The sequence below is a fragment of the Littorina saxatilis genome, linkage group LG13 (assembly GCF_037325665.1).
Source record: "Littorina saxatilis isolate snail1 linkage group LG13, US_GU_Lsax_2.0, whole genome shotgun sequence".
Classification (NCBI taxonomy): Eukaryota; Metazoa; Mollusca; class Gastropoda; order Littorinimorpha; family Littorinidae; genus Littorina; species Littorina saxatilis.
In genome coordinates this window covers 34,136,567-34,274,066 of record NC_090257.1, presented here as the reverse complement: position 1 = coordinate 34,274,066, position 137,500 = coordinate 34,136,567, and the positions used below count along the sequence as shown (strand labels likewise).

The following is a 137,500-nucleotide window of genomic DNA, read 5'->3' as shown; positions in this document are numbered from 1 at the left end:
AATTGTAAAAAAATTATTTTTTTTATAAAACGATCCAAATTTACGTTCATCTTATTCTCCATCATTTTCTGATTCCAAAAACATATAAATATGTTATATTTGGATTAAAAACAAGCTCTGAAAATTAAAAATATAAAAATTATGATCAAAATAAAATTTTCGAAATCAATTTAAAAACACTTTCATCTTATTCCTTGTCGGTTCCTGATTCCAAAAACATATAGATATTGTAATGGATGGCCCTATTAGTATTATCCAGAAACTTTAACCTGAACATTAGTGGATCTAACCTTTGCACTGAGAAACATGTGATACAGATCTAAAAGTGTTCTTCATTGACACAAGTGAAAGACTGGGAGACTTGTGGACAAATGTTATGATATTAACTGTGTTAAGATGTACTCACCAGAAAACCACTGCACAGTTCGTAGCAGGAAACTTTCGCTGACTAGTTTATGTAGTTTTTATTCGGAATCGTGTGCGTATCGATCGCATTCTTAAGAAACGAACACAATGGAACATAGTCTTCTCTTCGATGACGCCATTTTAGATGACGTGTTGTTCGAGATCTCATCGAAGAAGAACGATGAGAGAATGTTATGTTATGAAATGTGCATGTGAATATTACTGCATGCATTTTAGAATTAATTCATTATTGATAGGATAATGATTGAGTGAAAGTAAAATGGAGATTTAGTTCGGTAGGATAGGTTGTTTGAGCATTGTTAGAAGTTACCTAGAGAAACGTAAACAAACATCCTCGATCGCCTTGACTCTAAGACGATCGAGAGTGTCGGTTCGTTGCTAAAGGTACGAAACAAGAAGAAAGGAAGGAGAGACAAGGTATGTTGTTTATGTTGTTAGGACATGTATTGGGGTAACGTAGACAGACAGGGGAGATCGTTACGGACGATCGAAACGTTAGCGGTAGCTAGCGGTAACAGGTAAACAAACAAGAAAGGGAATAAATAGAGAAGGGAAAGCAGAAATCGGGGCTTAGCTTATGAAGTTTTCTAGTCGCTAGTTCCTAGCGGTTGTTCTAGTTGTTCCGGGCTTATGCGGGTTCCTGGTTGATGAAGTTCCTAGCAATTGTTCCAGCAATTTGGTTCTTTTGGCTGAGCGAGGGGGTTCTAGTATTCTTCTTCGAGACTGGATGAGGAAGGATATAATATTGAGTTAGAGAACACTAGGTTCTAAACTACATGAAGGGATAGCAGTCTACAAGAAGAAAGTGGGGCTATCCGACAGGAGAAATCGGGGCGGCTTCTTCGAGACTGGACTAGGAAGGGATAGCAGTCTACAAGAAGAAAGTGGGGCTATCCGACAGGAGAAATCGGGGCGGCTTCTTCGAGACTGGACTAGGAAGGGATAGCAGTCTACAAGAAGAAAGTGGGGCTATCTGACAGGAGAAATCGGGGCAGCTTCTTCGAGACTGGACTAGGAAGGGATAGCAGTCTACAAGAAGAAAGTGGGGCTATCCGACAGGAGAAATCGGGGCAGCTTCTTCGAGACTGGACTAGGAAGGATATAATATTGAGTTGAGAATATTAGGTTCTAAGCTACATAAAGAGATCGCAGTCTACAGTAAAGAAGATAGTCCAGAACAAGGTCATCATATGTCATGCCTATTTTTATATGTGAATGAATGATGCACTGATATATTGAAGTTCGATACGAATTTGTTCAGATGAATAAATCTGAACATTGAAACCTGGAACAATTTGTGTTTGCTTTATTCTTCATTAACATTCACACACACAACAATCAACAACCAGAGCCAACACAGCTCGCGCGCCCATCCCGTTACAATGGTGTCAGAAGTGTGGGATTTGTGATTCTTTTGTGAAAGACACATTTCTTGGAAATAACCCTGCAGTGGATTCATGGATTAAAGTGTGTGTGTGAAAAAAAAAAAAAAAAAAAAAAAAAAAAAATGGAAATAACCCTGCTGATTCACGGATTATTATCTTCATGTGCTGATTCACGGATTATTATCTTCATGTGATTATTCACGGATTATTATCTTCATGTGCTGATTCACGGATTATTATCTTCATGTGATTATTCACGGATTATTATCTTCATGTGCTGATTCACGGATTATTATCTTCATGTGATTATTCACGGATTAAAATCTTCATGTGATTGTGACAACGTACAACAAGAGAGAAAGAAGAGGAACTGAAGAAACTAGACAACGTACAACAAGAAGAAAGAAGAGGAACTGAAGAAACTAGACAACGTACAACAAGAAGAAAGAAGAGGAACCGAAGAAACTAGACAACGTGCAACAAGAGAGAAAGAAGAGGAACCGAAGAAATTAGAAGAAGCATAGTAGCCTGGAGGTGATTTTTATAAACTTTATTGACTTTTGATACATGTTTTATACAGAGCTGTAGCGGATATCGTGGAAGAAGAGGATTTTACAAGAAGGAGATGTCTTTTTACTTTTATACCAGATGAGGAATGACTTTTCTTCAAAAGTGACTTTTTACGGAGATTCTGCTTGGATTGGACTTGATTGATTTCTGCAAAAGAAGAAAAGAAAGTATTAACAATGATGAATCCTGAACAATTTTATGAACAGTATCTACGTGATGAAGAAACTGAGGGAACAGAATTTCCGATGGGAGGAAATAGTCATAATTCTACTGGAGGTGTTCAAGAACTAACAGTAACAGACAAGACATACAAAGGATCAAGTAGAAGAGGTCTACAAATGAAACCACAACTTTTCGATGGGAGTGATGACTTTGAGACATACTTAGATCAGTTTGAATGTATTGCTGATTTAGGTGGTTGGACACTGAGAGAAAGAACACTCACTCTTGGAGCCTGTTTGAAAGGACAAGCTAGAAGATTCTACGCTGGACTAGCACCTCATGAGAAAAGAGAATATGCCAGTCTTATATTTCAACTGCGACAGAGATTCGGCACAGCATCCAGACATGGGGTGTACTGGACCACACAGTTTGAAAACAGAAAAAGACTACCAAATGAAGGATTGGCAGACTTTTCTGATGAACTTCTTCTACTTGCACAAAGGGCATATCCAAATGTTGGGTCATCAACTCAACATCAACTTGCACTACAGCAATGGTATAAAAATATGAGTCCAGACATAAAATGGCGATGTTTGGAGAGAAACTGTCAAACCATTCGTGAAGCTGAAGAGGTGGCTGACATGTATGAAGCTATCATGGTACCACAGAAAAAGAAAATCTTCATGGTCAACGGAGAAGAATCAACGATGATAAATTCTTCACCGGAGACAACTGATCGAAATCGTCAACAACAAAAGGGAGACAGACGGTGCTGGACATGTAATGAGACTACACATTTGTCCAGAAACTGCAGACAGAGAACACAGTTTTGCACATGTTGTAAACGCTCTGACCACAGTTTGAAAGACTGTAATTTGTACAGGAAGTGCAAAGAACAGGAACAATTTGAAACTCGACCAACCCACAACGGACGTTCTCAACAGAGAAGAGAGGGAAACGAGAACCGCCGATTTTAAAGGGTCGAGAATCGGTAAATCGACGAAGACCCAACATGAAGAAAGAAGAAATTACGAAACAGGAAAACAGAGAGGATACTCAACCGAGTCAACGCAACATGAAGAAAGAAGAAACTACGAAACAGGAAAACAGAGAGAAAGAAGATAAAACACAAGAAGATGTTCCACATCGTGCTGGGTTGAAACATTCCAATGCAGATGCTTTGAGCAGAAAACCCTGTACATCATACTTGAGACAACAACAAAGAGATCAAGAAACAATGAAAGAAGAAAACTTTGTTGCATGTACTTTGATACAACAGAGAACCAAGAATGATGAACTAAGACCTACAGCAGTTCAATTCTCTTTCTCTGATATCCTCAGTTCTGCAAGCAAGCAAGTCAAGCAAGAAAATCACAACATAGCTATGATTGTGGAGGATGAACAGAAACCGTCATGTAGTAAAACTCTAGACTCATCATCAAGTACAGAAAAACCTGATTTTGAAGTCAGATTCCATCCATTATCTTTGGACGGATGGAATGCAGAAGAACTTAGCCAAGCTCAACTTGAAGATCAAGATATTGAACCACTTCTATCTGCGAAGATGAAATCAAAGGAGCGACCAAAATGGGCAGAGCTCTCTACAAAACGTTCTCAGGCAAAAACACTTTGGGCTCAGTGGGACAGACTATGTATGGTAGATGGTATTCTCTACAGAAAGCGTCTTGAGAATGATAAAGATACAGGACTACAAATGATCGTACCTGAGTCAAAGCAAGAAGATGTTATGAAGAATCACCACGACGTTCCCACCGCTGGTCATCTTGGATCTGAAAAGACAGGAGAGAGAATAAAACAGTCATATTATTGGCCAGCCATGGATGATTGTATCAAACGCTACTGTGTACAATGTGATAAGTGTGCTGCTCGAAAATCTCATCAAAAACATGTTCCACTTGGACATTGTGGAGTTGGTGAACCTCTGGAACGGGTGAATCTAGACATATGTGGACCTTTTCCCAAAACAGTGATGGGAAACACACACATTTTGGTCATCACAGATCAATTCACACGATGGACAGAAGCAATACCAATTCCAAATCAAGAAGCAAAGACAGTAGCACAAGCCTTCATAACCCATTTCGCAAGCAGATTTGGGTATCCACTAACACTATACACTGATCAGGGCACAAACTTTGAATCAGTGTTATTCAAGGAAATGTGTAATCTAGTGGGGATAAACAAGACCAGATCTACAAGCATGCGGCCTCAAGCAAATGGAATTGTAGAACGATTCAACAGAACACTGGCTGCTATGTTAACAGCGTACTGCGAAAACAATCAGAAAGGCTGGGATATCTACCTACCTCTGCTGGCCTCAGCATACAGATCGTCGGTTCACTGCAGTACAGGTATAACTCCAAATCGAATGATGCTGGGACGTGAGGCGAGACTACCGATGTCACTGGTGTTTGGACGACCCGGAGCTGAAGAAGAAGATGTTTCCCCAGATGTCTACACTGCAAACCTGGAACAGACATTTCAAAAAGTATATGAACATGCACGGAAACATTTAAAGAAAAGTGCAGTGCATCAAGAGAGATACTACAACATGAAAACCAGAAAACGTGAACTGAGTGTAGGACAATTAGTCTGGTTGTTCAACCCTGTCAGGAAAATAGGTGTGTGTACTAAAATGACGTCAAAATGGAAAGGACCGTATATCATCACCAACAAGATTGATGATTTGACATACCTTATTAAAACTAGACCCAAGAAAGATTCAAAGGCGTATCACATTGACAGACTGTTACCTTATAAAGGAAAGAATGTGCCGACGTGGATGAAGAAGTGGAGATTGAACTGTTCGTAACTTCGCCTTGTTTTTCTGGAACATAACGATGACATTGTGCAAAAGATAGTCATTCATAAACAGTATTTTCATATATGTCTTTCGTAGGGATTGTGTTAGTTAGTATGATGGAGCGTAACTCAAGGTAAATTGAGGCTGGTTTCGAGACATATATATCCCTGTGTGACAATAATGTGAGGCACTAGGCCAAGATAATTATTCAAACTGGACAGGTAGAGTTCTCAAGGAGTCGAGTTATTGTTAGGCGATGTGAAATTGGTAAAGCACGAAGGTACTGTAGCACGCTTTTTCAATCCTAACAATGTTACTCGGTCTCGGTTAGTTTTAGAAGATAAGTGGGTAATACAAGATGTATTGTAGTATGGACGGTTGACAAATATGAAAACATGGACTATGAATAACTTAATTAGCGCAATACGATATTAATGTGTTACAGATGGAACCAGTACCGGTATATGAAACCATAAGTGATGTTTCAATCAACGAGGGGGGTCAGGGGAAGGAGAAAGAGAAAACAGACTTGCCTTCTGCAGCAAAACTATACCCAGTCACAGTGTATCTGCCCTACGATGAAGCGATGGCGATTGCACAGGTGCAAGTGACAAACACTTTTGCATCTTCCGTGATCAAAAGGAAGGATGTAAGAACCACCATCAAACTAAACTACAAAAAGATCAAATAGGACAGAAGTGATTCACTCAAATTTTAATTTCAAATTTCAATTTCTATGTTCTAGTTCTGGTACTGGTAGTTAAAGTTACAGAAGAATATGTTTTAAAATATATAGATTATGCGGAGCATAATGTTAGAAAGCGGGGGTGCATGTAATGGATGGCCCTATTAGTATTATCCAGAAACTTTAACCTGAACATTAGTGGATCTAACCTTTGCACTGAGAAACATGTGATACAGATCTAAAAGTGTTCTTCATTGACACAAGTGAAAGACTGGGAGACTTGTGGACAAATGTTATGATATTAACTGTGTTAAGATGTACTCACCAGAAAACCACTGCACAGTTCGTAGCAGGAAACTTTCGCTGACTAGTTTATGTAGTTTTTATTCGGAATCGTGTGCGTATCGATCGCATTCTTAAGAAACGAACACAATGGAACATAGTCTTCTCTTCGATGACGCCATTTTAGATGACGTGTTGTTCGAGATCTCATCGAAGAAGAACGATGAGAGAATGTTATGTTATGAAATGTGCATGTGAATATTACTGCATGCACTCTAGAATTGATTCATTATTGATAGGATAATGATTGAGTGAAAGTAAAATGGAGATTTAGTTCGGTAGGATAGGTTGTTTGAGCATTGTTAGAAGTTACCTAGAGAAACGTAAACAAACATCCTCGATCGCCTTGACTCTAAGACGATCGAGAGTGTCGGTTCGTTGCTAAAGGTACGAAACAAGAAGAAAGGAAGGAGAGACAAGGTATGTTGTTTATGTTGTTAGGACATGTATTGGGGTAACGTAGAGAGACAGGGGAGATCGTTACGGACGATCGAAACGTTAGCGGTAGCTAGCGGTAACAGGTAAACAAACAAGAAAGGGAATAAATAGAGAAGGGAAAGCAGAAATCGGGGCTTAGCTTATGAAGTTTTCTAGTCGCTAGTTCCTAGCGGTTGTTCTAGTTGTTCCGGGCTTATGCGGGTTCCTGGTTGATGAAGTTCCTAGCAATTGTTCCAGCAATTTGGTTCTTTTGGCTGAGCGAGGGGGTTCTAGTATTCTTCTTCGAGACTGGATGAGGAAGGATATAATATTGAGTTAGAGAACACTAGGTTCTAAACTACATGAAGGGATAGCAGTCTACAAGAAGAAAGTGGGGCTATCCGACAGGAGAAATCGGGGCGGCTTCTTCGAGACTGGACTAGGAAGGGATAGCAGTCTACAAGAAGAAAGTGGGGCTATCCGACAGGAGAAATCGGGGCGGCTTCTTCGAGACTGGACTAGGAAGGGATAGCAGTCTACAAGAAGAAAGTGGGGCTATCTGACAGGAGAAATCGGGGCAGCTTCTTCGAGACTGGACTAGGAAGGGATAGCAGTCTACAAGAAGAAAGTGGGGCTATCCGACAGGAGAAATCGGGGCAGCTTCTTCGAGACTGGACTAGGAAGGATATAATATTGAGTTGAGAATATTAGGTTCTAAGCTACATAAAGAGATCGCAGTCTACAGTAAAGAAGATAGTCCAGAACAAGGTCATCATATGTCATGCCTATTTTTATATGTGAATGAATGATGCACTGATATATTGAAGTTCGATACGAATTTGTTCAGATGAATAAATCTGAACATTGAAACCTGGAACAATTTGTGTTTGCTTTATTCTTCATTAACATTCACACACACAACAATCAACAACCAGAGCCAACACAGCTCGCGCGCCCATCCCGTTACAATATGATATGTTTGGATTAAAAACACGCTCAGAAAGTTAAAACGAAGAGAGGTACAGAAAAGCGTGCTATCCTTCTCAGCGCAACTACTACCCCGCTCTTCTTGTCAATTTCACTGCCTTTGCCGTTAGCGGTGGACTGACGATGCTACGAGTATACGGTCTTGCTGCGTTGCATTGCGTTCAGTTTCATTCTGTGAGTTCGACAGCTACTTGACTAAATGTTTTATTTTCGCCTTACGCGACCTGTTACATTTAGTCAAGTTTTGACTAAATGTTTTAACATAGAGGGGGGAATCGAGACGAGGGTCGTGGTGTATGTGTGTGTGTGTGTGTGTGTGTCTGTCTGTCTGTGTGTGTGTGTAGAGCGATTCAGACTAAACTACTGGGCCGATCTTTATGAAATTTGACATGAGAGTTCCTGGGTATGATATCCCCGGACATTTTTTTCTTTTTTTTCGATAAATACCTTTGATGACGTCATATCCGGCTTTTTGTAAAACTGTTGAGGCGGCACTGTCACACTCTCATTTTTCCATTAAATTGATTGAAATTTTGGCCAAGCAATCTTCGACGAAGGCCGGGGTTTGGTATTGCATTTCAGCTTGGTGGCTTAAAAACTAATGAGTGAGTTTGGTCATTAAAAATCGGAAACTTGTAATTAAAATTATTTTTTTATTAAACGATCCAAAAACAATTTCATCTTATTCTTCGTCATTTTCTGATTCCAAAAACATATACATATGTTATATTTGGATTAAAAACAAGCTCTGAAAATTAAAAATATAAAAATTATGATCAAAATAAAATTTCCGAAATCGTTTTAAAAACTATTTCATTTTATTCCTTGTCGGTTCCTGATTCCAAAAACATATAGATATGATATGTTTGGATTAAAAACACGCTCAGGAAGTTAAAACGAAGAGAGGTACAGTAAAGCGTGCTATGAAGCACAGCGCAATCGCTACCGCGCCAAACAGGGTCGTCACTTTCACTGCCTTTTGCACTAGCAGCGGACTACGTTCAGTTTCATTCTGTGAGTTCCACAGCTTGACTAAATGTAGTAATTTCGCCTTACGCGACTTGTTTTTTCCTTTATTGAAGGCTATCCTATGGAGCTAACTAAAGTTCGTTTGGGGGCTACTTTCCTTTTCTTTAAGTTTTAATGAGGGCCCCAAAGGGGGGGTATCATCACGATCACGGGAAGGGAAATTTTAGCTTTCACGATCACAGTTACCTTGATTTTTGTTTTCACGATCACGAACACCAGTCACGGTAAAGTTGCAGGTACAGAAAGCATGTGTCAAAGTAAACACAACCACACAGTTATTCGCTCCTCTGGATCTATTGTTTATTCAACAGAAAGTGACAACTGTTGCACTTTTTTTATTATTTTTTTTTAATTCTCTTTCATTCACACATAGAAATACATATCATGATTTGTAATCAGTAACAAGAATGTTGTTTTCATTGTTTTTTCTCCCGCTCTCTCTCTCTCATACAGACACTCACGTCACAGGAATATACACTCCAGGGGCGGAGCAGTTAAGCCAGAGGGGGGGGGCGGGGTTACAACCTGGGGTCCAGGGGTAGACCTTGTGGGATACATGGGCAAGGCCCCGTTGGGGGGTGTGGGGGGCTTAGCCCCCCAGAAGCTGAAGAGTTTTAGCTATTTTATGAACAATTTATGGCTTATCCTTGATTTTAAACATGATCAACTGGTGTCAGCAGCCACTCATTATTTCTTTTAAAGTTAGTATTAATTTTTTTTTGACAGCCGGGGGGGGGGGGGGTGTCCGGAACCCCTGTAACCCCCCCTCCCCTAATCCGCCCCTGCACTCATACACATTCAACTCCCACACCCTCACTCACACACATGAATATATATATACTTGCACAATTTCACATTTCCAGAGCTAAATCTTTTAAACCCATTTTCTCAAAAACTATTGGGTGGATTGAAATTAAAGTACATGTATGTGTGATGGTAGAGTATAATCCTGACTAAAGGTCAGTCTAGGAATCATGAAGGTGGGTGAAGGAATGTACACTCATACACATTCAACTCCCACACCCTCACTCACACACATGAATATATACTTGCACAATTTCACATTTCCAGAGCTAAATCTTTTAAACCCATTTTCTCAAAAACTATTGGGTGGGTTGAAATTAAAGTACATGTATGTGTGATCAGGGCCGGACCCAGGGGGGGGGGGGGGGTTCCAGGGGTTCCGGAACCCCACCCCTGGAAAAAGCATGTACCTTGCTTTGAGTGGTTTTTTTTTTTACTAGTTTTAGCACCAAAACAATGCTGCTCTTAACCCTCAAAACAAGGCCCAGAATGCACCAGATTGCACAGACTTTAACCGTTTTTCAAAAAATTTCCGGGGGAACATGCCCCCGGACCCCCCTAGTTCAGCAGGCGCGCGCTTGTGGCTTCGCCACTTCGCTGATTTGCCCCCCCAAAAAAGGAGGAACCCCCCCCCCCCTTACAACTCATTTGGTCCGGCCCTGTGTGATGGTAGAGTCTATAATAACAAAATCCCCAACGAACATGACTTTGATCGACTTTGACATGAGGATCAAGTGACCCAAACTGACCAACCCAACTCCCAACTTAATTCTGTCTTTCTGAGTTTCTCCTCCCTCACCCCATCAACAAAGACATCACACATTTAAAAACAGGTGAACTATGTACGTACCTTGGCTTGAAAATTGGGTTTTAGCTTTGATAAAAACAGAGACATAGATATTCAATATGTCTCTGATAAAAACAAAGCTCCTTACAAAGTTACTTGAAATAAAGATGCTTGCATTGATACTCTAGTAAGGACTAACAAGGTCACGTACAGCTCAGGCAGTGATGCCACCTCGTTTTTTTTGGTTTTTTTTTTGGGGGGGGGGGGGGGGGGGGCTAGCAGTGGTATTTTTTCAAATGTGTCTGCATGAGTTGAATTGATGAAGGTTAATTTGGAATGGGTAGATCGACTAGGAGTGAACTTTAAGTGTTTGCCGTATGATCAGATGTGAGCAGTCACGTGAAAAGATCATGACTGTACGTGTTTTTGATACATGGCATTGACAAGTCATATTGTGCAGACACCTGACAGGTTCAGAACTTGGTTATCATTCATTGTATGTGTTGTGATATAAACTTATTTTTATCAATTAGTAGCCAGGCCAAGGAATAGTACTGCAGTGCAAATTGGTATCTGTTTAGCTTTTAGTCACGTTCACACATGACATAGAAATAGTTGTGAATTTGTTCTGGCTAATTCTTGATGTATGCCATTGTATTGATAACATTAATCTTTGCCTTTTTGCCAGTCATGCATGTGTTTGACCTTTTTACCTTATTTAATGATTACCCTGCCAGACCCTTAAAGTACATGTAGACCCTTAAAGTACATGTATGTATACACTTTATATTTGGACACACACACACACACACACACACACACACACACAGAGACAGAGTGAGAAGCACACACACACACATATATACACAGAGTGAGACACACACACACACACAGATCACACACTAGTTAAGTACATTGTAGTCCGTGTACATACTCCAAAGTATACTATAAAGCTAAATGCATGGGTTGTGGGGTTCATTTGATCTTTGACTGAGGAATGCACACTGACTGAGAGGTTAGAGTAAGTAAAATAGTGTAACCAAGGGGTGTGTGATAATGCTAAGAAGGATGTTTAGTCAGTGCATTAAGACAACAGCAAGAATTGAAATCTGAACTTTAAAGATGTGATTATAATTTGGAAGAAGTGTTGTGCTAGTCATTGCAAATTGAATTCTTAGCAAGCTACTAGAAATGATAATTAATATGCCTTGTGAGTGTTGCACTGTCTTACATTTACAAGGATCATGTCAACAAAACCATATTTCTAATCTGCTACTGAAAGTCAGATTCATGCAACCATAGCTAGCACAGTGATAAAGCAGTTCTTTTGCCTTATATATAATAGCTATTAATTGTTGGTTGATTCATGCAGCTGAAGAAGTGATTTAACCTTCACCGAATTGAACTTCGTGGGTCGTGGACGACCGAGAGCCTCACAAAATAGTCTTTATTTCTAAAACTATTGGGAGTTTTTAATTGAGACTTGAGGTAATCTCCAATCACTATACGACCTTACCAGTGCCCAAATTTTGAAAGATTATCTCAGTAAACAACAAACAAACGATGACGTAATTTGAACTTCACAGTCCGGATGATGTGGGTCGTGGACGACCCATATGGAATGACGTAAGGAATTTTACGTTGTTTATCCTTATTCGGATGGCGTGTGTCGTGTACGACCCACACTCTGCAAAGAGGCGGAAAAACGTTTATCCCTATTCGGATGGCGTGGGTCGTGTACAACCCATACTTTTTACGTTGAATCCTTCTTTGGAAAGTATGGGTCGTACACAACCCACATCATCCGGACTGTGTTGTCCAACGCGTGATTCGGTGAAGATTAAGGAAAAGCTAAAGACTGGAAGAAGCTTTCTTGCCTTTAGTTCAGTTTCATATTTGTTTTGGGACAAAAGTTAGTAGTAGAAAAAGTTATTAGCTTAATGTCCCATGTCAACTGCAGAAGTGTAATGACAAGAAATCTAACATCAGATTACATTCTACTTCAATCGGTGCTTTTTATCTTATTTTTTATGGTCTTTTTGTTGTGTTTTGATAGTCTAAGTTCATTGTGAAGGTGGTTGGAAAAGTTGACATTTTTTTCTCCATTTCCATGAGTTATCAATTTCCATAACTTATGAAAAATCAGTTGTTGTATGTTAATGAGTGATCAAAGAAAAGTTGTGCCAGATGTATGGTCTATTTTCTGGCCCTGTCTTACCTGTCTCCGATGCCAGGTATAAATAACTTTTGAACAACGTAAGCTTTCACAGTTGAACTTGATATTATGTGTGATTATGAGAACTTTACCATTTCAAACCTTCTGGTTTTTGTGTTCAAGATGAAGTTCACCCATGGGTTAAGATTGCTTGCATTTGTGGCTTACCTGGTCACAAATAATTTTTAATGGAGGAAACCAAGCTTGTTTTAATTAATGTTTTTTTTCTGTTACAGGGTTTGGACAGAAACCATTTACCACATCCTACGCTGCTTGAATAACAGTCTCTTGGTCATCAGTCAGAACATTGGCAGAGGGCGACAGAAAAAAAGTACTGAAATTTCAACATTAAAAAAGGTAACAAAAGCTGACCAGGTATTTTAACACCATACACCAGCCAAGTCAACTTGACCCAGAGTTACAACAGGCACCAAAATCAGCAACAGGCACCAAAAGCAAGTAGAGCACAATGGTGGAAGGAGGAGACCAGAATGCTGCCAAGGAGCTAGAGGGAGCTGCTAGCACGTATGATGCTGTTGGACTTGCTGCCAACCCTTCTGGTACATCTGATGCTGATGAAAATGATGCCCTTCTCGACAAATTGTCCATCCCCCGTAACCTCCCCTCGCTTGTGAACATCAAGCGAGCACTGCCCCAGCATGTGTTTGATCCTCATGTGAGTACGTCCATGTACTACGCCTTCAAGGATTTCGTTCTTGTGGCGGCCACCTTCTTGCTGGCTGAGTGGACGTGGTCGTCAGGTCTCCTGCCGACTTCGGCGCTGCTGTTACTGCTACCATTGTACTGGTTGCTGCAGGGCACGTTCTTCACAGCGGTGTTTGTGGTTGGGCACGACGCCGGGCATTCCTCCTTCTCCCACTATGACTGGCTGAATGACATTGTGGGTAATGTGTTCCACACTTTTCTTCTCTGCCCCTACTACTGCTGGAAGGTGTCCCACCGCCACCACCACAAGAACACGGGCAACATGGACAAGGACGAAGTGTACTACCCCGTCAGGAAAAGGGATGACTCAGGCATCAAAACCATACCTGGATTTGGTTTGGGTATCGGCTGGTTTGCTTATCTGATGGTTGGCTATGGGCCACGGCCTGTGAATCATTTCAACCCCATGCACCCCGTGCTGAAACGCCATGCTGTAGCATGCATACTTTCCTTGGCCCTCGTGGCTGCTTGGGCGGGTGTCCTTTGGCAGTATGCACTAACCTATGGATTCCTCAAACTCTTTGTCCACTTCATCGCCCCGGACTTAGTCTTCGCGTCCTACATGGTGATCATAACCTTTTTGCATCACACGGAGGAGGAGATTCCTTGGTATGATGACTCCCTTTGGAACTATGTTCGCGGCCAGCTCAGCTCTGTCGACCGCAACTACGGCTGGTGCCACGGCATCATCCACAACATCGGCACACACCAGATCCACCACCTCTTCTCCAAGGTTCCCCACTACCACCTGGAGGAAGCCACCGCTGTGTTCCGCAACAAGTTTCCCCTGCTGGTGCAGACCAGAGGGGACCGCATCCTCCCAGCCTTCTGTCGCATGTTCAGCAAGTATGCATCTCAGAAGGTTATAGATGATTCCACCAAGGTTCATTTGTATAAGTAGTGTATGATGACTGGCTGAAAATTAACCTGAAGGATGCTTACTCAGTTATGGTGTTTCGTGGTAATTTCCAGAAGTTTGCTGTTTGAAATCTGAAAAGACCTTTAAAAAAAACAACTTCTGCCAAGGAAATGTAATCAGTACATTTGTACGTCCTGGCCTTATGTCTTGTTCTTGAAGTGTTTGCATCCATTGATGTGAACATTTTTTAAATTTTTTTTAAAGAATAGACGTTAACCAGAATTGTTTTTTTTAACTTTTAGTAGTAATTTCCATCAGTTTACTGTCTAAAATCTGAAAAGACCTGAAAAAACCCTTTTCAAAGGAAATGTAATCTGTATGCCCTCATGTCTAGTTCTTTGAGTGTAAGCATCCATCGTGTTAAACATCTTTAAAGAAAAAAGAGGATTTTTTCCACCCCCCGCGGGTTAGGGGGAAGAATTTACCTGATGCTCCCCAGCATGTCGTAAGAGGCGACTAACGGATTCTGTTTCTCCTTTTACCCTTGTTAAGTGTTTCTTGTATAGAATATAGTCAATATTTATAAAGATTTTAGTCAAGCAGTATGTAAGAAATGTTAAGTCCTTTGTACTGGAAACTTGTATTCTCCCAGTAAGGTCATATATTGTACTACCTTGCAAGCCCCTGGAGCAATTTGTTGATTAGTGCTTATGTGAACAAGAAACAATTAACAAGTGGCTCTATCCCATCCCCCCCCCCCCCCCCCCCCCCCGTTTCCCCGTCGTGATATAATCCTGAACGGTTGAAAACGACGTTAAACACCAAATAAAGAAAGAAAGGATTTTTTCCAGAAACTGATAACGATGGCAACGAACAAAAATAACTTTGATTTGACTGTTATGCAGTGTGTGCTTAATACGATACCCTTTTCTTTCGAAAAAAGACTCATCGTAGTTAGCGATTCGTTGCAGCAATGGTTCCCAGTGTCATTTAACTAACATGCATCAAAACAAATAAAATGCTCACTTGTTTTGAAATGGAAAGCTTTACAGAACTGGGCAAGTTGTTCAAAAAGTCAATAGTTACGCAAACATCTATATCTATATACGGCTTGTGTGTGTCTGTCTGTGTGTTCGCTATGCACGGCCAAAGTTCTCGATGGATCTGCTTCAAATTTGGTGGGCATATTTAGGTAGACCCCGGACACAATCTGGTCGATGAAAATTTTCAACACGTGCTCTCAGCGCTGAACCGATTTTGGCTTTTATGGTTTTTCTGTACATCCATTCCCAGTAACTCTTCCTTATCTTCTCCAGTGTTTTGCGCGTTTATCTCCCTTCCTTCGTGTGGCGTCAATCGCGTACGGTGCGCCACTCACCCGGCGAAGCCAGCGTACGGTGCGCCACTCACCCGGCGAATTCGGCAATTTTTTGATTAGTGCTTTTGTGAACAAGAAACAATTAACAAGTGGCTCTATCCCATCCCCCCCCTTTCCCCGTCGCGATATAACCTTGAACGGTTGAAAATGACGTTAAACACCAAATAAAGAAAAGAAAGAAAGAACATCCCGGCCCAAGAAGCACTGTGCGTTTTTGTTTGGGCATAAAACTGTTACATGTATTTCAATATGTGTCACCAAATGAATTTCACAAAACTTAAAATCAAACATATCCCAAGGGTAATATATTTTATGTGCCTTCATCCTCAGTGAGTGTATTGTTTTTTGTGTGTATTATTGCAATGATGTCAAAATGTGCATTTCTCTGAAAAACTAAAAATGTCTTGCTTAGAATTTGAATTTCTTGTTTGGAATTTGAATTTCTTGCTTGGAACTTTTGTTCTTTTCCAGCTTTTCAGTCGTTTCAAGACTGAGTACAGATATTTTGTTGAATGTTGTAAGTGATTGTTACAAGTACCACTGTTTGAATTCCATGAATTGAAATCAATGTGTTTGATATTCACTATGATCCTGCGCAGCACGTTTGTATTCCATCAATTGACATCAGTGTTTTACTTTTAGATCTTTCTTTCTTTATTTGGTGTTTAACGTCATTTTCAACCACGAAGGTTATATCGCGACGGAGTGTTTTAGATGTTCACTCTCATGATACGCCTCACACTACACCTCTAGACCCCCCCCCTCCCCCCCCCCAAGTTCGTTTTTTGATGTTGTTGTTGTACTTTTAATCAAAGTTTATACCTGCTGTTGCTATAATATTATGTGAAGATGGCCATAGCATTCATCAAATATAGTCCACGCGTATCATAAGGGCGCGCAATGTGCATTGGATTCCTCCTTTTAAGACACCCTGTCTTCATACCACCCCCTGCCTCCCGCGGGTTAGGGGGAGTCCCATATTGGTTGGGACGAGAAAGAATTTACCCGATGCTCCCCAGCATGTCGTAAGAGGCGACTAACGGATTCTGTTTCTCCTTTTACCCTTGTTAAGTGTTTCTTGTATAGAATATAGTCAATGTTTGTGAAGATTTTAGTCAAGCAGTATGTAAGAAATGTTAAGTCCTTTGTACTGGAAACTTGCATTCTCCCAGTAAGGTCATATATTGTACTACGTTGCAAGCCCCTGGAGCAAATTTTTGATTAGTGCTTTTGTGAACAAGAAACAATTGACAAGTGGCTCTATCCCATCTCCCCCCGTCGCGATATAACCTTGAATGGTTGAAAACGACGTTAAACACCAAATAAAGAAAGAAAGATTAACCACCCCCTCCTCCCCTTTTTAAGACTCACATTTGTAAGATATTACCGTCAATATCGTCTGTAAATTGAACGCCCTTTTAAGAATCCCTCCTTGGTAAGATATGATTTTATAAGGTTTTTGGAAGTACATGTACGAAGGGGTGGGTAGGTAAGGGGGTTCCACGGTATAATGGAGTTCATTGAATTAGGACAGGGTCCGACAGTTTTACTTATTACAGCACGTTCGATGTATTTTAAGAGTGTTTTCGTACAATGAAGCAAAAGTACACTGTTATCAATAATCCAATTATAACGTGTTCTAAATTAAAGCACTTACAAAGTGAGCATCAGTAGCTTTTGACATTGTTTATCGATCACGGACAGCGTGAGTGACGTGTTGAAGAAGGTCACCTTCTTGATAAAAGTTATCATGGTACGTGCTTGATAAAACTGTCAAAAATTACCCCACATCAGCTGGTTTTAATTTTTTTATTTTTTTATCTTCATTTGTTTTATTTGACCTAGTCAGATGATAGTGCGAAATCGACCGTCATAGATGTTGTGAGTTTGTTTAAGTGGCAAAGAATCAGAACTGAATCCCGATGATGTCACCAATATATTTCCATTAAAATACTAGTAGAACAAGAGTGAACTACCGGCACGGTTGGCCTAGTGGTAAGGCGTCCGCCCCGTGATCGGGAGGTTGTGGGTTCGAACCCCGGCCGGGTCATACCTAAGACTTTAAAATTGGCAATCTAGTGGCTGCTCCGCCTGGCGTCTGGCATTATGGGGTTAGTGCTAGGACTGGTTGGTCCGGTCACGGTGTCAGAATAATGTGACTGGGTGAGACATGAAGCCTGTGCTGCGACTTCTGTCTTGTGTGTGGCGCACGTTATATGTCAAAGCAGCACCGCCCTGATATGGCCCTTCGGCTGGGCGTTAAGCAAACAAACAAAGAGTGAACTGTTGTCGAACATCAGAGTTTGAAAAAAAGTGCTTTATCATTGACCCCTTTGTCACCGAGAGGGTCATGAAGGTTTAGAATGTGTGGACAAGTGACTTATCACTTTCACCGGGAAGAGTTCACCATTTTTGTGTGCGTTTTTTCCATCTAGACTTGCTGCATTACACAGAAGCTTAACCATGTAGACACACAAATATATATCATTAACATTGAGGGTTCCAAATGTTAAAAAGGAGGGAAGGTTCTCTTGAGTAGTAGAAAACGGTAAAATTGTGCCAAGATTTCATCCGTTTTATTTGGTCAGGGTCAAAGTTATTGACAGAACTTGATTTAAATTTAAACTTATCGTGTACTTTGAATAATTTCTTAACCAAGACTGTAGACAGCTTCAGCTTGCTTGATGTACGACAGAAACTAACTGTTTGTTAATTGGTAAAAATAAAAACCCACATGAAGAGAATGTTACAATTGTCCATGAAGATACGAATTCCGAACATAGTGAACAGGCCTAAGGTGGCACTGTGTATTCTTGCGAGCCGTATAACTCAGAGGATCGTCTTTACTAACATTTGATTCCATCTGATTCAGCTTATACTTATGGTCATTAATAAGTTCCAATCCTGCAGTATTACGTCAGAAGACTTTTTCGATTGATTTGCACATTTTCTGGAACACAGAAAGAAGTGTGTACTTTTTGTGAATAACTGCACCAACATGCTACATTGTTATATTCGAGAAATGCCAGGGTTTGGGCGTGTGACAGTGTAAGGGAAAGTTGTTGCCCGGAGATCTTTGATTACTTCTGTGTCCTATTTGTCCAGGAGAAATTGTATTGCAATTTGCTGCCTTTCAGATTAGTTATCTCATTTTCTGTGCGAATCGGAATGTGAAAGAAGTATGCACGAGTTTTTACGAAAACGCTATAGTTCATGCTCATCTGAACCTTATTGTGTTCTGGACGAAAGCAGCCTTTGTTGTATTTTTTTTTTAAACTTGAAGATGCGAACTTAAATGTTTGGAAACAAGAACATTAAGAAACCAGAAAGGTTATTTTGTATGGAAAATCGTATTTTATAACAAGGATGAAGCCTTCACTGTATTGTTGGCTCCTTGAAAGTAGCAAAAACGACACGTACTGAACACGCGACAATGACAGTTTGAAAATGTACTGACCTTTTTTAGTGTTTTGATCGAGTAATGTACACAAAATCTTGTGTGCGTGACTGTTGACACACTTGAAAAGATTACTATATTTTCGTGCTTCGTTGTTTTATACATGCTTTTCTGCTGTATTGTCTTGTCTCGCCTCTTTGCAGACCCTTGAACTGACAATCCAGTAAGCCTCGCAGAAAGTTTCATTAAATAACCTTTCTGCTTTTGGAGTCTGAGGTTTGACAGAAAATACAGTGGTGAACGAAATAAGAGGTGTATGGTTGGATTCATATTTGCCTTTTGCATGACTGCAGTGTTCAGAACATCGCTGATGTTTATTACTTGATGCTCGTCAAAGATTTGTATTTTAAATCGAATACTTGTATTTTAAGCCAAAGACTTGCATGTTTTTTAGTCAGAGACCTGTGTTTTACGCAAAACAGTCCCCCCATAAGTAATTAAACAATGGCGACTGCACGTGAGAGGGAACAATAAAGAGACCAAAAAGCAATGTACTCACGTTAAAATGACGAACACGGAACGAATAACAGCCAAAAAGCAATGTACTCACGTTAAAATGACGAACACGGAACGAATAACAGTCCCCCCATAATTAAAAAGCCCGCGTCATTGTTTGCCTGGCATATTATCCAAATACAGTTTTACCCGGCGGTCCTTACATTTTACTCGCAAAGTTGTAATACTCGGTTCTTTCGACCATTCTTAGTGTGCCATTGTTGTTATGTTTTATTTTTCGTAATCAAATTTTGCACCATTTTAATGTGAACAATTTAAAGAAAACGCTAGTCCTTTTTGATTACCTGTACATGCATTATCTTGCACCACTGCACTTTTTTGCGCAGCTCTGTTAAATAGTCTAGTCATGTAATACATTTACCAGCGTAGAAACATGTTGGTTGTGAGATTCCGTTCATTTTACTTATCGTTTCATATTGTATGATGATTTATATGTCAGTCCCCTTTTTGAATGCTGCCAGGTGGCTTTTCAAACAGTGGAATTAACTACTGCAATTATGTGATGTTCTCACAACATCGATGAATTCCTTTTGTAAAATGTAAGCAGGTGTTCATTTCTACGAAATTCCTCAAAGATGCCTTAATTCCTTCTTGTGTTAGCCACCGTGTACACTTTTACATATTTGCCCAAGCTTTTACATGGTGTGAGAGCGTCCTTCCACTTGAATGCATGTCAAACATTTACATGGTGTGAGAGCGTCCTTCCACTTGAATGCATGTCAAACATTTACATGGTGTGAGAGCGTCCTTCCACTTGAATGCATGTCAAACATTTACATGGTGTGAGAGCGTCCTTCCACTTGAATGCATGTCAAACATTTACATGGTGTGAGAGCGTCCTTCCACTTGAATGCATGTCAAACATTTACATGGTGTGAGAGCGTCCTTCCACTTGAATGCATGTCAAACATTTACATGGTGTGAGAGCGTCCTTCCACTTGAATGCATGTCAAACATTTACATGGTGTGAGAGCGTCCTTCCACTTGAATGCATGTCAAACATTTACATGGTGTGAGAGCGTCCTTCCACTTGAATGCATGTCAAACATTTACATTTTAGCTGGTTTCTGTGCAGAGTGAGACTTTAACTTTTTTTTAAAGATGAATTGATTATGGTTAATTACACCTCGGTTAATCTTAAAAATAAATTCAGCACTACAAAAAAACCCAACAAATCCCACCCTGCAGAGGAATAGTATCGGCTTTTGGCGTTTGGGAAGTGACATAGTGGAGTGCTGCTCTTTTCGCATGTAAAAGCCGAAACGAATGATGACTTTCATACGTGTTTGTGCGGGAAGGATTGTATCTAAGTAGTCACTAGTAGGTTCTGAGTTTCTGTCTAGACATTGACTGGATTTTTATCGTTGCTCTTGCGTGGGTCAAAATGTGGTGACTAAGGAGCATAACCTGTGGTGTGTTGTAAAGTTCGGTCTGAGTGCGTTTAACATGTGTCGACAGCATGGGGTGAATAAGGGGGAGATAGATAGTGCATCGACGACCCAATGCTGGTCGCACAGTCTTTCAAGTGTTAAAAGATTCCTCTCACCATCTGGCCAAACTTTTACGAGTGTACATTATCAGATTATGTCACGGGATGAGATTCTGTCTCTGTCTGTCTGTCTGTCTGTCTGTCTGTCTGTCTGTCTGTCTGTCTTTCTCTCTCTCTTCTCTCTCTCTTCTCTCTCTCTCTTTCTCTCTCTCTCTTCCGTTTCTTTGTCTCTAGTTCTTGGACTGGACAATGTTGTTTTATTGTCGGTCTAAGCGTATTGATAATGATTATTGTATTGTTTAAATTCACATTGTTCATAAGGGTTGAAGAGAATAATAGTCTGCATAAGTTATGTAACGTTTTGATACATATATTTTTATATAGTTTGTTTTTGAAGAGAAATTGGGAATTTTCTTTGGAATGAAAGGACTATGTTTTAGGCGTATTAATTTGATAAGTAATTTGTTCCTGATATCCTCGTTTGTGGCGTGAATATCTTTCTTTGTTTTCCTGACTCTGAAACCGTAAAGACGTTTTTGCTAATTTTGTTCCCAGAGATTGGTGATTTTGTAACTTGTGTTCTGCACAAGATGGTACGTTTACATTTTATTTGTGATTTTATAGATGTTTTGTTGTTAGTTTATTAGTATCTATTTTGTATGCATTCTTAGTTTTATAATTGCGAAATATTGAATTTTGTGTTGAAAGAATTATTGAGTCTCTTTATTAAACGTAATCAGGATTTAAGAAATGTATGTTTGATAGTTGTTCACGGATATTTTGCATTTTTCTAGTTTGATTGTGTAAAGATATTGTTTAGAATTGTTTTATTATAAAAAGTGGTCTGATAGGTTACGGATAGCTATTTTATTGTTTGTGATTGTTAGATAAAAACGTGTGTCGAATTATATGATAGCGAGCTGTATGAATTGTATGGAAGTTACACGAAGGTCCAAATTGCATAAGATGAGTTTTCCCTATTACGGATAAAATTCTGTTTTTAATGAATAAGTGAGAACAGCGCCCACGGTGTGGCCCTATTTTCCTTTTCCCCCCTTTTCCTTCCCCTGTGTCTGCTAGGGTCTGGCAGTAAACGCACAGCGCGCGCGCCAGAGTCTTGGCAGGTACCTCGGAATGTACCGCGCAGTAGCTGATTAATTGTTCAAGAGTATCCCCCCTTCCCTTCCTTCCTCTTCCCTTGTTCTTCGTTCCTTCCCCCTTCTCCTTATCACGCTTAATTAGGAGGCGGAACCGATTGAAATATTTTGGTAATCACTTATACACACGGGCGATGATGATAATAAATACCCCTTTTTCCTCTGATTGGACATAGTGTTTGTATACCTTGTTGATGAAACTTGTGTTTGTGGAATGAGTTACTGAGTAGACAAGGTATTTGTTTACAGTCAGATCATGATGTAGCCTGAGAGATGCTGAACATGAGATGTCGACCGTGACCGAGAGGAAATTGTCCTGAGGTGTGTGGGATAATCTGCTTTTGATTTCGAGAAGATAACTGCAAACGAGGTTGTTTTCTTGGTGTTTGTTAACATGTTTGCAGTAATGCTATTTGTACGTCACTCTTAGTCATGTTTTCTCATTTTAATTGCTCTCACATTTACAATATGGTGTCTGTTTTCTATGTTTGACATTGTGTGTGTGTAATCCATGCGGTTACCTATTTTTAGTTTGTTGTTCACGTAGTCAAGGTTTACTTGTTGATTTACCATGATTCCTTGATCTATTGTACTTTTTTGATTGATTGTATTCTCTTTTTAGGGAGAAAACTTGAAACTGCTTTTGGTAATGTTGGTAGTACTTTGCATGCTCAAATATATCATTGTAGTTCGTAGTACTTATTATTCTATTATAATCTTTACAGGTTGGTCCGGTTAGTCCGGTTGGTTTTCGTAGAACGAATAAACAAGAGTGCAACATAAAAACTGCATCCGTTTTGATGTTTGAGAGAATCCCTCCACAATTAGATTAGACCATTCCTCTACCTAGACACGTACCAAGAATCAACAGTCGGAGTGCATTCTGTGCAGAATGAGCTTTCTTGTCAGTTGTTGATGAAATCATTTCTCGCCTGACCCCAGTGTCAATCTGCGAGATTCATTGATTAATTAAAAAATGAATCCCAATCTGCTCTGTGAGCAGTCAGGATGTTGCTATTTTTGTATGTATGCAAGTGGAGGGACGGTCTTATCCCATGTACAAGGCTGAGTAGATGTGAGATAGTGAGTCGAACTGATTTCACGGGAAGGGCTAGCTGTTTATTTCACAGAACAACAATGCTGAAGTGTAGTCAAATAGTTTTGCTTGCCAAGTCTAGAAATAACTGCTCTCCGGTTTGGCGAATGACTGTTACTCGTCCAAGAGGTAAAAATAGGACCAGACCGAATATCTAACACGAAGTCGTGTCAATGATTGTTCTAAAGGCGACGGCGTGGTTAGAACGACCGCGGACTGCAATATATAGCAGACGACCAGGGTCCTATGATTTATTACTGACGGCTTAACTGATTTTTACATTAGCTTTGATGAACTTTTTCTCTTTTATGGAATTAATGATAATAACGATAAAACGTTATTCTGAAGCACTACTGATTCACCACAAGACAACAGTCTTAGGGCGCTTTAAGAGAAACTACACATTGGACATTAAAATTGAAAATTTCAATCAGGCAATACTTCAGGCCATTGCACAACACTGATCATAATTAAAGTATGGGCAATAATCGAATTGCCTGAAGACAGATGGTGTTGAACAACAGCAAAGCACACACACGTACGCACGCACACACGCACGCACTTACAAACACCCCTCCCCCGCGGGTTAGGGGGAAGAATTCACCCTATGCTCCCCAGCATGTCGTAAGAGGCGACTAACGGATTCTGTTTCTCTTTTTATGGGGGCGAGGACGCCCCCATTCTATACGGATAGTTTCGAGGTTGACCATGGGCAGCGCCATTTTGTTGTGAAATACGTCATCAGTTTGTGTACACAGGAAGTTGTGACATCCGTCACCCTATGGGAGGGGTGACGTCAAAATTGTTCATCTGTAGAAAGTTGTGAAATCCGTCACCCTATGGGAGGGGTGACGTCAAAATTGGTCATCACAGAGTTTGTGTAACACAGGAAGTTGTGAAATACGTCACCCTATGGGAGGGGTGACGTCAAAATTGTTCAACAAAAACATGATATGTCGCATTGTGCAGGGTCAACTGCAACAAACTCAAACCGAGCCATTCATACCTAGCTGTATTTGAGTGACTTATATACCCGACATTTTTATTTCTTATTTTTAGCACAGGTGTAGGAAAAATCATGAACCAAAATGTTATTTATTTTCTAATTTAACATTTTTTTTACAAATATGACCATGGTCTTTTAAACATACAGTGACATTAAACATTGTTATGTTAAAAAAAAGAAAAAAGAAAAAAAGCTTTTGTGCACAAATCAGAAAATACATTGTACATTTTACCTACAGGCCAAACCGTGAGTGTCTGTGGCAAAGCCCGACCCAGGAAATTGCACTGATTTTATATTTAGATCAGAGAGAAATTGTCAAGAACAGGCGCTTGCATTTGGATGTGTCCAATGATAGTAGGTTTGGTTGTGATCAATCAGAATAATGTAGGAATAAAAATGTATGACAGTTTAGTATGATGACATGTAATTCACATATGCTGAAATATGATATTATACATCATGTAATATTATTATGGCTGTTGCCATGACCATGAAACCCAACAAAGGTTTAATGTAATGTAATTCAAAATACCAAAACCGAGCACCTATTAATCTCGTCTTTGCGCGTGAAGATTGAGGCCGTCTGCCAGTAGCGGTTAGGTCATACAGTGGAACCCCTCTCTAGCGACCTTTAAAATGTTGACAAAAATCGGTCCTTGTGGAGGAGGGTCCTTACAGAGGGAGGGGGCGGAGTCAGGGGGCCACAAAGAAAGTCAGATTTAAAAAAAAAAAGAAAACAGAGAAGTTTGAGTTGCTGACGACCGTTCTCTCTGAAAGCAAACTGCTTCGATTTCATGTTTGTCCTTGGTGTCCACCAGTTCTGGTGCATGTACTACCCTGGCCAAGTTTCCTCTCAAGACATCAAAGAGACCGCCCCAGTATACTCTACAGCCTCTGGGCGAACCACCTCTCATAGCTAAAACTGGGTCAATGACCCCTGGGAAGAAGGTCAGTGTCTATAAAAATTTTACTCCTAGGCCTGCGGCCAGGGGGGGGGGGAGTATACCGGTACCATTTGAGAATCAGACCAAATGAGAATTGAACCATTTGAGAACATCCTTTTTTTTCAATCACTACATCGAAGGCCTGCGGCCCGGGGTTCACATGGGTTGGTTTGTTTGTTTGTTTCAAACCCACACCCATATACACACATTTCCCATTTAAACCATTTGTCGGCCCCCTGTCGATATTTATCGACTAAGTTCCTTGTTACCCTTGTTAAGTGTTTCTTGTATAGAATATAGTCAATGTTTGTAAAGATTTTAGTCAAGCAGTATGTAGGAAATGTTAAGTCCTTTGTACTGGAAACTTGCATTCTCCCAGTAAGGTAATATATTGTACTACGTTGCAAGCCCCTGGAGCAATTTTTTGATTAGTGCTTTTGTGAACAAGAAACAATTAACAAGTGGCTCTATCCCATCTCCCCCCCTTTCCCCGTCGCGATATAACCTTCGTGGTTGAAAACGACGTTAAACACCAAATAAAGAAAGAAAGAAAGAAACTTACAAACACGCACTTACAAACACGCACGCACGCACGCGCTTGCGCACGCACAAACACTCACTCACACACACACACACACACACACACACACACGCGCCATGTTTTGTACCTAGGAAGCAGAAGTTCAGTATGAAACCCAAAGTGCTCGTTTGGAAAGTTAGTGTGAAGCGTTAACCATCGTTTTATCCCCGAGTACGCTTGTACTTGGGCTCAACAGACTTTAATTGTGTGTGTGTGTGTGTGTGTGTGTGTCTGTCTGTCTGTCTCGACTTAACAGCTGATTGCTGGGAAACTACTGGTACACTATAACTTGAGAATAGGTCCGATTGATCGTATTAAAACTTCATAATGTTACCTGGGACCTAAATGCGAAATAAACCACAAAAACGACTTTGCGGTGGGAGGAATTCACACGGAGCAACAGCCAGCCAGGCAGCCTGAAAGAACAGCCAGCCAGCGGGTGGGGATTTGGTCTATTATTACGTACACTACACAACCCCGAGAGTCACACTGGGCCGGCCTGAGCACACATACGCTGCGTGTGCCAGTTCGCGTGCTGCGCGACCTAATTTTATGAACGAGCGAAGTTAGCTGTTTCAAGCCATTACGATCTAAAGTCAAACGCCTGTGGCGCACAGGGGTGAAAGGGAAGCCAGCCGGCTTCTTACCTCTTGGAACGTAAAGAGAGGCTGTGACCTTGACATGCACGAGCACTTTGGAATCAAGAAGCCACAGACCTGCGCACCAGACATTTATATTGTTAAGTTATGAAGAGGGTCGGCAGTATATTTTTCACTGTGATCAAATAAAAGAGAAAGGCCAGTCACCACGCACATCCTCGGCTCGCATGCAATGTATTTATATAGCAAAGGGAATGCCTGTAATTCACACAGAGCAATCACTTGGTCTTAAACGTGCACAAGACAAAAACTTTCATAATGGGGGAGCGAGCCAGTCTGAAGAGTACTCGGGTCCAGCGCGAGCGTTTTTTTTTATAAACTAGTCAAACGGTTTCCACGTAGATGATTACTTAGCTGGTGCATTTCCCTGTCGCTTTGTTTTTATATTTAGTCAAGTTTTGACTAAATATTTTAACATCGAGGGGGAATCGAAACGAGGGTCGTGGTGTATGTGCGTATGTGTGTGCGTGCGTGCGTGTGTGTGTGTGTGTGTGTGTGTGTGTAGAGCGATTCAGACTAAACTACTGGACCGATCTTTATGAAATTTGACATGAGAGTTCCTGGGTATGAAATGCCCGAACGTTTTTTTCATTTTTTTGATAAATGTCTTTGATGACGTCATATCCGGCTTTTCGTGAAAGTTGAGGCGGCACTGTCACGCCCTCATTTTTCAACCAAATTGGTTGAAATTTTGGTCAAGTAATCTTCGACAAAGCCCGGGGTTCGGTATTGCATTTCAGCTTGGTGGCTTAAAAATTAATTAATGACTTTGGTCATTAAAAATCGGAAAATTGTAAAAAAAAATAAAAATTTCTAAAACGATCCAAATTTACGTTTATCTTATTCTCCATCATTTGCTGATTCCAAAAACATATAAATATGTTATATTCGGATTAAAAACAAGCTCTGAAAATTAAATATATAAAAATTATTATCAACATTAAATTGTCCAAATCAATTTAAAAACACTTTCATCTTATTCCTTGTCGGTTCCTGATTCCAAAACCATATAGATATGATATGTTTGGATTAAAAACACGCTCAGAAAGTTAAAACAAAGAGAGGTACAGAAAAGCGTGCTATCCTTCTTAGCGCAACTACTACCCCGCTCTTCTTGTCAATTTCACTGCCTTTGCCATGAGCGGTGGACTGACGATGCTACGAGTATACGGTCTTGCTGAAAAATGGCATTGCGTTCAGTTTCATTCTGTGAGTTCGACAGCTACTTGACTAAATATTGTATTTTCGCCTTACGCGACTTGTTTCTTTTATTGAAGGCTATCCTATGGAGCTAACTAAGGTTCGTTTGGGGGCTACTTTCCTTTTCTTTAATTTTTAATGTTAATCGGTGGTTTGAGAATTCTTCATGTGTAACCAACATAAGAAGATAAGACTTGTTGTGTACTGATGATGCACTGTAATGTATAAATATGCATGCTTAAAAGCGTTAAGTCCTCCCCCTCTTCAGCCCCACCCCTCCTCCCATCCTAACCCGCTACCCGCAATGTGTTGTTGTTGATCTTAGTGAATGTTGAATTTATTTTTGTGCGATTTAAAAACATACACCATTTTTTGATTGTTTTTGACGCTCTCTTTTGCAAACTTTCTAATCAGGTGCTTAAAAACATTGCGATGTTTTATTGGAATCTTTCTCCTGCTAGACGATCCAAAAGAACACCGCTTTTTGTAGTTGCAGGTATATGTTTTGGATTGTATTTATTTCTGGAATTCCTAACAACTGCTGTTGTTCCCACTTCATTTATAATTTGCTTTTAAATTGTTGTTTGATTATTTGTTGTTTTTTGCTTCCCTTTTTTTGGAAATGTGTTACTCACGTACGAAAGAAGAACTGTTTAGGTGCCATGTTCCACGGATTGTTTTTGTGCGAGGACAAAGAGAATTACAACTTGTCGGCCTGAGTAATAAAGGGCTCTTAGTGAACAAGTGCGCACGTGCATGTGTGTGCAGTGTGTTCCATGATATTCCACTTTATGATCCTATTACATACATGTACGTCTATGTTTTTTTTTCGTGTGATAAGGCCAAAAAAAAAAAGTCTGTTTACGGTATCCCGACCGACCCTATTTTTTCGCGCGCCCCTAGACTTTTTTTTTGGCATTTGGGAACATTTTTTTTAAATTTTTAAATTTTTTTATTAAAAAGTTTTTTTTGGGGGGGCAAAATAAGGTAAGTTTATGTTTTTTTTTAGAAAAAAAAATCCCGACCTACCGACCCTGTTTTTTTGCCTATGTTGCCGTAAACAGGCTATTTTTTGTGTGTGCCTAATTGTTAGCTAACCAGTTCATTTATAACCTACAAATGGAGAAAAAAAACGATTGAAAAAAAAGTGCGGTTGAACCTCTGTCCACTCCGAAGACCAGCATATCATTTTACATTAATCGTTTGTTAAACTAAGAGAAATTCGATTCCACCAAGGTCGACGGATTTGTTTACCTCAGACGTACATAAATATCGTATTATTGCTTACACTACGATTGTGTCTGATGTTGTTTGTATCGATAATGAATGCCGCTACTCAGTAAATGCACTGAAGGAAAGCGTAAATCATAAAAAAGTAAATGATTTAAGACGAAACACCCTCATTTACTGTCCCAGTCATTCCTCCATATTCCAGAGTTTCGTTCCCTTTAGATGCTTTTGTTGTTGTGGATTCTTTTTGCACGTGCCTAGGGTACCATTATTGTGTATACAGAGTGGTGATTGGTTTACGTCTGTGTGGATGTAGTGTTATGTATTTTGCCGGAGTGCTGTTGAAGAGAACAAATGGTTGGACCCACAATATTCCCTGAGTATGTGCTTTTGGAGAGAGTCTCTCTGTATGCTGTCGTGTGTGTGTGTGTGTGTGTGTGTGTGTGTGTGTGTGTGTATGTGTGTTTAACGAATGGTGTGTGTGTGTGTGTGTGGTTGTGTGTGTGTGTGTGTATGTATGTGTGTGTGTGTGTATGTGTGCGAGTGTTTAACGAATGGTGTGAGTGTCTTAACGAATGGTCTGTCATTTTTTCGCTTCTTTACTTATCCAACAAACGGAAAGCACGGACACAAAAGGCGACCCTAATCCCCCAGCACACATAAACGCACGCACATAAACACGCAGAGGTTTACACATATACACTCACAGAGGCTTACACACACACACACACACACACACACACACACACACACACACACACACACGCACACACACACAGAGACTTTTACACAAACACACAGATATTCACAGACTAACTGACACACACACAAGCACACACGTTTTAACGTTTTATTTACGTAAACGGGACAGCAATTTGATTCCATACAGATTAGCCGCATCAGTTAGAACCGACGAAGCTTCACCTGGGCCTGTATGCACGTCAGAACCGGTTAGCTTAAACGCGTTTAGAGCTTAAACGCTGTTAGCTATACGGGCCCTAACCGCGTATAAACCCTAACCGGATTTGGTATGCACAACGCGCTAAACGGAAACGTATAGCTAAACGCCAAGTGAAAGGTGAGATATTTATAGATTCTGAGAAAACCGGCTCCGCTGTGTGCTTCCGGTTTAACTACACGTGTTCCCGGAAAGTTTCTGAAATTTGCAGCATGACGGAGAAAGTCGGCAAAAGGGCCAGAAAAGCTAACTTCGGTGCTGAGGAAGTTAGAATACTACTTGAAGAGCTGCAAGTAGAACATGTGACCCTTTTCAGCAGCCACAGCGCCACCATAACCAGTGAGATGAAGAAGGAGATATGGCAGAGAATAACATCCAAGGTGAACGCATGCGGCGTGGCAGTGCGAACTCTAACGGATTTGAAGGAGAAATGAAGAGCACTGGCAGGGTCGGTTCTAAACAAAAAGAGAGACGAGGCGAAAACGGGAGGAGGGCCAGCACTAGCGTCAGTGCCCTACGAAGAAGTTTGTTTGTTTGTTTGTTTGTTTGCTTAACGCCCAGCCGACCACGAAGGGCCATATCAGGGCGGTTACGAAGAAGTGACTAGTATTGTGCCGCCATATTTACCCGCGTTTATGCTCGCTATCGGACCCCCAGAGGTGCGATAACTTTAAACGCGAAAATCCGTATAGGATAGGCTAACCAGATTGACGTGCATACCGATTTTTCCCGCCTATCCGCCCGTTTTGGGGTTAAACGCGGTTAGTCCACTAAACGGAACGACGTGCATACAGGTCCTGGACTCAATGGAACAGCCAGCCCAATACAGATAACAGGTTGACAGAAACTTCCGAATTAATTGCACGCTGCTGGCCGATCGGAATTACGCGAGTCATAAATATTTCAGCCAGTGCCGTCAAACGGTCGCGTAAACAGTGTTAAACCACAATAGTTATCCCTCACCCGATAAGGAGTGGCATGGGACAGTGTGACGCAGTGCCTCGTACTAATGCTTTTCCTGTTGCACGTGCCCTGCGTGGCCTGCTGTCTTTGACACTGTGCACAGTTTGCTGGCTGTATTGCCACTGTCCGCCGTGTGGAGAACACGCTGTTATTGTGAAAGTTTGTTTTGTCCATCCTCTTGAAAGTAACATAGAAACCGTGGTTTTTGTTGTTGATGTAGTTTCTTTTGGCACTTATTTTTGGCTGTGTACGTTCCGCTATTGCTTGGGGAATTAGATCAAGGCCGATCCATACAAAACATTTGTGTTTGTGACAACTTGATGGAGTTATTGAAGTTACTTAGGTCGATTCATGGACACAAAGGAGCAATGTTTGTGACAACTTGAAATTGATCATGCCGATCCTTGTAAAACGTGAAGAGCTGCGTTTGTGACAACTTGAGGGTGTTCTTGAAGTAAACTTAGCTTAGGTCGATTCATGGAAGCTAAGGAGCAACGTTTGTGACAACTTGAAATTATATCTACACTTCATCTGACAGACAGTGAGATAATACAATTGCACATTCTGAGCATGAAAGGAAAACTTCGCTTGACAGTGTAATACATGTACTGTAATAAGAGGCAAGTTTTAATTCAACCTACAATTTAGACAGTGTGATAATAAACCTACATTTCCCAAAGATGAAAGAAAAGGTTTTCTCGTCTTTGAGGTCTAAAGCGCATCAACAGAATGGTAGGAAGGGAGGCGATTCTTCTTCTAAACCAGAATTAATCCCCTTGATATTCAAACCTCTCCTCACGGCTCTCTGGATTAACGGATTTCCGGTTCCAGACCTTTGCAGCCACAAGGGCGCACAGCGTGAAAATTCGAACTCAGCTTTACCCTCTCACGAAAGAGATGGAAATAAAAATAATGGTACAACTGGAAACAATATGGAGCAGAGTAGAGCGTTTTACAAATCTTCCAGACTTCCTCACACCATGGGAGACATGACAACCAATATGGATGCAAATGGCGTTACCCACCATTTGCCCGTGCTTTCCAAGCAGGAAGAAAAACAAAATGTTGAAACGTTTGCAAATGAAAAATCCTTGTTTTTTTGTACGTTGACCGATAATCGTCAAGATGGCCTTCACGACGATCTGCACACAGACTCCCCCAAGAACGTCTCACTTGTCGCAAAAGACACGACATTCCAGTCTGGAGGAGAAATTGTCGACTTCAGCAACAGCAAAGTTGAAGGCGTTCTAGAAGAGAATTCTCCGAGTGGCGGAAGAAAGAAAATCAAACTATCCGAACCGGATAAAGTAGTAGTCAACACAGAAAGTGCGAAGAAGAAGGTCACACAAAACGGTGATGCCGCGAAGTGCAGAAAGTGTCGAGTGAAAAAGATAGTAGGGAACATTATTTTCGTTTCCGCCTTGATCGTTCTCGTTGTCAACCTGTTGCGTTACACCACCATCTTCTTTGACGTGACAGACTTCGATGGCAGCGTTGTGGCGTCCATCGTCATCTTCATCTTCTTCATGTTGCCCGTCTACCTGTACGTCACGTCCTATCACTCTCTCGGGAAACATCTCTCCAGGCTCATCCAACTTTGGCAGGTGAGTATAATATGGCTTCTCAGCGTTTTAACCTTTCACCGGATCACGATACGGACTACACAGTCCGGATGATGTGGGTCATGTACGACCCATACTTTCCAGAGAAGGATTCAACGTAAAAAGTATGGGTCGTACACGACCCACGCCATCCGAATAGGGATAGCCGTTTTGCCGCCTCTTTACAAAGTATGGGTCGTACACGATAAACAACGTAAAATTCTTTATTTTTTTACGTAATTCCACATGGGTCGTCCACGACCCACATCATCAGGACTGTGTAGTTCAAATAATTAACGTCATCGTTAATTTGTTTGTTTACAAAGATAATATCTCAAAAGTTGGGTAATGGGAAGATCGTATAGTGATTGGAGATTACATGTACATGAAGTCTCAATTCAGTCAAAATTCCAAATAGTTTCAGAGATAAAGACGATGCTGTGAGGCTCTGGGTCGTCCACGACCCACGAAGCACGGTTAAGGTTAAAAAATCCAAACTCCAAGCATTAAATCAAGGATGACAATTTTATTGAACGTTTTATTGACAACGAACAAAATACCGACTAAAACAAATACCCACAAATACTGTTTAACCACGTGTTGACGAAGACGATACCATTCACAATGTTCAAATAGAATATTCAACAGGCAAATCATAATGATAAAAAAATAATTACTTTTAAGTTTCCAAGCGATCGGCCCTGGCTTTTTCCTGTTCGCGCTTTTTGTGTGGATAGAGTTGAACATTGAAAAAAACCCCGCCTTTAACCTCTTCCTCCCAGAGTTCTGATTGGTTATCATTCTGCTACGGCGGCAGAGATAAGCTTTCGAACTCTGCGAAGTTTTGGAGATTCCCTTTTGTGTTTTACTTTGACTCACTCCATTGCACAAGACAACATTTATCATGTCAGTTGTTAAGCAATTTCAAATTTGGTGACCAGGGTCGGTATGCAAGAGTCAAGTTCAGAGACTTTTATACGGTAAACTGTACCCTCAATGCAGTTGATCCCGGACGAAAGTCTCTAAAATCATTATCATTATCATCGTCATCATCATCGTCGTCGTCATTATCATCATGGTTATCGTCATCGTCATCATTACCATAATCCTCGCCGCAGCCGTCGTCATTTTCATCATCAAGCTTAATCATAGTCCTCCTCCTCCTCATCATGCTTACGATGATCGTGATCATCATCCGTCACCGTCGTTTTAGTTACCATTATTATCACCATCACCTTTACCATCCTCCTCGTCGTTTTTATTGTTGTCCTCTTTCAATGTTCACCTTGTTAATGATGATGATGATGGTGACGGTGTCGTGTGGCAGGTTTACGACGAGGTGTACCAGGTGAGTGTGGACGTGGCGGCGTGCAGCAGGAGACTCAGGGCCATGATGACCTTCAGCTTCGTCGCCCAGGTCGTCACCTCCCTCGCCATCTCCGTTGGTTTCCACACGTTCCTGCCCACCTACCGCCGCCACCTCAGCCCCTTCAGTCACCTGCAGGGCGTCAATCTCTACCTGGTCTCCGTCGTCATGGCTCTCGTGTTGTGTATCATCATGTGCATCTCTAGCACTCTGGTCCTCCTATTTCACTGGACCGCCTTCCTGCTCATCAAAGAGTTCCGCGCTGTAAGTCGCCGCTTGAAACTTCTGCTGGCATCTGAAGAAGGCTTGGTTTCAACCCACAATGGCATGAACTTTTCCAGCCGCGGTCGAGACTTTGGAGGGAACACCGAAAAAAGTATGCCCGGACGACCAAAGTTACAGTGTAAAACTAGACGGAAAACTGCAGGTGAACAGAATGGTGTATCAGGCGTTGGAAAGCGTCTCGTTGTGTCTGCCTTTGACGGGATCTCAGAGATCGGCCAGCGGATGAGCACACGGCAAGACCATCCAACCGCGGAAGATCAGCCCCAAAACGCTGCCAAAACTATCTCTAGCCTGTCTAGCTCACGGGAAAAAGAAATCAAATCTCATCAGGCGATTGATCAAGATGAAATGGGTAGCGTGCGGACAATCCATGTCACCCCCAAGCATGAGACCCCACCACAAGTCAACCCTGTGCAAGGCTACGCAAAGCAGCAGCTGGATGCAGAAGAAGGAGAAGCAGTCACCGACCTTGACCCTCGTGACAAGGTCCATGAAGATGAGCACAAGGCGATGGAAGACGCGTTTGACGAGATACGCAGACAACACCAGTTCTTGTGCACCATCTTGGAATACTCCAAGGGCTGTGTCGCCCACATCGTGGCCATGGCTTACATGAAGTAAGTCGCTGATTGTCATTATCGAAGCATTGCCTAAGTTTATCTGTTTATATTTAATGAATTTTAGATTTTTTTGTTTCAGATAGACTTGGAATCGAGACGAGGATGACGGTGTGTGTGTGTGTGTGTGTGTGTGTGTGTGTGTGTGTGTGTGTGTGTGTGTGTGTGTGTGTGTGTGTATGTGTTTGTTAGCCTGCCGGGTCATGTTGATATCAATTTTTTCAACATGCATGTTATCACTTGCTTATAGTCAGCAGATCATAGATACAACTTGTACTCGTGTTTTCCAACCAGACATGTTTTCAAGGAGACTGACTGAAAAAACCAGTCATATATGCCATTTCTGCCTTTAAAGATACTCTTTTTTTTTCGCGTTATGGTCATGTTCACCGCCACAAATCTGTTCAGACTTTCACATGGAACGATGCCATCCGTTGTCTTGGACACATACCAAGAGTCAATAACGTGGCTTCGTTCTGTGTAGTGTGGATTTTTTTTGTTAGGTGTGCTGAATTATTTTAGCAAATTGCCATACTATGTTAGTCATTAATAAAAAAAAAGAATCAACACTTTAAACAGGAAGGAGCCAGAATTTTGAAATGTGTCAAAATAGAAAGATACTCTTATCCAATGCAAAAGCCTGGAGAGATCTGTGTGGCCTACATTCATTGTTAAAGCCTGTCCTATTAACTGGGCGAAGGAAGCTTTAGCACTGAGTTTTCGGTGCAAAGTGTTCGCAAAGTCGACTTCGGGATGAATAAAGGACCGCCTTTACCCGGGAAAGAATGTACCGCTAAGTCATTCTTCATTCCCCTCCATCTCCAGAAAAAGAAGTAAACAAGAAATTCCTCCAATAGGAAAAACACCCCCGTCAAAGCGACAAAGGGAAATAACCTTCTCAGTTGGTGGCAGTGAGAATGGTTATTTCCCTTTGACCAACGGGGGTGTGCCTCTATAAGTCCTTGTATAATTTTAATCCACCAATAACTCCCTAACCGTGTGTTTGACTGGTCCCAATTTTTGTAAGGACCGTCTCAGGAATGTATAGAACCTGTTCACCAAGTTTGGTGACGATCGGTCCGTTCATTCTTGAGATCTACTTGCGAACACAAACACACAAACAAACACACAAACAAACACATCGAGTGAAACCTATACACACCCCTATACCGGGGGTGTAAAGATGATAGTTGGTGTGTTTCAGCGGGATCCCCGTGTTCTGTCTGGTGATCTACGGACTCTTCAGCTCCTCGCTGGGTTCTGACGATGCGGCTTTCATGGGCTTCGTGGTCGTTGAGGCTCTGCTCTCTATGGTCGTCAATACTGGCAAGGGCATTGCTGTCAACGTTGCCGTGAGTCTCTGTTTGTCTGTCTGTCTGTGTGTTTGTGGTAGCGGCTTTTGTATGTATGTTTGTTAACACCAGCAAGGGCATTGCTGTCAATGTTGCTGTGCGTCTGTGTGTGTGTGTGTGTGTGTGTGTGTGTGTGTGTGTGTGTGTGTGTGTGTGTGTGTGTGTGTGTGTGAGTCAGTCAGTCAGTCAGTCAGTCTGTCTATCTGTCTATATGTGTTTGTGATGGTGGTAGAGGTTCTGGTCTCTCTGCTCGCAAAAACCGTCAAGGGCATCGCTGTCAATGCTGATGTGAGTGTGTGTGTGTGTGTGTGTGTGTGTGTGTGTGTGTGTGTGTGTGTGTGTGTGTGCGTGTGTGTGTGTGTGTTGGTAGCGCGCTGGATTTGTATTCAGTTGGCCGCTGTCAGTGTGAGTTCGATCCCAGGTTCGGCGGAAATTTATTTCAGAGTCAACTTTGTGTGCAGACTCTCTTCGGTGTCCGAACTCCCCCCCGTGTACACTACATTGGGTGTGCACGTTAAAGATCCCACGATTGACAAAAGGGTCTTTCCTGGCAAAATTGCTTTGGCACAGTTAATAATTGTCTACCTATACCCGTGTGACTTGGAATAGTAGGCCGTGAAAGGTAAATATGCGCCGAAATGGCTGCAATTACTGGCCGTATAAAATTTCATCTCACACGGCATCACTGCTGAGCGCCTAGAACTGTACCCACGGAATATGCGCGATATAAGCCTCATTGATTGATTGATTGTGTGTGTGTGTGTGTGTGTGTGTGTGTGTGTGTGTGTGTGTGTGTGTGTGTGTGTGTGTGTGTGTGTGTTTCCCTGTCAGTATGTTCGATGGTGGTGGAGCCTCACGCCTCTCTGCTCGTCAAAGGACATCGCTGTCAATGCTGTTCTGAGTCAATCACTCCTATCATTCTCAAGCCTTCCCCCTTGTTTTTTTTACTATGCGCCCTGACAAAGTTGTAGCGCCATTGTTTTACCACTGAAAGTAAGCAACTGCTTTCTGACTAAAAAATTAACATCTGTTTGAGAGGTAATATGAGAAAAGAAACATTAGGCCCTTACATATTGCATGCTGGGACCAACTGCAACTACGTCGGTTAGTTGTGAAATACGGAACTGATCTTTCATCGTCTTAACTATATTTACATCACATTTTATATTTAGCTGTCAGCTCAACTTGTGTGTGGGGTTCAACACACTTTACTTTACTTTACCTTTACGTCAAACGCCTACGTTTCTACCGAATGGTATTTCTGAAACCAGCGTTGTCAACAAGTATATATGGCACAACCCACATGGGCATTCGATCTGACAGTCACAGACATTTTCCCATTACATTTGACATGAAGTTGTGATGATAAAATCGTTCATACTGGTCTCCCTTGCAAAGCACGTACGCACTGCAAAAAGCGGGCTAATGGGTTTCGACGGCACTGAGGAATATTCAAATGAACCCGGAGTAATTACAACATAAACAAAACTTAATCTGTCTGGAAAATGGTATGTCAGTTGGGCCGTGTCATTACTTTCATTACATTTATTCACCTTTGGTTTTTGGTTTTCATGATTACGTCATAAATCGATTTTTCCCTCGAAATACACAAGTCCTACCTTATTTTTTCATTTTATTTTTTTATGTTTTATTTTTTTTTTTACAACAATGCGAGACATTTGTTGGGAATTACTGATAAACACAAAAGTTGCCACACATCGCGTGCAGCTTGCACGTGCTTTGTATACATTGTGTTGCATCAGAGCACTGATTGGACCTGGCAAGCCGGCCAGGCGTGGCCGCCCTATTAGCAGAGATGATCTCTCGGGAGTCTCCCTGGGAGGTGAGAATAGAACATTCTGTAAACTCTACACGCACAGAATTACAACACTTCCAGTTAGCTTCGACATTAGAAATCTGAGAGTCATCCGTGATCGCACACAGTTCAATCATTTCTATTTTCAACACTATAATTATACTAAAGTACACGATCTTTGACCGAAGAAGACTTAGCTAACGACCACAAAACATTATTTTTTCATCTAACTGCCCCAGCCAGAAATGTGAGACCAATCCCCCAGTCAGCGCGCCAAATGTGAGACCAATCCCCCAGTCAGCGCGCCAAATGTGAGACCAATCCCCCAGTCAGCGCGCCAAATGTGAGACCAATCCCCCAGTCAGCGCGCCAAATGTGAGACCAATCCCCCAGTCAGCGCGCCAAATGTGAGACCAATCCCCCAGTCAGCGCGCCAAATGTGAGACCAATCCCCCAGTCAGCGCGCCAAATGTGAGACCAATCCCCCAGTCAGCGCGCCAAATGTGAGACCAATCCCCCAGTCAGCGCGCCAAATGTGAGACCAATCCCCCAGTCAGCGCGCCAAATGTGAGACCAATCCCCCAGTCAGCGCGCCAAATGTGAGACCAATCCCCCAGTCAGCGCGCCAAATGTGAGACCAATCCCCCAGTCAGCGCGCCAAATGTGAGACCAATCCCCCAGTCAGCGCGCCAAATGTGAGACCAATCCCCCAGTCAGCGCGCCAAATGTGAGACCAATCCCCCAGTCAGCGCGCCAAATGTGAGACCAATCCCCCAGTCAGCGCGCCAAATGTGAGACCAATCCCCCAGTCAGCGCGCCAAATGTGAGACCAATCCCCCAGTCAGCGCGCCAAATGTGAGACCAATCCCCCAGTCAGCGCGCCAAATGTGAGACCAATCCCCCAGTCAGCGCGCCAAATGTGAGACCAATCCCCCAGTCAGCGCGCCAAATGTGAGACCAATCCCCCAGTCAGCGCGCCAAATGTGAGACCAATCCCCCAGTCAGCGCGCCAAATGTGAGACCAATCCCCCAGTCAGCGCGCCAAATGTGAGACCAATCCCCCAGTCAGCGCGCCAAATGTGAGACCAATCCCCCAGTCAGCGCGCCAGATGTGAGACCAATCCCCCAGTCAGCGCGCCAGATGTGAGACCAATCCCCCAGTCAGCGCGCCAGATGTGAGACCAATCCCCCAGTCAGCGCGCCAAATGTGAGACCAATCCCCCAGTCAGCGCGCCAAATGTGAGACCAATCCCCCAGTCAGCGCGCCAGATGTGAGACCAATCCCCCAGTCAGCGCGCCAGATGTGAGACCAATCCCCCAGTCAGCGCGCCAAATGTGAGACCAATCCCCCAGTCAGCGCGCCAAATGTGAGACCAATCCCCCAGTCAGCGCGCCAAATGTGAGACCAATCCCCCAGTCAGCGCGCCAAATGTGAGACCAATCCCCCAGTCAGCGCGCCAAATGTGAGACCAATCCCCCAGTCAGCGCGCCAAATGTGAGACCAATCCCCCAGTCAGCGCGCCAGATGTGAGACCAATCCCCCAGTCAGCGCGCCAGATGTGAGACCAATCCCCCAGTCAGCGCGCCAAATGTGAGACCAATCCCCCAGTCAGCGCGCCAAATGTGAGACCAATCCCCCAGTCAGCGCGCCAAATGTGAGACCAATCCCCCAGTCAGCGCGCCAAATGTGAGACCAATCCCCCAGTCAGCGCGCCAAATGTGAGACCAATCCCCCAGTCAGCGCGCCAAATGTGAGACCAATCCCCCAGTCAGCGCGCCAAATGTGAGACCAATCCCCCAGTCAGCGCGCCAAATGTGAGACCAATCCCCCAGTCAGCGCGCCAAATGTGAGACCAATCCCCCAGTCAGCGCGCCAAATGTGAGACCAATCCCCCAGTCAGCGCGCCAAATGTGAGACCAATCCCCCAGTCAGCGCGCCAAATGTGAGACCAATCCCCCAGTCAGCGCGCCAAATCCGGTGTGCTGGGTCATGATTGTTTGCAAACACTTGTATCCTTAGAGTGAGGATTGGTCTCACATTTGGCGCGCTGATAGTTCCAGGAGCTGTTGGAAGCCTGAAGCATTCATACAAATATTCCGCTGTTAAAATTTACCGCAAGGTTTGCTGTTTAGTTACTTAAACGTTGTTAGCACGCTGCATCCTAAACTACACACTCTTTGCTCCTTCTCTTCTTCTTCTTCTTTGTTCATAGGCTTAGACGCCCACGTTCACTCATGTTTATATCACGAGTGGATTTTTACGTGTATGACCATTTTTACCCCGCCATTCAGGCAGCATACGCCAATTTCGGGGGAGGCATGCTGGGTATTTTTGTGTTTCTATAACCCACCAAACTCTGACATGGATTACAGGATCTTTTCCGTGCGCACTTGGTCTTGTGCTTGCGTGTACACACGAAGGTGGTTAAGTCACTAGCACGTCTGCACATAAGTTGACCTGGGAGATCGGAAAAATCTCCACTCTTACCCACCAGGCGGCAGCGACCGGGATTCGAACTCACGACCTCCCGATTAGGAGGCCGACGTCTTACCACCACGCCACTGCGCCCGTCGTCTTTGCTTCCAAAAGTGCACCATTGATTTCCTGATTTCGTGCTCATCTGCGCGCAGCGAATGACCGAAATACATAAATTATTCTTAGATAATTATAGTTTGTCGACACGCGTTGTCCATGTTTGATCTCGAACAAACAGAGATTCGTTTTCTGCCAGAGTAGAGACGATGGGAACGGTGTATACACATGTTTACTGGTATTGAGCCATTGAAAGTTTTCCAACGAGCAGTAATGGACTACACCGGCAAAAGCGCTCGGGGTGTTACATGATGTTCAGTGCTCTTGTCGTAGTAAAATTAATGACAGTTTTAATGTTTTACTCTGATTGCACGGAAAACAATCCATCTGGTCTGACTGAGATTTAGTGCTTGAGACCTAACTTCTAGATTGCAGCGCCTATGTACATGTGAGCTTTGTGACATGGTGAGTGGGGGCAATTGTAAGTGTCGGAAAAACACAGGCTTAGTGTGGTTACCCTACCGAAAAACATGCTTCAACCCACCACAAATTGCAACAATACATGTTTTTGCTGGAATGTTCTCAAGACTGTTTGGTTAATTTCTAGTCAAAATTATCACTTTCCAGTTATCCGAATAATCGAGTAATTTGCATATTAGTGACGTCTAACGTCTCCGGAAGTGCAAACTGTTCGTTTTATCAAGGTAATCATGTAGCATCTCGTTGGAAATATCTTGGCTCAGAGGATTAAAAATGTACATATTTCATATTTATTTTTGCGGTAGTTCACGAAAAACGCGATTGCCATCAGTTTATTTAATTGTAGATGATCATATTATTATTATTATTATTATTAGAAGTCTTATATCGCGCGCGTATCTCCAGACTCGGACTCAAGGCGCAGGGATCTATTTATTGTAGATGAGAGCGCCGATGTGTTTCACAGCCACAACGCATGTACATGTATAATGGTCTTGTGTTCGGACGTTGTAATACCATAGTTTCGAAAGTAATATTCATCATGTCAGGCGAGTGACTGGCTGCAGTTACTAGTGTAAGTAACAAGACAGACTGGAGACCAGACTGGAGTGGACTAGATCATTGAGCGAGTCTGAAACTGCGAACCAAAGGAAAGTAAGTACTCTGATTGCATACGACATTATGCAACAAGAGTACGTAAGAGAGAGTCATGCCGAACCAAAACTCTTTGCACGTGAGTTAATATAATAAGCGTTGAATTAAACTAGCGACTTCCATCCCCCCAGAACTGCCTCACCTGTGAAAGCCTTCGATAGAAAGGTGTTGATCGTCGGAAACAAGCTTAATTGTAGCCATATGCATTGTAAGTAGGAACTATGTCTGTATGCTAATGTCTTGTATCATTATCCTTAGTCCTAAACCTATACCTAAGCCAGCCCCTACTTTATTTTTAACAGGCCTGAAAGTGGCGAGTATTAGCGGGTAGAAACATGTAACTGGCGAGTAGAAATGTTCATCTACTCGCCAAATGCGAGTGAAGTTGCTGAAACGAATTGTTGGTTTGGTTAGTAAAGTTTGCTCTCTGGTTAGTAAATTTTCAGAATCACCAGCCAAAGGCGAGTTTACCATTTTGTTGGACTTTCGGGGCTGTTTAACCTTAACCGGACAGCTTTAGATTCATTGGGCTGTAGGGCTCGGTCACTAAAAGCACTCTTTTCCGTCGAGAGTGGATGGCAAATAACCCATTAACGGCGATTTCCCTCATGAGATACGCGCTGATTGTTATGCTCCCGGAGATTTGATAACTCGTGGCTTTGATTTGTAATTTTTCCGAATCCCAGTCGGCTCGTGGTGTGGTGCAGATTTTTCAAGCAGCAGCCACAGCAAAATGTTTGCAATTGTCCCCATCACCGCGGCATATGACAGGATATTATGTTCGGTGTTGCCAGACGACAGTCAGAGTGCACTGCGACGCATCTGGCGATAACCTCATTCCAGGCTGTCATTGCATCAGATGGCAGGCACTTCATTATGTGATATGACGAACAGAGACAGCTTTCAGGGTTAAAAAAAAAACAACCTCTGTGATTGCTTGCATTTTCTCCGCTGGTATTTAAATTTCAAAAGTTTGAACAGTACGATGTTCTCGGTTTTGTTGAAGTTTCCAACAAATAGCCCCAAAACCAGGGGTGTTTTCATGCAAAACCAGATTTTATCAGTAGATGGATGTAAACAGCATGATCGTTCCCAGGCATAAAAGCATCGTGCAGACCTGCTAAGGCGGAGAGTCATTTTATGTGATTGCAGCCTGTTGTATTCAATTTCAAAGCGAACTTCCTTTTCATACGGATCCATTTGGTCTTCGTTGAAGTCTGTCAAGCCCTCGCTCTGCGATACTTGGGCGCCCAACATGAGGTGTTTTTCAACGCGCACAGGGAAAAGGAACTCATCAAGAGCACCTCCCTTAGCAGAGAGTAAAATCATTCTCTGGGTGCTCCGACCTCTGTTTTGGTACATGAGGATGTGCGGGCTGGTTGTTCCTGCGGTTTGTACTCACAAGGTTTCTGCAAAAATTATGTCTGCTGATGAAGGTCAAGAATCTTTCAAAAGCAGACAGTCTCAAACAAGAAAGCCATCAAACCACACGGAAATGCTTTCAGTCAATATCGACCTAATTCAAGGTGACACAAAAATTCCCGCAAAGCATGGCAATCGCCTTTTTGACGGAAAAAGTACGGTAAACAGGACATCTTTAACACAAGGTGGTTCTACGTTTAAGAAGGCAGTTCCTCCAGCTGACTCTCTCGACAAGCATGATCACAAAAGCTCTGCTGATTTTGAAGAAACGTCCAGAAACAAGAAATTGAATGGACAGGCAAGTGTGACAACTGGCGATGAAAGGCAAGAAGAAAACCTGGAGGTAATCAGATTGGAAAGCAGCTCGTTTCCAAGGAGGGACCAGTTCGGCGGAAGCTGCCCACAAGGTCAAGAAAAAAAATCGCTGTTTTCTGGAAACCCTGAAGAGAAGAACACGGAGATTGAAGAGATGGAGGCAGACTTGGAGGAAGAAGGAGACGAAGAAGGGAAGATCTCATCCAGGCGTAACTGTACGAGATGTCAACTGGTGACTGTGTGCACCACTGTCCAGTGCGTTGTGATCGCTGTACTTTTTGTGTTCAACGCCGTGCGTTACTCCTCCATCTACTACTACAAGGGTACCTCCGTCAGCGGGTACCTTATCTCCGCCATTAGCTTCCAGAGTTTCTTGACAGGGTGCGCGCTGCTGTACATGGTGTCAGCGTATGACATGGCGACCACTCTGCCCGGCATCATGGCCGACTTGTGGCGCTTTGAGCGACGCTACGGGACCTCTGTGGACTGTGCCAAGTTCTATAGGATCACAAGAGGAAGATCCAAGCTGTTCTTTTTGCTCATGGCCAGCTACGGCTTTAGTTTTGTTGTCTTCCAGCAGTCCGTCTTTCCCTCCCTGCGCGAGCACCTGTCTCCTTTCCACGAGTACACGGGAGTTCGGTTTTACTGCGCACTGTTGGGTGTCACTTCCATCTTCTTCCTCGTTGGCTCTTTCTTCTTCGCCCAGATGGGATTTCTGGCTGTCATGACCGCCTTTCTCAGTGCGGAGTTTCACAACGTCGCCAAGCAGCTTGAAGGCGTTTTTCAAAGTGTTACCGACCTCGTGGCACGTTCTGTGCAATCAGAACCACAGCGCTCTGCCTTTGGAACGACAGCCGATGATGATGTTAGAGCTCTGGTGAACAACCAGAGAGACAGTACGACGTACTGCCGCACTCACAAAGCTATTTACCCTCAGAGAAAAGTTGACGCAATTTCGACCATTGTGACATCATTCCATCACGCCCCTGATGACGTAGAAAAAGCCGATTCAAAGCTGACAGGTTTCAACAATTGTGCCAAGAAAGCTAATGTCTATTCTTCCAAGCCGGATTGTTCGCCGAGAAGTTCTAATAACATAGCATCCCTACCCACCGCCCTGAACACTGGTGACAGGGAGAAATGTTCACGAATTCAACACACGTTTCTGAACACCGCTGCAAGTGGCATGACAGTGCTGGAGACATCAACCAGCACAGCCTTCCAGCCTGCTGTTCAAGATCAGAACGATGTCGACAAACAGGCCTTGGACCAGGAAGCATTGTTCGACCACCTCCGCCTCAAGCACCAGAGCCTGTGTGACATACTTAAGTTCACCAACAAGTGTTTGCGTCACTTCGTGGTCATGGGCTTCGCGGGGAATGTTCCGCTATTCTGTCTGATTATCTACGCGCTGACCAGTGGCTCGCTTGACCTGGCCAACACCCTGTTCCAGGTGTACAACGTTATGTTCACTGTGAGCTACACGGCGTTTCTCATCTTCGTCGGAATTCGTGCCAATGATGCGGTAATTAAGCTATTGCTTTCATGTATATATTCTGTTCAGTAGTGGTAGTTGGCGGGGAAATAGCTCAGTCGGTAGCGGCGCTGGCTTCAAAACCAGTTGTCACTATCGGCGTGGTTTCGATCCCCACGTTCGGCGAGGGATTTATTTCCCAGAGTCAACTTTGTGCAGACTCTCCTTGGTGTCAGAACACCCCCGTGTGCACGCATGCGCACGAAAAAGAACTAAAGTTCACAGCGAAAGTCTTTGGGTTTGAAAACTGGAATATACACTCACGCAGAAAAAATAATTCGCGTAAAGCGAAATGACAACATTTAGTCAATCTGTCGAATTCACAAAATGAAAGGGAACGCACAGCATTAATTTTGTTAACCAAGACATATTAACAGCTTCGTCAATCCCCGCAGCACTTTTCCCGTGCAACACTAAGTGAAATTGACATGGCAGTTAGCAGGAAAGCACGCTTTTCTGTATTCTTCTCAACTTTCTGAGCTTGTTTTGAATACAACATAGTTATTATATCTATATGTTTTTGAAATCAGGAAATGATAAAGTATAAGATGAAATGATTTTTGGATCGATTTCTTCAATTTTAATCGTAGTTCTAATTAACCTAGTTTCGTTAATTGTGATCTCATTTTAAGAGTAAACATGACATTTGTATATATTTTTAGAATAACAAAACAAGAAAGGTAGCCGCAAGCGAATGAATTTCGCAATTTTGCGAATGAAGCCGCAAGCGAATGAATGAATGAAAACCGTTGGCAGGCGGAAGAAAAAATCAGCCAGATAAGTTTTCGTTATTAATTGTTTGTCTGTGCACTTAAAAGACCGTTGGGTCAATATATTTGTGAATGTATTGTTTTGTCAATAACAAACGTTCCAACAACCTACCTTTCTTGTTTTTTTGAATCTGAATTTTGAAACGTTGGCAGTCTCTTTGTTTTTGGATTTATTTTATATATTTTTAGATATCATTTTTTTTTAAAGAATACGATGTAATCAATTTAAAATCTGTTTGGGAAAGTTTAAATTTAATGACAACTTTAATGAGCAAACTCATTCATTAATTGTTAAGCCTCCAAGCTGAAATGCAATACCATAGTCCGGCCTTCGTCGACCATTACTTAACCAAAATTTCAACAAAATTGGTTGGAAAATGAGAGCGTGGAGTGCTTATCAAAGAAAGTAAAAAAAAAACTGTCTGGGGATATTATACTCAGGAACTCTCATGTTAAAGTTTCATGAAGATCCAGTAGTTTTCCCGGAACCGATCTAAACACACAGACACACACGCACACACACCCACACCCACACACACACACACACACATACCTAAAGTGTGGATGGTTACCTAAGAGGCGGCACTGGGTGTAGTGCCTTTCTAGTGCACTTGCACTACAACAGCACTGGGTGCAGTACTCGCTCCGGCATCGAAGAATTTTGCACTAAAAAATGCACAAAATTTGACCTATTTCGTCGCCTATAGAGGACGGAAAGAATGTCATTTTGAACATTGTTATGACATTCTTTCCGTCAAAAAAGTCAATTTAACGGTGTTAAATGAAGCGACCATCCACACAATTAGGTTGCCATCCAGAGTTTAGGTTGCCATCCACGTGTGGATGGTTGCCTTATGGTGATTTAGGCAACCAAACCTGTGGAAACATGGGTACACACACACACATACACACACACACACACACACACACACACACACACACACACACACACACACACACACACACACACACACACACACAAATACGTACGAGAAAACATCGAGCGATGTAGATAAATTAAGAGCTATATTTTGTCATGCAGATTGCGGGCACCTCGCTTGGAAAAAACACCTTTTATTGTCACTTTTATTATTATTTCTTCTAAAACGTGCCTGTCAAGATACCCCGCGTGCAATGTTCCACTCCCTCATGGCTGTTCCAAATGGTATTCGCCTTTCAACACAGGCACCACTGTATATACAGTAATACCGTCGTTTCAAATACTTTGCAACTCGTGTAACCCATGTGTAAAACGTGTGTCCGTACCCGTTTAATTGCAAATAACACATCCACAAGGGGGATAACCGGTCAAAGGCCGAACTCATTCATAAAAACTAGAGACTAGGTTTCTGGTCAAAACGAATGATTAATCTGCTGTATCATTTGCTTGTCGGAAAGACAATCGGCCTACGCGCTTCTCTCAAATATGACCTTCTCTTCTCTACTGTCTCGGAAGATTTATTCTACTCCCAAATAGCACTTCTTTGCACATCTTATGACTCCTTCGTCCTCTAGAATCCCGTACCCACACCAAATACGAGCTGATTTGGTGAAATAAAGCACATTTCTACTTGCAAAACCCATCGAACAGCCATTTCCGGTGCTCGATCGCGGACATTTTCAGCTTTGAAGGCTATTTACGGGCAAATATCAATCGCTCCCTGACTTTTTATGCATCGAGAAACAAATTTAGTCATCGCTGAATCAGTAGCTTACCTTAAATCCCGACATAAATCAAACAATACCTAGAAAACAGACAAAACTTGCCTTCACACGTGTCATGAGCGGCCTTCGGCTTCTGTTCGGCCTTTGACCGGTTATCCCCCGTGGTACGCTAACCGTTGCGCTACAGAGACATTCTTGCATTTGGGGAAAAAATAAACTAGTAATCCAAAAAAGGTCAGAGGCATAGGCACCCGATATTGAACTCGGTACATTACAGAAGAGGAACTTTTTTTCGTGTTTCTTTCTAGATTTCTTTTTCTTTTTCAGCAAGATAAAACATAACAAAGCAGACACATGTTTGGTTGTCTTTATAGAACCTTTTCTTGAACATATATGGGGGGTAAAAACACTGGTGATTTGTAAGTCTTCAAACCGGTGTCTTGTGCCTTTGCTTGTCCCCCAAGCTGTTTTGCAACTTGGAGGGTCTGACAGTGAATGATTTAGGTCAGTCCCTCGCATGGTTTGATATGCACGAGGAAAACGGGGAATGACTGGGTTTTTCTCTGTTTCTTTTTTTAAAAAACTTTTTCGTCCGGTAGACACTCGTTTTCATATGGATTCATTGAAAGCAGAAGTCTATCATACTAGAAGTACTCTACTACCATTACTATAAGTCGACACGCGTTGATACGTATGCCCTTTGACCTTTTCATTGGGATATCCCGTAATAAGAATAGAATACGGGATTCTGGGAAAGATGTTCAAGGGCACTTACGCACTATATTCGATTTTCAATACACGACTCAAAACCTTTGGGATAAATCAAAAAGAATAAAATACAAGAATATTTGTGTTTTGTACGTTCTCTCGAACTCATCATTACATGTAGTCTCAGTGTAACCTATAGGGCATTACATTTTTACCAAAGCCGAGGTTTCTAAAAAAAAAATAGAATGGGTAATTCTGAGGAAATTGTCCCGCTGGAAGTACTCAATAATTATGCAACTTTTTTTTATTATTTAAATTCATCACATCATCCAAAACGTTTGGAATGAAGAAATGAAATAAAATACAAGAATTACGAGTTCAGAAAAAAAATTGCCGTCGAAGAGGATCGAACCCAGGACCACAAAAGTAAGGAATAGCGCATGATCGGGCGCTTCACCAACTGAGCTATTCTGTCGCACTGTAGGCGAGTGAGATTTTAACTTCAAATATTACACTTGAGTTCTCGAGCGTAGCGATGACTCGGGTTTTTTGAGTCTCTCCGTTCGTATTTGTGTACTGTTCTCTTTATCTCACTGTTCGAGGCAAGTTCAGTTAATAACTGACCCTATGCTCCCGTTCACTTTGTATACGTTTGGAAAGCAATATCAAGTAGCTATAATTTCAAGCGTGACCGACATTATGTTGTGGTCTGGCTTCGAAATGCATTGACCAATCGCCGAAAGTCGATGACGTCATTGCATGAAAGGATTTCCCTACCCAAACTCCTCTATTCTCGATGACATACACAGGATTTTGTTCGCGAGGACGACAATCTATGGAGGGCCGGACTAGGCTAAGAGGAGGGAGGGGGTTGCCAGTTGTGGTCCAGAGGGATGTTCCCCCTGGGGGTCAGGGGGCGAAGCCCCCTGAAGCTGATGGGTATAGGTCATATTCTGAGATAGGAAAATAGTCACTCCTTGCATGCAACGGCATAAAATAAACAATAATAAAAAATGTTTTAAATAAGTGAGGTACATGTTTAGGCTAGGGGGGGGGGGGGGGGGGGGTTGCGCAACCCCCATAACCCCCCCGGTAGTCCGGCCCTGCTATGGAGGGTTAATCATAATTATAAAGGGAAGCAATCGGTTAAAAACGGGTGTCGATAGAGCCAATGAACAGTGATATGAACTTGTAGTATTTCATCCACTTGTGTTGAAAGTTAAAAGGTGTTCTGACGCGCATTAATAGACTGCACTGGCAAAAGCGCTCGGGATGTTGTTATGTTCAAAGTGCTCTTTTTGTAGTTCATGTTTTGCACTAATTGCACGGAAAACAATCCACCTGACCGGACTAAGATTTAGAGTTTGAGGCTAAACTTGTAGCCTAGGTTCAGCGCCTATTATACCTGTTAGCTTTCCGACGTGGTGACTGGGAGCAATTGTTACCCTACCGAAAAACATGCTTCAACCTACCACAAATTGCAACAATAAATGTTTTTGCTGGAATGTTCTCAAGACTGTTTGGTTAATTCCCAGTCAAAATTATAACTTTCCAGTTATCCGAATAATTGAGTTATTTGCATATTAGTGACGTCATACGTCTCCAGGGGGAAGTGCAGACTGTTCTTTTTGTCAAGGTAATCATGTAGCATCGCGTTAGCAACATCTTGGCTCATATAATTAAAAAAATGTACATATTTCATATTCAGTTTTGCAGTAGTTCACGAAAAACGCGATTGCCATCAGTTTATTTAATTGTAGATGAGAGCTCCGATGTGTTTCACAGCCACAACGCATGTAAAATGGCCTTGTGTTCGGACGTTGTAATACCATAATTTGAAAAGTAATATTCATCATGTCAGACGAGTGACTGGCTGCAGTTACTGGTGTAAGTAACGAGAGTAATTTGACTGACAGACCAGATTGGAGTGGACTGGATCAATGAGCGAGTCTGAAACTGCGAACCAAAGGGAAGTAAGTACTCTGATTGCATACGACATATGCAACAGGAGTAACTGATGGTTATGCTCAACCGATCTCCTGGCACCTGAGATAAATTAGCATTGAACTGAACATCCCGGAACTTCTGAAACGGGGTCATCTGTTCGAGCACAGTAGTAAGTAAAAGCCTTCAATACAGAGGTGTTGATTGTCGGAAGCAAATTTGTATTGTAGCCATGTGCATTGTAAGTGTCAGTAATGTCACGAATCAGTTGCCTTTGTCATAACCTTGTATATGTAACCTAGCCCCTACTTTATCTTTAACCTTAACCAGGGGCGGACCAGTACGTTTTAGGGGGGGGGGGTCTAAAATGTTGAAGCGGTGGTCCGGGGGCCGCAGAAGGCCCCCGCGAAGCCCCCGTGGGGGTATGGGGGCAAAGCCCCCATAAGCTGAAGAAATTTTAACATTTATACATGAAAAATTATCCTATTCTTGCACAAAAAAGTCATTATTAAGCTCTCTCTCTCTCTCTTTCTCTCTCTCTCTCTCTTTTTTTTTGGCGGGGGGGGGGGGGGGGGGGGGGCTAAAGCCCACAAAGCCCCCCCCTCTCGTCCGGCCCTGTTAACAGGACAGCTTTAGATTCATTGGGCTGTAGGACTCGGTCACTAAAAGCACTCTTTTCCGTCAAGAGTGGATGGCAAATGACCCATTAACGGCGATTTCTCTCATGAGAAACGCGCTGTTTGTTATGCTCCCAGAGATTTGGTGACTCGTGGCATTGATTTGTTATTTTGCCGAAGCCCAGTGGCCCACAGCAGAATGTTTGCATTTGTCCCCATCATCACAGCCTATTACAGGGTATTATGTTCGGTGTTGTCAGACGACAGTCAGAGTGCACTGCCACGAATATGGAGATAACCTCAAATGGCAGGCACTTCATTATGTGATATGACGAACACTCCCACTGCAGTTTGATATCGCGAAATCGCCTGAAACGCAGAGACAGCATTCAGAATTAAAAAAAAACACCCTCTGTGATTGCTTGCATTTTCTCCGCTGATATTTAGATTTCAAAAGTTTGAATAGTATGATGTTCTCGTTTTTTTAAAAGTTTGGTTTAAAATTAGCCCCAAAACCTGGTGTGTTTTCATGCAAAACCAGATTTTATCAGCAGATGAATGCAAACAGCATGATCGTTCCCAGGCATAAAAGCATCGCGCGGACCTGCTAAGGCGGAGAGTCATTTTATGCGATTGCATCCTGTTGTATTCATCAATTTCAAAGCGAACTTACCTTTCATACGGAACCATTTGGTCTTCGTTGAAGTCTGTCAAGCCTTTTGCTCTGTGATACTTGGGCGCTCAACATGAGGTGTTTTGCAACGCGCACAGGGAAAAAAAACTCATCAAGAGCACCTCCCTTAGAGGAGAGTAAAATCATTCTCTGGATGCTCCGACCTCTGTTTTGGTACATGAGGATATGCGGGCTGGTGGTTCCTGCGGTTTGTACTCACAAGCTTTCTGCAAAAATTATGTCTGCTGATGATGGTCAAGAATCTTTCAGAAGTAGACAGTCTCAAACAAGTAAGCCATCAAACCACACGGAAATGCTTTCAGTCAAAATCGACCCAATTCAAGGAGATGAAAAAACTCTCGCAAAGCATAGTAATCACCTTTTGGACAGAACAAGCAGGGAAAACCGGAAATCTTTAACACACGGTGGTTCCCTGTTCAAGAAGGCTGTTCTTCCTGAGGACTCCTTCGACAAGCATAATCACAAAAGCTCTGCTGATTTTGACGAAAAATCCAGAAACACGAAATTGAATGGACAGGCAAGTGTGGCGACCAGCAATGAAACCCAAGCAGAAAACTTTGAGGTAATCAGATTGCAAGATTGCTCGTTTTCAAGAAAGGGCAAGTTCGGCGGAAGCTGCCCACGAGGTCAAGAAAAGAAATCGCCGTTTTTTGGAAACCCTGAAGAGAAGAACAAGGAGATTGAAGAGATGGAGGCGGACTTCGAGGAAGAAGGAGACGAAGAAGGGAATATCTCACCACGGCGTAATTGTACGAGATGTCAGCTGGTATCTGTATGCACGACTGTCCAGTCCGTTGTGATCGCGGTTCTTTTTATGTTCAACGCCGTGCGTTACACTTCCATCTTCTACTTCAAGGGTACCTCCGTCAGCGGGTACCTTATCTCCGCGATCATCTTCCAGAGTTTCTTCGCAGGGTGCGCGGTGCTGTACATGCTGTCAGCGTATGACATGGCGACCACTCTGCCCGGCATCATGGCCGACTTGTGGCGCTTTGAGCGACGCTACGGGACCTCTGTGGACTGTGCCAAGTTCTACAGGATCACCAGTGGAAGATCCAAGCTGTTCTTTTTGTTCATGGTCAGCTTTGGCTTTGGTTTTCTCGTCATCCAGGAGTTTGTCTTTCCCTCCCTGCGCGAGCATCTGTCTCCTTTCCACGTGTACACTGGAGTTTGGTTTTACTGCGCACTGTTGAGTATCAATTCCGTCTTGTTCCTCTATGGCTCGTTCTTCTTCGCCTTGATGGGATTTCTGGCCGTCATGACCGTCTTTCTCAGCTCGGAGTTTCACAACGTCGCCAAGCAGCTTGAGGGCGTTTTTCAAAGTGTTACTGACCTCGTGGCACTTTCTGTGCAATCAGAACCACAGCTCTCTGCCTTTGAAACGACAGCCGATGATGATGTTAAAGCTCTGGTGAACAACCAGAGAGACAGTACGACGTACTGCCGCGTTCACAAAGCTATTCACCCTCAAAGAAAAGCTGACGCAATTTCGACCATTGTGACATCATTCCATCACGCCCCTGATGACGAAGAAAAAGACGATTCAAAGCTGACTGGTGTCAACAATTGTGCCAAGAAAGCTGGTGCCTGTTCTACCAAGCCGGATCGTTCGCCGACAAATTCTAGTGACACCGAATCCCTACCCACAGCAGTGGACACTGGTGACGGGGAGAACGGTTCACGAATACAACACAAGTTTCTGACCACCGCTGCAAGTGTAGCAAAGAAGCACAGAACAGCATCTTCAATTCAAATGATTCACCCTATTTCATCTTCCCGCAACAAGCAAGGAAACAAACATGAGTCTAGGCCCACAACAAACCCAAATAACGCCGGTTCTAAGAATATGTCAGGATGCGAAGTGATGTTTCAGCACACTTGGCATACCGACACAGGCATGACAGTGCTGGAGACATCAACCAGCACAGCCTTCCAGCCTGCTGTTCAAGGTCAGACCGATGTCGACGAGCAGGCCTTGGACCAGGAAGCACTGTTCGACACCCTCCGTTTCAAGCACCAGAGTCTGTGTGACATACTTAAGGCCACCAACAAGTGTTTGCGTCACTTCGTGGTCATGGGCTTCGCGGGGAATGTTCCGCTATTCTGTCTGATTATCTACGCGCTGACCAGTGGCTCGCTTGACCTGGCCAACACCCTGTTCCAGGTGTACAACGTTATGTTCACCGTGGGCTACACGGCGTTTCTCATCTTCGTCGGAATTCGTGCCAATGATGCGGTAATTAAGCTATTGCTTTCATGTATATTCTGTTCAGTAGTGGTAGTTGGCGGGGAAATAGCTGAGTCGATAGCGGCGCTGGCTTCAAAACCAGTTGTCGCTATCGGCGTGGGTTCGATCCCCACGTTCGGCGAGGGATTTATTTTCCAGAGTCAACTTTGTGCAGTCTCTCCTCGGTGTCCGAAAACCCCCGTGTGCACGCATGCGCACGATAAAGAACCCAAGTTCAAAGCGAAAGTCTCAGGACTTGGAAACATGAATACACGCATGCAGGAAAAAAAGGGTAACGCCGTAATCTGTATGGCAGCTCGCTTTCCCCAGGGAGAAAGCAGCCCGAACTTCCATGAGGGGAACCTCACAGGACTATATGAACCTTATCCTTATCCTTAGACTACATTTGTGTCTGCTTGTACATGGTATACTGCTTGATCGTGCCTTCCCTCTCATGTAAACCCATCAAGTAAGCACCCACAGAACTACCCAGGCTTTTAGATGCGATAGGAGCCTCATTCAACTGAAACTCATGCCGAAATTCAACGGCCTAGATTCTTTATGTTAAGAAATTGTTTGAGGGGTAACATCCGACACCAGTGTCAAAATGCGAAATTAATTCGACTCAATGCTTTTCGTTTGGAGAGAATGCAGCCATATCTTTGATTTTTGGTATATGTTCAAGTGGAAGGACGCTCAGTGTCCGTGTGAAAGGCTAAACAGATCTGAGGTGGTTGTCTTGATGTTTTACACACGAATGAATGTGTGTTTAAACAAGAGGCATGTAACCTTTTTGTTTAAACTTCCCTGTCTTCTATTGTAACTGATTGATTCCGACATCTGTGTTTGCTTTATCAATTCAATGTTTTGTTTGTTGTTGTTTTTGATGTTGTTGTTTCCCCCTGTTCTCAATACCTCACAAAACCAAGAAAATTAGCATTTTGAAGCTTTACTCTAAAGTTTGACGTTTTCTGATAAGGCCTGCTGATGTTGCTGCGAACCTTCTATATAAATTCCAAAACACATTTCAGTGCTTATCACGATGCGTCAAAACGACCTTAACAAAAGACGTTTTCCGGAAAGAACTCTGTCATGATTTTAAAGCGGTGTGGCAAAGTAAAAGCCCCTGATGTTGATGCAAGCTTTTCAAAGCGGGGAAAAGCAACTAGTACGCTGCTGGCCGGCTTTAACCTGTAATTGCAACGAACAACTAATCTGATGTGTATGTTATGCAGTATGAGCTCGATATGAAATTCTTTTATTTCGAAAATTTAGATATCGGAGACACGATTCGCTGCCGATTGCTTGCCGATCACTGGCATGGGTAGCTAAGCACTTGTGTGTTCCTAAACTCACGTGACCTCAAGCCAAACCCACGTCACCTCGAACAAACCACGTCGTCAGCGATCTCTGCAGACCAGCGATCATTGCTGCAACGATTCGTGAACTCCGATGAGTATATTATTGAAAGAAAAAGGGTATGATATTGAGCGTACACTGCAAAACATACACATCAGAGTTAGTCGTTCATTGCAATTGCAGGTTAAACTCGGTCAACTCGTTACAGCGTGCTGTTGGCTCCGTCTGGCTTTGAACAACTTGCACCACTGTCGAGGGCTCTTACTTTGCCACACCGCTAGAAAATACTGACAGTTTTTTTTCAAACATCGCTTATTACTGTTACCCTGGACACAATTTGAAGAGTTACAGCTCTTTTCTCTGGCCTTTAGGAAAAATAAAGGAAAAATTGATCTATTTTATTCAGTTTACATGATAAAAAAAGCAAGCGCTGAAAGCGATTTAATAATATTCAGTCAGTCTGTGGGCCCGAGACTGAAACTTCGTCATTGAAACCCCGAGATCTGTCATCACCGATACTAAGAAGACCTGCTTGAACAAAAACCGTAAATCGATACCAGACAACCTGGTCTATTCGAAGTATGCGAACAGTGAACCTAACTTGTAGTATTAATCTTGTTTTCTTCAATTTTGAGCACAACGAAGACATAATATACATCTACTAATTTTCTATTCAACACGTTATAACGATTACAAGGACACACCTTTTGTGTTTGTTTTGTAGTTTCAATTTCAGGCACAATGTTGATTAACATGTTAATCAATCAATCTTCTGAGATAATTACAGTTTGTCGACACGCGTTGTCAGAATACAGAATACAGAATCTTTAATTGCCCAAGGTTGGGAATTTGTCAATGTTTGATCTCGAAAAAAGACAGATTCGTTTTCAGCCAGAGTGAAGACGACGGGAACGGTCGGGTGTGTAAATTGTTCCTGTTGTTGATTCATTGAAAGTTAAATGGTGTTTCAGTAATGGACTGCACTGGCAAAAGCGCTCGGGGTGTTATTATGTTCAAAGTGCTCTTATCGTAGTTCATGTTTTGCACTAATTGCACTAATTGCACGGAAAACAATCCACCTGACCGGACTGAGATTTAGTGTTTGAGGCCAAACTTGTAGCCTAGGTTAAGCGCCTATTATACGTGTAAGCTTTGGGACATGGTGGGTGGGAGCAATTGTAACCTGTCGGAAAAACACGTGTCCCGAAAAACATGCTTCAACCTACCATAAATTGCAACAATAAATGTTTTTACTGGAATATTCTCAAGACAGTTTGGTTAAATACCAGTCAAAATTATAACTTTCCAGTTATCCGAAAAATGGAGTTATTTGCATATTAGTGACGTCATAAGTCTTCGGAAATGCCAACTGTTCTTTTTATCAAGGTAATCATGTAGCATCTCGTTAGCAAGATCTTGGCTCAGATGATTAAACAAATGTACATATTTCATTTTTGAGTCACTTGAGAAAAAGTGACTCTATGTAATCGGTCAGTGTTAGTCTGTCCGGCCGGCCGTCCGGCCGGCCGTCCGGCCGGCCGTCCGTAGACACCACCTTAACGTTGGACTTTTCTCGGAAACTATCAAAGCGATCGGGCTCATATTTTGTTTAGTCGTGACCTCCAATGACCTCTAATGACCTCTACACTTTAACGATGGTTTCGTTGACCTTTGACCTTTTTCAAGGTCACAGGTCAGCGTCAAAGGAAAAATTAGACATTTTATATCTTTGACAAAGTTCATCGGATGTGATTGAAACTTTGTAGGATTATTCTTTACATCAAAGTATTTACATCTGTAGCCTTTTACGAACGTTATCAGAAAAACAAGGGAGATAACTAGCCTTTTCTGTTCGGCAACACACAACTTAACGTTGGGCTTTTCTCGGAAACTATAAAAGTGACCGGGCTCAAATTTTATGTGAACGTGACTCATTGTGTTGTGAATAGCAATTTCTTCCTGTCCATCTGATGCCTCATATAATATTCAGAACTGCGAAAGTGACTCGATCGAGCGTTTGCTCTTCTTGTTATATTTGCATTAGTTCACGAAAAATGCGATTGCCATCAGTTTATTCAATAGTAGATGAGAGCGCGGATGTGTTTCACAGTCACAACATATAGACGTTGTAATACCATAATTTTGAGAGTAATATTCATCATGTCAGGCGAGTGACTGGCTGCAGTTACTGGTGTAAGTAACGAAAGTTATTTGACTGACAGACCAGATTGGAGTGGACTGGATCATTGAGCGAGTCTGAAACCGAGAAACAAAGGGAAGTAAGTACTCTGATTGCATACGACATATGCAACAAGAGTAAGTGAGGGTTATGCAAAACCAATCTTCTGACACGTGAGATAAGGCAAAAAAAAAGAAAAAAAAAAGGTGTGGTTACGGTAACATAGCCAAAAAAAAAGGGTAGGAAGGTAGGCAATCACTTTTTTTTTTTAAACTTTTTTTTCTAATGTGTACACATTAAACCTACTTGACAGGGAAATAAGTGTGCGACTCGGGCGCTTTCGCTTTCATTGCGTTTTCTGCACTCGTTTTCTTGGTTTTTGTGGTTTTTTTTTGACAAAATTAGTTATAGGATCGGCCCCTAAAAATAGGGTAGGTCGGGTTACCGTAACCACACCTATTTTTTTTTTTTAGGCCTAACAAGCATTGAATTGATCAAGCGACTTTCATCCTTCTTGAACTTCTGGAACTGTCTCATCTGTCCAAGCACAGTAAGTGAAAGCCTTCTGCAGAAAGGTGTTGATCGTCGGAAAAAAAGCTTTATCCGAGCCATGGTTATTGGCAGTTGGAACTGTGTCAGTGTTGTCACGAATCATTAGCCTTAGTCGTAACCCTATATCTAACCCAAACCATACTTTATCTTTAACCTCAACAGGATAGTTTGGATTCCTTCGTTGTAGGGCTCGGTCACTAAAAGCACTATTTTCCGTCAAGAGTGGATGGCAAATAACCCATTAACAGGCATTTCCCTCATGAGAAAAACGCAATGTTTGTTTATTCCCGGAGGTTTAGTGACTCGTGGCATTGATTTGTAATTTTTCCGAATCCCAGTCGGCTAGTGGTGTGGTGCACATTATTCAAGCAGCAGCCACAGCAAAATGTTTGCATTTGTCCCCGTCACCGCGGCCTATGACAGGATATTATGTTCGGTGTTGCCAGACGACACTCAGAGTGCACTGCGACGCATCTGGTGATAACCTCATTCCAGGCTGTCATTGCATCAGATGGCAGGCTGAGGCACTTTATTATGTGATATGACGGACGCTTTCGCTGCAGTTTGCTATCGCGAAATTGCCTAAAATGCACAGACTGTTTTCAGGCTTTGAAAAACCCCAACACATTCTTTGTGATTACTTGTTTTTTTCACCACTGATATTTAGATTTCAAAAGTTTGAACAGTATGATTTTTTTTCTCTCTTAAGTTTCCAACAATAAGCTCTAAAACCTGGAGTGTTTTCACGGTTTTTATGTGATTGCAGCCTGTTGTGTTCATGAAGTTCAAGGCGAACTTCTCTTTCATACAGATCCACTTGGTCTTCGTTGAAGTCTGTCAAGCCCTCGCTCTGCGATACTTGGGCGCCCAACATGAGGTGTTTTGCAACGCGCACAGGGAAAAAGAACTCATCAAGAGCACCTCCATTAGCAGAGAGTAAAATCATTCTCTGGGTGCTCCGACCTCTCTTTTGGTACATGAGGATGTGCGGGCTGGTTGTTCCTGCGGTTTGTACTCACAAGCTTTCTGCAAGAAATAAGTCTACTGATGAAGGTCAAGAATCCTTCAGAAGCGGACAGCCTCAATCAAATAAGCCATCAAGCCATACGAAAATGCTTTCAGTCAATGTCGACCTAATTCAAGGAGATGAACAAACTATCGCAAAGCATGGCAATCACCTTTTGAACAGAAAAAGCAGGGCAAACCGGAAATCTTTAACACACGGCGGTTCTCCGTTCAAGAAAGCTGATCTTCCTGAGGACTCCCTTGACAAGCATAATCCCAAAAGCTCTGTTGATTTTGAAGAAAAGTCCAGAACCACGAAATGGAATGGAACGGCAAGTGTGACAACCGGCGATGAAAGGCAAGCAGAAATCTTGGAGGTAATCAGATTGCAAGATAGCTCGTTTTCAAGGAAGGACAAGCTCGGCGGAAGCTGCCCACAAGATCAAGAAAAGAAATCGCCGTTTGTGGGAAACCCTGAAGAGAAGAACACGGAGATTGAAGAAATGGAGGCAGACTTGGAGGAAGAAGGAGACGAAGAAGGGAAGATCTTACCACGACATAACTGTACGAGATGTCAACTGGTGACCATCTGCACCACTACCCAGTGCGTTATGATCGCGGTACTATTTCTGTTCAACGCCGTGCGTTACACTTCCATCTTTTACTTTAAGGGTTCCTCCGTCAGCGGGTACCTTATCTCCGCCATCAGCTTCCAGAGTTTCTTCGCAGTAGTCGCGGTGCTGTACATGGTGTCAGCGTATGACATGGCGACCACTCTGCCCGGCATCATGGCCGACTTGTGGCGCTTTGAGCGACGCTACGGGACCTCTGTGGACTGTGCCAAGTTCTACAGGATCACCAGAGGAAGATGCAAGCTGTTCTTTTTGCTCCAGGCCAGCACCAGCGTTGCTTTTTTTTGTCTGTCAACAGTCCGTCTTTCCCTCCCTGCGCGAGCACCTGTCTCCTTTCCACGTGTACACTGGAGTTTGGTTTTACTGCGCCCTTTTTGGCTTCGCTGTCGTTTTTTTCTTCATTGGCTCTTTCTTCTTCGCCCTGATGGGATTTCTGGCCGTCATGACCGCCTTTCTCAGCGGGGAGTTTCACAACGTCGCCAGGCAGCTTGAGGGTATTATTCAAAGTGTCACCGACCTGGTGACAGTTTCTGTGCAATCAGAACCACAGCACTGTGCCTTTGGAACGAGAACCACTGATGACGTCAGAGCACCAGTGAACAACCAGAGAGACTGTGCGTCGTACTGTCGCAATCACAAAACTATTCACCCTCGCAGAAAAGTTGAGACAATTTCGTCCGTTGTGACATCATTACATCACACTACTGGTGACATAGAAAATGTCGATTCAAAGCTGACTGGTGACAACAATTGTGCCAAGAAAGCTGGTGCCTGTTCTACCAAGCCGGATCGTTCGCCGAAAAATTCTAGTGACACTGAACCCCTACCCACAGTAGAGGACACTGGTGACAAGGAGAACTGTTCACGAATACAAAGCAAATTTCTGACCACCGCTGCAAGTGTAGCAAAGAAACACAGAACAGCATCTTCAATCCAAATGATTCGCCCTATTTCATCTTCCCGCAACAAGCAAGGAAACAAACATGAGTCTAGGCCCACAACAAACCAAAATAATTCCGGTTCTAAGAATATGTCAGCATCCGAAGCGATGTTTCAGTGCACTTGGCATACCGACACAGGCATGACAGTGCTGGGGACATCAACGAGCACAGCCTTCCAGCCTGCGGTGGACGGTCAGAACGATGTCGACGAACAGGCCTTGGACCAGGAAGCACTGTTCGACGACCTCCGTCTCAAGCACCAGAGTCTGTGTGACATACTTAAGGCCACCAACAAGTGTACGCGTCACTTCGTGTGCACGGGCTTCGCTGGCAGTATTCCGCTATTCTGTCTGATTATCTACGCGCTGACCAGTGGCTCGCTCGACCTGGCCAACACCCTGTTACAGGTGTACAACGTTATATTCACTGTGAGCTACACGGCGTTTCTCATCTTCGTCGGAATTCGTGCCAATGATGCGGTAAAATTCAGCTATTGCTTTCATGTATATTCTGTTCAGTAGTGGTAGACTACATTTGTGTCTGCTTTTACATAGTACATGTATACTGCTTGATCGTGCCTTCCCTCTCATGTAAATCCATCATGACCCACAGAACTGTCAAGATTTTTACATGCGATAAGAACCTCCTTTAACTTGAACGCATGCTGAAATTCAACGGCCTAGATTCTTTATGTGAAGAAATTGTTGTTATCCTACATACGTTAGAGAGACCCCTCGTGAGATAACAATATCGTTTAAACCACACGTGTGTATATCATGTAAACAGAGAACGTGTCAAACTTGTCTGGCAGGGTTCTGCTTTTTCACAGCTTATGATGCCAAAGTCACCGAGATAAACGTCATTATGGAAACACTTTTGTGCCTGCTGTTTCCCCGGGAAGAGTTTTTAGAACTAACACGTTTCACTGTACTTTCTAGAGTGACGTTTCTTTCCTTTAACGTCAAAGATTGCACGAGGCTTTGGAAGAGATTGAGGTTCCATTAGAAGCGTCTTCAATTTGTTCACGTCGACTCAGGGATGTTTAGAGCTGAAGGCATGTAAGTACAGTATGAAGGATAAACAGAATACTACATGGCTTGCCGTGTCGTTCCAGATTTGGTAATCTTGAACTTTAGCGTGTTAAATTCATAGCTCACTATTCAGTGACATTCTTGACTTATTTTTGATACAAGTCCATGTAAGCAAGCCAAAGAACATTTGTCGTGAAATTAATTGACGGATTGAGCTCCAAACTTAAGCATAATTAATTAATTTGGTTGTTCAATCGACGAAAATGCACCGAAAATGGCGTACGTTGTCAACCATGGGACATCATTTACACGAAAGAGTTGTCTCCCTTTGCCCGCTCATACGGATAATTCCTTCTTTGACCCATGTAAACGAAATGCATTCGTACAGTTCATCGGAGTTCATTCCGTAACTTCAAAGGGATCTAAAATGACTTGTTATGATTACAAGTGCAGGTTCTACAAATTTGGAGACTTAAATGCCTCTGAATTATGAGCTATGAATTTAACACGCTAAAGTTCAAGGTTACCCCAGATTTATACTCGTCGCTTTTTCAAATATTGAAAAGCTCGCTTTTGCTCGCAGTTCGATATTTAACTAAGCGGCTCGTGTAAATCTGGTACGACACAGCAAGCCTTGTATGTATTTGGGGTCCTGATTTGGCCTATATGGTCCGCTGGACCCAAAAAGCAACCATTAACTAACTAACTGCAAAAATAGTTCAACAAAATATTTTCACTTTGCAGAGAATGCAGCCATGTCTTTGATTTTTGGTATGAGGACGCTCTATTTCTGTGTGAAAGCTTAAACAGATCTGAGGTGTTTGACTTGATGCTTTACCCGCGAAGAAAAATGTGTTTAATCATGACGCATGGAACATTTTTGTTGAAACGTTCATGTCTTCTATTGTAACTGATTGATTCCTACATCTGTTTCTGCTTTTTCAATTCATTGTTTTGGGGTTGTTGTTATTGCTTTTGTTGTTGTTGTTGTCCCCTGTTCTCAATACCTCACAGTACCAAGAAGACTAGCGTTTTGAAACCTTTATACCCCCCGCGGGTCAGGGGGAAGAATTTACCCGATGCTCCCCAGCATGTCGTAGGAGGCGACTAACGGATTCTGTTTCTCCTTTTACCCTTGTTAAGTGTTTCTTGTATAGAATATAGTCAATGTTTGTAAAGATTTTAGTCAAGCAGTATGTAAGAAATGTTAAGTCCTTTGTACTGGAGACTTGCATTCTCCCAGTAAGGTAATATATTGTACTACGTTGCAAGCCCCTGGAGCAAATTTTTGATTAGTGCTTTTGTGAACAAGAAACAATTGACAAGTGGCTCTATCCCATCTCCCCCCTTTCCCCGTCGCGATATAACCTTCGTGGTTGAAAACGACGTTAAACACCAAATAAAGAAAGAAAGATGAAACCTTTATTCCAAAGCTTGATGTTTACTGATAGGGCCTGCTGGCATTGGAGCAAACCTTCTTTATTATTCAAAATCGCCATTCATTGCTAAACATGATAGGTCAAAACGGCCTTCACAATAGACGTTTTCCGGAATTAACTCTGTCATGATTTTAAAGCGGTGATGTTGATGCACTGAAACCCCAGGATCAGTCATCACCGAGACTTAGAAGACCTGCTTGTCCAAAAACCGAAAACCGAGTCGACCTGGTCTATGCTAATTATGCGAACAGTGAACCTTACATTCAGTTTTCTTCAATTTTGAGCACATTTTACAATCGAAATCATGATATACATCTACTAGTTTTCTATTGAAACATCATATAGAATACAAGGAACAACTTTTTCAGGCACAATGTATATTAACATATTAATCGATCAATCTTCCAAGCAGAAATAGTACGGGTCAAAGATTGTTTGATAAAGAGTTCAATTTTGAATTTGATTTAAAAATGCGATCGCCACAGTGCAACCTCATCTGTTTCAACGCATGGATGTTACGTCATCAAAGACATTATCGACAACAAAAAAAAAGGGGGGGGGGGGTTAATGTCTGGAAGACTTCACATGGTAAGTTTCATGAAGATCAGTGGTGAAGTTTTCTTGGAATTGCCTAAAACACACACGCACGTACGCACGCACTCAGGCACACACACACACACACACACACACACACACACACACACACACACACACACACACACACACACACATGCACACACCTACTTCTGGATTCCTTGTCTGTCGGAACACATTCAGGTTAAATAATGACTGTATGTAAAAATATGGGTCAGTAGGCAGGTTTTTGTCTTTCTCTCTTTTAGTTTTACACAACACTGTGAATCAAATGAAAGGGAGAATAATAGTACAGCTTGATTTCTTCCGTTGATTATTTCCCTTGGTATGGATCACACAGACTACATGATTATTCCGTTGGTATATGGAGCGCCAAAATTACTGTCCCTTTGTCTTTCAACCTTATTTTCAGGGCGGTGAAAACAGCTTTAGGGTAACCAGGAAAAGCGATTAGGTCGGCCAAGTTACCCTTATCCAACATATATCTTTTTAGCCTTTCACACATTAAAAATCGCTATCACAGATCTTCGAGGGCCCCAAAGGGTTTAGAATCGTGATCGTGATTGGCATTTTTTGACCTTTCTGTGACCGTGATTGCCGAAATTTCCATTTCTGTGATCGTGATGGGACTTTGCCCGTAATCCGTGATGACAAAAAAATCAAGTCTCGTGATCGTGATCGTCATTTGTTTTCGTGATCGTGATGGGCATTATTGCAAAGCATTTTATTTTCAACGTACATTTTTCACAGCTGTATCACTCTATGATCCTCTATTCGTCAAGGTGTTTGTGATCGTGAAAACAAAAATCAAGGTAACTGTGATCGTGAAAGCTAAAATTTTCCTTCCCGTGATCGTGATGATACCCCCCCCCCCTTTGGGGCCCTCACCTTCCGCCTGGTCGCACCCTACTTTGTGAAAATCATTCTAAATATCGATCGCTGTGTGTGTCAGGAAATGAACTATTCACGTCAGACAGGACTGTCTTTCAGGCCTGTACCAAGGATAACATCATCTGACACCTACCTACTTTTACCGCTCAACTTAAGTTCTGATTTTAGGTAAACTCTAGCGTTGACTTAGATTAACGAGTGTATTTCTGCCGCGTCGTTAGAGTAAAGGATGATTAGACCACGGTGTGGAGGGGGTAACTATATAGCTATTGATCACGTTCAGCAGAACTTCCCGGAATTTTACCGGTTGAAATATAAAAATACCGGAAAGACATCGGCAACCGATTGATATTTTGTGTTACTGCTGTTTTAACTTCAGCGAAATATGTAATTATTGGGTTTTAGACTTGATTTGAATTGTTGAAGTAACAGAGGGACCTGTTTCGACAAGAACCATGATTTGTACTTATAGCGAAAAACCAGCTTGAAAAATGGCTAGCGTCACCACAACGTTACTTCAGCTATACCGTTTATACTGTATAACTAGACTGCCGTCATCCCTGGGCCAACGTGTCATTGCAACATTTCGAAGACTCAGGGAAACTATTCATAGCCTATCACTAGACAGCCCTAGCTGTCTCCGGGCCGTCATGTAACGGGGACCGGGTAGCTCAGTTGGTAGAGCACTGGACTTGGGATCCTAAGGTCACAGGTTCGAATCCCGGCAGGGACGGACACGGGTCAACTTTGTGTGCAGACTCAGAGACGGTATACATGTCCCACCCCCGTGTCACCACAGTGGCACGTAAAAGGCCTCGGTCATTCTGCCATAAGTGCAGGTGGCTGATGACACCTAAACACGCAGACACCTGGGTAGCGCGACTCTTGTTGCTGCTAGCTTTCCACTGGAAGCGACCCGAATTCCCCAGCATTGGGATGATAGAGTGAATGAAATGAAAAATGAAATGAAATGAAAGACTAAGGAAGACTATTCCTACCCCTTCATATACCACCGTATCATTTGACCACTGCGTCGATGATAGATTTTCTGAGATTAAGTAGTATATGGCACTGTTGGGACGGGCAAAGCATTGCTCCATTACATCGTTCTGTAGCCTCTACAGGTACCAACCACAAGGCTTTAAATAGTGAACTTTGACTTTGGAATTTGTATTTTGAACACCTCGTTGAAGTACACACACTTTGACCGAAGAACAACCACATCACTTTATTCTTTCATTTAACGGCCCAGCCCGAAATCTGAAGCCAATCCCCGAGTCATCCTTGATTTATTCATCATCCAGGCTCAGCGAATAACCGAAATACATGAATTATTCTTTGATGATCATAGTTTAATTGTCGATACGCATTGTCAATGTTTGATTACAAAACAACCATCAGACCCATACAGATTCATTCGATTTCCGAGTGTAGCCGATTGGAACGGTGTGTAAATTGTGTTTGTTGTGGATCCAATGAAAGTTGAAAGGTGTTTTCCAACGTGGAGTAATGGCACACACTAGCAAAAGCCCTCGGGGTTTTGTTACGTTCAAAAAGCACTTGGTGTAGTTACTGAAAGTTTAAATGTTTTACTCTCATTACACGGAATTGAAAACAAACCTACAGTCCTGATTGATATTTAGTGATCTGCAGCGAGGCGGTCTGGTTGCAACACAGATACGCTTCACTGAACATGCATAGCGATAGATTTCATCATGGGCCATTGAGTAGGCGTCATGTCTCACCCAGTCACATTATTCTGACACCGGACCAACCAGTCCTAGCACTAACCCCATAATGCCAGACGCCAGGCGGAGCAGCCACTAGATTGCCAATTTTAAAGTCTTAGGTATGACCCGGCCGGGTTCGAACCCACGACCTCCCGATCACGGGGCGGACGCCTTACCACTAGGCCAACCGTGCCGGCACTGAACATGCATAGCGATAGATTTCATCATGGGCCATTGAGTAGGCGTTAGGAGCACAGAACTGCAATTAATTAATCATGGGCAGTGACTGTTGTGCAATCACTGGTAATGACCAAAGTGGAGGCCTGGGCCTGTAGTCCGATTTCACAATAAGCCTAAAATCAGATTCCAAGCCTTGAAATATAGTGCCGAATCCAACAATGGCTATCAGTTGTTTTTAATTTTAACCAGAAGCACGCCGATTTTCTCACACCAACAACGAGTGGGCTAGCTTGTTGTGTGACAACGTTGTGAGAAAATTTCAACATTCAGTATTCATCATTCCGGTGGAAGGTGGGCTGAGGCTAGATAACGAGAGTTGTTTGACTGTCAGACAGATGAGAGTGGATTGGTTCACTGAGTGAGGCTGGAACTACCTCATGCCCCATAAGTTGAATCTTACTGATGTCAAGGTCGAGATCGGCTCAAGCAGGTGTTATCGAAGCCACGTTCATGGGAAATTTTAGAAGCCTTTCCGCATTTTCTGCAAAATGCTGCCGATTTCACGTAATGGGCAGCGTTTTGCCGATTACGCGAAATGGGCAAAAAGGTTGCCGATTCCGCGAAGTCAGCAATTCCGTGAATTCGGCTCGACATAGCCATAAAACCACACTTTTCAACCCAGAGTGCTTGTCAAATAATTCATTAACGGAGATTTCCTCTTTGGTGTAATGCATTGTTTGTTGTTTCCCTGGAGATTTGGTGACTCGTGGCATTGATTTGTGATTTTCTAAAATCCCAGTCGGCTCGTGGCGTGGTACGCAGTATTTACGCAGCGGCTACAGCAGAATGTTTGTTTGTATTGCCATCACCACAGACCGTGCAGGGTAATGCGATGCTCACGGGCGCGGTGTTACCAGACAACTGGCACTGTGCATTACGACACATCCAGCCTTTACCGATAACCTCATTTCATGCTGTCATTGCATCAGATGACAAGCACTTCGTTGTGGGATTGCGTAGTGTATTTTCACGATTTTTGAGGGAAAACTGTGTGATTGTTTCACTGAGTTTTCAAAAGATTGAACAGTAGAGTGTTTTTTTTTTAAGTTACCCACTTTTACGTAACACCAGATTCTATCAGCACATGGGTGGAAATGGTACGATCGTTCCAACGCACAAAACCGTCTTACGGACCTACTAACGAGGGGATAAGTTTTCAGTGATTGCAGCCTGTCATGTTCTTCAAGGTTGAAAGCGAATTTCACTTTCGTACAGAAGTGTTGTGTCTTGGTTGAAGGCTGTCGAGCGTATTGTTTTGCAACACTTGAGCGCTCAAAATGAAGTGTTTTTCAAAGCGCGCGGGGAAAAAGAACTCATTTAGATCACCTCCCTTAGAGGAGAGTAAAATAATTCTCTGGGTGCTCCGACCTCTCTTTTGGTACATGAGGATGTGCGGGCTGGTTGTTCCTGCGGTTTGTGCTCACAAGCTTTCTGCACACATTACGTCTGCTGATGAAGGTCAAGAATCCTTCAGAAGCGGACAGTCTCAAACAAATAAGCAATCAAACCACACGGAAATGCGTTCTTTTAACATGGACCTACATCAGGGGGATGAAAGACACGTACACCGCCCTTTGGCATCGAATGGTCAAGACAGTCTGACAACCGGCGATGAAAGGCAAATAGAATATGTGGAGGTGATCAGGCTTGGCAGTAACAACAACAAAGTCGGCGGAAGCAACCCGCAAAGTCAACAGAAGAAACCGTCGTTTGATGGTAGCCTAGTCAGAAAGAAAATGCCGGCTGCCGAGGAGGAGGTGGAGGTGGAGGTGGAGGTGGAGGGAGACGAGGAAGGAGGCAAAGAAAGGAAGGTCTCATCACGGCGTAACTGTACGAGATGTAAACTGGTGACTGTTTTCACCACTGTCCAGTGCGTTGTGATCGCTGTACTATTTGTTTTCAACGCCGCACGTTACACCTCCATCTACTACTACAAGGGTACCTCCGTCAGCGGGTACCTTATCTCCGCCATCAGCTTCCAGAGTTTCTTCACAGGGTGCGCGCTGCTGTACATGGTGTCAGCGTATGACATGGCTACCACTCTGCCCGGCATCATGGCCGACTTGTGGCGCTTTGAGCGACGCTACGGGACCTCTGTGGACTGTGCCAAGTTCTACAGAATCACCAGAGGAAGATGCAAGCTGTTCTTTTTGCTCCAGGCCAGCTTCTGCGTTGGTTTTCTTGTCTGTCAGCATTCCGTCTTTCCCTCCCTGCGCGAGCACCTGTCTCCTTTCCACGTGTACACTGGAGTTTGGTTTTACTGCGCGCTGCTTGGCTTCACTGTCGTTTTTTTCTTCCTCGGGTCATACCTCTTCGCCTTGCTATGCTTTCTCGCCGTCATGACCGCCTTTCTCAGCTTGGAGTTTCACAACGTCGCCAAGCAGCTTGAGGCAGTTTTTCAAAGCGCGGCGCGTTCTGTGCAATCAGAACCAGAGTGTCTTACTTTTCAAACGACAACCACGGATGACATCAAAGCTTCCATGAACCACCCGAGAGAGTGTGAGTTGTACCACCGAAGTCAGGACACCGTTGGGAGTTTAAGTGACGTCCCTGATGACGTAGAAGAGGACGATACGAAACCGGCTGCTTTCAACAGTGGTGCCCAGAAAGCTGCTTGTTCTACCAAACAGGATTGTTCGTTGAGAAGTTCTAGCAACAAGGAATTCCTACCTACGGTTGAGAGTGCCGGTGACAAGGAAAGCTGTTCACGAACCCAGAGCGAGTTCATGTCCACGGCTGCAAGTGTGGCAAAGAAACGCAAGACGTCATCTTCAGTTCTAATGGTACGCCCTACTGCATCTTTCCGCGACAAGCAAGTTAACGAACCCGATACTGAACTCACACGTCGAAACAAGTCCGGTTCTAAGAGTATGTCGGCGTCCGCAGTGTTGTTTCAGCAAAATGAGCATTCCGACCCGAGCAAAGGACATACCCTAGACAGAGACAACGCAGTCCTGGAGACATCCACCAGCACAGCCTTCCAGCCTGCTGTTCAAGGTCAGAACGATGTCGACGAGCAGGCCCTTGACCAGGAAGCACTGTTCGACGACCTCCGTCTCAAGCATCAGAGCCTGTGTGACATACTCCAGGTCACCAACAAGTGTTTGCGTCACTTCGTGGTCATGGGCTTCGCGGGGAATGTTCCGCTATTCTGTCTGATCATCTACGCGCTGACCAGTGGCTCGCTTGACCTGGCCAACACCCTGTTCCAGGTGTACAACGTTGTCTTCACGGTTGCCTACACGACGCTACTCATCCTCTTCGGCATTCGTATCAATGACGCGGTAATTGCTTTCATGTGGATGCTGTTCAATAGTTGTAGACTTCATTTGTGTGTACTTATGCATAGTGCATTCCTTAATGGGAAAGTCCTCGCCAAAAAGAACAACAGAAAACGTTCAAAAATTGTCCTAAAAGTTCAATCGCTCGAGCTTTGGATTGTTATCATGTCAATACACAACAATTCCTTATTAAAATCAGCGTTTGAACGTTCAATTAGTCAAATTTTAAACGTTGTGTTTGGGTAATCATGGCAGACTGTAAATTATTCATACACTTAATCTTTGTTTTTGCATCCATCTACTTTTTCCACACACACTGACATTCAACCGACAGGCTACTTTCTATGAATGGAGGGATTTTTTTGTTAATTAATCATGCCTGACACCAGTGTCAGCAATTAAATTAATTCAGCAAAAACGTTTCACTCGGCAGAGAAGGTAGCTAGGCTGTTGATTTGTAGTATGTGTTTAAGTGGAAGGATGCTCTGTTTCTGTGTACAAGGCAGGACAGAATAATAAATTCTGTGACCCTCCACCACGGAATGAGTCGCATGTCACCTTTGCATGATTTTCATATTTTTACATTTTCCTAAAGAGTTTTTTATGCTCTATCCAGTGGTGAAAACCGTTTTAGAAAAGAGCGAAAACTGTTTGAGTTATAAGCCTGTGACTAAGGTGACCCTCACACTGTTACCAGACACTCCCCGGACCTATATTAAGCCTAGCGCAGAACCGCGCGAGGTGACATGCGACTCATTTCGTGGTGGAGGGTCACAGATATGTGTTGATTGACGTTCTCACAGGAGGGAATGGATGGTTTATTATGCCGCATTAGACAATTTAGTCTGTTATTGTACCGTACGTGATTGGTTCCCACATTTGTATTTCCTTTGTCAAGTCTAGTGTATTTTGTTGTTGTTGTTGTTGTTGTTGTTTTTTGGTGGTGGTGGTAGTGTTGTTGTTGTTGGTTTAAACAAGTTTATTCAGTAAATTTCATTGGAATATTGCCGCATACATGAAATAAGGAACATGGAGCACAACAAGCCAGGTTAATGAGCGTACTCCTAAAAGCAAATGAAAGTTTTTTTTTTTTTTTGGGGAATGTTCTCTGTCCTCTTTTATTGCATAACACACACGCACACAATCACCAAGCATTTAAAATAAAAGTTAAAAATAGGTCCGTCAGACTAATGCTACTTTTCCAATAAACACTTTCAACACTTAGTCTGAAAAAGGTTTGTTTGTTTGCTTAACGCCCAGTCCACCACGAAGGGTGATATCAGGGCGGTGCTGCTTTGACATTTAACGTGCGCCACACACAAGACAGAAGTCGCAGCACAGGCTTCATGTCTCACCCAGTCACATCATTCTGACACCGGACCAACCAGTCCTAGCACTAACCCCATAATGCCAGACGCCAAGCGGAGCAGCCACTAGATTGCCAATTTTAAAGTCTTAGGTATGACCCGGCCGGGGTTCGAACCCACGACCTCTCGCTCACTGGGCGGACGCCATACCACTAGGCCACCGTGTTGCGGTTCTGAAAAAGGTGGAAACACATACTCCGCACTCAAATCAAAAGTAGCTTGAGTCAAACTTTTACTACAAAGAAAAAGTTCTGTTGCCACAAATGAAAGTTGTTGTTCCTAACCCTCGGTACAGGGCCAAGAGAAATAGCATGTTGAAACTTTTTTCTAAAGCCGACCTTTACCATATGGTTCATTAACAAATTCCTCAATTTTGTATTTTGTATTTTTGTGTCTGTGCACCTACTTTCGATTTGAGAAGATGGTGCTCATCCTCCACTTGAGTGAAATATATTTTAACGTCTAAACAATACATGAAGATGCCGATGGGAGGTGACACATCCGGCTTTAAGTGTTTACTGATATATATGGCATCTCCGGTCCACCGCTAGCATGGCTTGAGTCCTATCTCATTGGCAGGACGCAGGCTGTGCTTTGTCGATGGCCAGATGTCTGCTCCAGCCCCACTTTCTTTCGGCGTTCCTCAAGGTTCAGTACTCGGTCCCATCCTTTTCATCATGTACACTAAGCCCCTCTCCACACTGATTCAAAACCATTCTGTTTTAGATCAGTCTTTTGCTGATGACACCCAGCTGTATAAACCCAGTCCCCCTGCAGAGACACATTCCGCCATCCAGACCATTCAGACATGCATCACTGATGTTAAACTCTTGGATGGTCGATAACAAACTTAAGCTGAATGATGATAAGACTGAAGTCTTACTGTGCAAAAAGAAGAACACTACATTTCTCCCCAACCTGTTTCTGTTCCAATAGGCAACACCGACATTCTTTTCTCACCATCAGTTAGAAACCTTGGATTCACCCTTTCATCTGACATGACCCTAAACAAACATATATCTTTAGTCTGTAGAGCAGCTTATTTTGAGCTTCGCAAGGATCAGCACCATTCGCCACACACTCTCCTCTCAAACAACTAACACTCTTGTGACTGTCTGTGCCTTTGTTCTTTCTAAACTTGACTACTGCAACTCTCTTCTCTCTGGCTGTCCTCTGTACCTCCTGCATAAACTACAAAAAGTCCAAAACTCGGCAGCACGCCTCATTCTGAAAGCACGAAAACGAGTTCACGCAACACCACTTCTTCACACACTGCACTGGTTACCTATTCAGTCCCGCATTGACTACAAACTGTCCAACCTCTGCTTTAACTTCTTTTCTGGCTCGTCTCCTGCTTACTTCTCTGAACTCCTCACCGTCTATTCTCGAGTGAATTATTTTCTAATGTTATGTTCTCAAACAAACACACACACACACACACACACACCTCCCACACACACACACACACCTCCCCCACACACACACACACCTCCCACACACACACACACCTCACACACACACACACACACACACACACACACACACACACACACACACACACACACACACACACACACACACACACACACACACACACAAATAACGAAAATCAAATAGGAAGTAAAACACACGGCCGCCTGGGTTTTTTTCTTTGCTGATTTTTGAGAATAAAAGCAGCATTTGGTACATGACATTGCTTATCACAAGAAGAGTCACTATGTTTCATTATTCCTTTTTACATTTAGTCAAGTTTTGACTAAATGTTTTAACGTAGAGGGGGAATCGAGACGAGGGTCGTGGTGTATGTGTGTGTGTGTGTGTGTGTGTGTGTGCGTGTGTGTGTGTGTGTGTGTGTGTGTGTGTGTGTGTGTGTGTGTGTGTGTAGAGCGCTCCAGAGTAAACTACTGGACCGATCTTTATGAAATTTGACATGAGAGTTCCTGGGTATGATATCCCCAGACCAGATTTTCATTTTTTGAATAAATGTCTTTGATGACGTCATATCCGGCTTTTTGTAAACGTTGAGGCGGCACTGTCACACCCTCATTTTTCAATCAAATTGATTGAAATGTTGGCCAAGCAATCTTCGACGAAGGCCGGACTTTGGTATTGCATTTCAGCTTGGAGGCTTACAAATCAATTACTGACTTTGGTCATTAAAAATCTGAAAATTGTAATTAAAATAATTTTTTTATAAAACGATCTAAAATTACATTTATCGTATTCTTCATCATTTTCTGATTTCAAAAACATATAAATATGTTATATTTGGATTAAAAAGAACCTCTGAAAATTAAAAATATAAAAATTATGATTAAAATTAAATTTCTGAAATCGATTCAGAAACAATTTCATCTTATTCCTTGTCGGTTCCTGATTCCAAAAACATATAGATATGATATGTTTGGATTAAAAACACGCTCAGAAAGTTAAAACGAAGAGAGGTACAGAAAAGTGTGCTATGCAGCACAGCGCAACCACTACCGCGCTAAACAGGCTCGTCAATTTCACTGCCTTTTGCGCGAGCGGCGGACTACGGTCATTGTGACAAAATGCAGTGCGTTCAGTTTCATTCTGTGAATTCCACAGCTTGACTAAATGTTGTTATTTCGCCTTACGCGACTTGTTGTTCATTTTACCATCGAGAGCTGTTAGTATCTTCTGGCTAAAATTTGAACACTGTGGGGGCGTTTCTTGCACGATCAATCTATACTAAACGACATAAAATGCGTGTGATGTTATTTATGCAGTGTCCATCAACAAAAACCGAAATCAAAACCAATAATGAGGGTCTTACCGCATGTATCGTCTGTCTCTATGGAGGCAGCCATTGTGCATTGTTCGAGCATTTATGAAACCGCAAAGCTTGATTGGTTGGTGGCATCGTGCAGGAATCAAACTTGAAGTCTGATTGGCTGGTTTCAAAGATCGTCAAGAGAGAAACCTCTTTTTCGTGCACTTTTTCAAACCGCGCATACCTCTCTTCGTAAGTTGAATATCACTGATCTAGAAATATTTTTTAGATCAGTGTTGAATATCTCGGAGCCCCTCAATAAATCCCGGCCGCTAAAAAGACGCTACACTTTCTTCTTTGATGGCCTTGCTTTTATATATGCATAGAGTATAACTTTTTCATCACAAACACAAACTTTCGTTATTTCCCCGCATACCGCATACGATCGAGGTAAAACGATAGCTCTCTCCTGTAAATGGTCTACAGCCAGTACAGGACTGAGGGACACACTAACGTAAGCCATTAAATTAATTAATTCTTTGAAAATTGCTCGCTCTTTGCGTAAGGCACCTAGGATGTTCCCGTTTGGTGAGCGTTCAAACGGAAGGGTGTTTGTATTGTGTGTAAAAGCCTGACAGTATCTGTGATGGTTTACGGGAGGCTTACTGTGCCTTCTATATATATATACGACTTGTGTGTGTGTGTGTGTGTGTGTGTGTGTGTGTGTGTGTGTGTGTGTGTCCGCGATGCACGGCCAAAGTTCTCGATGGATCTCTTTCAAATTTGGTGGCCATATTCAGGTACACCCCGGACACAACCTGGTCGATGAGATATTTCAACACGTGCTCTCAGCGCGCAACGCTGAACCGATTTTGGTTTTTCTCTGGATCCATTCCCAGTAACTCTTCCTTATCTTCTCCAGTGTTTTCAGCGTTTATCTCCCTTCCTTCGTGTGGCGTCAATCCATATTCCCGTTTCTATTTTTAGAAGGTCACTGTCGACAACGCTCAATCCATATTCCCGTTATACTATTTTTACTCTTCTCCAGTGTTTTGCGCGTTTATCTCCCTTCCTTCGTGCGGTGCGCCGGCGAAACCGGCGTATTCGGCGTATTCGGTTCGACTTCTTCCCGGCGAAGCCGTACCCGGCGAAGCGGGTATTCATCTAGTTAACTATGTGCGGCCACCAACTAAATTTAGTAAACCTGTTCTTCATTTCACTGGAAATGTTCGTGGTGGTGACGCTAATTATTTCTGCCTAATTAGTTAACCTGGACCTCATTTCCCTAGAGAATGTTCACACTAATAAGTACAGTAATGATTTTGTTTTTTTCAGGCTCACTCGCCTCAGGAGGTAATTTACGCGTCCGACTGGTCCAATCTGTCCGACAGACTGCTGTGCAAGGTAAGCTTAAGTCATGGATTCAGCGGTGCTAATTGCTACGCTATTTAGCTGTTTTTATTCCCAGTTCTAGTAACTATTTGGGACACTAGGTACATGCAACCACTGAGGGCTCGCCGTATCTAGAGTGTCTACCAACACAAAAGTAAAGTTCTGGTGAGTATATATATCTTTGTTACGTTACTGCAGACATCGTTAAGGATGAAGTGTCGAGGAAGGTGACGTTATTATGTCTCTGGTTTTTTTCTGTTAAAAGGATGAAAGTCGCTTGATCATTTCATAGACCATTTATCCTGGACCGCCAACTAGCTCTCTCTCCGCTCTTTCTCTCTATTACGAGATAGCGGCCTCTCGCATTTAGGAACCTACGCTTACAAGCCTTTCAGAAATCAGGGGGACGTGATATCCGGTGTCGATTGTAAACATGGACGAAGTTGCCGAGGTCAGTTCTGAAAATGCTAAAATAAACTCAACAAAAGTGCATAATTATGGAACATGTTTTTTGATGAGTTTTGTTAAGTTTAGTTTGGAGTTTTGGAAAATCCAGTTCATTGTCACCTCCCATTGTCACAAATAACTGGAGCGTGCATTCTTTTCACTGTCTTCGACTCGCTGGCCTTTCAAACCGGACGCAAAGCGCCCCTGAAAGTCGAGAGTCGTAACCTCGAAGGGTCACGTGACGAGTTGGCGGTCCAGGCTATTTGGTCTATGATCATTTCAATGCTTGTTGTTCGCTCAGGTGCCAGGAGACTGGTTCCGCAGAGCTCCCACTGTTGTTGCATATGTCGTTTATTCAGAGCGTTTTCGTCCCTTTGTTTCTTGGATCTTTTAAGAAGAAGATGTTATGTTATATGAAGTCTTATATATGGCGCGCGTATCTCCAGACTCGGACTAAAGGCGCAGGGATCTATTTATGCCGTGTGAGATGGATTTTTTTTTTACATAATACATCACGCATTCACATCGACAAGCAGATTGCAGCCATTTTGGGCGCATATCCTACTTTTCACGGCCTATTCAAAGTCACACGGGTAATTTGGTGGACATTTTTTATCTATGCCTATACAATTTTGCCAGGAAAGACCCTTTTGTCAATCGTGGGATCTTTAACGTGCACACCCCAATGTAGTGTACACGAAGGGACCTCGCACTTGAACCCACAACCTAGGTTAAGAAAGGGGGGAGAAAATTGCTGACGCCCTGACCCAGGGTCGAACTCGCAACCTCTCGCTTCCGAGCGCATAAGTGCGTTACCACTCGGCCACCCAGTGCGTTACCACTCGGCCACCCAGTGCGTTACCATTCGGCCACCCAGTGCGTTACCACTCGGCCACCCAGTGCGTTACCACTCGGCCACCCAGTGCGTTACCACTCGGCCACCCAGTGCGTTACCACTCGGCCACCCAGTGCGTTACCACTCGGCCACCCAGTCCTCGAAGAAGATAAGGAATTCCGCTGCAATTGCTGTTCCTTTCCAGCATGTAACATATATTGTTCAAGTTTCAAGACTCAAGATTCTAAAACGTATGGTAATCACTGTACATGTACTATGTACATGCATGAAGCAAGTCAGCATTCAAAAACCATGTGTTGATTTCAAGGTTGATACAGTGGACGCCGCTTAATAAAACCGCGGTTAATAGAGCCAGCCGCTTATAAAAGCCGATTTCAGACGGTCCGGATTTATCACTATATCTTATGTATTAGAAAAAGCCGGTTAATAAAACCAACCCGCCGCTTATTAAAGCCAGTTTTCTCAGAGAAATCACGTAGTTTGTGACTAAAACTCACATTATCTTGTTCTGATGTGGAAGACGACCAACAAACAAACACTCATAAAATCGTTCTTCTCTGCCGAGTAATGATTCGTGACGGTGACAGTGAAATTATTGATGTACCGAAGTGATCAAAGTACACGTACATGTACATAATTAAAACAAAAGTTCAACATCCTTCGTGAAGTTTTGCTTAGATTCAAACAAGTGTAAATGACGAAAGAGAAGATTTTTTTTTCGAAAATGACGTATTCCTGGACCCCCGGTTAATAAATCCGCCGCTTATTAAAGCCATTTTTCGTCGGTCCAGAAGTGGCTTTATTAAGCGGCGACCACTGTATATCCATTTCACTTTCCATTGACCATAATTAAATGTAATGATCAAATTATTAAATTATTAAATTAAAATGATTGAACACTGATAAAAACATGATAAAATATGATAAAAACTATAAATATCATCAAATATAATGGGTCAAATGCAAAAATGAACATCTGATCTGAGCAAATTATGCAGGGGAGGGAACTGCATTTAAAGACGAATCAGTTGATCATGTTAGGAGAAGGAGTTATTCCTCTTCGACTAAAGCAATGCAGTTTCTTCTGTATTATTACGGTTACATAGCCAAAAAACATAGGGTATGTAGGTAGGCAATCACTTTTTTTTTAAAACTTTTTTTTCTAATGTGTACAAATTAAACCTACTTGACAGGGAAATAAGTGGGCGACACGGGCGCTTTCGCTTTCATTGCGTTTTTTGCACTCGTTTTTTTTGGTTTGTTTTTGTTTTGACAAATGTAATAAAAAGTTATAGGATCGGCCCCCAAAAATAGGGTAGGTCGGGTTACCGTAACCACACCTATTTTTTTTTTAGGCCTAAGACACATATACAGAGAATAACAAATAGACAGACAGACACAAATATGGTCAGGCAGACCGACGCTTGATATGAATCACAACAAAACACAGACGAGGTATGAGTTTAGATGATTATACTAAGTTTTGTTTTAATTGTTCAGGCACGCTGAATTTGTTACTATTTATATTGTATGTTTAATGTTGTGATATATATGCATACACCACGCATTAATTTCTCATTTGAGATAAAATTTTCTATATCTATGTCTCGATATATACCTTCCTCGAGTTAGATTCTGCGTGCCCATTGCAGCATTGGCAGGGTACGGCCTATACCTCGCTTACATTGGTGATTCTGTTTCGTCATTTCAGGTGCAGTTGTTCGCCAGTCGACTCGGACATGTCAAGCTGGGTTATGATGTCTACGGCCTCTTTGTTATTGACCGTTCCACTGTTCTCATGGTCAGTGTGTATGTGTGTGTGTGTGTGTGTGTGTGTGTGTGTGTGTGTATGTGCGTGTGTGGGCGTGTGTGTACTTGTGTGTTTGTGTGTGTGTGTATGTGCGTGTGTGGGCGTGTGTGTGTTTGTGTGTGTGTGTGTGTGTGTTTGTGGGCGTGTGTGTGTTTGTGTGTGTACCTGTGGGTGTGTGTTTGTGTGTGTGGGTGGGTGTCTGTGTGTGTGTGTGTGTGTAAGTGTGTGTGTGTTTTCCTAATATTAACAATGCATAACAATGACATAAACGTATTAAAATATAGTTTTGAAGATGTTACCAAAGATCCTTTTTTTGTAATGTAAATGATGGATGATGAGTCCCTTTATTCAGTTGATCATATGGTTGACTCTCATTAGGATTGATCGGATATTTCAAAAGGTTACTATACTGTGTCCATGAATTATGACTCGCTTCCATATCAAACCTGATCTTATGCTACATTTTTTCAGGTGGTCGGAACTCTTGTCACCTACTCCGTCGTCGTGATTCAGTTCCAACAAGGGGACGTTAGCACCTGTAGCACGGGAAGCAACTCTTCCATTGTCAACTGACCTGCAAGAGTTCGCTGCCCAATTAGCAGATTCGTGGAGATGTCGAACTTGTCAGTTGAGTGTGCGAGTGAACAACACTGAATTTTGTACAGACAATGAAGATCGATGTGTTCTGCTGTTTTATGTGTAGGTGCAGATTTAAGGTTGATAGTTGCACAGACACGCAGACACAGACTGAAACACACAGAGACTGAAACACAGACACGCAGACACAGACTGAAACACACAGAGACTGAAACACAGACACGCAGACACAGACTGAAACACACAGAGACTGAAACACAGACACGCAGACACAGACTGAAACACACAGAGACTGAAACACAGACAGACACACACAGGGACCCAGAAAGGTACACAGACAAAACATACGTTTTGCAGCACACAACACACACACACACACACACACACACACACACACACACACACACACACACAGAACGTTTTACACACATACACACACTCTGACACGCACACGCACGCACACACACTTGCACGCATACACACACACGCACGCACACCCACACACACCACTAAATGACTCAAGTTGCCAGTGTGATTTATTTCTCTCCAGTGCTGGACAGTGCTTTCATTCTGATCACAGCGGTCAGTGGGTCAAACCAACGCGGACAGCACACTTCGATCGAGTACACGTGTATGTGACTTAAAGACAGCAACGAGAATGAAATGGTAGAAGGGAGACAGGCGAGGTTTCTAACTATCAAAGAACACATTCAAGCTGACCAGTGCGTTGTAAGGGGGAGATAGAAATGTGAAGACAAAATTCGTAGCAACCAACTTTTCGTGTTCGATATAGACTATTCAGTTTTAAGATAATTTCTTCTAGCGCCAAGGAAAGTTAACAATATTGTAGTATGCGGTCTAGGATTTGTGGTTAACATAATTTTATTGATAATGTTCTGTGCTTGATAGAGACCTTCTTCTGGCCCTCGGAGCTAAGGAAAGATTACAATATTGCAATAAACAATCTAAGTTTCGCTGACCATAATTATACTTTTCTGAATTCGATATGGACTGTCCACTTTAAGATTATTTGTTTTGGAGCACTCGGTTATTTGTGCTAAATGCGATTGTCTTGATATTTTGTGTGTGGTTTCTGTTCAAAACTTGTGATACAGGCTGTCTAGTATACAAATTTTCCTTTCAGAGCGAAGGCAAGAATAATAATTTTGTAGTGTGTCCTCTGTGACCTGTGTTGAACATTATTGCACTGACAATGTTTCGTGCCATCTTCGGAGTTAATGATATTTCCGAACATTCAAGAGTCGGTGAATGAAATGCGTTATACGCGTACAGCAGCCTTCATCAGGGCCGCCGGAGTTGCTGTCTGAGCGAACGACGAAGAAGAAAATGCGTTATATGCTTGTATATTTTTAAGAATAACAGGTCTTGTATGTTATTTTCACAGTGATACCTGACATACATTAGTGCTATGTCTTGTTCTTCAACAGTGTCGATAAAATGTGCAGAGTCTTGTGTTTTATTATTGTTAGTCTTTTGTGGTATATTAATGGTGAAGCAGTACTTACTTCAGTTCAAGAGGCGACTGCGTGAAGAATTTTTTCTGTTTATCTTGTCATTAAAACTTACAAATTGTTTTCTGAGTAATATCTACGCAATGTTGTTCTTCATCACCTATGACACCCTACTCTCCATCGCGCAGAAAAACAACCCCAGTGCTGATGAAGTCAAAACAATTCTGGAATGGTATCAGGGTAAGGTTTAGACTAAATATATAGCATCAGAAAATACAAATGACGGGGACTTGAGATCACTTTTTGAACAGCGGCCCTTGCACTTAAAAGTAACCTTGTTCCTCTTCACCCAAGATCATCTTCCAGATGATTCCTTGCCAGATTTTCACACTTCATGCATGGTCTTTTGTTTCTTTAAAAAAAGGCTTTGTTCTTTGCTGCGGCGATGGATTGTTATTGTACCAGTGCTTGCTTTCATGACGATTATAAAGATGTTAAATAAAAAGAAACTTGGGTCATCGTTACTGTGCTGAAGCTGCCTTCTCACTGCCCGTACAGGACCTTGTACTCTGAAACAGAAAGGAGACAAACCATATTGAAAGTTTTAAGGGCAGAGTTTTCTGTATAAATAAAGATGTTAAATAAAGAGAAACTTGGGTCATCGTTCCTGTGAGGAAGCTGCCTTATCACTGCCCGTACAGGGCCTTGTGCTCTGGAACAGAAAGACCCCCCGCGGGTCAGGGGGAAGAATTTACCCGATGCTCCCCAGCATGTCGTAAGAGGCGACTAACGGATTCTGTTTCTCTTTTTACCCTTGTTAAGTGTTTCTTGTATAGAATAATTATAGTCAATTTTTGTAAAGATTTTAGTCAAGCAGTATGTAAGAAATGTTAAGTCCTTTGTACTGGAAACTTGCATTCTCCCAGTAAGGTAATACATTGTACTAGGTTGCAAGCCCCTGGAGCAAATTTTTGATTAGTGCTTTTGTGAACAAGAAACAATTGACAAGTGGCTCTATCCCATCTCCCCCCTTTCCCCGTCGCGATATAACCTTCGTGGTTGAAAACGACGTTAAACACCAAATAAATAAAGAACAGAAAGGAGACAAACCATATAGACAGTTTGATGGGCAGATTTTCCTGTTGAAGGATACTACCCTTCTCGTGTAAGCGATCATGCATGTTCACATGAGATCAGAGGGCTGAAGGGGGGGGGGGGGGGGGGTGGGGTGAGGCTCCTGGGTTTCGGAAGCCCCGTTTTATCCAACAGATCTACCTTTTATCCCAAGGAGAGTCCCAAAACCCAAACGCCTCTTTCATGTGCTAAATGTTAACAGCATCTTGGGAGCAAGGACCACAAGACCACTTGAGACAAACACTACGTATACGTGTATGCAAATGAACGCCAGTAGCCAAGCGATGCATAATAATCAAAGTCAAGACTACAGTCTTGCACGTGAACACTCTAACTACTTTAAAGTGTTGTCCTTCCCAGGGCCGGACCCAGGGGGGGGGGGGGGGGGGGTTCCAGGGGTTCCGGAACCCCACCCCTGGAAAAAGCATGTACCTTGCTTTGAGTGTTTGTTTTTTGTTACTAGTTTTAGCACCAAAACAATGCTGCTCTTAACCCTCAAAACAAGGCCCAGAATGCACCAGATTGCACAGATTTTAACCGTTTTTCAAAAATGTTCCGGGGGAGCATGCCCCCGGACCCCCCTAGTTCGCGCGCCTGCAGTGGCTTCGCCACTTCGCTGATTTGCCCCCCCAAAAAAGGAGGAACCCCCCCCTTACGACTCATTTGGTCCGGCCCTGCTTCCCATGCATGTAGCCTAATTGATTTTGACACGCTGCGATACATCTGTGTAAGCTTTTACGTGAGATAAGAACATCCATTCACTTGGAAGTCTCGGTGCTTACTGCGCCGGGTCAGAATTTTGTTGTTGAATGTTTTTGAACAGAGTGACATATCTGACACGACATTAATAATTTCAACAAAGAATTAATCCACAATCCCCACTTTTCCCAGCAAGCTGCCAGGCTGTGGATTTTTCGCATCTGTTTTATTTCAAGACAATCTTATCCGAGTAGAAGTCTCCACAGATTTGAGGTTGTGAAAATGATAGCTCAATCAATCAATCAATCAATATGAGGCTTATATCGCGCGTATTCCGTGGGTACAGTTCTAAGCGCAGGGATTTTTTAAATTTGTTAAATTTGTTAAAATTTTTTTTAATGCAATTTATATCGCGCACATAATATTATTCAAGGCGCAGGGATTCACCTTTAACAATGGCGGTAGAAATGGGTCTTTTATAGTTGACCTACATCTTTTAGCCCCAAGGCTCCGAACAAATTGTCGACCTAGTTCAGTACTTGATTGCACAAAATTGTCCTTTTACTTTCTTCCAGTATCCAACGGAATTCCCTTTTGATGACCTTGCTTCTTCAAATTTTCTTTTCATTACATCGGTAAATGGACCTCTATCTCAAGACTACCTCCTACGTTATGTACAGTTCGTTTCAGAGTGGAAGCAATAATCATAGCCACTTTTTTCACTGAGGACTTTTTTCTATTACCCAAGTTAGAAGGTTTTCATTTCGCCTGTGGTCCTTCTTCTTCTTTGGTGTTTTTTGGTCAAATGTAAAAGCACATTGCAACTCGAGTAAATAATGCAGACCAAGCAAGCACTGAAACAAGCAAGCAGGCGATCGCGACTCACCATCAAAGCTGAGCCTGTCATCATCATCCGTGTCGACAGACATGTAGTAGCTGGAGACGCTGGCGTCAGCTTGCTGCGGCGTCATGCCCAAATGTTGCGCAATACGCATCAGCTCCCGCCTCGTGACGTAACCATCAGCGTCACCGTCCTCGAGGGAGAACCACTCGGCGGCGGCCTCTGGCGTCATGTCCGGCGTGGCGATGTCCAGGATGTACTCCGGGATGAACTCGATCCTGCCGTTGCCTGCACACACATCTGTCATGTCATCATGCTGCACAGTCTGAGCTGTCATGTCATCATGCTGCACAGTCTAAGCTGTCATGTCATCATGCTGCACAGTCTGAGCTGTCATGTCATCATGCTGCACAGTCTAAGCTGTCATGTCATCATGCTGCACAGTCTAAGCTGAAAGGTACTGAACTTGTCAAATCCAGGTGCACGGAGCCCCTGGGGCTTTTAGTCATACCTCAGGCAGCTATCCGTTAGAAGAACTACCAAGTTTCATTGACTTGCACCCAAAGAGTCAAGAACTGCGATTTTTTTACGAATTAATTTCGTACTCGGACCCGGCTGGTCTTGACCTAATTTTGGATCTAAATTTAGATCAGGTAGATCACCACATCATGCACAAAGACACATCAATAGCAAACTATGTCAGACGTCATCATGAGTTTGTGTAAAACAAAATGGAAGCCGGAATCACTCAGTTGAATCGAACTCCGACCAAACACCACGTAATAACTAGGTTAATTTATGCACTCGCGTGAACAAGAAACTGTCGAGCTTCACAGATGTCGTCGTTGGGTAGTTTTGGGTTTGTTTTACTACCATAGGAGGATTTTTTAACTGTAAATGCACTCAGCTGCAACAAAAACGCAAAACGAAGGCTGTGAGCTGCACTGTGCCTTTAAGTGTTACACGTTTGATCCACACTTTTTGTCACCAGTTGTGAACATTTTGTGCAGTACGGTGGGATCTCCCTTTTAAGACCTAACCAAATGTGAGAAAATCTAGTCTAAAAAGGGAGGGAGTCTTATTTTAGGGGGTCTTAAAAGGGGGGTTCCACTATATCATTCTACTTGCAAAAGTAGGACACACTGTAAACACTTTTTCGTGAATACTATGTGTGCTACATTTGCCAGTGGAGTGATATAGTATGGCTGGCGCACAGTGTTCACAACTGATAAGGCCAACAAAAAAAATTAGTCTGTTTACGGTATCCCGACCGACCCTATTTTTTCGCGCGACCCTAGACCTTTTTTTGGGCATTTGGGGGAAGAAAAAAAAAGTCTTTGTTTTTTGGCAAAATAACTTAAAAATATGGGTTTTTTTGAGAAAAAAAAATCCCGACCTACCGACCCTATTTTTTTGGCCTATGTTACCGTAAACAGACTTTTTTGTGTGGTCTAACAGAAACATTTGTTCGAAAGTTGAAGACTTCAATTTACAATGTGGTTGTGGGTTTTAAACGTCCTCACCTCCTGGTTGACCAGGCTCTGCAGGACTGATTCTTCTTCTTCTTCAGTGTTCCACAATTGTCTGGTTACATGTGAGCTCATTTGCCCATTTGGGTTCCCCACACTATACTCTGAGAGCATAGTCAGCTTCACTCCGCTTTCGTTTGGTAGGCATGCTGGGTATTTTCGTGTTTCCATAACCCACCGAACTCCGACATGCGCACTTGGTCTTGTGCTTGTGTGTACACACGAAGGGGGTAAAGTCACAAGCAGGTCTGCACATAAGTTGACCCGGGAGATCGGAAAAATCTCCACTCTTAACCCACCAGGTGGCAGCGACCGAGATACGAACTCATGACCTCCCGGTTAGGAGGCCGACGTCTTACCACCACGCCACTGCGCCCGTCACATGACTGATTCAATTTTGTTTACTTTTTCATGTTACATCGCCGTCACCGTGTTTGAAACTATTTACATTAAGGTCTATCACACATGTCGGTCACCGTGTTTGAAACTATTTACATTAAGGTCTATCACACATGTCGGCATGTCACAGAGATGCCATTACTCGGAAATATCTAAAATTGCGGTCACGGCTTCTTCTTCTTCTTCTTCTTCTTCTTCTTCTTCTTCAGCGTTCGACGGTTGTGTCCCTTATAATATTAGGTCTGCTGATCGTGTGAACTCGCAGGTTCGGTGCAGGTCTTCTGGCCAGGTCAGGTCATGTAGCGCAGGGGGGCATGGAGAGGGGGTCGTGGCTTCAATTTGAGCGATACTTTACATGTTTTTGTAGTTCATTTCCGTGTTGGGTGGGAAGGAAGCAAAAAACTTCCGTGTTTTGAAAAATGGACGAGAAGAAACCAAAGACATGCTTATGCTAAATCTGTGCGTGCATGCGTTCGTTGTGTTTCATTAGCCTACATGGTAGGTCTGGAAAAATTTTTCAGGGTATCCATTTACACACACATACACACACACACACACACCTACACACACACACACACACACACACACACACACACACACACACACACACACACACACACACACTAACACACTAACACGCACACACTGACACACAAACACCAATGATTCATTCACGAACAAACTATCGAAACATTTTAATAGCATTCAATGGTGTACATTGCATGTGTGTGTGTGCGTGTGTGTGTGTATGTGTGACACGTGTTTGCTTGCTTGTACGTGCGTGCATTCGTGCGTGTATGTGTGTTAGTGTTAGTGTCAGAGAGAGAGAGAGAGAGAGAGAGAGAGAGAGAGAGAGAGAGAGAGAGAGAGAGAGAGAGAGAGAGAGAGATCGTGGGTGAATGTTTTGTAAAGTTCAAGGAGAGAGCAATAACAGTGGGTTGTGTTTTGAATTAGGAAGAAGCACAAGTGAAATTTTCCAATTCTCAAAAGTTAATTGCACCTTGCAAATAACGTGGACTCCTTTTTTTTGGGTGTTGGAACGAAATGAGAGAATAAAGTCTGGCGAACTGACAGGCGCCAGTTTTACCACTACTTTTCCTACAATTCCCCTTTTGGTCTTTTAGATACCAGACACATTCGTCAAATAGATTGCAGACACATTCGTCACTTCTATGTACTGACCAAAATTAGCTTCGTACGTTCGTACCACTGGAAAGTTAATTAAATAAAAGACCAATCAGGCTGCACAAAAGCAAATTCAAGGGGCCAAAATAAAGTACAGAGAATAGACGATTTTCGGAAATAACTCTGTCAGGCTTTGCAAGCATTGTGGAAGAGTTGCGCCCCCCTTACCTCGTAGGCCTACGAACTGGAAACACATGGTCGACCAGTTAAAATTACGATTGCAGCGAATAACTTACTCCGATGTGTAAGTTATGCAGTGTCCAATCGGTATGATGCCTTTTTCTTTCGAAAATCTTCACATTGGAGCCACGATTCACTTGATGGCCTACAGAGATCGCTAATCACGCGTGTCAATTTCCCAAGCTGCCGTGACCTCGACTGCAAGCAAAAGTCAAGTGACGTCGACTATCACTCGGGGCAAGCGATCCGGCATTGCTGCAACAAATCGTAAACTCCTATGTGTATATTTTCGAAAGAAATTGGGTCATATCGAGCGGACACTGCATAACATAAACATTGGAGTCAGTTATTCGCTGCGATCGTGGTTTAAACTGGTCGACCACGTGTTTCCTGTTTGTACGAGAAATGCTGGGCGCAACTCTTAAAACACAACGCTTAAAAAGCCTGACAGAGTTATTTCCGGAAAACGCCTATTGTAGTGTGGGAGTTAGAGTGATGGTTACGGGCTTGTGCCAGAGTACAGTGGTCGCATCGTTGCCACACAAAGTTGTTTTACAGTAGTTGTTTTGTCCAATACACTTGTTCCAGTCACTTTAGCAACATCAGAAAGGGCAGCAACAACTTTAAAGTGGCGACAAATGACCGATCGTCAAGAACATGATTGATGGATGTGGCCTGCTGGATACTTATACTGTTATCGCGGCAAGAAAGTAAGCGACGACGATGACAAGAAGAAGAAGAAGAAGAAGAAGAAGAAGAAGAAGAAGAAGAAGAAGACGACGCCGCTGACGACAACATCAACAACACCAACAACAACAACAACAACGAGCAGTTGAAGTGTCGCCAACATTCTATGGATCTGGTGTTTCAATGTGTCTTCGACAGCAGCAGAAACCACCACCATCACCATCACCACAACGACGACAACAAGAAAAAGAACACGAACAACATCATCAACAACAACAACGAGTAGTAGTAGTGTCGCCAGACTTCAATGGTTCAGGTGTTTTAATGTCGTGTCTTCGACAGCAGCAGCAACCACCATCCACAACCACAACAACGACTCATTGAGGGCGAGGACACGTACAGCGACAACCACAGGAGGGTGAGCAACATGTGTGTGTCTTCTGGCAGTCACCACCACCACCACCACCACCACAACAACAGCAAAAACAACAACAACAACAACACCACCACCACCTCCACCACCACCAACTCAATGTAGTATTAACCATAAAGCTACCCAGTACATACCGTTGAGGTCGCGCCTCGTGATGAAGCCAGAGACCTGTGCGTCAGAGACGGCGGGGTTGAAGTTGGACAGGTAAGACTTGACCTCTTTGAACGTGGCCTTGCCGTCGTCGTTGGGGTCGATACGGTCACTGAAGCGACCCTTCATCTCTGCAATAGGTCACACACACAGATTTTGTTCAAAGTAAGTTATAGTCAGGGATGAGGAAGTTCAAAAAGTGCCCCCAGACTGACGGGTTAGTAACTTCTGAAATTCACTCTCCCACACAATGTTTAACTCGTCCAAATTTATTTATTTTATTTTTTTATTTTTTGTTTGCTTAACGCCCAGCCGACCACGAAGGGCCATATCAGGGCGGTGCTGCTTTGACATATAACGTGCGCCACACACAAGACAGAAGTCGCAGCACAGGCTTCATGTCTCACCCAGTCACATTATTCTGACACCGGACCAACCAGTCCTAGCACTAACCCCATAATGCCAGACGCCAGGCGCAGCAGCCACTAGATTGCCAATTTTAAAGTCTTAGGTATGACCCGGCCGGGGTTCGAACCCACGACCTCCCGATCACAGGGCGGACGCCTTACCACTAGGCCACCGTGCCGGAATTTATTTATTTTATTTGCTGTTGCTTTTCGGGTCCAGCGGACCATAATAGGCCAAATCAGGACCCCACTCGTCCAAATCCTGTTCTTCATATTCCCCTTCTTGCAGAAAGGCAGGCTCTCTGTAGACAAAGTGCAATTCCCTGATGATTAGTTTTGACTCAAAAACTCTTTTAGAGAAGGAAAAACTCACAAAAACTTAAAAACAAGACCCGTAAAGCGATTTTAAAAACATTCCGTCCAGGGCTGGACCTGGCAGGCTCTCTGTAGACAAAGTGCAATTCCCTGATGATTAGTTTTGACTCAAACATTCTTTTAGAGAAGGATACATTCACAAAAACTTAAAAACAAGTCACGTAAAGCGATTTCAAAAACATTTAGTCCTTCTGTCCACGGCTGGACCTAGTATATGAGAGGGAGTGACTTCCAAAATGAGGCAGTGGTACAGGGGCTGGCCTTGGCTTTGGCCCCCAGATGCGGTTGAAATATAGCATTTGAAAGTCCGAGTATTTTGGGTATCTTATTGAGAAAAAAGTTACATTTGCCGGGTAAGGGGAGTTGGGGGAAGGGGGCTCCCGGAGCCCAGGACATTTTGAGCACATTTTTAAAACAAACACGTCCTAATGACATTATTTTCGGATTCCTAAAAATAATAGAGTATCCAATATAATCATTTAAAAAAACACTTGTCATTGAAGTTTTAATTTCAACAGAATTTTAATTAACAAATTCTTCAATTTATTTTGAAGCTGCACATGTTGAGCAGAAATACAATGCTATGGATCGGACCTCAAAAAAGTTAATGAATCTTGTTGATGCGTTTGCAATAGTGTGGCTGTAACTTTTTAAATGGAAGGATAATACGTCATCAAATACATTTATCGAAAAGACGAAAAAATGGGTTGGGGTATCAACTGGACGAATTTACATTTAAAATTCATAAACCTCTGATCAGTAGTCTTCTGAGACTTGCTGTGCTCACACACACACACACACACACACGCACACACACACACACACACACACGCACACACACACACACACACACACGCACACACACACACACACACACGCGCGCACACACACACACACACACACACGCGCACACACACACACACACACTCCCTAAACACACACACACACACACGCACACACACACACACACGCACACACACACACACACACACACACACACACACACACACACACACACACACACACACACCTCCCAATCAATGCTCAGTCTACTGGAATAAATGAAGTCAAATCTGGACTAAATGTCAAAAACAATCAAACAACCACGCCCCATAACAAGCCCAAACAACAACAACCAATACAAATCGAACAGACACAAAATGTCTCCTTCTAAATACACCTGATCGGTTTAATGCTTGTTTATGGGAATTGTGACGCTGTTGCCAAGTCAGACATGAAATGTCTTTATTCCGCCGTGTCTGCCTGATTGCGGGGTTTGTCAAGGCCGTCACCACCGTTACGACAGCTAGGGTATGCAAAACACCAAACGACCTGGACAATGCGTTTAGCTCTGAGAAGCTTGAACGCAAAACCCCTGTAAGTACCGACTTGTAAAAATTGGACCGCTTGACACCAAATGATTCAGCGCACTCAGCGATTTTCCGGTTCACAGAGCTGTGCTGTGGGGGAGGCATTAGCACAGAAATTCTCCTATTTGTTTCCTCCCATCTTTATTCATGGAACTTTGCCGCAGCTCCTCACACAAGCACGTATCAAATCGTCGCTTCCCATCGGCGTCAATCCCCAAAAAAACCGGCACAGCGATGGCGAATTCCTGACGACAATCGGTAGCCCCCCTTGCCTCGTGACAGACGTGGACATTGAAGCGAGGCAAGGCAAACTGGAAGAGGGAGCAGTCATTGAATCGTTAACACGGGGGAGGGATCCTTGCCAACGATGATTTATGGGTTCAGCGAAGACTGGCGCTAATTTCCGGATGACAGGACTCGGAAGAAATTCCTTGCTCCGAAAAATGTGGCATGCTAACTACCCATAATGCACTGCGTCAAATTAACGGCCTCGCCTTCCGTGTGTTTTCTTGGAGGACTCAGCACAAGCTGCCCCAGTTTTTTTCCCAAAGACGTTGATATTACAACAGGAATTCCAGCATTTGTAATGAAGTAGTCCGCCAGGCTGTTGATTTATCTGGTAAATATTTACAAACTAATTATGGTAGGGATGAAATGTGACGAGTTTGTAGCACACACAAACTTTCACAGCAAAAAACTAATTTAAAATGTCTTTATTAACATGCAAACTAGATGTATATGGCGACGTTGACGAAGAACATTGGTATTAAATACCTACACCAACAGTAGAAAATAACACCCACATAAAACAAACAAAACGATAAATAAACCAAGCAAGCAGGCAATTAGACAAGCACGCAGGCAAACAAACAGAGTAACACAGTTGGACAAACTTAGAGGGCAACTCTCAGAGAATCTCTTGATCATGGTGCGATTGTCATCAAAATACCATTTTACAGAAGACTACCGATTCTGAAACGGTGCCACTGCTATGATTTAATTATCAGTCCCTATATCAATACACATGGCGAGACGCCAGCACAACATCTTGTAGGCTGGCATAACCCAAGAGGCGAAAATCTTATTGGTCAGCCGTGTCAGGGGCTTACTGTACATCCTATACAATATCCTGCAGGACGGAAGAACGAGAGGTGGAGAGGTAGTCAATAGAAAACTGGTCAGAGAACGACAAGCTGTCATGGCCGGGGTGAAATGTCCATTCAGGTCTATGTAGTGTGGGGGTGTGGTGACAGGCGCAATACCAAAAGTCTAGTGGTAAGAACTTTGGCTTTCCATGTTGAAGGTTCGGGGTTCAAACCCCAGCGGCGCTTGGTGGTTTTTACGCCCTCACGGCTTTTGATGTATGCGTGTTTAGGTGGTATCAGCCATCTGCACTTATGATAGAATGACCAAGATCTTTAACGTGCCATTGTGGTGACACGGGGGTGGGAGATGGATACCGTCTCTGGGTCTGCACATAAAGTTGACCCGTGTCCGTCCCGGCCCGGATTCGAATCAGCGACCTTTCGATCACAAGTCCAGTGCTCTACCACCTGAGGTACCCGGCTGTTCAAAGGGCTTCATTTGTGCTACTGTAGCTGCAGGCTATTTTTAGCACCCTCCCTTTCCTCACAGCAGAGATAACACAGCAGCTAGTACTATACACTGAGAAGGCCAATCTCCCAGTATAGCGCGGAAGCAGTTGGGTATTACAGGCAAGCGAGCTTAACAGTGTGCTGGCTGCAGCTGTTGGTAGCCAAACTATTCCCTCTGCTGGGCTATTTCTAACTCACACTGAAACAGCAGCTGGGAACAGCCGTGAATCACGTAAAAAACCTGATTTCGGCTTACACGATCGATATCGTAGCGACATGCCATTAACCATTAAAAGGGGATAATCCGAAAGTGTTTCGCAGATTAGACTCTCTATTTTCAGGGCAATTCGCAAAGAGGACAAGATCGTGAAGGCGATCGAGACCTATTTTGTTCTTCTGTTTTAATACTTTTTGAGGTCGGGCTCGTGCCGCGCTAGCAGCCACACTCCGCGGTCAGGCGTGATCGTGTTTCAGACAAGACTAGAACGATCTCTGAATATAAATTGTACAAATGCCAGGGGAGACAACAACAGCCACGGGAAATAAAACACAACCAAGCGTTACAAAGGGAGAGCAACACGGGCAAAGAAAATGCAGCACGGGAGGGAAAACGTGATGGAACTATTAATGCGAAACTGCGAATCCGTTTTGAAAGCGGAACAAAAAGAAAGACCATCTGCAGCCGCCCTAATCTCCGTGGGCAGTGAAAGCTGTGAGTCTTCTTTTGTCGCACAGCCTCCCAGGTAAGTACCACAACAAACTGACCGCAGGCACCTCGACCATTTCACAGCTTGTAGTTATATTTAGCCATTCTCAGCTCTGTAGCTCTGGGCCGGGATGCACGGGAAAGTTACCAACCGGGTGGGAGACAGCCGCGGTTTTGGATTGGTTGAAATTTAGATTTGTTGTGATTTCAACGAATCAGACCCCGCGGTGTGTTCTCTCCCGGTTGGGTGGCACCCACTTTCGGTTCGTGCATCTCAGCCCTGATGTAAGCCACGTACACAGATTGCTTCTGGCGAAAGTTCTTTCATCAGATAAGCTTCACAGGCACAATGACCATTCAAACAGAAACCATTTAAAAATTATTTAAAAAAAGTCTTTTGTGTCAGCGTCCCAGTTCATAGACATATTTCATTGAAGGATGGTGAGAAGAGGCATATGTCTAGAAGACGAAACTTGATGGATTCAGGAATTCAAATCTATATAGAACCTAGCAAGCAGGAGCTCGTTCGTTGCTTTCAGGAGGGCGATACAGTAGATCTAAGCGTAAACAAAGACCAAGTACATGGATAAAGTACTTCGTGCTCAATTAAACCTTTGCTTTAATACCTTTTTCATGGCGGGGAGTATCCCTTTAAGCATATTCTAATATGGTAAGAAATTCCCAGCTCTGCAGTTCTGAGTCGATGTATTGGAAGGTCAGTGACTTTTACAGAAATTGTTATTTTTTTATGAAAATAACTACATCCGTATTAAAAGTCATTTGAACACCTTACATTTTCCCGCTCCAGCAGTAATGGTGGAACTTTGGTATTTTGTCCTTTCAAATACAAGTACAAAGCCGCCGACTTAAATTGACGATGTTCTGAAATACAAAGTGTGAACTTTAGTGTGTTTTTAAGTCAGATATTTGGTAGGCGTCTAACAGCATTTCTAAAATTGTGGCTTCAAAGATGTTTGAGGTGTAAGATAGCGGTTCTATGTCATGATTTTTACATATTATTTATAACAAAGTCGACTTGATTTATGTGAACAATCTTTCTGCAGCTTAAGCATAGTCTCCTTGCAACTCACAATAAACACTTTTCGCCTTTTTACTCCGTGTATCCTTAAGCTGCTTTTACTTCCCCGATATCTTGCATCCCTTGGCAATGTCAAAATTGCAGTTTTTTCCCGATCATAATTATCTTCTTTTTGTCGGCTTCTCTAGCTGCCGGTTCGGTATCTCGACATTAAAGCATCAGTCGTTTGTTTACGTGTTAGAATGGTATTAACTGTCTGGTTGGCTATTTTTTCTCTTAATAATTTCTGTAGTTTCTAAACAATAGCAGGACGGTTTAATCGAATTTTACTCTCAACTGAATTCACACTATAAGTTTTACTGAGGTAGTCAACGAAAGGAATTCGAAGCTTCTGTAATCACAATTAACTTTAAGAACTGCTATCTGTCCTTTCAAACATAAGAAAAAAATAGGATTGATACCGTTCCTATTGTTGTTTCTTATTTTTGACGCCATGTTCTCTTTTGCTATTCTTTCATCATAGTCTTTGCCTCTTGGAAAGTGACTTCCTGTTCCTTTTGTAGCTTTCTGACACGCATGTCGGCCATATTTTTTTCTAAATTGACTGCTGTGAGATACATTTGTACCCTACCAGGGACCTGATTTCATGACTTCTGGAGCGACTTGAAACGGCTTGCTGGCAGGGAATGCACACTTAATAGGCCACAGAGTTTTACAGATGGGTGAAAATGCTCCTGGCAAAATGCTTTCTAAATCCCTGCCTAATAAACACAGCCCCATCCAAAAGCTGTCACCATTTCAGGAACATATTTTTCATGCAGATTACATTAAATAACCAGAGGCAAATGTTTCCACTCAGGATCTGTCATTTAATCCTGTTAATTTCAGCCTATTTTGCAAAGAAATGCTGTAAAATAAGGAAACGGTATGAATGAATGTTACGACCATTTTTGCTTCCTGTGACATTCCATTATTGACCTTATTAAGCCAAGAAAGAAGCTTGCAAATTAATACATGAAGTAAAAACAGTCCACCGTCCATAAAACTATTCGTCGATTGAAAGAAATCTTAAAACAGGTTTAGGTTTCAATGTTTCATGAAGACGGGAGTTAAAGCTTTACGTGAATTTTCCTTTTTTGTTTTGACAATTTTATCAGACATTTTTCAACGGTTTCGGTGCCTGCGTAAAAATGTTTGCTTCCTCAGGGGGTTTCAATTGGAAAAGCTTTCCCAAGATAATTTTTATTTTATTTATTAAGATGTGGATCAAGCTTCGCGGATAATGCTAGGGAGGTCTTGTATTTTCTATTCTACCCACGCGGATTGGGTTGCAGCGAGTTTCTCTGTGATTGTAAAATGACTCACAAGGGACTGCTTTTCCGCTGATACAGATTTTGTCTTTTCTTCCACCCGAATTAGTCCTTCTGTGAGCTTAAAGGCACAGTAAGCCTTCCGTAAAGCACCACAGATACTGTCAGGCTTTTAAACACAGTACAAACACCCTTCCATTTGAACGCTCACCGAACGGGAACATCCTGGCTGTTTTCCGTCAAGAGTGAGACATTTTCAAAGAATTTATTTTTGTGGACCGTCTGTTCCACAATCAGGCGCCTCGTTTTGGCGCTAGAACTAACTTTTAAAATCTAAATAATGATTGACAGCTTGTAACACAAACATTCTTAAATCATAAAAGATTTATTTTTTCATCAAGACAAGATCAGTACAATTCGAAGTGTTGAAAGTTTAAAAAAAGATAGGCCGAAAGCAGGGTCACGAAAGGTCGTGTCTCAAAGCAGACGATTTTTCTGCATATGTGCGCTCGCTTTCTTTAAAGCCAGGCTCCGCCGACAAGTTCGTGTGACTCGCAGCCGTTTGTTGCGTTTTAGAATCAGAGGTACACAATAACGTGCTATTGCAGATACAGCCAGTCGCATTGAAATCACAAACTGACGACTAAATTGTGAAAAAAAGGAAAGTGGATCACACGGGTTCACGATGGCTCAGGGGTTAGATAAACCACGAAATCTGGTGTGTGGTTTACGCGAGCTAAATAGCAATGCAAATGAACTGTTTCATTTAATGCTATACAATGCTATTGCAAGTGTGTTCCAAAAGGTTAGAACTGCTTTTTTCATACGAAGATTTAAATCGTTTTGTAACATACTGGGACTTTAAGCTGAGAAGAAACGGAGGGCTGTTGTTGTTGTGGTAGAAGTACACACCTATTTCGGAATAGGTTATAAATATGTAAAACGATATATTTGTTGATGTATTAAAACGAAAGTAGATCTTAGCTTGAATGTCAAATTTATCTTTAAGATGTTTGCTTTTTGCTTTGTAAATTAAATAACCATGGTATTGTATTGTGTTGCTTAGCAATTGATGCACGAATTGCAGAATTGCACGCCTCACTGTCAAACATTTGGGCGGCCACCTGAAATTCTTTGTTTGGCTTTTCTTATTCAGATATATATGAGATGTGTGTGTGTGTGTGTGTGTGTGTGTGTGTGTGTGTGTGTGTGTGTGTGTGTGTGTGTGTGTGTGTGTGAGTGTGTATAATGGTGCGTTTTATACAATGCAACAAAAACCTGTGCAATTTGCTCCCTTGACGGCTTTTGTTCGTTTTCTTCCACCTTTAATAGCTACATCAACAAGACAAAACGAACGACCCCTGGCTATAACTTCTCCAGCCATAAAATTCACAATGCCTTTTTGTCTCGCTGAACACAGATTGATGATGTTATTATTTTCGCTGATCACGAAGAATTACTTCTGTTCTCTTGGGCATTGAGCAGTAGCTATTGTTAACCAGTGGTAAGCGAATGATGATGGCGAAGAGGAGAAGGGGGGAGGAAAAAGAACAAGTGCAGAGGAAGAATGGGATTAGGAGTAGATGAGGAGAAGAAGAGAGGAGGTGGAGGATGAGTAGGAGGAGGAGAAGAAGGAGGAGGAGGGAATGAGGAGAGGATGGAGGAGAAGAAGGAAAGGAGAAGGAGGGAGAAAAGAAGAGATAAGGAGTAGTAAGAGCAGGGGGAGGAAAAAGAAGTGGAGAGAAACAAGGGGAAGAGAGGAGGAGGAGGAGAAGAAGAGAGGAGGAGGAGGAGGAGAAGGAGGAGGAGGAGAAGAAGGAGGAGGAGGGAATGAGGAGAGGATGGAGGAGAAGAAGGAAAGGAGAAGGAGGGAGAAAAGAAGAGAAAAGGAATAGTAAGAGCAGGGGGAGGAAAAAGAAGTGGAGAGAAACAAGGGGAAGAGAGGAGGAGGAGAAGAAGAGAGGAGGAGGAGGAGGAGGAGGAGGAGGAGGAAGAGGGAATGAGGTGAGGATGAAGGAAAGGAGCAGGAAGGAAGAGAAGAGAAGAAAAAGAGGAGCAGGAAGAAGAGGAAGAGGAGGAGTAGGTAGATGAGAGAGGATGCAAAGGGGGAAGGAGTAGAGGAGGCGGAGAGGGGGGAGGGGAGTTGAGAAAGGAGCAGTAAGGAAGCAGTAAAGGAGCAGTAAAGGAGCAGTAAAGGAAGTACGGAGGAGAGAATGAGAAGTAGTGGGAGGGATAGAGGAGTTGTGGAAGAGCAGAAAAAGATGGTAAGAGGAAAGAATGATGAAGGATAAATAAAGGAGGAGAGAAGGAGAAGAAGAAAAAGAGGAGCGGAAGGGGGAAAGGAGCAGAGGAAATGGGATGCAGGAGGACGGGGAGGAGGGGAAGGGGGGAGGGAGCAGAGGAAATGGGATGCAGGAGAACGGGGAGTAGGAGAAGGGGGGAAGGAGCAGAGGAAATGGGAAGCAGGAGGACGGGCAGTAGGGGAAGGGGGAAAGGAGCAGAGGAAATGGGATGCAGGAGAACGGGCAGTAGGGGAAGGGGGAAAGGAGCAGAGGAAATGGGATGCAGGAGAACGGAGAGGACGGGAAGGGGGGAAGGAGCAGAGGAAATGGGATGCAGGAGAACGGGGAGTAGGGGAAGGGGGGATGGAGCAGAGGAAATGGGATGCAGGAGAACGGGGAGTAGGGGAAGGGGGAAAGGAGCAGAGGAAATGGGATGCAGGAGAACGGGGAGTAGGGGAAGGGGGGAAGGAGCAGAGGAAATGGGAAGCAGGAGAACGGGGAGTAGGGGAAGGGGGGAAGAAGCAGAGGAAATGGGATGCAGGAGAACGGAGAGGACGGGAAGGGGGGAAGGAGCAGAGGAAATGGGATGCAGGAGAACGGGGAGGAGGGGAAGGGGGAAAGGAGCAGAGGAAATGGGATGCAGGAGAACGGAGAGGACGGGAAGGGGGGAAGGAGCAGAGGAAATGGGATGCAGGAGAACGGGGAGGAGGGGAAGGGGGAAAGGAGCAGAGGAAATGGGATGCAGGAGAACGGAGAGGACGGGAAGGGGGGAAGGAGCAGAGGAAATGGGATGCAGGAGAACGGGGAGGAGGGGAAGGGGGAAAGGAGCAGAGGAAATGGGATGCAGGAGAACGGAGAGGACGGGAAGGGGGGAAGGAGCAGAGGAAATGGGATGCAGGAGAACGGGGAGGAGGGGAAGGGGGAAAGGAGCAGAGGAAATGGGATGCAGGAGAACGGGGAGTAGGGGAAGGGGGGAAGGAGCAGAGGAAATGGGATGCAGGAGAACGGGGAGGAGGGGAAGGGGGAAAGGAGCAGAGGAAATGGGATGCAGGAGAACGGAGAGGACGGGAAGGGGGGAAGGAGCAGAGGAAATGGGATGCAGGAGAACGGGGAGGAGGGGAAGGGGGAAAGGAGCAGAGGAAATGGGATGCAGGAGAACGGAGAGGACGGGAAGGGGGGAAGGAGCAGAGGAAATGGGATGCAGGAGAACGGGGAGTAGGGGAAGGGGGGAAGGAGCAGAGGAAATGGGATGCAGGAGAACGGGTAGTAGGGGAAGGGGGAAAGGAGCAGAGGAAATGGGATGCAGGAGAACGGGGAGTAGGGGAAGGGGGAAAGGAGCAGAGGAAATGGGATGCAGGAGAACGGGGAGGAGGGGAAGGGGGGAAGGAGCAAAGGAAATGGGATGCAGGAGAACGGGGAGTAGGGGAAGGGGGGAAGGAGCAGAGGAAATGGGATGCAGGAGAACGGGGAGTAGGGGAAGGGGGAAAGGAGCAGAGGAAATGGGATGCAGGAGAACGGGGAGTAGGGGAAGGGGGAAAGGAGCAGAGGAAATGGGATGCAGGAGGACGGGGAGTAGGGGAAGGGGGAAAGGAGCAGAGGAAATGGGATGCAGGAGAACGGAGAGGACGGGAAGGGGGGAAGGAGCAGAGGAAATGGGATGCAGGAGAACGGGGAGGAGGGGAAGGGGGAAAGGAGCAGAGGAAATGGGATGCAGGAGAACGGGGAGTAGGGGAAGGGGGGAAGGAGCAGAGGAAATGGGATGCAGGAGAACGGGGAGTAGGGGAAGGGGGAAAGGAGCAGAGGAAATGGGATGCAGGAGGACGGGGAGTAGGGGAAGGGGGAAAGGAGCAGAGGAAATGGGATGCAGGAGAACGGAGAGTAGGGGAAGGGGGAAAGGAGCAGAGGAAATGGGATGCAGGAGAACGGAGAGGACGGGAAGGGGGGAAGGAGCAGAGGAAATGGGATGCAGGAGAACGGAGAGGAGGGGAAGGGGGAAAGGAGCAGAGGAAATGGGATGCAGGAGAACGGGGAGTAGGGGAAGGGGGGAAGGAGCAGAGGAAATGGGATGCAGGAGAACGGGGAGGAGGGAAAGGGGGGAAGGAGCAGAGGAAATGGGATGCAGGAGAACGGGCAGTAGGGGAAGGGGGGGAAGGAGCAGAGGAAATGGGATGCAGGAGAACGGGGAGGAGGGGAAGGGGGAAAGGAGCAGAGGAAATGGGATGCAGGAGAACGGGGAGTAGGGGAAGGGGGGAAGGAGCAGAGGAAATGGGATGCAGGAGAACGGGGAGGAGGGGAAAGGGGGAAGGAGCAGAGGAAATGGGATGCAGGAGAACGGGGAGTAGGGGAAGGGGGGAAGGAGCAGAGGAAATGGGATGCAGGAGAACGGGGAGGAGGGGAAGGGGGGAAGGAGCAGAGGAAATGGGATGCAGGAGAACGGGGAGGAGGGGAAGGGGGGAAGGAGCAGAGGAAATGGGATGCAGGAGAACGGAGAGTAGGGGAAGGGGGGAAGGAGCAGAGGAAATGGGATGCAGGAGAACGGGGAGGAGGGGAAGGGGGAAAGGAGCAGAGGAAATGGGATGCAGGAGAACGGAGAGGACGGGAAGGGGGGAAGGAGCAGAGGAAATGGGATGCAGGAGAACGGGGAGGAGGGGAACGATGAAGAGGAGAGGAGGAAAAAGAAAGGAGAGGAGGGGAGGGGTGAGGGGAACAAGGAAGAGGAAAAGTCAAGAAAGAGGGGGGAGGGGGCGAAAGGGAGGTGGCCGAGAGGTGGGTCGGAGGGTGGGAATGGGGTTATGTGGGGTAGAAGTAGGTAGATCATTCTGATTTGTCTCGTTTATTGGTTTTCATCAACAGACGGGAACCGTCACAGGAGACAACCAAATGACCTCGACCTTGTTCTGAAGTGACCTAATTGCACCCTATAACAACGTACAGTAAACGAATCATACAAAAGACAAAGTAGAGCCTCAGAAAAACGCTGCTGGTTTTGGTATTTCCGCCAGACTTACTAGCTACTACGCAGCCCCAGACAGGAAACGAGGGAGGAAAATGACTGGCAGAGAGCCGAAGACGAAACGGGCTTTCAGGGTACTATATACTATAAACGAGGAAGCAAATCCGAGATGACGAGGTTAAAATGGACCCCTTTAAAAACCTTTAGCAGGTTAGCGTGTGTGAGGAACGTCGGGCCACCATAGCGGACAGGCTGATAATGGAGCGTCATTTCCTCAGTCGTCCCTCCAGCTTTTTGCCCGCCACAGACAGAGGTAATTGCCTCTTTTTGACGGGATTATAGCAGCGCCGCTACCTCTAGCCACTCTGATGCCCTTTGCTGATGAGTCTTCATTCTGGCTCAGTCCGCATGGCCGGCTAGAAGAAGTCATGGAACCAGACTTGTTTTTTGTTTTTTTAGCAAGAAGGAAGAGATGCAGGAAGGGAGAAGGAGGGAGATAAGAAGATAAAAGGATGAGGATGAGGATGAGGAGGAGGAGGAGGAAGAGGAAGAAAGGGGAAGGAGGAGGAGGAGGAGGAGGAGGAGGAAGAGGAAGAAAGGGGAAGGAGGAGAAGGAGGAGGAGGAGGAGGAGAAAGAAAGGGGAAGGAGGAGGAGGAAGCGGAGAGGGGTGGGGGAAGGAGATGGGAGGGGGTTGGGATGGAAGGGGAAGGTGGGTAGAGTGGGATGGGGCGGGGTGGGGAGGGGGGGATGGATTTTGGGCAGAGACCGTAGAGACACACCTATGTCTTCTCGGAAGAGTCTGGTTAGGGTCAGGGTTGTGAGGAGGTGGTGCGGGTGTTGGCGGGGGTGGGGGTCGTCTTTGGGCAGAGACTTGTATCTGTTTTCTGGACAATCCCTGGATAGGGGTTGGGATGAGGGAGGGGAAAGGACAAGTTTTGTTTTTGTCACTTCTGATTCCTGCAGGCGCCCAAGTCGAGTCTGATACTTTAATATCAACTTTCATGCCCTATTTCATCCCTCGCCGCTTTTCCCTTGGGTGCACCCCCGCATAAACAGCTTTTGGTATAACATGATGAGGTGATAATGAAGTGATTAGGAAGTGACGACGACGACGACGACGACGACGATGATGATGATGATGGTGATGGTGATGATGATGATAATGATGATGATGGTGATGACAACGACTACGACGACGATAACTACGACGACGAATGATGAGAGGACTGAGGAGGAGGAGGACGCTGACAACGACGATGATGATGGTGACGGTTCTGATGGGGATGATAATGACGAGGAGGGTAAGAATACATACCTGTGAGGAACGTGACAGTCAGACAGGGCTGTTGAAATAGAAACAATAAATGTGTCAACATCGTTCCGCAAAGTACAACTTTTCTGTCGTTCTGTATCTCTGCCTATATGCCCCCCCTCTCTCTCTCTCTCTCTCTCTCTCTCTCTTCCTCGTAAAGCGTATCTTATGTCATGTGCTCTGTGTGACTCTGGTAAAAAATCTTGGTCTTTCTATTAAAAGAACATTCTATGTGAGAATGGCTGTAATGAAGCATGGCAGCAACAAAGCGTTGGTGACATTGGTAATTTTTTAGAACACTAAGAGAAAGACTCATTAATCGCTTTAAAGCAGATTGGGATAATGATATCCAGACGAGAGAGAGATACGTGTTCTATGCCAAGTTTAAAAGATCGTTTAAGATTGAGAATTATGTGGATTGTAGCCAGTTACGTTGCTTTAAAATTGCTTATGTCCAATTCAGATTTGGTATATCACCTATAAACTGTCACAGGATGAGGTACAAACGCGGTGTAACCCCTCAACAGTTATTATGTCCAGTATGCAAGACTGAAAACGAAGACGAAGAACATGTTTTATTGAACTGTACTGCATATGACGAGTTCAGACGTGAGCTTTCTGTTTTTGCAGCCAATGACGATGTGGCAGTAATTATGAGTGCGGATGATGATAAGAATGTCATGGATGTGTCGAACTTTCTGTATAAAGTGTTCAAGAAAAGATCTCAATACATTAGTTAAGATGATCACCATTCAATCCTAAAAACACGGTATCTCACGTGTGGCATGTTTGTCTGTCTGTTCTGTTGTTTTGTTTTTCACTGTTTTATTGTTGTTTTTATTCGGCTCCACTGTGGACACATGTACTACGCTGAATTTCCCTCCCCCCATTTCCCCATTGAAATGAGCCTTGTGTTTATTCAATAAATGTTCAGAGTTCAGAGTTCAGAGTTCTCTCTCTCTCTCTCTCTCTCTCTCTCTCTCTCTCTCTCTCTTACGCTCTCTTTCTCTCTCTCTTTCTCTTCTCTCTCACTCTCTCTCTCTCTCTCTCTCTTACCCGCTCTTTCTCTCTCTCTCTTTCTCTTTCTCTCTCTCTCTCTCTCTCTCTCTCTCTCTCTCTCTCTCTCTCTCTCTCTCTCTCTCTTTCTCAAAGATGTTTATCTTTTGTAATTGTTTTACGTTTGTATATATCTATCTATCTATACATATAATACAAGAGAGTGTCTGTCTGTGTGTCTGTCTGTCTGTCTGTCTGTCTGTGGTCGCCATACCTCTGAGATGGCAAGAGGCAGGAACAAGATAGTGTGCACGTACACTCCCTAGGTGCCGCAGATGTGCACCTGGGTTTTAGTTTCTTGATTCATTGTTTCCTTTCTCAGATTATGGACCTCCCATTTATTGAATACAGCCTATATGGTGCAAGACCAGTTCAGTGCCTACTGTTCACCTGTAGCAAGCACATCATGCCAGTGATATTAGAGACTTGCTATTGCTCCTATGAGGGGAAGAAATGAAGAATGAAAAATTAACTGGACAGTTCCGGAAATTTCTAGAAGGTAAGGGAGATAACTCTTTTTTGTCTGTGGTCGCCATACCTCTGAGATGGCAAGAGGCAGGAACAAGATAGTGTGCACGTACACTCCCTAGGTGCCGCAGATGTGCACCTGGGTTTTAGTTTCTTGATTCATTGTTTCCTTTCTCAGATTATGGACCTCCTATTTATTGAATACAGCCTATATGGTGCAAGACCAGTTCAGTGCCTACTGTTCACCTGTAGCAAGCACATCATGCCAGTGATATTAGAGACTTGCTATTGTTCCTATGAGGGGAAGAAATGAAGAATGAAAAATTAACTGGACAGTTCCGGAAATTTCTAGAAGGTAAGGGAGATAACTGTTCACCTGTAGCAAGCACATCATGCCAGTGATATTAGAGACTTGCTATTGCTCCTATGAGGGGAAGAAATGAAGAATGAAAAATTAACTGGACAGTTCCGGAAGTTTCTAGAAGGTAAGGGAGATAACTCTTTTTTGTCTGTGGTCGCCATACCTCTGAGATGGCAAGAGGCAGGAACAAGATAGTGTGCACGTACACTCCCTAGGTGCCGCAGATGGGCACCTGGGTTTTAGTTTCTTGATTCATTGTTTCCTTTCTCAGATTATGGACCTCCCATTTATTGAATACAGCCTATATGGTGCAAGACCAGTTCAGTGCCTACTGTTCACCTGTAGCAAGCACATCATGCCAGTGATATTAGAGACTCGCTATAATTGCTCCTATGAGGGGAAGAAATGAAGAATGAAAAATTAACTGGACAGTTCCGGAAATTTCTAGAAGGTAAGGGAGATAACTCTTTTTTGTCTGTGGTCGCCATACCTCTGAGATGGCAAGAGGCAGGAACAAGATAGTGTGCACGTACACTCCCTAGGTGCCGCAGATGTGCACCTGGGTTTTAGTTTCTTGATTCATTGTTTCCTTTCTCAGATTATGGACCTCCTATTTATTGAATACAGCCTATATGGTGCAAGACCAGTTCAGTGCCTACTGTTCACCTGTAGCAAGCACATCATGCCAGTGATATTAGAGACTCGCTATTGCTCCTATGAGGGGAAGAAATGAAGAAAGAAAAATTAACTGGACAGTTCCGGAAATTTCTAGAAGGTAAGGGAGATAACTCTTTTTTTGTATCCAAACAAAGGAGGTAAAGCTAATGATAATGGGATAGCGAGCGTCTTAAATTGCTACAGGGCTCCGCTTACTCCCGGGCGAAGCCGGGCTTAACTGCTAGTATGTATATAAGATTAGAGTAGTCCCTCTCTCGGCGAGGGCTGGTTAAAAAGAAGCTCGTTTATATTGCTTGTGCCACAACCCTCTTAAAATGAAATTTGATTTGATTTGATTTGATTTGATCTCTCTCTCTCTCTCTCGCACTGTTTCTCGCTGCCTCTCACTCTCTCTCTCACTGTCTCTGTACCTCTCTTTGTGTTCCCTTTCAAGCATGTCTTTGCAATTGCATAACCAACCAACCAACCAATCAATCAACCTCTCGCATGTGTCTCCTTTCCTCTCAGCCAAATCTAACAGCCCATCCCGGCAACTCTGCATACCGTCTTTCTTGCCTTCCATTCACTTCTTTTGTGCGAATGCTAGGCTTATTTTCCATTTTTGTCCCCAGTTCAAGAGACTATTTAGGACATGATCATGAAGTGTTAACACGCTGTGGAGTCAGCGCGAAGCATCTCGTGGTATTTGTGTACTGCATGATGGACATGTTAAGATGACCGCGCCCACCTTACACTTCAGGGCAATGCTCCGATTTAGCCCCCGAGGGAGGTTCACGACCTACTGAATGAGTCTTAAACAGTCGCTTTTCTTTCAGTATGTGACGTTCCCCCGAAAGCGGCGTATGGCTGCCTGAATAGCGGGGTAAAAACGGCCATACACGTAAAACCCCACTCGTGCAAAAACATGAGTGAACGTGGGAGTTTCTGCCCATGCACGAAGAAGAATAAGAATAATGTGACGTCACTTCCACGGGGTTAATTCGGACTGTGTGCCGACTACAGTACTACGACAATGGCTTTGTTTACTTGTTTTGATTAATTCTGCCAGGATCACTGGCATGCACACACAGACATACATACAAACATACAGACTTACAGACAGACACGCACAGACCCCCCAAACCCTCACCCCCCCTGCCCAAAATCCACACCCTCCCCCCACACTTACCATTCCGGCACCAGGGAAAGCCTGCCGCCGTGTCCTGTGCAGCATAGCGCCGTGCTCATAGGGCTCCAACTCCAGGCGGCCCAGCGCCTTGTTGCCGCCATAGGGGACAGCCAGCACGGGCGACACGCCCAGGGCGCACACCAGCGCCACGAGTACTTGACACATCACCTGCATCGTCCTGCCCACAGAAAAGAGGGGGTTTGAATATTACGTAATGGGTCCCAGGACTGAGGTGCACGAACCAAAAGTGGGTGCCACCCAAACAGGAGAGAACATGCGCAGGGTCGGATTGGTTGAAATCACAACAAATATCAATAATAATGCTAAATATTTATAAAGCGCATGTATCCAGGGTGTAACCCTGCTGAACGCGCTGAAATCTCATTTTAAACCAAACCAACACTGCGGGTGGCTCCCGTTTGGGTGGCAACTTTCTCGTGTACCCCAGCCCAGGTAACAGAAAGGGTTTTTCAGTGATTTCACAAATGGTGACTGCGGTAAATTATCTGTGGATCAATATGGACCGATGATCAAAATAGGGCTGTGTGAGACTATCCAATCACAACCCCCGAACTCCTCCACGTGTCTATCAGAATAGCAATATACTAGCATATTAACAGCCGTGCTCATGTTCCGGTGTAACACGACATTTTTACTCCACGAAAAATTTACTCCGGAGTAAAAATTTCGTACAAAATTCTTACTCCGAGTACACCTTTCGTACGAGCAGTAAATTGCTCGTGTTAGGGTGGAAGAATTTATTCGTTATTTATTCGTCAGGGGAGTAACATTTTCGACCGAAATGTTGACTCGGAACACACCTGTCGTTGGAAGTAATTTTCTCGTGTTATGGGGGAGTAGATTTTTCGTATAGGGAGTAACATTTTCGTACGAAATTTTTACTCCGGAGAAAAAATCTCGTGGGAGTAATTTTCTCGTGTTACACCGGCGCTAGTGTGAGCAAGTATCCCAGAAGATGTACAACTGTTAATATTGCTATTTCATATGTTACGTGGATTTCCATTGGTCAATTGGGCAAAACTGAGCTCATTGTAAAAGTGATATCGACGACATTTCCGTCGATATCAGTTTTGATATCGACGACCTCTTTATTGCTTCCCCACTTCAAAAACAAAAACACCTAAATTTAAAAACAAACAAATATATATGAAAATGTAATGATCCCAGAATTTAGTTGAGCAAGTGACTAAAGACTTTTTGAAAGAAAAGACATTTGGAAATACTGAAAAGTACAAGAAAAGAGTGAACAAAAAGAAATAATAATCAGAGGGAGGGATATGGAACAGCCAAAACTGAGAAATACTTTTGTAATTTCTTTACAGTAAATACATGTCCAGAGAATTAGCAATATATCTAACATTGACTGACTGTGTGATGATATCTTCTGCTATTGGTCTGTTTCGACAGTGATATCAAAATCTCGACCTCCGGTCTTGATTTTGATATCACTGTCTCAACAGACCATAGCAGAAGATATCATCACACAGTCCGTCAATATTGGGTACTGTTGCTACAAAGAGGAGTATGATAACATCTGCCCATTCGGATGGGTGGGGTTTTTTTTAAAGAAAAAAAAAAGCTTTAATTGTTGCTGTTGTTTTTGTTTTATTTCTGCTTTTTACATTTAGTCAAGTTTTGACTTAATGTTTTAACATAGAGGGGGAATCGAGACGAGGGTCGTGGTGTATGTGTGTCTGTGTGTGTGTGTGTGTCTGTGTGTGTGTGTAGAGCGATTCAGACTAAACTACTGGACCGATCTTTATGAAATTTGACATGAGAGTTTCTGGGAATGATATCCCTGGACGTTTTTTTAATTTTTTTTATAAATACCTTTGATGACGTCATATCCGGCTTTTTGTAAAAGTTGAGGCGGCACTGTCACACCCTCATTTTTCAATCAAATTGATTGAAATTTTGGCCAAGCAATCTTCGACGAAGGCCGGACTTTGGTATTGCATTTCAGCTTGGTGGCTTAAAAATAATTAATGAATTTGCCACGAGCGGTGGACTGACGAAACTACGAGTATGCGGTTTTGGTGAAAAATGCAGTGCGTTCGACAGCTTGACTAAATGTTGTTATTTCCCCTTACGCGGCCTGTTTGTTTTTGCGGAGGGACAGTCAAGGATCTGCCAAACCCGAGTGGAGGGACAGTCAAGGATCTGCCAAACCCGAGTGGCAAATGCAGTAAGCGACCCAGAGCGCCTCTCCCCTTGTTACTATGCTTACCTAAAAACAAAAAACAAGTCGCGTAAGGCGAAAATACAATATTTAGTCAAGTAGCTGTCGAACTCACAGAATGAAACTGAACGCAATGCAACGCAGCAAGACCGTAGCATCGTCAGTCCACCGCGCACGGCAAAGCCAGTGAAATTGACAAGAAATTAAGAGCGAGGTAGTACTTGCGCTGAGAAGGATAGCACGCTTTTCTGTACCTCTCTTCGTTTTAACTTTCTGAGCGTGTTTTTAATCCAAACATATCATATGTATATGTTTTTGGAATCAGGAACCGACAAGGAATAAGATGAAAGTGTTTTTAAATTGATTTCGAAAAAAAAAAATTTGATAATAATTTTTATATATTTAATTTTCAGAGCTTGTTTTTAATCCGAATATAACATATTTATATGTTTTTGGAATCAGCAAATGATGGAGAATAAGATAAACGTAAATTTGGATCGTTTTATAAATTTTTATTTTTTTTTACAATTTTCCGATTTTTAATGACCAAAGTCATTAATTAATTTTTAAGCCACCAAGCTGAAATGCAATACCGAACCCCGGGCTTCGTCGAAGATTACTTGACCAAAATTTCAACCAATTTGGTTGAAAAATGAGGGCGTGACAGTGCCGCCTCAACTTTCACGAAAAGCCGGATATGACGTCATCAAAGACATTTATCAAAAAAATGAAAAAAAACGTTCGGGGATTTCATACCCAGGAACTCTCATGTCAAATTTCATAAAGATCGGTCCAGTAGTTTAGTCTGAATCGCTCTACACACACACACACACACACAGACACACAGACACACACACGCACATACACCACGACCCTCGTTTCGATTCCCCCTCGATGTTAAAATATTTAGTCAAAACTTGACTAAATATAAAAAAAAGAAGGAAAGGTGTCGTGCTTATCGGCAATATTTAAAGTTTGCAATTCTTTGTTGCTTGTCGCGCCGGAGACAGTGGGAGGATGGGAGGATTTTTGTGCATACAAACACAATCACTATTCATCGCAAATCAGGCTACTGTGTCGAAAAAAATTGCAACAAATGCGACTAGGGCCCGACTTTTTTTCTGCATCCGTTTGAATTTCTCTGTTTTTTTCTTCTACTTTTTCTCGTTTTTCGTTTTTTTTCTTTTGCTCGTCGTTTCTTCAATTTCTTTTTCCGTTCTTTTTCTTTTACTTTTTTTCTACTCCCTTTTATTACTTCTTTTATTTTATTTTTTGTTTTTCATTTCTTTTGCTTCGTCCATCCATGTTCCCACTTTCTCTCCGTTGTCTTTTTTACGCCGCCCAGAGGGGAAATACTGGAGAGCAATTCATGTCACGTACCCCATTTTGCTTTTACTCTCGCCACTTTAGCGTGTAATGTCTTTTTCTCTAAACTTTGCTTCACCGGTTTAAAAAACAACAATAACAACTGATTTTGTTATCGTGTAAGATGAATGATTGGCCCGAGAGTAAACTCATGCGTTTATTGGATTACGAACACTGATCAACATTATTGCTTTGTAATATCCTCTTCCTGTCCCTCTCTCCCTCTCTGTCTCTGTCTATGTCTCTGTCTCTCTCTCTTCCTCTCTCTGTCTCTCTCTCTCTTCCTCTCTCTGTCTCTCTGTCTCTCTGTCTCTCTCTCCCTCTCTGTCTCTCTCTCTCTCCATCTCTCTCTCTCTCTCTTCCTCTCTCTATCTCTCTCTCTCTTCCTCTCTCTGTCTCTCTGTCTCTCTCTCCCTCTCTGTCTCTGTCTATGTCTCTCTTCCTCTCTCTCTCTCTCTCTCTTCCTCTCTCTGTCTCTCTTCCTCTCTCTCTCTCTCTCTCTTCCTCTCTCTATCTCTCTCTCTCTTCCTCTCTCTATCTCTCTCTCTCTTCCTCTCTCTGTCTCTCTGTCTCTCTCTCTCTTCCTCTCTCTCTCTTCCTCTCTCTGTCTATCTCTCTCTCTCTCTTCCTCTCTCTCTATCTATCTCTCTCTCTTCCTCTCTCTGTCTCTCTCTATCTCTCTCAGGGGCGGACCTAGGGGGGGGTTCCTGGGTGCCCGGAACCCCCCCCCCCCCCCCACCCCCCATCCGTTTGTTTCTTTACCTTGTTATCTTCCACGAGAGGCCTCCGATTGACCTAAAAAAATAAAATTCCTTCAGCATCTGGGGGGCTTTGCCCCCCAGACCCCCCACCAGGGCTTTGCCCATGGACCCCACCTGGACCCCTGCTCCGCTTTGGAACCCCCCCCTTATCCACAACTAGGTCCGCCCCTGTCTCTCTCTCTGTCTCTTCCTCTCTCTGTCTATCTCTCTCTCTCTTCCTCTCTCTATCTCTCTCTCTCTCTTCCTCTCTCTGTCTCTCTATCTCTCTCTCTCTGTCTCTCTATCTCTCTCTCTCTCTCTCTTCCTCTCTCTGTCTCTCTCTGTCTCTCTCTTCCTCTCTCTATCTCTCTCTGTCTCTCTCTCTCTCTCTCTCTTCCTCTCTCTGTCTCTCTCTCGACCCCCCCTCTCCTCTCTGTATTGGTCTCCGCCTCTTTCTCTGTCTGTCTGTCTGTCTGTCTGTCTGTCTGTCTGTCTGTTTCTCTCGCATTCTGTCTCTATCTGTCTCTCTCCTTTGCTCCCACTCGCCTTCTTCAATGCTTCTGTATTTCGTCTCCCTTTGGTCTCTTTCTGTATAGGGTTGATCAAATAGTCGATTTTCATCCGATTTTTAACCGACATTTGTCAGCGAAAAGTCTATTAGAAGTGGACTGGACAAAATCGGAGAGAAGATGGTCATAATTTGAAGAATGCGATTAGTTTCAACCGACTTTAGGCCAACTCTTAGTCGATTTGAAACCCCAGTCAAGCACTGTTCTTTCTTTTTCTTTTTTGGGTGTTTAACGTCGTTTTCAACCGTTCAAGGTTATATCGCGACCGGGTCAAGCACTGTTGAAACTGTTCAGTTTTTAACTGATTTTGAAGCGACTTATTGTGGCGCACTTTCTATTTGGACGCTATAATTAGCTGCCTGTGTGAGTGCTCTTCCATTGCTTCGCTTTATTTTACTTCTCGTGAATGAGGGAAGACCGCTGGAAATCACCGAAACAATTAAACTGTTTACCCGGCAACAACTTTCCAGCGATTTTGTACTGACAACATTTTAAAGAAGTTTGGCGAATGTTGGTTGGAAGTCGGCAACATGACCAGCATTTAGATTACCTAGTCTTCAGCATTGTTTCGTTTCAAGCTTGCTAGCGGTAAGTTTGTTGTCAGTCTGTCACGCTATTTGTGCACAGAATTCGAAATCTGTTTTCCACCGAGCCTCAAATAGGTCTTCCACGTTAATCTCACATCGACTCAGCTGTTTGTGCGTCTGGCCATGGCGGGCCCGTGTGGCCAGGAAATTGAGTCAGTAAACAACGTCTTTCAGGGAGCTGACCAGAAGCCGGACAAGCGGAAGTGGTCAATTGTCTGCACTTGATTCTTTCTCTCACAATCAGATTCTTTCATTTCGCCACGCTCTTTATTTGTCCGGCCGTGCTTACGTGGACAGGACCCAAATTCCCCCTCCCGATACGCATTATATTTTTGCTGTTGAGTTGTTCATTTTTAAAGCCATATTTCGAAATTTTCCATGCCTTTTTAACTTCATACAGCTTAAAACTCGGGAACATGACTTCAACTAGTTCAAGTTCAAGAGTGAAGAATTGAGGGGTTGATGATAGGGTACTCTTTCTAACCAGAGCAAAGTTTGTATTGATTTTGTTTGTTTGTTATCAGAAACCTAAAACTTAGAACCCAACGGGAATGGAAAAGCCTGTGGAATGGCCGTGGGATGGCTCTTGAGCTTTTACCTTAAGGTTTAAAAATCCTTCCTACGAAAGTGTGTGTGTGTGTGTATATGTGTGTGTGTGTGTGTGTGTGTGTGTGTGTGCGTGTGTGAACGTGTGCGTGTGTGGTTTGCCAAGCCTAAGTGGTTTTAAAAGCCATCCAAAGAAAAGAGAACGTAATGGCCACCGCTGAACCCCTAGCTTGGAAAGAACTTGAAATATTTAGGATTAGTCACCCAGTCTCTTGTAACACTCGCATAAACGCTCGCGCACTTACGCACGCCCTTACGAAACACGCACACACACCCAACCACTCCCACGTACGCTCTCAAACACGCACGCACGCACGCACGCACGCACGAAACACGCAAACACACCCAACCACTTCCACGCACGCTCTCAAACACGCACGCACGCTAGCAAGTGCGCACGCACAAACACACACAGGAACAGACAGACAGACAGACAGACAAACAGACAGACAGACAGACAGACAGACAGACACACACACACACACACACACGCGCGCACAGACACAGACACAGACACAGACAGACACACACACACACACACACACACACACACACTTGTTTCCAGCTTTCACAGTTTGAGCACGGTATACACGTAATTTTTCACAAATCAAGAGGAAAAACAGTTAGATTAACACCCGAAAAGAGCCCCACGGCGAATGTCGCAATATCATAATTATATTCGTTTTCGCTCTCGTGCTTCTTAAAACTGTCACGCTCATGGGACTGAACATGACCGAAGATTGCAGTGAAACATAACTTGACAGTTTGACACTTTAATGTCCATTTTCATTTTACATAAACATGGAAATGTTTCTTTTATATATATAGTATACATGTTGCTCTTTGTTTACATGATCATTTAATACGTTGATCCTAGTAGTGTATTTATGTTCGATTGTATGTGTTGATGGCAGGAAAACGACATTATGATTTTTCAATTTCTATGGGTTTATCTTTTTTGTAACTTAATCAAAACACACAGGTCGAAACTGACATGTGGAGAATTATTTGACGTTGCAGGAGGATGATTTTCGCGCTTGCGGAGACAAAGAGATGTTACTAATTAATTGTACTCTGCAGACCTTAGTGGAGTGCTACTACTGTTTATTACGTCCTTGCTTTCTTGCTTGCTACACTCCAAGAGAGTTCATACCATTTCCGTAGGAAGAAATAAATGGTTTTTGAAAATAACCCAGTCGGGTTAGTTTGGGTTGTGAAAGAGTGAATATCCTTGCTTTTTCTCTGAGAAATAAATGTACACTTGCTCCTGTTCACGTGTTTCCGACACACCCCTCGCTAGTGATTGGCCCCTCCAATGTTTGTCCGATTAAAAGCAAGGGCATTCACTCTTTCTCAAACCATTTAAACCCGACAGAGTTAATTTCAGAATTCGTCTATTCGCCGCGAAAGTCAGCCGTTGTAAAGTGGAAAACGTTAAGTAGGCCCTGCGCTAAATCGATTGCTGATGGGAAAGACATTTTGAAGGAACATCAAAGAGTGAGAAACAATAACACTGTAATGATTCTTGACTTTCCATTGGTGGCTGGTTTTTGTGTTTTGTTAGAAAAGCCAGACACAAGTTCCGTTTACTATTGTTCGACATGTCACGATTTCGCGACAGAAAGTAAGAGGGTAAGGAATGACCAAATGCAATGGAAGCTCCAATTTTGGGTTCTGATAGTAAAAAGCCTGACACTAGTAGTGTTCGTCATATATGACGACAGAAAGTACTAAGAGGGTAAGGATGGACTAAATGCAATAGTCGCTCCAATTTTGGGTTCTGGTAGAAAAGCCTGACGCTAGTAGCGTTCGGCATGTCACGATTTGACGACAGAAAGTACTAAGAGGGTAAGGATCGATGGACTAAATCCAATGGTCGCTCCAATTTTGTGTTCTGGTAGAAAAGCCTGACAGACGTTACGTTTATTTTGTTCGACTTGTCACGATTTCACACCAGAACGTAAGAGGGTAAGGATGGACAAAATGTAATGGTCGCTCCAAAGTATCACGTGCGCTTGTTATAAAGATTACTTCTGTCGCGACTAGAGGATTGTCCCTCGAGCCTGAGAGATAGTCATCTAAGAATCGCATGGGTCAGCCGGAAGTGGTTGGACTGGCTACCACATATTTCTGAGACTTTAACATCGAAATAGCAAAACATCGGCAGTAAATACAACAAACTTTCAGAAAAATAAAATCTCTGGTCCAAGCCCTCCGGGTTGACCCCACAATTATTGCTGGACGATGCACTAAGAAGCCTGAGAACCAAAACGTGGCTGACAGAAAAAGAAAGCCCCCCCCCCCCCCCCCCCCCCCCCACCCCTCCAATCGAGATCGTATTTTAAAGTCGTGACGCCTTGGTCACTGTTACTGTTATGTCTCAAGCAGTGTCGCACACAAAACTTTTTAGTTTTCCAAATCTTACACTACGAAGAAATAACATCATCTCTCGAAATTGAGTGTTACGAGGCATGGATGTGACGAAATCTTTCTATGTGAGAACAACAACAAGCACTTGATTAACAATCTTTAGGCTTCAACACAAAAGAGCATCTGTTCATCAATTATGAATCGTGCAGGCGCATTTGTTTTATAAGAAACAAAATATGGCCGTGCTGCCCATAGCCTTGCTATTTTATTGTGAGATTTCTTTTCTTTATGCAATTGGAAACGCTGCCAGGAGACAACGGTTTCAACGCCACATTGCTTCTAAAATCAGTCTCCTTTCAGTGTATCTATAATAATATGTAACCGTGTGCCGAAACACTACGATCACCTCGGGAAGCGAAGTGCAATCAAACAGGATTGAAAATGTTAGGGCTAATTTCTTAGCCCTATAAAAACTGTTATGCAAACCCGAAGGTTTCCATGAACATGCAGACAATCGGAAACCACCAGACCCCATCACAAACAGAACTCTACAATCCACTGGTGTTGACTTTTAAAGCCCAACAACTCGGGTGCAGAGTCTGCTGTGAAAGGAGCAGTAGCCTCCCCTGTCACAATACATAACAAGCAGATCTCAAATCAACATTTCCTATTAACATGGCAAAGTTTTTCATGTGAGTCTTCAGGATGACTATTTCTATGATCTGAAATAAATAACATTATTCAAGATTCAACATTAAAACCATGCGAACTGAATCACTTACAGGTTTTCTTCAGTCACCCTCGCCAAATCGTAGTTTATTTTCGTAATCGCAAAAGTTTAGTGCAAACTCACACCTTGGATGCAAAAAGATTCCTCGCCCCTAAACTTAGTCCAACCGAAAACAAACAGAAACGAAGATCAAAGAGATAAAGAAAAAAACAAAGAAAGAAGGAAAGACAAAAAGAAAGGAAGAAGGAAAGAAAGAAAGAAAGAAAGAAAGAAAGAAAGAAAGAAAGAAAGGAAGAAAGACAGAAAGAAAGAAAGAAAGGAAGAAAGAAAGAAAGACAGAAAGAAAGAAAGAAAGAAAGAAAGAAAGAAAGAAAGAAGGAAGCAAACAAATTAAACTTTGTAAAAACCGAATGATTTGAAAGAGAAATAACCAAAAAGGTAATTTTCAAACAAGACCATAAAGAATAATTGTTCTATTTCCTTCGGAAAGAAAGATATTACGAGCTAATAAGGACCCCCCCTCTCCCCCCACCTTGAAACAAACAAACATGCAAAGAAAGAAAGAAATAACGAAAGAAAGAATGAATGGAAGAAAGAAAGAAAAAAAGAAAAAGAAAGAAGGAAAGAAAGAAAGAGAGAAAGAAAGAAAGACAGAAACAATACACCGTCGACAATGATAACGATCTCATAAACAAGAAGAAGATTAAAGGAACAAAGAAAGAACATACCAGTAACGTTTGTAGGTGCACACATACATTATGCAACACCCTCATCAGTTATATGCAAGCGATATCTGCGCTTATAAATAAGGAAAAACATCTGTTTCTGCCTGCAACATTTTGTCATACACCATTCTACCACAACGCGCGTGTAAATTAATCATGGAATTCCTGGACAGGTGCTGGCAGCAGTAGGAGTTAATTAATTTAAAGGCACAACTTCCTTCCTGGAATAGGGTGAAGTACTGATAGTTTCACAAAAACATATACTCTTACAAAAACAAATAGACTGCCAAAGTTTCAAAATTCAGAAAAAAATTCATTCGCTTATGTCTTCCCTGCAAACGGCTGCACATTTTGTCAAGATAAATTTTGTGTTTGTCTGAGACTAAAAAGATCAATATATCTGTGAACGTAACATTTTGTTTTGTCAATTTTTAAACGTTCCAACAACATACCTTTCTATTTTTCTGATTTTTTTTAATATTCTTACAGATTTCTATAACTGTACGCAATTTGTTTACTGTCTCTCAGTCATTCATTTACTGTCTCTCAGTCATTTGTTTACTGTCTCCCAGTCATTCGTTTACTGTCTCTCAGTCATTTGTTTACTGTCTCTCAGTCATTTGTTTACTGTCTCTCAGTCATTTGTTTACTGTCTCTCAGTCATTCGTTTACTGTCTCTCAGTCATTTGTTTACTGTCTCTCAGTCATTCGTTTACTGTCTCTCAGTCATTTGTTTACTGTCTCTCAGTCATTTGTTTACTGTCTCTCAGTCATTTGTTTACTGTCTCTCAGTCATTCGTTTACTGTCTCTCAGTCATTTGTTTACTGTCTCTCAGTCATTTGTTTACTGTCTCTCAGTCATTCGTTTACTGTCTCTCAGTCATTCGTTTACTGTCTCTCAGTCATTCGTTTACTGTCTCTCAGTCATTCGTTTACTATCTCTCAGTCATTCGTTTACTGTCTCTCAGTCATTCGTTTACTGTCTCTCAGTCATTTGTTTACTGTCTCTCAGTCATTCGTGTACTGTCTCTCAGTCATTCGTTTACTGTCTCTCAGTCATTTGTTTACTGTCTCTCAGTCATTCGTTTACTGTCTCTCAGTCATTCGTTTACTGTCTCTCAGTCATTCGTTTACTGTCTCTCAGTCATTCGTTTACTGTCTCTCAGTCATTCGTTTACTCTATTTGCTTTGTTATCTTTCTTTATTGAACTTTATGGCGAGCGCGCTCGTGCGTGCGCGCACACAATCAAACACACACACACACACACACACACACACACACACACACACACACACACACACACACACACACACACACACACACACACACACACACACACACACACGCAAACACACACACACACACACAAGAAAAGAAAATGCAATGTACCTTTAGAAGGAACCAGACACTGCTATCAAGGGATCAATAAAAAGTGACACTGTCTTCCTTCCTTCCTTCCTCGGAGGTAGGCTAATCAACTGGAGAAAATGAAAACACGAAATACGAGAGAGAGAGAGATCCATTACTGACATTTTATTTTTAATTATAATTTTGTGGAATACTAATGAACACTTTTACTACTTATTTGTAAGCTTCCAAGCTGAAATGCAATCCAATAGTCCGGATTGAGTCAAAGATTGCTTGACCAAAATGCAATCCAATAGTCCGGATTGAGTCAAAGATTGCTTGACCAAAATGCAATCCAATAGTCCGGATTGAGTCAAAGATTGCTTGACCAAAATGCAATCCAATAGTCCGGATTGAGTCAAAGATTGCTTGACCAAAATGCAATCCAATAGTCCGGATTGAGTCAAAGATTGCTTGACCAAAATGCAATCCAATAGTCCGGATTGAGTCAAAGATTGCTTGACCAAAATGCAATCCAATAGTCCGGATTGAGTCAAAGATTGCTTGACCAAAATGCCAATCAATTTGATTGAAAAATAAGGTCGTTAAGGTGCCGCTTGAATTTTTAATAAAAGCTGGATATGACGTCATCGAAGACATGTGGGATATTATCTGGAAGACTCTGTATTATTATTATTATTATGAACATTTGTGCGCCTAATCTAAATATAGCCCTTGGCGCTTACAAAATATACAATACATAGTGAACATTATACAAAACACAAATCGACAAGGACCAAGACACTCGGACTCATACACTCGCAGACAGACGCACAGCAGGGTTTCATTAAGATCTGTCCAGTTGTTTTCTAGGAATCGCTCTACACACACACACACACACACACACACACACACACACACACACACACACACACACACACACACACACACACACGCACGCACGCACGAACGCACGCACGCACAAACAAACCACACAATCACCCCCACCACTACCACCATTACCACCACCATCACCCTCTTGATTCTCAGTCTATCTGAAAACCGTTTTTCAAAAATTGGCTAAATGTAAAAACGTTGGAAAGCCGGGCGTAATGCCATGCCTTGCTACATGTAGTCTCGGTGATGACTGGCTTCTAGTGTGAATCTTTTAGTTCAAGGCCTACATATCAACTAAAAGGGTTAATATCGCTTCACGCAACTTGTTTTTCATTTGTTTGAAAACACTGTCACCCTTTCAATCTTTCTTTTTTCTCGGGGTGGGGTGTGCAATGAAGAGGAAGGTTTGACACAAACAGAAAGGAATGCATCACAATGCAAGGGAGGCGCAACGAGGCATGGAGATATGTGCATGGATAGAATGTGACCGTCATTCTAGCTTGAATGGATTTGCCGTGTCCTCTTATGCAAAGAAGGCTCGAGCTCATGCATTATTGTTGACAATGTATCAGGGCATCTTTCTTTTCCTCAGCATGCCGTATGTTTTACAGATACGCGCGCGCATGAGCGCGATTTGTATGCAACAATCCCAGGTATTTCGCCTGAAACGGACACGGGAACTTCATTTCAAGGAAACTTATCCTGGTTTTCATGAGTCATGCAAGTACCAATACGATTAGCAACTTAACATTGAGATCTGGCGGGAAAAAAACCGGTCATACACGTAAATTCCCACACGTGTAAAAACACGAGTGTACGTGGGAGTTTCAGCAAATGAACGCAGAAGAAGAACAAAGGAAGATAAATATACTCTACTATACTTTCAGTCACACATTCAAAAGTGTCGATGTTTCCGCCTCTGTTTGAAAAATACTATTTTCACGTCCTATGTTTCTTTTTTGGGGTCTTTTTTTTGTCGGCCAGATTAGGATACGGTCCATCGCAGACCGCCAGACAAAGAGAGGAAACAACCAGTGTAAGGACAACAGGCCTGTTGTAGGTCAAGTTATTGGTAGCGCACCATTCTTTTCCTGTGTCGATTGACGCCGTGAAGTACGTGCTAATGACGTGAGTTTGCCACTGTGTTTGCGTTCCTGTGAAAAAACTGAATGTGACGCTGTACAAAAAAACACTAAGTCGCACGACACACTTTCCAGCTTCGCACTCAATACTGTTGGTACTTGAACTTTTTATTGATTTTTATCTTTTTTAGTCTTTTAGATTTTACCCAGTCAAATCAATGTACGTATACCTAACGTCCTTGTGAAAGTCAAAAGACTTCTTCCTGTCATTTTTGGAGGAGCAATGACAACATCCGAAGCGAAGTGTTCACCCTTTTCATTAGTACCGGTTTGTGTCTGTTGTGTGGCTTGTTCATCTACTTCAAAGATCAATAGATCGATATTCTACTCAATGTTTCGTTTTATCATTGATTCAACGTTCCAGTATTTAACTTTTTGTGTTGTTTTTTTACATTTAGTCAAGTTTTGACTAAATGTTTTAACATAGAGGGGGAATCGAGACGAGGGTCGTGGTGTATGTGTGTGTGTGTGTGCGTGTGTGTGTGTGTGTGTGTGTGTGTGTGTGTGTGTGTGTGTGCGTGTGTGTGTGTGTGTAGAGCGATTCAGACTAAACTGCTGGACCGATCTTTATGAAATTTGACATGAGAGTTCCTGGGAATGATATCCCCGGACGTTTTTTTCTTTTTTTCGATAAATGTCTTTGATGACGTCATATCCGGCTTTTTGTAAAAGTTGAGGCGGCACTGTCACACCCTCATTTTTCAATCAAATTGATTGAAATTTTGGCCAAGCAATCTTCGACAAAGGCCGGACTTCGGTATTGCATTTCAGTTTGATGGCTTAAAAATTAATTAATGACTTTGGTGGTCATTAAAAATCTGAAAATTGTAAAAAAAAAAATTTTTTTAATAAAACGATCAAAATTTACGTTTATCTTATTCTTCATCATTTTCTGATTCCAAAAACATATAAATATGTTATATTCGGAGTAAAAACAAGCTCTGAAAATTAAAAATATAAAAATTATTATTAAAATAAAATTTCCGAAATCGATTAAAAAACAATTTCATCTTATTCCTTGTCGGTTCCTGATTCCAAAAACATATACATGTGATAATTATGTTTGGATTAAAAACACGCTCAGAAAGTTAAAAAGAATAGAGATAAAGAAAAGCGTGCTATCCTTCTCAGCGCAACTACTGCCCCGCTCTTCTTGTCAATTTCACTGCCTGTGCATCGAGCGGTGGACTGACGATGCTACGAGTATACGCTCTTGCTGTAAAAATGCAGTGAGTTCAGTTTCATTCTGTTAGTTCGACAGCTTGACTAAATGTTGTAATTTCGCCTTACGCGACTTGTTTACTCTTAAATTTGTAACGTTGACAGTCTATCTCTTTCGGGTTTTTTATTTTAATCGAATGAACGTCATTTTTTTGGCAACTCTGCAACTTTGTGCGCAGTTTCTTTATATTCCGTACCTTTTGAGCCAAATTCAAAAACAAGTCGCGTAAGGCGAAATTACAACATTTAGTCAAGCTGTCGAAGGAACTGTCCGGAGTTTCACCAGGAAAAATATTAGACTACGGGAAATGATATATTGTAAAGTAAACTGACCATCCATACTAGGTGATATTTCGTTGGATCAGTTTAATTTCCGGACAAATGTAATGTCATCAATGTACACAAATCATTAGACATAGAGAGTGATCAGGTTCCGCGAGAACCAGGATTCATCCTGTGAAGAAATATTTGACCAAATACACCGGCACCACACATCACTTATACATTATTAAAGTATAGACATCGAAATTGTGTAACAAATCTTAAGTTACAAGCGCCTTATCCTTCTTTATATACACAGTCCGCTAAAAGCCACCACCAATCATCAACAAACACGCCCGTTCGCTAGTGATTGGCCTACAATGTCACGTGTAGCGTGACTCAGTGTTTTCCTGGAAAAGCAAAGGAAAACAAGGGAACGCAACTCTTCCAGAACCAATACAAACTTGACAGAGTTTTTTCTGAACAATGTCTATTCCGTGGACTAACGTTTCTACGGTTTTTTGCACAATAATTGTTTTTCCTGTTCGGTCCGATTCCAGGCTAATTGCCTCTTGGACAATTGGCCCCTGCCCCCCCCCCCCCCCCCTCGTCGAACACCCGCCCCCCCCCCCCCCCCCCGCTCGACAACAGTGCAGAAATAGTGATCACAAGAAGGATCACTGATCTAAAGCGATTGTCTGTTTATGGCCACTTCCTGGCTTTGCACCCCCCCTCTGCTCTCTCTCCTCTCTCTCCTCTCTCTCTCCCCTCTCTCTCTCTCTCCCCTCTTCCCCCCTCTCCCCCCTCTCTCTGTCTCTTTCTCTCTCTCTCTCTCTCTCTCTCTCTCTCTCTCTCTCGCAGAAATAGAACAAAGAGCAAGGGAAATGACGTAGGGGGAAAGGAAATGCAAATGCCAAGCGAAGTGAAACTTTCAGAAGAAATTTTATTCGCGCAAATCTGTCAGTTGAGCTGTCTGCAGAGAGCAGTTCGTGTCACTCAGGGTGGCCCATTCTGTGCAAGACAAAAAATTCCATACTGTCTCAGCAAACATCATTAGGGCAACGGTAAACAGTAGCCACGATTTGTCATGATTTACTTTGCTAGCCCCAGCTGCAGCAGCATAAAGAAATGATGTCTTCTTCAAAGCTTGCGTTGACATCCCCAGCAATCTGGACAAACATTCACTGATCGAAAAATTCATGACATGAAAAACAAGGCCCAGAATTCAAACAAGTCGTAAAGAAAGATGCAGGCCACACATCAATGTCGCTGTCATCCTCCTCCAGACATTGATACCACCACAAGGGGGATAACGATACATCATGTATGATAATGTCCAAACCTGAAACTGAAAACCCTAGAAGCCCTAAAACATTGCTGAAAGTTCTGAAACATACAGAAAAGAGATAAGAATGAAAGTCGCCTGTTCATTTCGATGCTTGTTATTCAAGGTGCCAGGAGACTGGTTCCGTATAACTCTCACTTACTCTATTAACTATGGGGTATTCATTTAGAGCGCCCACTTCCCTTTGTTTATTAGATATATATGAAACATACAGCTAAATCTGATAATCTTTCAAGCCCTAAACCTGAACATACAGTGATGAAAGTTTTGAAAGATAGAGTCAGACCTGGAATTAAATTTTGAACTTCTCCCGGAATAGAAAATCAGGAATAAAACGGAACATTAACACCCTCGCAGTACTATCAAGTCAGCCATTTGCATTTCACTAGTGCACGTATCTAAATGACGTCAACTCGAAACAACATTTCTCTGTGCCTTATCATCTTATTATATGTGACCCTCCACCACGAAATGAGTCGCATGTCACCTCGCGCGGTTCTGCGCTAGGCTTAATATAAGTCCGGGGAGTGTCTGGTAACAGTGTGAGGGTCACCTTAGTCACAGGCTTATAACCCAAACAAAGTTTTTGCTCTTTTCTAAAACGGTTTTCACCACTGGATAGAGCATAAAAAACTCTTTAGGAAAATGTAAAAATATGAAAATCATGCAAAGGTGACATGCGACTCATTTCGTGGTGGATGGTCACATATGGGCTGACGTCTCTCGATCATGCGGACCAATGAAAGACGCCAACGACAGCTACAACGACTTTTAGCTTAGTGTTTGGGCATGAACCAGAGGAGGTACAAAAACATGGTCTCAATCTTCGGCAAACGGTATCACGGTTTCAGCTTGGCTGACACCAAGTTTCCAATGAACTACAGGGTGACCCAAAAAAAAGAGTACCCAAACAAAATTGAATAACTTTGTCAATTTTAACTTTTTTTTCTTTCTTTTTGAGGTGAGTCAAGCTAATCCACTGCATGGTTGGATGAAATAAAAGCTGTTCTCACAATGAACTATACTAATGATCAACGGACGTTTTGCATAGAGACCTATTTTCGCACAAAATCATACAGAGATGTGCAAGTACAGTTCCAGAGACACTTCGGTCAGCGCGATTTCTATCTTTGGGGGTTCCTGAAAGACAACATCTACAGGAACAACCCACAGACAATCACAGAACTCAAGAGAGCCATCACAACAACCATTCGCGGAATCTCGCAACAGGAGTGTGTGCGGGTGATTGATAACTTTGCGCGGCGAGTTGAAGTTTGCCTGCAGCGGCGTTTGGAGCATGTTCTGTAGAATGAGCATAACTTTCCTGAAAGACAAGCTAGAACGCTAAAATTTTCTGTGCAAATCATGCAGAGGCTACTTGTGTGTGTAAATAAATTTTATGAAGATTGCTTTATTTTTGTTCAATTTATGACGTTTTGTTTGGGTACTCTTTTTTTGGGTCACCCTGTACATTGCGTGAGCTGGAACAGGTTAAGCTGAACGAAAATAACCGTCTGGTAGATAAACATGCGTGAATTTCAGCTTCCCCTGGTTGACCAACAATACACAATAAACAGTTCGGGGTTAAAACAAAATATGGGGGTGGGGGTGGGTTAGCTCTTCACATGTGATGTTCCAAAAAGGGTCAACTATAAATAGTCCAGTTATTTTCAGTTTATAGAGTGTAACGTATCCCCCCCCCCCCTTCCACTCTCAATCTCTCCCTCTCTTACAGCTACAGTGATTGCTACGATTCACTCGAGAGGTCTGTAGCTGTGATCATGGTCGTCTTCGCAGAAAAGACGGTACCTTGTAAGCTTGTATGCCCCCGGCATCCTTTCAAAAACGTACAGTTCTGGCGACGTTGACCTATAGAGAGGACTAAGCGGCATCCCCCGTATTGTAATTCAGACGCCGAAGCCTCCCATCTCTGAGGATTAACAGAGGACTATTTGCACCCCTTGGATCCACAAAAGAACTTGTCTTCCAGGACGGCAACAAACATATTTTGAGGTCAATTTTGTTGTTGTTCCACTGCTCACCAAATATAGTGCATTGGTCAATTATTTCCCGATTCATTTTCATTTCCAATCAATAAAAAAAGATCAGCTTAACCTAAGAATCATGCAGTTAACCTAAAAAATAAATTCGGAATGATAACATATTGACCAGGGTTTGTTACTGCTTGAATACCTTTACTAGTCCGAATGGCAAGATTATTGTGTTTATAATTATCCACTAAAATAGTCTTACTGCCGACTTTATTCCATTTCCAGTAAAAAGTATCAACACGTGTGCGCGTGACTGAACTGACCGAAGTGAACTTAACTTGAGAAAAAGATAAACAGGTTTTCTATTAACTAGTAACTTGTCCTTTGAAAAAAACAACCAAGTTACGCAGAGAAAAGCTTTTGTCGACTGCAATCTCAAAAGAAGAAGAGGGGGAAGAAGAAGAAGAAGAAGAAGAAGAAGAAGAAGAAGAAGAAGAAGAAGAAGAAGAAGAAGAAGAAGAAGAAGAAGAAGAAGAAGAAGAAGAAGAGCAACAACAACAACAACAACCTAGCCTGAGCTGCAATGGAAAATGTTGAAACACGTCGCAGATATTGGCGATAATCAAAAACTGAATTCATTAGTAAATGTTGCATACTCCCGAGAAGCTGGTGAATGAAGGCATGTTTTCAAATGCAATGTGTGCGTGTAGCCTTTGTTGGTTCAAACACAAGTTTATTGTAACAAAAGTTACAATCATGACATGTATACAAAATACACAGGTAACAGCAACACGCTAGAAGCTTGTAGTGGTGTTCCTGCATGGACAGTACAAGGTAAGGCCGTATAGCCTTAGTTCAACCCCGCTCCTATCTGTAAGGGTCGACACGACTGTTTTCAGGAGACGGAATGATGTCAAAAGCACCGTGTGATGTTGACGATAAAAGAGGAATACTTGAATCTTCCATCCAGTCTGGACCATCTCATAAAACACCATCGATCCATCTCAGCTTTTGTCTGGGATCAGAGTGTCCTGTCATGTGGACACACACATCTTACACCAAAAGCCTGGCTGATGTCTATAGATGCACAGAGTGTATAAGCCTATACCTTGTTTTTGCTGAATTAAGTTTGTAAGTGACACCTATGCCAATAATTATGAGAATAAACAATACAATAAAAACATTGCTCTCTTCCGCGCAGGAAGCAGCCAGACTGTTTGATTTTTGGTATGCATCCAAGTTTTTTGTTTGTTTGTTTGCTTAACGCCCAGCTGACCACGAAGGGCGGTGCTGCTTTGACATTTAACGTGCGCCACACACAAGACAGAAGTCGCAGCACAGGCTTCATGTCTCACCCAGTCACATTATTCTGACACCGGACCAACCAGTCCTAGCACTAACCCCATAACGCCAGACGCCAGGCGGAGCAGCCACTAGATTGCCAATTTTAAAGTCTTAGGTATGACCCGGCCGGGGTTCGAACCCACGACCTCCCGCTCACTCGGCGGACGCCTTACCACTAGGCCACCGTGTTGCGGTATGCATCCAAGTGCAAGGCCTGCGTTTATCTCTCGCAAAAGCCTTCCAAGATCTGTACGGTTGTAGGAGTCAAGCACAGTAAGTACTGTTGATTTTTGGTATGCGTCCAAGTCAAGAACTGTCTTTGTCTCTCGCAAAAGCCTGAGTGTCTCGAACACATTTTGGACCCATCCTGAACTCAGGTCAAAAATGAGTTACTTCCCTTCGGGTCTCATTCTATCGATGTAAACTGGCCAGAGCCGTGGATCGATGTTTATCAGAATGTTTTTGGACCGTGGTGCGTTTTTGCGCGAGACCTAACTTTTAAAATCTAAATAATAAATTGACAGCTTGTTACACGAACATTCTTACAAAAGAATTCTTTTTTCATCAAGACAAGATCAGTACAATTCGAAGTTGTGAAAGTTTGAAAAAAGAAAAGCCCGGAAGCAGGGTCACGCAAGGGTCGTAGCAGACGACGGTTTATGCATATCGCCGTTCCTCTCAACAGTCAACAGCCATCGCTAGAGTTCTTGTGAACCACAGCCGTTGTTTCGAGCATAAAAACGTGCTATTGTAGATAAGCTCACATCGAGTCGCATTCAAATGACTAACTGACGACTACATTGTGAAAAAGGGAAACTGGATCACACGGGTTCACGATAGCTCAGGGGTAAGATAAACCACGCAAAAATAAATTCTTTGAAAATTGTTCGCTCTTTACGGAGGGCACCTAGGATGTTCTCAATCGGTGAGTGTATAAATGAAAGGGTGTTTGTACTGTATGTAAAAGCCTGACCGTATCTGTGATGGTTTACGGGAGGCTTACTGTGCCTTTAACTCCGCATTGACATCAGCCCTGCAAAGTATCAGCAAGCGCATGCAGCTCAGAATTCTGTCAAAGAAGCGTTCAAGCACAGGCAAAACCCAAGTGCACGTGAAATCGGTGAAATACACAGAAAACAGAGCAATAAAACTGCGCCATAAACTTAGAACACAGCTTGTCATTGCTGGTGTAAAACTTGTGTGATGGTTGGAGGTTGGCGTGCCTTTTTGAAGCTTTTCTCTCCCCCCGAAAGCGCGTATGGCAGCCTGAATGGCGGGGTAAAAACGGCCATACACGTAAAAACCCACTCGTGCAAAAAAACATGGGTTAACCTGGGAGTTTCAGCCCATGAACGAAGAAGAAGACGAAGAAGAAGAAGAAGAAGAAGAAGAAGAAGAAGAAGAAGAAGCTTTCACTCAGAAACGCAGCTAAAACCGCTTTTTTATTCTACAAGTAGTTCTCTCACCACTTCCTCGTGGCACTTTTCTCTCAGAACTACTGTACTGTTGAAAAATCGAATACTACCTCATTTCGGGGTTTCAGTACGCTATCCTTCCCGAGTACACGAACGCGGCCAACCGAACATATTTTGCCTGCAAAATTAATTCTTTAAAAATTGCTCGCTCTTTACGTAGGGCACCTAGGATGTTCCCGTTTGGTGAGCGTTCAAATGGAAGGGTGTTTGTACTGTATGTAAAAGCCTGACAGTATCTGTGATGGTTTACGGGAGGCTTACTGTCCGGGCGTGATTTCCGGTATTGAATATTCATAACAGCCGTCCAGCACCAAAACGAGGCGCCATTGTTGTAGAGGAGCAAGTCCACGAAAATAAATTCTTTGAAAATTTCTCACGCTCGACAGAAAGCAGCCAGGATGTTCCCGTTCGGTGAGCGTTCAAATGGAAGTATGCTTGTACTGTATGTAGACGCTCAGGGAGCTCTGTGATGGTTTACGGGAGGCTTACTGTGCCTTTAACAAGCGTTAAGGCTGATTCGTAAGGGCGAAGCTAGGAGCGTGTGATTTTATTTGCGCAGGCCGGCATGTGTGTGTACGTGTGTGTGTGTGTGTGTGTGTGTGTGTGTGTGTGTGTGTGTGTGCTTGTGTGTGTTTGTGTGAGTGTGCGTGTGTGCTTGTGTGTGTGTGTGTGTGTGTGTCCCAACGTTCCGCGCAGATAATAGACATTTGTCCAACCAGTCAGTTACGCAGGAAAGAAAGACAAAGAGATAAATCAAATGTTCTTTTCGTGCAATATACGCGGAATCGTCTTCTGTGGTGAAAGAGAACGACATGATCGGTCTTGTTTTGATCAATGTGCTTTACAAGAAAACTAACCTTGAATAAAACCTTTCCAATGTTCTTGTATGTTCACCAAAACAAGTGACTTTTGACGCTTAACTGTCGTTGGTCTTGCAGTACCTTATGATACGCAGTAAAAGCGTGCCGAGTCACTACACACGGAACAAAGACGAGCCCGGAACATGAGAGAGGTCAACTATTTTTTAATTTTCAATTGTTAATAAATGTTGGTAATGTTTTTATAATGCTAGCACATTTTGTTTGTTTGTCTTGACTTTTGGTGATGATTTGATTGGTCAGTTGTATGATCAGTCTATATTGCAACCAGTCCCTGCTAGCCCGGTGGGAACAATCTTTTTACTCGAGGATGCGTGACACAAACTCATTAATTTGTACCGAAGTTGGAACTTGTCCTATTCTGTCTCACGTGTTGCGTGTGACACATTACTGTCGGTGACTGGACAGGCGTGTACAAAAGATGCTTTTTTTGCATGAAAAGCCAGATCATCATCTTGATCTACTCTTCATTAAAGGAACGGAATCCCCCCCCCAAAAAAACACCCACCAAACACCGAATTGTATCTGACCTTCTTGACAGACTCTGATCACAACCTACACTTTCTGAGATAAGTTTTCGCTTCATCTGTTTCATAATGACATGTATCGATTGAACTTTGGATTTATTTTTTTGTGAGCCATGGGACGTCAAAGTCCGACAAAAACGCATATTTAAAAGAGTGCATGTTTGTGAGCGTTCAAATTTAACAAATAAAAGGAATTCTAACTAAAATCGATCGACACATCAATGTTATTTGTATTTTTGACCAAAATATGACATTTTACACAGATCTCGCCAGTCTTTGTTCACCTCAGCTTCTAGCGCGGTCTGGGAGGAACATTGACTGTCTGGATCATTGTAAAATGTCACATTTTTGTCAAAAATACAAATAATGTATATTGTCTGTCCCTCTACTGCAAATACCATTTGGCCGATGTACTTGTGAATGTCTTGCTTTGTTAAATGTTAAACGTCCCAGTACCGTACCGTTATTGTTTTGGATTCTTGATTTTGGAGCGCAGTGGCGTGGTGGTAAGACGTCGGCCTCCTTATCGGAAGGTCGTGAGTTCGAATCCCGGTCGCTGCCGCCTGGTGGGTTAAGAGTGGAGATTTTTCCGATCTCCCAGGTCAACTTATGTGCAGACCTGCTAGTGACTTAACCCCCTTCGTGTGTACACGCAAGCACAAGACCAAGTACGCACGGAAAAGATCCTGTAATCCATGTCGGAGTTTGGTCGGTTATGGAAACACGAAATTTAAATACCCAGCATGCCTACTCAACGATAGCGGAGTGAGCTGACTATGCTCTCAGAGTATAGTGTGGGGAACCCAAATGGACAAACGAGCTCACACGTAACCAGAACATTCTGGAACGCTGAAGAAGAAGAAGAAGAAGGAGCGTTAGCGGTCTATCTGCTGCATCAAAGACACAGTCCTCCCCGGGTACACGATGGTGTTCAGCACCATACAACTGTCCAGGATTTCACTTGGTCACATACAAAAAATCAACGGCGTGGCAGCGTTCCAAGTATGCAGGGGGATAATGTTTTGCTGAATTGATTTCTTCTTCTTCTTCTTCTTCTTCTTCTTCTTCTTCTTCTTCTTCTTCTTCTTCTTCTTAATTTCTTGAGGAAATCCCCGTACAGGGCCACTACCCAAGCAGATTCAGCAGAGTGACATATTTTGTTTGTTTGTTTGCTTAACGCCCAGCCGACCACGAAGGGCCATATCAGGGCGGTGCTGCTTTGACATATAACGTGCGCCACACACAAGACAGAAGTCGCAGCACAGGCTTCGTGTCTCACCCAGTCACATTATTCTGACACCGGACCAACCAGTCCTAGCACTAATCCCATAATGCCAGACGCCAGGCGGAGCAGCCAGAGTGACATATAAAAGTCACGTACGGAATTACTTCTAGAAACAAATTGCCACTCTGCACAAGAAGCGGCTAAGCTGTTGATTGTTCGGCATGGGTTAAACTGGAAGGTGCTCTTATACCGTGACCGGCACGGTTGGCCTAGTGGTAAGGCGTCCGCCCCGTGATCGGGAGGTCGTGGGTTCGAACCCCGGCCGGGTCATACCTAAGACTTTAAAATTGGCAATCTAGTGGCTGCTCCGCCTGGCGTCTGGCATTTTGGGGTTAGTGCTAGGACTGGTTGGTCCGGTGTCAGAATAATGTGACTGGGTGAGACATGAAGTCTGTGCTGCGACTTCTGTCTTGTGTGTGGCGCACGTTATATGTCAAAGCAGCACCGCCCTGATATGGCCCTTAGTGGTCGGCTGGGCGTTAAGCAAACAAACAAACAAACAAACATCTTATACCGTGTAGATCGGCGTGTTGATCATGATCGCTAACACGATAAAGAATCTACCTTGACGTTGCAGTTGTGATTAATTAAGATGTACAAAAACTCATTAATACCAGTCATCAAAACTTGATCATCTTTCTGATTTAATGTTTGTAACAAAAGGAGTACATTAGAAGGGAAAATGGAAGTTTTATGCCTCAAAATTGAGTTTTTCACCACAACAAGGGGAGGTTACCGAGAGATACTCTGGCCCTAGCGCGAAACAATGAGGTATGGCAAACCGCGTTTATTCGCCCACATTAAAGCAGATGTAAACTTTACAAAAGTAAGGAAAGTTACTCGCAAGGGAAGTAACTTGAAATCACAAAAAAATAAAATAAAGATGAGCAAAAACTACGTAATCAATACCAGTCATCAAAGCTAGAATATATTTCTTGTTTATTTTTCGTTAAAAAGGAGTACATTAGAACGGAAAATTGAAGATCTTTGCTCTCAAATGTAAGCTTTCGTCACAAAAATGAGGAATAGTCGACTCTGGCCCCACTGTTCAAAATAGGCAGTCTGATCAGGCGTACACTACCCTACCTTCCCTCCCCCCCTCCATGTTTCTACGCCATTGCTAGAAATCGGGTTCACACCTCCCTATTGGAGAGAAAAAAGATGTGACGTTCTTTGGCCCGTGTTCTAAGCCATAGCGCCGAAAGCGGTTTTATTCAGATTGATGGGAAGCACAGACCGGATATAGATCCATCCTCCATCGGCTGCCGGCTTGGTGGTCATGTCCGCTTCCTTTGTGCCTGACCGCCACAGCATTCTCTGCCTTCAGGGCAAGGCCTCGGGATAAAAGAGAAACCAGACCAACCCGAGACACTCTATACATGGGGGAGCAAGGACAGGCCACAAGGAAATAGAAAGAAAGGCTGAAAAAAGGCAGGAAGGAAAGAAGGACAGACAGGTAAGCATTCAGGCAGGCAGGCCGGCGGGAAGGCAGACACGCACGCACGCACGCACGCACGCACGCACGTACACAGACACAGACACAGACACACAGACACACACACACACACACACACACAAACACACTTTGAGTTCACGCCAATTAATCAAGTTTATCATTTTCCATTCCGAATATATAGTCGACAAGTTTACTGTATGCTTTCAAATCTGTCATTTCCATCGTGAATGCATTGTAAATTTCACACGAGTACATCCAGTCCGCCATTTATCCTTCTAAATGCGGTGGGAAAGTTTACTGTATGCTTTCAAATCTGTCAGTTCCATGGTTAATGCATTGTAAATTTCACACCATCATTTTCCATTATGAAAACAGTGAGGAAAGTCAACTCCATGTCATTAAACCTGTTATTTTCCACCGTAAACGCAGTAGAAAACTTCACGCCTTGGAAATCAAGTCGGTCCTCTTCCATCGTGGTTGTAGGGGACAAAAATCCAAGCATGCTTTAAATAAATTCATCAGCATGAGGCCTTCAGGCCAACATGGAAATTGTGAATATTGAGAGTGTTTCATCAAATTTGCAATATGCATAGGGCTTCTTGTTTTTGTGAAGACATTGCATTTGGGCCACCGCGGTCCCATGCTCAGCGAAACAGACTTTTCCCTCTTGTTACACCCCCGGTATAGGGGTGTGTATAGGTTTCGCTCGATGTGTTTGTTTGGGTGTTTGTGTGTTTGTTTGGGTGTTTGTTTGTGTGTTTGTGTTCACATATAGATCTCAAGAATGAACGGACCGATCGTCACCAAACTTGGTGAACAGGTTCTATACATTCCTGAGACGGTCCTTACAAAAATTGGGACCAGTCAAACACACGGTTACGGAGTTATTGGTGGATTAAAATTATACAAGGACTTATACAGGGACATCTTCATGGTCAAAGGGAAATAACCATTCTCACTCAGTCACTGCCATCAACTGAGAAGGTTATTTCCCTTTGACGGGGGTGTTTTTCCTACTTCATAGGAATTTCTTGTTTCGTCGTGACTTCGGTTAAAGATGCTGTCATTTCAGTGAATATAATTATGCAGGCAGTAGCAGATCTGTTCAGGCGTTTACACGGACTTGTTCTTCTTGTTCTTGTTCTTGTTGTTCTTCTGCTTCTTCTTGTTCTTGTTCTTGTTCTGCTTCTTCGTCACTGGGCAGAAACTCCCACGTGCACTCGTGTATGGCCGTTTTGACCCCGCCATTCAGGCAGACACACGCCGATTTCACGGGGATGCATGCCTGGTACTTTCGTGTTTCTATAAACCACCGAACTCTGGCATGGATTACGGGATCTTTTCCGTGCGCACTTGCACTTGTACCTGCATATATACACACAAGCTATGATAAGGAACAAGCAGGTCTGCACATAAGTTGACCTAGGTTATCGGAAAAATCTCCACCCTTAACCCACCAGGCGCGGCCGGGATTCGAACACTCAACATTCCGCATGGGAGGCCGACGTCTTCACCACTGAATCATTGCACTCGTCACACGGGATAAGATCATTCTTCCACTTAGACACTTGCCAAATATTAACAGTCTGGCTGTATGGTTAGCCCTTGCACGTGATGAGATTGGCCAAATATTAACAGTCTGGCTGTATGGTTAGCCCATGCACGTTATGAGATTGGCCAAATATTAACAGTCTGGCTGTATGGTTAGCCCTTGCACGTGATGAGATTGACCAAATATTAACAGTCTGGCTGTATGGTTAGCCCTAGCACGTGATGAGATTGACCAAATATTTACAGTCTGGCTGTATGGTTAGCCCTTGTACGTGATGAGATTGACCAAATATTAACAGTCTGGCTGTATGGTTAGCCCTTGCACGTGATGAGATTGACCAAATATTAACAGTCTGGCTGTCTGGTTAGCCCTTGTACGTGATGAGATTGACCAAATATTAACAGTCTGGTACGTTGTATGGTTAGCCCTTGTACGTGATGAGATTGACCAAATATTAACAGTCTGGCTGTATGGTTAGCCCTTGCACGTGATGAGATTGACCAAATATTAACAGTCTGGCTGTATGGTTAGCCCTTGCACGTGATGAGATTGACCAAATATCAACAGTCTGGCTGTATGGTTAACCCTTGCACGTGATGAGATCTACCAAATATTTACAGTCTGGCTGTATGGTTAGCCCTTGTACGTGATGAGATTGACCAAATATTAACAGTCTGGCTGTATGGTTAACCCTTGCACGTGATGAGATTTACCAAATATTAACAGTCTGGCTGTATGGTTAGCCCTTGCACGTGATGAGATTTACCAAATATTAACAGTCTGGCTGTATGGTTAACCCTTGCACGTGATGAGATTGACCAAATATTAACAGTCTGGCTGTATGGTTAGCCCTTGCACGTGATGAGATTGACCAAATATTAAGATATTAAGTCAGAATTCAGAATTCATTTATTCGTTTATTCATTTATATGTTTATTCGCGTAAACACAGGGTCGATTGGGAAAGGGTACGTGGGGTTTGGGAAATCGAACGATAGGAATGTTTTCGCGACATGGATGCCAGATCGCGTGGGTGACATATTGTGAAGTAGAAATATTGTGTTAATGACAAACGTCACCGACTGAACAACCCAAGACTTCTCTTCTTGACCCTGTATTCCAAAGTGACATCTCTGACGTCATAAGCGTAACAACGTTGGAGTAGACGCCATAATGCAGGCATGTCGTCACGTAAAACATTGTGTCACTTCTCCAAGGAACTGACAACGAATTTTATCTTAAATGTCATCCTCGGTGACTTCGTAATATTAGCAGAAGAAAATGAATCGTAAGGTCCCCACCAGGCTGTGCATGTATCGGTGCCCGATGTATTTAATTTAGAAGATTGACACAGGTGCCGGTTGCACAACTGATTTCCCCCCAAGAAAGTAATCAGGCTGGTCGTTGCAAAAGCTTGGTGGTGTCTATGACGACATAGAAGAAGGCACCCTCACTTGTCTTGTTTTGTTTGTCTCTCTTTTTGTTTTTTAACATTTAGTCAAGTATAGATTTCTAATAGAAAACAAGTCGCGTAAGGCGAAAATACAACATTTAGTCAAGTAGCTGTCGAACTCACAGAATGAAACGGAACGCAATGCAATTTTTCAGCTAGACCGTATACTCGTAGCATCGTCAGTTCACCGCTCATGGCAAAGGCAGTGAAATTGACAAGAAGAGCGGTTTAGTAGTTGCGCTGAGAAGGATAGCACGCTTTTCTGTACCTCTCTTCGTTTTAACTTCCTGAGCGTGTTTTTAATCCAAACATAATTTATCATATCTATATGTTTTTGGAATCAGGAACCGACAAGGAATAAGATGAAAGTGTTTTTACATTGATTTCGACAATTTAATTTTGATAATAATTTTTATATTTTTAATTTTCAGAGCTTGTTTTTAATCTAAATATAACATATTTATATGTTTTTGGAATCAGAAAATGATGGAAAATAAGATGATCGTAAATTTGAATCGTTTTATAATTTTTTTTGTTTTTGTTTTTACAATTTTCCGGATTTTAATGACCAAAGTCATTAATTAATTTTTAAGCCACCAAGCTGAAATGCAATACCGAAGTCCGGGCTTCGTCGAAGACTACTTGACGAAAATTTCAACCAATTTGGTTGAAAAATGAGAGCGTGACAGTGCCGCCTCAACTTTCACGAAAAGCCGGATATGACGTCATCAAAGACATTTATCAAAAAAACGAAAAAAACATTCGGGGATATCAATCCCAGGAACTCTCATGGAAAATTTCATTAAGATCGGTCCAGTAGTTTGGTCTGAATCGCTCTACACACACGCACACACGCACACACACACATACACCACGACCCTCGTTTCGATTCCCCCTCTATGTTAAAACATTTAGTCAAAACTTGACTAAATGTAAAAAGAAACACGAGAATATCAAACATGCATCCCCCGAAATCTGCGTATGGCTGCCTAAATGAAGGGGTACAAACGGCCTCACACGTAAAAAAGCCCTCGTGTAAACAAACAAGTCGCGTAAGGCGAAAATACAATATTTAGTCAAGTAGCTGTCGAACTCACAGAATGAAACTGAACGCAATGCCATTTTTCAGCAAGACCGTATACTCGTAGCATCGTCAGTCCACCGCTCATGGCAAAGGCAGTGAAATTGACAAGAAGAGCGGGGTAGTAGTTGCGCTAAGAAGGATAGCACGCTTTTCTGTACCTCTCTTTGTTTTAACTTTCTGAGCGTGTTTTTAATCCAAACATATCATATCTATATGTTTTTGGAATCAGGAACCGACAAGGAATAAGATGAAAGTGATTTTAAATTGATTTCGACAATTTAATTTTGATAATAATTTTTATATATTTAATTTTCAGAGCTTGTTCTTAATCCGAATATAACATATTTATATGTTTTTGGAATCAGAAAATGATGGAAAATAAGATAAACGTAAATTTGGATCGTTTTATAAATTTTTTTTTTTTTTTTTACAATTTTCAGATTTTTAATGACCAAAGTCATTAATTAATTTTTAAGCCACCAAGCTGAAATGCAATACCGAAGTCCGGGCTTCGTCGAAGATTACTTGACCAAAATTTCAACCAATTTGGTTGAAAAATGAGGGCGTGACAGTGCCGCCTCAACTTTCACGAAAAGCCGGATATGACGTCATCAAAGACATTTATCAAAAAAATGAAAAAAACGTATGGGGATTTCATACCCAGGAACTCTCATGTCAAATTTCATAAAGATCGGTCCAGTAGTTTAGTCTGAATCGCTCTACACACACACACACACAGACAGACACACACACACACACACACACGCACATACACCACGACCCTCGTTTCGATTCCCCCTCGATGTTAAAATATTTAGTCAAAACTTGACTAAATATAAAAACCACGAGCGTACGTGGGTCTTTCAGCCCATGAACAAAACTGACGATTTCCAATTTTACTTCGCATTATCAAACTTTGACTTGTCTTTTTTGTTTTGTCTACTTTGTTGTTACTAGTCTTGCTTTGTCTTGTCTTAATTGCTTTGTCTGGTCTGGCATTGTCCCGGGCGATCTTGTCCAGCACCACGTGACCTGCGCTTGCTTTTCGTACGCGTGCACAGTTTAAACAAGTCGCGTAAGGCGAAAATACAATATTTAGTCAAGTAGCTGTCGAACTCACAGAATGAAACTGAACGCAATGCCATTTTTCAGCAAGACCGTATACTCGTAGCATCGTCAGTCCACCGCTCATGGCAAAGGCAGTGAAATTGACAAGAAGAGCGGGGAAGAAGTTGCGCTAAGAAGGATAGCACGCTTTTCTGTACCTCTGTTTGTTTTAACTTTCTGAGCGTGTTTTTAATCCAAACATATCATATCTATATGTTTTTGGAATCAGGAACCGACAAGGAATAAGATGAAAGTGTTTTTAAATTGATTTGGACAATTTAATTTTGATAATAATTTTTATATATTTAATTTTCAGAGCTTGTTTTTAATCCGAATATAACATATTTATATGTTTTTGGAATCAGCAAATGATGGAGAATAAGATAAACGTAAATTTGAATCGTTTTATAAATTTTTATTTTTTTTTACAATTTTCCGATTTTTAATGACCAAAGTCATTAATTAATTTTTAAGCCACCAAGCTGAAATGCAATACCAAACCCCGGGCTTCGTCGAAGATTACTTGACCAAAATTTCAACCAATTTGGTTGAAAAATGAGGGCGTGACAGTGCCGCCTCAACTTTCACGAAAAGCCGGATATGACGTCATCAAAGACATTTATCAAAAAAATGAAAAAAACGTATGGGGATTTCATACCCAGGAACTCTCATGTCAAATTTCATAAAGATCGGTCCAGTAGTTTAGTCTGAATCGCTCTACACACACACAGACACACACACGCACACACACACACACGCACGCACATACACCACGACCCTCGTTTCGATTCCCCCTCGATGTTAAAATATTTAGTCAAAACTTGACTAAATATAATAAAAAAGATAAAAAAAATAAAAATAGAAAAGAAAAACAAGTTTGCTCACAGTCTTCTTGCAGGGCTCTCTCCGTAAAACAATACATTATGCGGTAAATAAAATGGACCGATGCGATAAATCGAATAAAGCAGGCCATTCAGCCTGCTCTCTCACCCAGAAGGCAAGGAAATCATGCCTCCAGAAATCGGCACGGTACAAAAAAGAGAAAGACAAAGGGAGAAAGGAGGCAAAAAGAACACAAAGTACAACAGAAAAAATAATTAAATTAACGAGGAAAAAAAGCCAGCGATCAAGACGGAATGAAAAAAACCAAATAACGACCCCCCACCACGGAATGAGTCACATGTCACCTTTGCATGATTTTCATATTTTTACATTTTCTTAAAGAGTTTTTTATGCTCTATCCAGTGGTGAAACCCGTTTTAGAAAAGAGCAAAAACTGTTTGAGTTATAAGCCTGTGACTAAGGTGACCCTCATGCTGTTACCATACACTCTCCGGACTTATATCAAGTCTAGCGCAGAACCGCGCGAGGTGACATGCGACTCATTTCGTGGTGGAGGGTCACAAATAACGACCTTTTCTTTCCCGTTGTGACTTAAGAGAAAAATGAGATAAAAGAATAGTCCCTCCCTTAAAATAAGAGAAAAAAAAACAAAGTGCAAAAAGTGGACATAAAGATAGCCAGACATGCAAAAAAATACATCTTTGGATTGCATCCGTCATCAACGTTTGGGTATACAAATTGATTCTTTGATGTTGTCTTTTGATTTGTTTTATGTTGTGAGTGTGCGTGTGCGCGTGCGTGTGTGTGTATGTGTGTGTATGTGTGTGTGTGTATATAATTATGTGTCGGTGTGTGTGTGCACGTGTGTGTATATATGTGTCGGTGTGCGTGTGCACGTGTGTGTGTGTGTGTGTGTGTACGTGTGTCTGTATATATATATATATATATATATATATATATATATATATATATATATGTGTGTGTGTGTGTGTGTGTGTGTGTGTGTGTGTGTGTGTGTGTGTGTGTGTGTGTGTGTGTGTGTGTGTGTGTGTTTGGAGTTTTACTGTTTGTTTCTTTGCGTATATTGGTTGTTGTGCTTATTCATTAAAGAAATTGTCACGAGAATCAGTGTCAGAAAAATAGACTAGTCAATCAACCAACCAACCGTGCAGTTACCGTAATATGTTCACAATGAAATAACACCCCGAACTTTTCACCTCTCCTTCGGACGACCCTATACTGGCGGGAAAAGTCACGTGCGCTTTCCGTTTCAAGGAGGGAAAAAACCCTCGCCTTTGATTGATTTAACCTTTTCCTCCGCAGCGTAAAACCTGTTAACATGATTACTGCACATAAGAAAGGGAAAAAAAAACCCACGAGAAACGTGTTGAAAGGCAAAATCACGTGACATGCAAAGTTGAGTACAACCTCCTTTTACGAACCCAGAAAAAAAAAGAAAAAAAAGAAAGAAAATAAAGAATCGAAAGACTGAAAGAAATTAAGTAAAGCCCAGGTACCACTGTGACGAATTTAGTTGGCGAACTACAACGATTTGGGATTCGTGTGGAAAATCGCCGAGGTCGTTCAGGTTCGTATTACTTCGTTCTTGTTCTGCCGAATTTTCGCAATCATTCGTGGCAAACATCGTCGTGACAAAATCGTAGTAACTCGTAGTCGTTCGCCAAAATGTTCGTGATTGTGGGACCTTAGCTTAAGGAAGAAAGAACGAAAAAATGAAACTAACCAAACAAATCCCCGAACTGTCCCATTGCTGTTCGATGTGCCACGATTTCACTCCAGAACATTATAAAGGATAAGGATGGAATAAACGTCATGGTTGCTCTGATTGTTAAAAAGAACATCAGTTTCGTTGGTTGGATGAAATTGTCAATCATGTCACACCTTATGTACATTTACTCCTGTTCGTAACTTTTTCAGAAATCTATAGCGAGAAATTGTTCACATATGTGCCGCTATTGAGTAGAAAACTCTTCTCAATAATTTTTGTTAGGATTTTCCTGTAGTTTTAAACACCGCATGCTTATAGAGGCAGCAACCAGACTTTTGATAATTCTTCCCAAA

General features: G+C 42.9%; 3 protein-coding genes and 1 long non-coding RNA gene across 5 annotated transcripts; 2 read left to right on the top strand and 2 right to left on the bottom strand.

The window, feature by feature from the left end:
• Positions 1-2,345: 2,345 nt before the first annotated feature.
• LOC138945592 (uncharacterized) lies at positions 2,346-6,598 on the bottom strand. 2 transcript variants are annotated; one of them, XR_011449042.1, is made up of 5 exons: positions 6,378-6,598; positions 5,318-5,391; positions 4,871-5,031; positions 4,268-4,333; positions 2,346-2,528 (listed from the first exon to the last, which is right to left on the bottom strand). It is a non-coding gene; the product is annotated as an uncharacterized lncRNA (long non-coding RNA). The 2 variants fall into 2 exon arrangements; XR_011449041.1 differs by lacking the exon at positions 6,378-6,598 and having other exon boundaries at positions 5,318-5,969.
• A 6,390-nt stretch (positions 6,599-12,988) lies between these two features.
• LOC138946080 (sn-1 acyl-lipid omega-3 desaturase (ferredoxin)-like) lies at positions 12,989-14,967 on the top strand. Its single transcript, XM_070317591.1, has one exon. The coding sequence runs from the start codon at positions 13,103-13,105 to the stop codon at positions 14,258-14,260; it is 1,158 nt and encodes a 385-aa protein (XP_070173692.1). The 5' UTR covers positions 12,989-13,102; the 3' UTR covers positions 14,261-14,967.
• Positions 14,968-60,259: 45,292 nt separating this feature from the next.
• Positions 60,260-78,840, top strand: LOC138946142 (uncharacterized). The gene is made up of 5 exons (XM_070317649.1): positions 60,260-60,598; positions 67,592-69,328; positions 74,762-74,830; positions 77,833-77,922; positions 78,403-78,840. The coding sequence occupies exons 1-5, from the start codon at positions 60,260-60,262 to the stop codon at positions 78,502-78,504; spliced, it is 2,337 nt and encodes a 778-aa protein (XP_070173750.1). The 3' UTR covers positions 78,505-78,840.
• Positions 78,841-79,046: 206 nt separating this feature from the next.
• Positions 79,047-114,353, bottom strand: LOC138945587 (calmodulin-like). Its single transcript, XM_070317038.1, has 6 exons — positions 114,214-114,353; positions 104,319-104,496; positions 100,591-100,618; positions 87,222-87,368; positions 82,720-82,962; positions 79,047-80,569 (listed from the first exon to the last, which is right to left on the bottom strand). The coding sequence occupies exons 1-6, from the start codon at positions 114,240-114,242 to the stop codon at positions 80,544-80,546; spliced, it is 651 nt and encodes a 216-aa protein (XP_070173139.1). The 5' UTR covers positions 114,243-114,353; the 3' UTR covers positions 79,047-80,543.
• Positions 114,354-137,500: the final 23,147 nt, after the last annotated feature.

Bases quoted from the DNA above. Each gene is read 5' to 3' on its own strand.
- LOC138946080 (XM_070317591.1), top strand. From the start codon at position 13,103: ATGGTGGAAGGAGGAGACCAGAATGCTGCCAAGGAGCTAGAGGGAGCT.
- LOC138946142 (XM_070317649.1), top strand. From the start codon at position 60,260: ATGACAGTGCTGGGGACATCAACGAGCACAGCCTTCCAGCCTGCGGTG. The intron at 74,831-77,832 runs GTAAGCTTAAGT...TCGTCATTTCAG, and splicing joins CCGACAGACTGCTGTGCAAG to GTGCAGTTGTTCGCCAGTCG. The intron at 77,923-78,402 runs GTCAGTGTGTAT...ACATTTTTTCAG, and splicing joins ACCGTTCCACTGTTCTCATG to GTGGTCGGAACTCTTGTCAC.
- LOC138945587 (XM_070317038.1), bottom strand. From the start codon at position 114,242: ATGTATGTGTGCACCTACAAACGTTACTG. The intron at 104,497-114,213 runs GTATGTTCTTTC...TTCTGTGGGCAG, and splicing joins TGCACCTACAAACGTTACTG to GACGATGCAGGTGATGTGTC. The intron at 80,570-82,719 runs GTGAGTCGCGAT...TTTCTGTTTCAG, and splicing joins TGACAGGCTCAGCTTTGATG to AGTACAAGGTCCTGTACGGG.